The sequence below is a fragment of the Cornus florida genome, unplaced genomic scaffold (genome assembly GCF_030987335.1).
Source record: "Cornus florida cultivar Cherokee Brave unplaced genomic scaffold, ASM3098733v1 CherokeeBrave_3.0.0_Hap2_Chr04, whole genome shotgun sequence".
Classification (NCBI taxonomy): domain Eukaryota; kingdom Viridiplantae; phylum Streptophyta; class Magnoliopsida; order Cornales; family Cornaceae; genus Cornus; species Cornus florida.
In genome coordinates, this window is record NW_026775574.1 from 77792986 (window position 1) to 77937164 (window position 144179).

Genomic DNA, 144179 nt, shown 5'->3' on the forward strand with positions numbered 1-144179 from the left:
TTAGGCAAAAGGAGACACAATACTAGTTTCACATAAGCCATCAACATTACAGTTCTATCATTATAAAAATTTAGGCCATGTTTGGTATCTGTTTTGCTTCATGTGTTTTTGTTGCAGACCTGCTACAACAGTAATTTTTTATTCCAAAACATGTTTGGTTTGGCCTGCTTTGTTGTCAAAACATGCTACAACAGTAATTTTTTATTCCAAAACATGTTTGGTTTGGCCTGCTTTGTTGTCAACAGTGTCAAAACATTTCCAATTTTTGAGCCAAAAGTTGAAACACGATTTTGGTGTTTTATCATGTTTTGGGTATTTTGGCCCAAATAATTACTATAGCAGAGGAAGTAAATTGACCTAACTTAAACCAGATTTGCAACATGTATATAAACCACGCCTAAAACATTTCAGTCATTTTATAGGGTTTCTAGAGAGCTCGAGCGGAAGCGATTTTGTGGCGATTCAGAACTAATTTTCCTTGATTCTTATCTTCCCAATAACATTTATCATTTTCCCAGTTCCCAAACAAACCTAGAACTAATTTTCCTCTTCTCTTATTTTTTGGTCTGGTTTTACCCTTTCGTTTCTGACGGCCCAATCACAGTACTTCCGATCTCTCCGTCGAATTCTCGCCAGAAACCCTTGGATTCCGGCAATCAAACAAGAGAAGATGGTGTCTCTAGAAGAGAATTCTAATTGGCTTTTAGATTACGTCGTCAACGAAGACATTCCTGTCCCCGGCGGTAACCTCCCTGCCCTCGAACCCGGTTTTCAATAGCCCTTTCTATTCTATGCTTCTAGAAGTCATCTTTCAGAAATTTTGGTCTTTTAGGCATTTTTATCAAATGAGGCTTTAAGGTTCTGTGATTAGTTTTGAATATATGGGCTTAACCTAAAAAAAAAAAAATTAAGAAAAAAGAGCACAAATATATTTGATTTGTGATGACATCTAGTTCCCCGAAAAAATGTCATAGGCATATAAGAAAATTTATATTTCTTTGCTATGAGGAGTTTTGGTACTGTATGTGGTAATTCTTTTTGGAAATTTTTAAGAGTGGACGTTGTTGGAAATTCTTTTTGGAAATTTGTAAGAGTGGATCAGGTGGGTAATGGATGTTGTTGGAAATTGGCAACTTCCATTGATTAGTTTGATACTCATAAATTTTCCAATTAAATATATTGAGTTTATCTGTTATAAAGTTTGTGTGTTCAATATGATGACTATTTATATAAAAATAAATTTATAAATATACTTAAAATTTATAAAAACAAATTAAAAATAATGATAACCAAAATGTATTTTGTTTTTGTTTTATTTATTTTTTGGCAACAGTTAGAGAGACCAAATATGTTTTGTTTTCAAAATTCTTGAAACACATTATGTATCAAATATGTTTTGCATATTTCTGTTTTTGACATTTCCACAACAAAACATCGTTCACAAACGAGCTTCCGAAATTTTTTCCCAAAACACTCCTACAGCAAAAATATTGTTTCTATTTTAGCCAAAAACAAAATGCCAAAAACAAAACGCATGTCAAACAGACCCTTAATCTCTCTCACACAAACTGTCAACACAAGTTGTTTAATTTTTTTTTTTCTTCCACCAACAAACAGACTACATTAAAGAGGTAACAAAATACAGTCTGGGAGAAGAGCATTTAACAACCACGAAAGCTAGATGCTTCACTCCAAATCGCCACATTTGGCTTCTAGAGCCTTTTTGCCTAAAAGATGAGCCACAACATTTCCTCTATGAGGAACCCAAGCAAGAGAGGATCTAAGACTGTCCTGGAGCAAGCCTCGGATATCCTTGAACACAACCATCTGAGCAGCCACAGAAGCTTGCAACATCATAATCGGCTTGCAATCACCCTCCACAACCACATCTTGATACCCCCAATGGCGCAAAAGTAAAAGAGATTCGCGTAAGACCAGGCTTTCATTGAGCGAAGGACATGTAACATGATCAAAGACAACTGAAGAAACCTTTATAGGAAAGCCGAGATGAATCCTAAGGATCAGACCTCCCCCACAAGTTCGGCGGATAGCATTGAAAGTTGCATCAAAATTGAGTTTAAAACCCCCTATTTTCGGAGTCGACCACATCATCGGAAGGGGAAGAGGAAGAGAGGGAGGAATTGATAGAAGGCTGGTCTACCTTGTTACTTCTTGAAATTTTTGAAAATCAACCAAAGCTTTTTGGGCTGCATCAAAAGGATCCTATCTCTTTCGCTTGAAGATAAAATCATTTTGACATTTCCAAATGGTCTAAAAAATGAACGCTGCAAGGCCTGTACTATCATTTGAGGCGCCAAAGTTTTGCCAACGCTCACAAATATCCACCCAATGTTTTTTCCATACTATAGGAACTTGAGAGTTAAAATCAATTTGAAGCAGACTTAACTTCCAAACAAGGCATCCAAAAGGACAAAGGTAGAGGAGGTGATCAACAGTTTCAACTGAGGTCTCGCAAAGAGGACACTCAGCAAGGGAAGACGCCCCACAAAGGAAGAGCAAATTATGAACAGGAATGCAATCATAGAGACTCTGGCAAATAAACAAAATAATCTTTCTGGGAGAGCAAATGTTCCACACATTCCGCTAGATAGTCCCAGAAGCCGCATCAAAGCTGCATCCTTCAATAGAGGGAGAACAAGGCACATTGAGAATAGTCGAGAGGGCGACATGATACGCACTTTTAACAGAGAAACTTGTAATAAGGCTGTCCCATCGAGCTAAGAGGAATTTGAAGAATAAGATCTCGGTCTCGGTGATTAAAGCATCGACTAACCTTTTCAGAGTTCCACTTATGTACAGAATGGTGGATCAAATCAGTAACCAAAGAAAAATTCGCACCGTGTTGCAGCGATGTAACAGATGGGTTGGAAGAATCAGGTAACCAATTATCGCTCCAACAATTAACCATACCCACATCCCCAATACGCCATTCCAACCCCTTGCGGATAACCTCTCGGGCTGAAAGGATGCTTTTCCAGACCCATAATGCGTTAAACTTATTCGGAGCATCGACGAAATTGCAGTTTTTGAAGTATTTTTTGTTTAAAGGACCTGAACAACAAAGACGTGTCTCTAATCTCCATACGCCAGGCAAGCTTGGCAAGAAACGCCAAATTGAAAGCTTTTATATTTTTAAATCCAATGCCGCCCTCCACTTTGGATTTACACATAGCATCCCAACTAATTCATTTTATTTTATTTGATTTCTCAACTCCGCTCCACCAAAAGTTCATAAGCTTGCGAGTTAGGGTCTGGCAATTCGTCTTTGAAAGCTCGAAACACTGCATGGCATAAATTTGGGAGGAAAAAAACACCGATATGATCATCACCTCCCTTCCCGCCTTGGACATAATCCTTCCTTTCAGCAAGTTAGTTTTGGGTGAGAGTTTTTCGGATAAAAAATTAAGAGCCAACACCTTCGATTAACCCAAAAAAGATGGAAGACCAAGGTACTTGTTGTGCCAATCCACATTAAATATTCCCAAAAGTTGTCTGCAAAACACTTTCTGGGAAGAGGGAGTGTTGGGAGAAAAATAGATACATGATTTATCAAAATTCACAGGCCGGCCTATTAAATCGGCATATGGATCAAGAATAAATTTAACCCGTCTCACCTCTTGATCTCTAGCCCTATAGAACATCAATTAGACAATAACCGTGAAATAAAAATGGAATATATTATCAAAGAAATAAAAATAATTACAAAGAAAGTAATTTTTGTTGGAGATATATAGATACATATTATAAAATAACAATGCAACCTTCAAATAATCTAAGCAAGTATAGACTAGTGGTACTTCCTATCGATAATTGAAGTTCGCATAGGGACAAAGTCGGTGTATGAATTTCTTGCCAAGGTAAAAATAAAATAAATATATAAATAAATCTAAGTAATAAACAATTGCAACTTGAACCGGTTCAACTACCCTAAACCGTTTCAAGTGTCAACGTTGTTTTCCTTGAAAACTCACTGGCGAACTTGAATCGGTTAAACCATGTTCAAGGTCTACAGACAATTTTGGTAACTTAGTTTTCCGATCTATTTTGGCTTCTTATTATGCATAAACTTTTACCATATTAATTATGCATGAAATTGACTTATTTTCCAAGTACAATTAGGTTTTCAAAAGTCTATAAAAACATGTTTTCTCACTTAAGATTTCATGGTTTTTTGCATACAAAATTCTGATTTAATTAGAGCCATCTTTTTGAGATTTTTATTCAGAAATTCAATTTGATTTTCTTGATTTTATTTTTGAGAGCACACACATAAACATAAGAGTGATTTAGGAGTGTTGTTCTCTATCTTATCGGAATTGGAACATAATTGAATATTTAGATATTCCAAAAAGAAGAATTCATTCCTTATACAACAAATTCATATTAAAAAAAAGAAAGTTGTTTAGATCACACTTTGAAGGGGTCAAGGCACTTTGCGAAGTGTTATCGACCTACTAGCAATCTTTCTACAAAGTTCAAAGAGTAAGTCTAAAGTCGAGAGCTGTTGAACTGGAGAGTTGCAAAGTCAGGGGTGTTCAGCATGTTAGGTTTAAGTAGAGTGAAGGGGTGTGAGCCTGAGTCAAAGTCCAGTGTACTTTGCTTTATACATAGTGGATCTTTTTATGCTGCACAAAACCTTAAGGTTTTTTAATTGGTTTCCTCGCTAAAATCTGATGTCACTCTAACTTTACTTGCATTTATTTTTACTTTATGGTTTGATTAATTTATTTTTATTTCGATAAATTTAATTTAAGTAAAAATCGGATAACAGAGTAAGTTGAACATATTCACCCCTCTAAATTGCTTATCCATATTATATTTCACAATCATTTCACATTTTGTAACTCACGACCTATAAGTACCCAACTCACCAAACCAAAGCATCAATACGTATATGTTTATATATGTATAGGAGCCCTGTTATACACGCACGAATTCCATAGAATCATACAATCTAAAACCTACTTGTATAAGAGCATCCCATCGCATGGCCTATTTCTAAGTCTGTGGCGAACCAATGCTTCTCTTGTGGGCATTGTACACTATACTTGCGGTCCCCACCACACCTCCTACACTTGCTACTCCAAATGTGTATATAAAATGGAAAAGTAATAATTTGTGGTGGTGTAATTGTGTATATAAAATAATAAAAGTGATTGTATATAATAAAATGTAGAAAACAAACAACGGTGCATAACAATTTTTTAAGATCTTTAAAATAAGTGTAGAGTCACATCAGCACAATTGCTAACGTGACACTACACTTCATGCAAAGTGTAGAATGTAAAAGAACCCCAGGGTTGGGGATGCTTTAATATGTAAGTAATAAATCATTTACAATTTTAAATGGAGTTCAAGTTATAGTGTCCTATACCTATATATGACATATGTGTATATATACTTTTGGTAAAAACACATGATCATTCTTATATTAATTACCTGTTAGATTGAATTATAATAGTGCCAAAAATATAATAATCCATAGAACGTCACTCAACACTAGGTAATAATTTCCTTGTTAGTTGATTTCCTGCTTCTCCGAGTAGTTTTTTTTCCCTTCTTCAACGTTTTTCTTAGATAGAAAATAGGATAAAACCGTACTTATAATTGTTATTCACTTTTATCCTAATCATTTTATCCACAGTTATTCATTTAGTATATTTTTAATAAATTTTTATTTCAATAAGGAATAATAGATGACTATTCATTCCCAAACATTATATAATATATACATCATTTAATCATACTAGCTACCCTTTACAAAAAAATAAAAAATAAAAATTCTCACGTACTTATCAAATTTAGGGTCATTTCACATATAAACATTGCAACTATATTAAAACAAAAAGTCCAATAAAACTCTCATGATCTATTTTTGCAGATTAATTTGGGGTGTCTACTATTACTTGGGGCCTTGGGCAACCGCCTAAGGTTTCAGCCGATCCTATATATACATATTTGATTATGCTTTTCTTATTATGCAAGTCGAGATAAAATTAGGTTCGTTTTATGCCTCAAAAGACTTGGAAAAAGTTATATACTCTCTCGAATTCATCTTAGCTAGATTGTTTGGTCAGAATTTTGATAAACACTTGGAAAAAGTTATGACGCGCAAGAGTATATATAAGATGACTGAGACATGACCATCCCTGGCATAACAATATATAGTGCCAAATTGTAAGATTATGACGCGTTCAAAATATATGAAAAACGATAGAGATATATATAGACAACTGTATAGTGGATGATTGAGACTCAAGATTCCGGAGAAATAAATTTGGTGTGTAAGGTATTTGTCAGGAAAAATAAGGTATCTGTAGAGTAGTACCAGTAGCAACATTGAGTACCACTTAAAAACTTTATTTATTGGATATAAGGAGGATCACAGAAACACATATGACACCTTCTCTTTCTATATATACATATATATATATAGAGGAAGAGAACACAAAGGAATTAAGAAAGCAGAGTCTGGTATGCTTGCACTCGCACATACACATTTATTCTTTAATATAAATATAAAAGGGCACAACGCAGCAGCATCAATGAATGCTACGGTATGTAGGACTGGTGCATTTTTTGCCACAGTCACATGCGCATGCCCAGGTGGCTTTTGTACACTGTGCCATACAAGCTTGCCAGCATTCTTTGAAGCCGTCGTTGTATCCGTCGGGCATTGCAGAAGCCATCACGCTCATCAGCATGAAGGCAACCAAGAACAAGGCCATCAGAGTACTCTTGTTGGTGCCCATCTCTCTCTCTCTCTCTGTCTCTGTCTCACTGCTTTCAAAATAAACTATGTAAGTGTGAATTCTTGCTAATGGGATATGTGGAGGGTACCCATACATACATATATAGAGAGAGAGGCATTGACTGGGATACCACACATTAAATACCGCCTAGTATTGTAGATTTTCACGGCAGGGAGAGAGAGAGAGAGAGAGAGAGGGACATGCACTTCACGTGTTCATGTTGAAAGTAGTAAGGCATTGAGGGGCTTGGAGACGTCGAGAAGTGAAATTTTGGAAGAATAATAATGATAATAAAACTCTTCTTTAGGTGATCATTATTTTTTTCTTTTTCCCAATGAAGAAAGATGGTCCATGTATTTTCTTCTTTTAAGTGGTCCATATAGAAAAATGATAAACATCATGAGAAATTACTATGCTTCTTATTTTTTTGTTTTCATTTTTGTTTTTCTTTTGCTTTTTTAATTTCCTTCTTTAAGATATAAATTATTACGAAGAAAAATGATATTATTGATGACTTTAATACTTCAACTTAACACCGACAGAGATAAAATATGACGCGGTTATTTTAAAATTTCAACTTTAATATAAATTCAGTTTTTCATAGCCCATTTTTTTATCTTTTTAGTTTTTCGTTTATCGTTGTATCATCTTTTTCTTCTTCTTCTCTCTCTCTCTTTTTTTTTTTTTTTTTCATAACAAATTCCATGATACTTAAATATAAGAATTTAATTTGTACAAAAATCTACAACAAAAATTACAATATTTTCACAATTTTTCAAGACTTTACCATCAAATAAATGATATCACTATGCTCCCACTAGAAAAAAATTTAGTACAGAGTAATTCATTTACCGCTACGATTAAAAAATTATTATTATTATACTCTTAAAAAGTGAAACAGCAACTAAATTGTCTATGTAAAAACTTGAACCACTTTCTATTTTGAAAAGTGAAAACTATCACTCAGTCAGCATACAAACAGTATAATTATTAATTTGTTATATTTTTCGTTCCATTGAATAACAATGGGTAAAATTAAGCCTTTTTGGAAAATATTTTCTTTTTTTCAAGTAAAATATATATATATATATATTTTCAGTATTTAACAAAGGTTTATATTAAGATTAAGGTTCCGAATTTATCGGGCAGAACTGTTGGGATTTATATGCCCTGGTATAGCAAATTTCTATTTGGATTATAGTAACAAATGTTCTTGACATATCTGAAATATTTATGATTTATATAATTGGTGAATTCAATGTATTATGTTTCAATTCATTAAGGAATTGGTAATCCATTTGATTATAAGAGATATTTATATATGTATGTGATGACAATCAATACATGAATATAAATAGTAATCATAAATTGTTCATAGTCAGTAGTTATAGATGGACTCATTATTAACTAAGACTTGAACTGAATCCGTGTTAGGTTGAGATATATTGCGAGAGTCGTCGTATGCAATTACTCCATATCACCGTCATGACATTTGACTCTTAAGCATGAGAGAATTATATACTCTTTTATTAATTAGTAATTACTTTGATTTGTTCGGCGGAATCTTCGGAATCCTTAAATCGGCACTTTGGATAATTATGTAATTAATAGTTAGAGGGGTATATTTTCAATATTTGCATTATTGCTACTTGTATTTATTTTGTATTGATTATGGTTGATCACAAAGTAAATTCGAAAGCCTTCGTGTAGTTTTAGACAAAATGATTTATTATATATATATTTATTTAAATTATTGCTTTTGTCAAACAAATTTTTATTATGATCGAGCCAGAAATAATCAATGGTACTAAAATAAATATATTAATTAAGTAGTCGGATTGATGGCTTTATTTATCCGATAACTAATTATGCATAAAGGGGTCAAAGTGCAACATTGACTTAGAGGTTATTTATTATTTAATTGAAATTCAATTAATTTCTTTTAGTGGAGTACAAATTAATTTATGAATTAATTGAATTGGGTCCATGGACAGAGCCAATTATTAATTCATTGTAGTCAATAAAATAATAAGCCCAAAGGATTCTCACTCGTAGCCCAACTTGATATTGGAATTCTATTAGATTTGAGACATGTGAATTAGAGATGGAGAATGATTTATTGTTTCCTTTTCTTTATCTTTATGTTGCCTATATATATACATGGTCTATGTATATTTTAGGGTTAATTTTTGGAAGAAGGAAAAATGAATATATTTTCTCTCTCTATAAAATTAGGGTTAATGTTCTCATCTAATGGAGGCTCCACAAGCCTAGTTTTCCAAGGTCATTCATGGAGGCTTATGAGTGATTCCTAAAGGCAAAACAATTACCAAAAAGATGAAAATCTAAGGAGAAAGCATTTTACTAAGGGATCTACAATAAGTGAGAACATTCACTTTAGAGGAAAGATTTAAAAGTTTACTCAGACCTTTGATGTAAGTATTCAATCTGTTAATTGAATAATACATCATATTTTATTTCTGCATAAAACTTGTCTCTATGTGATGAATCAAGATCTGTGAATGAAAATCTCTCGAAAAGTTTTTAAAACTAGCACGTTTCCCAACAGTGGTATTAGAGCATGGTTTGATTCATTGCTAGAAATCATAATTTTATGAAAATCATCATTCATGGATCCAAATTTATATATGCATAGTATATATTATTATATGATCATGATGTATGTATATTTGTGATTGGATGATGGTGATGTATGTTTGGGCCATGGATGAAGTTTATAGGTTATTTGAATGTAATTTTATCTTTGGATGAATGTAATTAAGGCTTTGATTTAACCGTTTGAAAGTTCAATGATGTAATTTAATTTCTTCCATTGTATTTCAAATTGTATATATTTTTTAAAACCATGTAATATTCATCAAAGGATGCTATGAAGCTTCAAAAAGGTTCGAAAGGGTTAAATTAGGCTTCAGGAATTTTTTGGAATTTTTTCGAAATTTTTCGAAATTTTTTTGGAATTTTTTGGGCTTTATTTAATTTTCTGGAAATTTTTTATATTTTTCTAGGAATTTTCGGCGATTTTCCGATGACCAGAGCGTCGCCGGTGGCGAGGGTGGTGCCGGAATAAGGCCTGCCGATCTGATGCGATGCACAGCATCAGCATACGGTGTACCCAGATTTGTGGCCCATGGATCAGTGATGAGGGCTGGAGTTGATATGGTGTAGTGCACCTCCATGATGTAAGGAGCGCGCCCAATAACATAGTGCGTGAAGAACATGCGCAGACAAAGCCTGCAGCGTGCATGGTGTACTGAAGCGTGTTCCTCACGCGCCAGACTTTGATTCAGAAGCCCAGCGCGTGCAGGCGCGTGCAATGCACCTGCACACAACCCCAGCGCATGCCAGCGCGTGGGGCTTTGTTGCTGATGTCCCCAGCCTGTGGGGACTCCCTGTTCATTTCCCTAGCGCATGCCAGCGCGTGGGGACATGCTGGACACTCTCCGAGCGCATTCCATGCACAGTTTTACCTCTTCAGGGGTGTACCAACCTCTTGCGTATGTTTGCAAGCTGATGGAAGACACTTGTTCAATATGTAGAGCAATTAAATGTTAAAAGCTAAATCCATTGGCCATTTTTATTTGTTTTATCTGTCATTTATTGATGCATGTGATGCATGGAATAGATAATTGTTTATTAATTATTATTCATGCATTGGATCCATGATATTTAATTAAATGACTTGATTTATATTAATTAAATTATGAAAATTAATTGGATTTGATTACTAATTAATTTAAGGGCACTTATTGGGAAACGAAAAATTATTTTTGTAAATTATTTTTAAAGTGTGCTTCAAATAAATATTAGTGAATCATTTAAAAGTCCAAATATTTTCTAAATTTAATTGGATTAAGATCAAGACGTTTTGCATTTATAATTATAAATGATTAAAAATTGAGTAGGAGCGGGGATCTTTATACATTACCCCATGGCCTTCATTATTAAAACCATTGTAATTAGATCTTCAAAATAAGGCATCATGTATGATTTGAAGAGTCTTAATATTACAAGAATGGTTGTCTCATGAAAATAAAAATATTAAATGTTCATTATAATTAGATCTTTAAAAATAAGGCCATACGCATGATTTAAAGAGTTTAGATTATAATGACAAGATGTTTAATGTTTTATTTTTCATTAGAACTTTAATAACATTATACACTCAATCTAAAATTAATAGTGTTAGCTCCCCAATGGAGTGATTTATAGTAGGTGATTTTAGAAAGGCTAAACAAAATCGGAAATTATTTCATATGATAGATAAGGCATTGTCTTAAGAGATATGCAAATGATGGAATTTGCCTGCCAATAGTAATAATGAACTTCGCCAACCGAATAAGTTATTGGCGTATTAGTTATCCGATTTTTCATGCAGTGGTTAATGGACCTACATATTATTATTTTAATGGAAGTGCTCACCTAATAGCAAATGAATCCCAACAATTGTAATAATGAACTCCTCCATCAAGATAAGTTATTAACGTATTCATTGTATGATTTATTATGTTACGAAGTTGAGGGACCCACATTAATTAAAAGGGATTGTTCACCAATAGTAATAATAAACTCTTATTCTATTGAGATTTGTTATACTATGTGGTTGACAAACTCATTTTAATTTTAAATATGCATGATATTATTAATAATTCACCTTGCATATTGTATGAATGCATTTATTTTCATATTAATTATGTATAATCCATTTTATCTGTTTGCTTACATATTCAATGTATTTGGATCTTATTTATATTGACTAGAAAAAGAACTTAGATACTCACAACGTAAGGGTACAAAATGTGTTTACTACTCTCATACATAATCCTTTTACTTTAAGATACTCAAGAGAACATTAATACTTTTAATAAGTGAAATAAGGCAAATGATTTGGTTCGGTGCTATACTCTAGAATTTATCTTGAATACGTTCCAAAGTTATTATTTGTATTATTTTCTTCAAGCATCATGTTAAATATCAATGAGATGTTTTAGTGAGATTAGATAGAGTGTATGCCTAAGTACTATGTTCGACTTTGAACACCATCAAGATAGCCTAAAGAACTCCAGTATGATATCGTATTTTGAAAATGATTGTTTTTATTTATTTAAAATTTGAACTGGAGGTCAATAGGGCTGACTTGGGTGGTAAGTTTCAAGTTGACATGATTATTGCCTTGTTACCAAACTCGTTTGACTTGTTTAGAGTGAACTAAATAAGGAATCAGTTTGAGTTAACACTCGCTGGTAATCTTATAAAATTGGTAACATATGAAGGGATAATCAAAAGTATAGGTGTTCCTATCAATATAACCTAGTCTATACCATATTCTTCTAGGCTCAAGTAGACGGGTAAAGGAAAGAAGAAGGATAATAATAGGACTAGGCTAGCACAAAATATGGGTATCCAAAAGGTTAAAGGGAATAAGACAGTATATGTTGAGGGCAAATGAAACTATTTCTTTTGTCGCTAACTAAGACACTGAAGGATGAACTATCTAAGCAATGACGCGGCATAGGAAAATGTATATTTAATCATAGAGCCATGTTATGTGGTTGTATCTATTAATTCCTGATGGATAGATTCTAGAGCCACTAAACATGTTTGCAATTTGTTGCAAGGATTTCAGGAATTCAAAAGCCTCGATGATATGGATATATATTTGTATTTGACCTGATGTCAATGTTATAGCTAAGTCAGTGGGAGTATTACATATGAAATTAAAGAGTATGAGGATATTAGTATTAGAGAACTATCTTTATGCACAGATGTTAGACGCAATCTAATTCTTATTTCACTTTTGGTTTATAAAAACTGTATTGTTATTTTGTAAAACTGGTTTTATAAAATTGATTAGATGTGCGATTACTTCTGGTGCATTGAAAGATGGTTAATATACTATAACCACAAGCTCTTAATATTTGCTGGATGTAGAAACTAATGTTGCATCTTCTACATTGAATGTTAAGAGAAAAATTGTTATTCCTGACTCATTGTATTTTTAGTATCTATTTTTGGGTTGTAATCAGTCAAAATGAGATTCAAAGATTGGTTAAAGAAGGTTTATAACCTAGTGAGACAGGGGAGCCTAAACCAAACTTGTGAATCCTATTTTGAAGGATAGATAACCCTAAGGGCTTAATCAGCCAAATGAAATAGACATAAAGAACAATTAGAGTCGGTACACACTAACACGTGTGGTCTTTTGAACATCAAAGCAAGATTACTCACATTTTGGATAAATTTATCTGATGCAACACAAGTCTTAAATTTTTGGTATATTCCGAAATTGTCAAGACTGATATGAAACACATATTAGGTAAACTTATCAAAACACTTCGATCTAATCGTAGATATGAGTATTTCTTGGGATAATGCAAAGACTATATGGTCAATGAGGGTATTGTGTACCAATTTTTCCGCAATTAACGCTCAATGAATTAAGGTATCAAATAGGAATAACAGAATTCTGCTTAACATGGTTAGATCTATGATCAGTAATGCTACATTATCTCTTTCATTTTAGAGTTTTAGCATTAATGATATCAATGCACATTATGAATTGCATTCCATCTTAGTCTGTCTCAAGGATATCTTTTGAGCTGTGTTTTTTACTAAATCTTAGTTTGAATCACATGCACAGATGGGGTAGTCTTGCATATGTGCGCTTGATATAGACAAGTAAGTTGGAAGCAGATCATATGCATGATAGATTTGATAGCTACTCTAAAGGCGCTATGATGGATTATTTTATGATCTCAATGATAAAAGTTGATTGTTTACACTCACTGTTTATCTATAGGAGGATCATATTATGAATCTCATACCTAGTAACATAATGTTAGATAATATGGTATGAGTACCAATTGGACCACATATGAACACACTCATTATGGAAATTAAGAATTATATATGAATTCCCTATTGATGCGTCAGCATCATCTAGTACACAGATTCATGCATCGGTACATTATTGTAGTGGGAGGATTATCATCCAATCTGACAGAATCATGTTTTTGTTGGTAAAATATATACTTCATGTGACATTTAAGATATAACAAACCTTATACAAATATGTCATGAGATAATTAACAATATGCTAAGAAATCATTAATTAAATATGCAACTTTATATTTAATTAAATATGCAAAATAAATTAATAAAATCATAATAATCAATAAAGAACCTGGACCGATGCTAGTATTGAATACTATATCCTTCAGACAGATTCGCCCTGCTATGGTGCTAACGGACTCAGTGGCGTCTATCTTCCAGAATACAACGGTCTACATCCACCAGTAGCAGCATTACAAACTCGTGGATACGGCGAACCTTCTCTGTATAATACTCTCTCTGACTCAAAAATGCATCTATACTATATAAATGCTAAATTGGGTGCAATCCGAATCAAATGATTCGAACCAATATTAATATGGCTCAATGAAATTGGATTAGGGTCTAAGTGGTTCGGACCACTTAACCTATGGTTTGAACCCACTTGGGTTGGATTTAAGTCTAGAGAGGGAGATAGAAGAAAATGAAATAAATGAACCACTTGCAAATGATCAAAAGGGGGGTATTTATAGAAACAGAAATACCTTTTCGGATTGGGTGCATCTCTTCATCATTGGACACAACCATTGAATAGGTTGCAATGGTTCACATGGTGTCTGTTCACCAATAGACACATCCATTCCAATAGGTTGCAATGGTTCATATGGTATCTATTCATCATTAGACACATCTATTCCAATAGGTTGCAATGGTTCATATGGTGTCTATTCACCAATAGACACATCCATTCCAATAAGTTGTAATGTGCCTTTTCGAGTGGGTGCAACCATGGGTTATGATGGTTCGAAAAAAGGTGTAACCCTTTGAAAAAAACTAAAAAGTGGTTTTTTAATTTAAAAGATATAACCCTTTAGAAAAACTAAAATATGGTTTTTTTTAATTTAAAAGATGTAACCTTTTAGAAAAACTAAAATATAATTTTTTAATTTAAAAGGTATAACCTTTTAGAAAAACTAAAAGGTAGTTTTTTAATTCAAAAAACCAACCACCCAAAAAACCCATCCATTTGTGAAACCCATTTAAATAAGCTCAGCCCAAAATTAGGCCCAATCCAAAATTCCAAAAAAGAATAATCTGGACTTTACAATTAGGCCCAAGCCCAAGCCCAAGCCCAAATACTAAACTCAGCTTATTTATTAATTTGTTTCAACATTATTTCTATGTGGGACAAACACTTCCCACATTTTGCATACTTATTTAGTCTTATCAAAACACCACACTTTGGAGCTAATTTCTCATTCATCCGGAAACGGATTTCAGAAAGTAAATATACCACGTTCATCTCCTTGCGGAGAGAAACGCGTTTGTCTAGAGATCTGTAAAAAATATTAGTGGAATCTATTTCAAATATCATCTAAAGTTTATGTTTTTAATGCCCCCGTTTCCAACAGTTTTTAGGTGAGACCTTTACGGACATCCCTGTTAAACATGAGTTGGACCTAGTAAGCTACACAGAAGCGTGAACCGATATAGATATAGATCATTTTGGCAAGTTGTTATGAAATCAGAGTTGGAATCTATGTATTCTAATAAAATCTGGTATTTTGTAGAACTTTTTAGTAAGGTGATACCTATGGAAAACAAGTTAATCTACAAAAGGATACCAGAAGATTTCTTAGTGAATAAATCATGAGTGTACAATGGAATGCCAATTCTATATTGATGACATCCTACTCATTTAGTATGACATGGAAAGTTACGTCATCAGTAAAGAGGTAGTTGTTCAATTACTTTGAAATAAGGATCTTCAAGATGTAAGCTATATTCCTAGGATTAAGCTTTTGCAAGATCAGGTTAAAAGGAAAATAAGCTTATCTTAATAATCATACATTGATAAAGTTTTGACCAGGTTTGGTATGCATAACTCAAAGAATGAGTTCTTGCTTTATTGATATGAATTGCTCTCTCTAGTAAGTAGTTTTCCAAGACTAGTAGAGGAGATTGAGTAAATGAGACTGGAACTATATGCTTTGGCATATATGAGTCTCATATATGCCATGGTCTATACCAAACAAGACATCCGCTACATAGTAGGGATAGTCAGTAGATATCAGTCCAATCCCAGACCTGATAACTGGTCTGTTGTGAAAATATCATAAAGTACCTTAAAAGAACCAATGATCTCATACTCATTTATGGATGTGATGATATGGTCCTAGTCAGGTATGCTAGTTCTGATTTTCAATCAGAAATAAATACTATGAGGTTCATGACTTAGTATATGTTCTCTCAATGGAAGGGAAATCAGTTAGTAGATTGTTAAGCAAATTTCAACTGCTAACTCAAACCCGAAGGTGGAGTCCATTGCAGCTTTAAAGGCGGCAAAGGAAGTCTTTTAGTTTGATCTCACTGATTTATAGGTTGTGGAGCATATTAGCGGGCCTATCGAGCTATATTACGACAATAGTGCAGAAGTAGTCCAAACCAATGACCCAAGGTTCCATAGAGGAACAAGGTACATTGAAAGGAAGTATCATATCTTACATGATATTGTCCGCCAATAAAATGTACTCATGGCTAGGACATTGCATTGGAACACAACTTTATTAATCCATTTACAAAGGTGTCATCGATCAATAGTTTTGATCAACACGTGGATAACATTGGAGTTAAATACAATTTGAATTGGCTATGAAGGCAAGTGGGAGCTGTTGGGATTTATATGCTCTGACATAACAAATTCCTATTTGGATTATAGTAACAAATGGTCCTGACATATCTGAAATATTTATGATTTATATAATTGGTGAATTCAATGTATTATGTTTCAATTCATTAAGGAATTGATAGTGTTCATTTGATTACAAGAGATATTTATATATGTATGTGATGGCAATCAATACATGAATATAAATAGTAATCATAAATTGTTCATAGTCACTAATTATGGATGGACTCATTATTAACTAAGATTTGAACTGGATTCGCGTTAGGTTGAGATATATTGCGAGAGCCGTCGTATGCAATTGCTCTCTATCACCGTCATGGCATTTGACTCTTAAGCATGAGAGAAGTATAGACTCCTTTATTAATTAATAATTACTTTGATTTGTTTGGCGGAATCTTCGTAATCCTTAGATCGGCACTTTGGATAATTATGTAATTAATAGTTAGGGGGTTATATTTTCAATATTTGCATCATTACTACTTATATTTATTTTGTATTGATTATGGTTGATCACAAAATAAATTCGAAGGCCTTCGTGTTGTTTTAGACAAAATGATTCATTATATATTTATTTATTTAAATTATTATTTTTGTCAAACAAATGCTTTATTATGATCGAGCTAGAAATAATCAATGATATCAAAATAAATATATTAATTAAGTAGTCGGATTGATAACTTTATTTATCCAATAACTAATTATGCATAGAGGGGTCAAAGTGGAACATTGACTTAGAGGTTATTTATTATTTAATTGAAATTCAATTAATTTCTTTTAGTGCAGTAGAAATTAATTTATGAATTAATTGAATTGGGTTCATGGACAGGCCAATTATTAATTCATTGTAACCAATAAAATAATAAACCCAAATGATTCTCACTTATAGCCCAACTTGATATTGGAATCCTATTAGATTTGAGACATGTGAATTAGAGATGGAGAATGATTTATTGTTTCCTTTTCTTTATCTTTATGTTGCCTATATATATACATGGTCTATGTATATTTTAGAAGTAATTTTTGGAAAAAGGAAAAATGAATATATTTTCTCTCTTTATAAAATTAGGGTTAATGTTCTCATCCAATGGAGACTCCCACAAGCCTAATTTTCCAAGGTCATTCATGGAGGCTTATGAGTGAATCCTAAAGATAAAACAATTACTAAAAAGATGGAAATCTAAGGAGAATGCATTTTACTAAGGGATTTACAATAAGTGAGAACATTCACTTTAGAGAAAAGATTTAAAGGTTTACTCAGACCTTTGATGTAAGTATTCAATCTGTTAATTGAATAATATATCATATTTTATTTCTGCATAAAACTTGTCTCTATGTGATGAATCAAGATTTGTGAATGAAAATCTCTCGAAAAGTTTTTAAAATTAGCACGTTTCCCAACAGGAGCATGTATAATAACTTGTCGAAAATTAATAAATAAATTATTTTTGTTAAATTTTAATATATTTTTTTATTCATAAATATTTTACGACAACCAAATAGCAAAAAATAAAAACATCCAAACAAACACCTAAATAACATATTGTTACAACTTTTCTAAACAAACGCCTAAATAACAAATTGTTACAACTTTAAATATCATTATTACTTGAGTTGTGATACTTAGACAGAAAGATTAGACCGATTTGTTAGACACAATCTACATGACACAAAAAGACAATTAATATGACAATCAAATAGTCCAACTAGCATGTCCATTAAAACAACATGAATTTTTAAAGACAAAATTACCCTTATATTATCTTCTAGTATTCATTTAAAAAACAAGTATAATTAAAATTTTCTTAAAGGAAGGAGATATCCACACTCCACTTTTCAACGTTTGCACTACAATTTTTAATGAAATGACAATTCTAACCCTAACTTTACAAGTAAATAATTATTACTTTTTAAATGACAAAACTGTCCTTTTAGATTTCCTCTCCTTATTTCTAATCTTTATTAATTTAGGTCTCTTTTGACAAGACAAAAAAATAATTGAATACTTTTTTTTTTTTTTTTTTTACTGGACTAAAAAATAAAAATTTATATTGAATAAATTGCCTCTTTTGACCGGATGAAAAAAATAAAAAGTAACCATTAAAAAAATTATATCTTTTGACATGAAAAAAACCCCAAAAAAACATATTTATTGAAGAAATTATCTCTTTTGTCAAGTTCCCAAAAGAAAAAAAAAAAAAAAAAAGGACTAAAAGAAGAGGATTAAATATATATATATATTGAATAAATTATCTCTTTTGATAACACCCAAAAATAAAATGAAGGTTATTTTTATCTAATAAATTATTTCTATTGACAGGGTTTATAAAAAATTATCAAAAAATAAATAAATAAGTTACCTCTTTTAACTGAAAAAAAGTTAAGTTTGTTGAATAAATATATATTTAGATTGTACAAAAAAAAAGTCATTATGGAATAAATTATCTCTTTTGATAGTCAAAAATAAAATTATTAGTATGGAATAAATTATTTTTTTTAGAGAATCTCTGGAAAAAAACAAATAGAAAGGAAAAAAACAAATAGTAAATTAAGTAAAGAAAGTAAAAAATAGTTAAAGTTGTATAAAGGGTAGCTATGACATTATAAATTAAGGAATAGCGCATTAATGAATTCAAGGACCTTCTGTCATTTCTTTTAAAAGAAAAAGATAAACAGAGTGCAATTGGAGAAAAGTGGTTTGCGAATAAAGTACGTATTACTTGGGATATAAACATAAGCATGAAATAAGTACGTATTACTTGGGATATAAACTACGTATTGCATGGGATGTTAAGTAGGATTATGTTGGAATTTCACGTATAACTTATACCGACTTAAATTACAAACTGTTGGGATGTTATGTACAAATAATCCATTAGGATTATGTTAGAATGTTGAGTACAACTTATATTGACTTAAATTAGAAACTGTTTGGGATGTTATGCAGCACACAAATAATTAAACAAAAAAATCATGTCAGTTTAGATGTTGCTCTATTTCAATTTTGCTATGTTAATTTGGAATAAAATGACCTAGTATACTACAAAGAAAGTCAATGAGAAATTTATGGAAACAAATAAATGAAGAAATAGATGAAAAATTTATGGAAACAATGAATGAAGAAATAGATCTGTGATTCGTTTTGGAAACAAATTAAAACATATTTAGAAATTTATAGAAAAAAGGAATTATAAAATAGATATGTGATTCGTTTTGGAAGCAAATCAAAGAGAATTATATATGGAGATTTAAAAGAAAACTCTAACTCTCTCTCAAACCTTTCTGAAACCATTTTGAAACTCTCTCTTTCTTCCTCTAGCTTTCTCACTCCGAAACCTTTTTAATTCTTTATGGGCAAATCAAAATCGCTGCTTCCTGCTTCTATTTGAAAAAAAATCAAAATGTGAAATGGGTTAAAAACTGACGAGATTTGGATTGTTGAAAGTAAGGGAGGGAAGAAGTAAAGGTATTTGTGAACAGTATATACATATATATATATATATATATGTATGAAATATATGGAAATTGTATATAAAATAAATACACATTTTTACCCACCTTTGTAATTATTGTTCATTAACAGAAATGGAGAAAATGACCTACTGTAGAACAGGAGAGGATCCGATCCCCTGGTCCAAGGGCTGATACTTGATAGTCGTCAATTGTCATCGTGGTAAGCAACCTTTAAAACATGATTAATGTCCTTAACAGGTTAAAAACTATTTAATTGGATAGAATTAAAAGTTTGATGCTTGTAGTGAAATTTCAAGAATAAAATCATTTTTTTAAAAAAATTTAAGCCCAAATATAATATGCGGATAATTTTCTATTTGATATAAAATGTTTTATATGGTATCATTTAAAATCTAAAAACAAAAATGATAAAAGTTCCTATCATAAATATGGTTCCTAATTCCTCTAACCTTAGAACTACCTTTCTTTTTCTTTTTCTCTTTTTCTTTTTTTAAGTAAAACCTTTGAATTTGTAGACCAAATCTGTATAGCTGAAGGTAAGTATAAAGACTATTAATGGGTGATAAAAAATAATAAATAGTAATAATAATAATAAAAAGACTATTAATGAAGTAATACAATTCTTCTTAATTAATGTCACTCTCACGCTTTGAGCGCATTCTCGTTCTTACGTTTCGCATGCGCTTTAATTCAAATTCTCACTGTGTACGACTTAATTCTGCCCTTCATGTTCCTTCTCTCGAATTTACTCTTACTTTATGTGACTTAAGTCCAAAACTAACCGGGTTGACCCAATAACCATCTATTTTATGATTATCTAAACTTTCGGGTTTTAATTAAAAAAAATTGGAATTCGGAAAATGGCTGTGTACGGTTGGGGAGGCAAAAGATATTTCATAAACATCAGGGCAGCCTATTGATAATATTCAACAAATAAGGGTTCTATTTTTTATATACACGCTACTTTCACCCCTTAGGGCCTTCCCTTCTTCAGCCATCATCCCCCCCCTCTCTCTCACACACGCACACTACTTCATACTCTCACACACGCACAAACACCAAATTGAAGAGATATTCTGGTTGCTTCAGATTGGAGGTAAATTCACAACTCTGGATTTTATCTTATTTTTTTAGAAAATTTAGATTTTTGATGAATATAGGAGCTTTTACATGGAAATTTCCTGAGATTTTCTGTTTGTTTTGATGGAATTTACTTCTTGATCTTGGGAAAATTGAACAAAGTAATATTCACATCTCTCCCTCCATGCCTTTCAGATGTTTCAAAATCACTTTTCCTGATCTTGCATTTCTTTATTATCTGATGTTCTATGTGTTGGATTGTTCTTGTTCATGCTATGATGAGATCATTTCATTTATGAATTTAGGGCATGCGAGTTTCATCTAATTCGTTTGAATACGAAACTACCCAGAAAATGAAAGTACTCAAAGAACGCGTCTTTGGGTGGACCCCATGAATCCCTTACAAACATGCATCACTTTTTTAAATTTCCACTCACCTTCGTGTGTATGCATGTATATATATATATATATATATATATATATATATAGTTCAGACAACTTTATGTTTATGTCTCTCCTTCCTCTTGCCTTCCTTAGGACGACCAGCCTTGAGGACTACAACTTCTACTGAACAATCTCCTTTAACCATTGTTTACGCCTCAGAGTCATCAACATACATGTGGAAATGTCTTCTCATGCTCTTAGAATACTAATACTTGTAATTGGTATCACCATTTTTGTTCTTCTGTGGATAGCAAATGTTTATGTTATTCTTTATTGCACCAAAAGTACTCCCCGATCGAAGCCCCATTTGGAGTCTTCATTTGGAGATCATTATATCACACTCTCTTATGCAGAACTTCTTCAAGCTACGGATAAATTCTCTCCGGCCAAAGTGGTTGGTGAGGGGCGTTATGGTTGTGTTTATAAAGGGGTTCTGAATTCTTTTGGAGATGTTGCTGTTAAGGTACTCAAACTTCAACGCCGCGGAGCAAGCAAGAGTTTTGTTGCTGAATGTGAAGCATTAAGGAACACTCGCCACCGGAATCTTGTCAAGATCTTCACAGCTTACTCGGGATGTGATCACAAAGGCAATGAATTCAAAGCTTTGGTCTTTGACTTCATGCCAAATGGGAGTTTGGAGAGATGGTTGCATCCAAGTTCGTCTGTGCAGTTCAACTCAAGGAACTTGAATCTAATCCAGAGGCTAAACATTGCCATCGACGTGGCATGTGCTTTGGATTATCTTCACAATCGTTGCACACCACCAATCATTCATTGTGATCTAAAGCCAAATAATATTCTTCTTGGCAATGAGCTCTGTGCCCATGTAGGTGATTTCGGGCTTGCAAGGTTTCTTGATTATATGCAATCCAATTCATCAATTGGGGTAAGAGGAACAATTGGGTATGTCGCGCCAGGTATTCTACTATCATTTATATGTCTCTTAATTTTGCGCCAGGTTAATTTTAGCATGGTAGGTATGTAGAACGAGTCTACACTATTTTGAACCTCATCTTGGTACTTCATGATGACTCAATTAGTATTTATAGATTGAGTGTATTGAAATTCTTGTATTTGTCTACACTATTTTGAACCTCATCTTGGTACTTCATGATGACTCAGTTAGTATTTATAGATTGAGTGTATTGAAATTCTTGTATTTCACTTTAGTGCAGTGTTTGAACGTAATAGTTGATAATAGATTAAAAGTTTTGTAAAACGTTGAAGTAAAACATTAAGAAATTGTCCAGTGTCCTATTAGATTTGAACCGGTAATTTTACCAATTGTGGTACATTGGCTTTGCATTTTGAACATTGTGTTAAATTCTATAAATTGCAGAATATGGTACGGGTGGGAATGCTACAACACAAGGTGATGTGTATAGCTATGGAATCCTCTTACTAGAGATGTTTACGCAGAAAAAGCCTACCGACAGCATGTTTATGGATAACCTTAACCTCCATAACTATGTGAAGATTGCTCTCCCGGATCGAGTGATGGAGGTTGTTGATCCCCTACTCATATTGGAAGCGGAATATGAATCAAACAGGACGGGCCAGAGTAGCAAAGGCAACCAGGGAAGAATAGAGAAGTGCTTGGGATTGATCCTTCGGATTGGAGTCGTATGTTCAGCTGAATTGCCAAGAGAAAGGAAGGGTATAGGGGATGTTCTCGCGCAACTGAATGTAATTAGAAATTATTTCTTGGCTTCGGAATGAGAGATGATATAGAGGTATGAGAGAGAATACACTGTTCAAGATGAAACTTTAGCTCCATATGTAAATTTTAGGGGATGTACAGAATTATTTGAAGGACCATAACTATTGTTTTGCTCATCCTAGTTTGTATTATGTGCATAACTGTATTTTATGTATTAAAGTCCATGTAAAGTTTAAAAGACAGCTGATGACATTGAACACATTTTGCTTATAAAAAATTGTATCTTTTTTTTCTATCATGAATTTTATGACTTTGTTCATGATCCCTTTTTGTTTCTCTGAGTTTGGACAGTTCAAGCCTGCAATATTAAGTCTATAAAATACTTTTATCTGCTTTCATTCCATCCGTTGCCATTGGCTTTGTATGCTTAATTTCCATTGCCATTGGCTTTGTATGCTTAATTTCAAGTGTAGACCCTCAGATGATTCATGGAGTCTATTCAAGATTTGAACCTGATGTAACCATTTTCTTTTCCTGTACTTTTCTCACTTGTTCTTTCTTGGGTGCCAATCAGCAAATTTAGAATTCACCTTGTTAATATGCAAATGCTTCCCTCTGCATCATTGATGTGAAGCCTTTGAAAAAGTAGTAATTGACCCAAAAAAAAAAAAAAAACAAACTATCAGATGTATGTGTGTGTTTGTAACTCTAAAGGGGAGGAACAAGAATAAGTAACAAAATGAGCAAATCCTATATGAAACAGAAAGGGAATGTGATAGCAAAAATTGAAATATCAATCTGGTCACATAAAGTAATCAATTACTTCCATAAAACTATCTTTATTTTTATTTATACATCTAAATATTTGGCATTTAAAATTTTCAGTACGTCATTTTTAATTTTTATCAAAGAAAACGTATTTAGAATTACTTAAAAATTAAAATTATCAATACTTAAAATTCTAACTTGCCGTATCGCTAGGTTCGTAATCCTTTTTAAGAGACCGATATCATTACTTCATAAACTGGCCGATTCAGCCTGTTTGTATTGATATTCGATCGAATTCGTTACACTGCTATCGTTATCCTAATCGATACAGCACTGTGAACCATTCTTAAAATGTCAAATTAATCGTGTAATTTCCCATGACAAATTTTCCCTCACATAACCCGGTAGAAGACGTGTTCATGCTCTAACAAGTGTTTTTTCCACGTCTCTTCCCTGCAGCTTCTCCCGTCTACGGCATTGTCAACTAACCACCGCTCGCTAAATGACAAAGCATTGAAAGGTTTTCATCTGAGGGTAGCCACTCCTCGACTCATATTAATATTATTTTATTATAAGGATTTAATATTATGACAAAACATTTAATAAAAATACCATCTATTTATTAAACGAGTGATCGGCCTAATTGGTTTAACAAAACTCACATCAAGATACAACTCATCTAATTGGTTTAACAAAATTCACATCAACATACAACTCATTTAATAACTACCTTAATCTGTTTAAATTAAATGAATAATGTAACATATTTATTAACTAAATTAAATTCAAGAGTGAATGGGTGAGTTATCAAATTCAATAATAATAATAAGTTAAAAATTAAATTTAATAGTTACCAAATTCAATTTATGAGTGAATTGGTAAGTCCCATCATATTATGTCACCACAGCGTCATGTGATTGGACGCACTAATACACTATCCCTTTTACATAAATTAAATTCCATAATTATAGAATTCGCTCTCTAAATCACTACTCATAAAAAATAAAAATAAAAATTAATTTATAAAAATTATGATAATTAGGACAATACAATTATATATATATAAACCAAGTGACAGCTACAATATTAATATTAGATTTATATTAAAATAATAAAATTGTGTATAGAATTAGATTAAAACATATTATTAGTTAATCGGATTAAAAAGATTAATTAAATAAATTTAATCGAATTAAAGTGAGTGAGTCCTTAACCCGAAACACAACACAATTAATTGAATTGGGTTAACTAATTAAGCCCGTCAACGGTTCTGGTTTTTTAAAAAGGGCTGGAAAACCGGCGTGGACGGTTGGGGAGGTAAAAAAATATTTTCATAACTGATAGGGTTGGTCATTGATTATTACAACAAATTCGGGGTCTATTTTGATATATACACTTCTTTTCCCCTTCTCCTCTACCGCCATCAGCCCCTCGCACCAAATTGAATAGAGATTCTGTTTGCTTCAGCTTGGAGGTTAGTTCATAACTCTGAATTGTTTCTTCCTTTTTTCAACAAATTTAGGGTTTTGATGAATCTACGAACTTTTCATGGGAATTTTCTGAATAGCTCTGTTTGTTTGAATGGAATTTTTAGTTCCTAATTTTCTGGATATGAAGAAAGTCGTATTATATATATATATATATAGGCATATGTATGCGTTTTATGTTGTTTAATCGTAGTTAAATTCTTGTAATCTTGCACATATTAACTAGAGAAAAAAAAAAAACGCATATTGGTTGATTTTGTGGATGGGTTGCTCGTAGATATTGAAAATTGTTCAGTTAAGATTTTTTATAATTGTGGGTAATGTTGAATTAAGTTGTCGAATGGTGTGGAATAAAATCAGCTAATCTCCTTCCGTCATCATCTTCTTCTTCGTTTTTCTTTGCCTCAAATTTTGAATCCCATAGGGGATGTAAACAAATTAATTAATTAAGTTAGGGCAAGTCTAGGTCGGCTTGGGCCTCAAATTTTAGAGAAAATATCCCAAATTTAAGTTAGGGCAAGTTTTTCAGACGACACAATCTGCTTCGACACTCCGCCTCCGCTATCGCCTCAGGCTCAGGTGACACCGTGACAAGGTATGGTCATCCTCTCTCTCTTCTCTCTCCTTTTGCATCCATCGATCTTTTTTGTTTCCTCTCCCTAAGTCCACTCCAGTCTCACAACAGCAGCAACCATACCCCTTTTCCTCCTAATTTTTTACATTTTCACATTCAATCCTACAAAAATTAAGGATCCCTTCTAGTGGGTTGAGGACCTGAGGTAATAATTAACTTTTTCGATCTCTAAATTATGTAAAACACACAAAAACACACACAAAGCTCCAGTGAAAACTCCAGCCAGGAGATCATTCGACCAAACTGCTTGATTTTAGATTTTTTTTTATATTATATTTATTGTATGAACGGCAATGCTTAGTTATTATTGTTTCCGTTTGATTCTCCATCCGTTTTATGTTAATTGTGATCTTCTTTCACATGCTGGCAGAACATTTATTTTGATATAAAGTTGAATTTTGATTTTTGTGACCAAGTTGTGTTGAATATTTCCTTTTAATTTTTTGATGTAAACTGGATCGTGCTCTTTTTAAAGCACCAAGACCGGATTTTCTTTTGTGTGTTTTCAACATTAATATATTTTATGTTCTTATCATCTCTTATTAATGAAAATTCCGCATTCTTATAAATTTTTTGTGCCATAGATTTATTGTTATTAGTTACCTGTCTTATGCACACTACACAGACGCACAATTACTTATTGGTGGTGATAGATTTATGGTTATTAGTTAGTTGTCTTATGCAAACTGCACAAATGCACAATTATTTATTGGTGGTGATAAAAATTTATAGTTATTAGTTAGTTGTCTTATGCACACGCGCACAATTATTTGTTGGTGGTGATAAATTTATAGTTATTAGTTAGTTGTCTTATGCAGAATGCACAAGCGCACAATTATATTAGCTAAAGAATTTGAAAACATAATGTGAAAATTCCGCACTCTTATAATTTGTTTTGCGTGTGTGAAACTTAAGGGTCTCACATTTGAAAGTTTGTCTAGGGCTTCTCAAAATATTTGAAATCTCAGGGCCGGCCCTGGTATGCGTCTGTATGTTGTTTTATCATATTTAAATTCTTGCAATATTCTATAATAGATACTTATTAACTAGGTAAAAAGAAGAAGGCACATATTGGTTGATTTTGTGGATGGGTTGAAACTTTGCTTGAAAATTGTCCAGTTAAGATTTTTTATAATTGTGGGTAATGTTGAAGCAAGTTGTCGAATTGTGTAGAATAAAATCAGCTAATGTCCTTCCGTCATCATCTTCTTCGTTTTTCTTTTCTCTCCATTTTCCCCTTTCCTGTTAAGCCTTTTTGGGTTCCACCGAGGGTGAGCCTTGGTGCAACTGTAAGGTTGCTTCATTGTGATTTGGAAGTCGCGGGTTTGAAACAAGGAAATAGCCTCTCTGCAGGCGGGGTAAGGCTGCTTACATTTGAACCTCTCCAAACCCAGCAATAGCAGGAACCCGTTCACTGGGTTTGACTGGGTTTGCCCTTTTTGGGTTCCACCATCAGTTCCTACTTTCCCTCCCTCTCTCTCTCTCTATATATATATATATCTTTCTCCATGTGTTTCAAATATTTATTATTTGATGTTGTATCTGTTGGATTGTTCATGCTATGATCAGATCATTCAATTTGTGTATTTAGATGTGAGTCTCATCTGATTCATTTGATTTTTCTTGTCAAATGTTTTTTTTTTTTTTTTTTAAATTATGTAACTTTTAATCTTATTGGGGCAATGAAATTGGATTCAGGCTGCAAAACTGATAATTATTAGGATGAACTTGAAAAGAAACAAAAAATTCGTTATGAAAATTCATCAGTAAATTCCCTAGATTTGTGCTCACATTTGCATACTTGTTCCTCGAAGAACTTTCAGCATATGCAATCCCCAAATATCATGACTTCTTACAGATCCCATCTCCTGAAAGGACTTGTATTCTGAAAAGCTATGCCTACATGGCATTTTTTCTCGAAGTTAGTTTTTATTGTGTCATATATTTATAGTTTTGTATGTGAATACATAGCAATTTTGCTTCCTTTTTTATTTATTTATTATTTGTAAATATAAATTGCAGCTGTTAACCTTTGATGTAACAGTCCCTCAACGTGCAGCAGGCCGACTTGAAAATCTCAAATTTGGCCAGCGAAAATGGTTTCTGGGTTAATCAATGCCAATCCTATTGTATATGAGAAAAAGGAACGTCGTGCTCGTACCCCTCAAGGTGATGTGGAAGAGTATGCTGTCGAACCAATCGATAGTCTAGAAATTTTTGATATCCTTTCAGTCGCTTACTTTTGATGCTTATTATATGCATTAAATTTTCCCAGATCTATAGTTGATAGTTTTTTTTTTTGGTCATGTTTTATCGAGGACTAAAAGTTGGCATGTACAATGAAAAACTGGATTCATCCCAATTTATGGTTTAGGTGTTTGTCAAACAATTTGATCAATGGATTTAGAGTCCTCTTGAACTAAGTTTTGCATGTTGAACACATGCATTGTATATAGGACACACCAAAAGGGAGTACAAGCAAGAATAAGGAAGAGTGTTCCCACAAGGCTTTAAGAAATTTATGCACATGTCAAAATTTTAAGGAATTATTTGGAAAAGAAAAATATTTATTATATGTCTGCTTATAGTGCTTTTCAAGAAATTAGATGTTGCTTCCTTTAATATTAGTTTCGTATACTATCCATAAATGTAAATCCAAACAGACCTCTTTGGTGATTCCTCCATTTTTAAGCCTTGTCGTATTCTCTTTTCTCAACGTACTCTTTTCATTGTTAAATTAAGGGTTGAAATCACGTGCCATGATTGCCATCTCAACACACAACAACAACCAAATAGAAAGGCCTCCACCACTCCCACAAAACTCTTTTTCCAAAGACTAACAATGACCTAGAAAATTACAAGGAAACTGTTCATAAATGAAATTGTAAGAAAAAATATATGGGATAGGGAGCACGTGCTATGTGCATCCACCTCTAGTAAAATATGATGCAGATGTAGTGGCCATATTGTTCGCAAACAAACACATAGTTAATTGGTATTTGGTATAGTATTTTTGTTTTATCATAAGATACACAATTGAGTCTTTAAGTACACATCTACTACATAGGATATGAATTACAACTGCACACTTTTTCTGTTAGGAAATGGAAATCTTGAATGATGGGGAAAGAGGGAAGTGCAAAAGGAACATGAGAATTACTCTAGAAAAGAGGGAAGAAAGAGGGAAGTACAAAAGGAACATGAGAGTTGAAGAAGAAGAAGAAGTAAAAAATGTAGTACAAAATTCACTAGATAAAAGAAGTCACTGCCAACAACTAATAAAAAAATCACAAGAAAGTAAAATTCTGAAGCAGGCATATAAGGTTCAATGATATATATGGTCAACATGCTCTAATATGCTGGAAATATTTTGCATCCCTGGTTGCTGATCTTGGACCAAGAGATATCTTGACCTATATTGTGGCCCCATCAACTGGCTACAGTGTCTGCATTTAAATGACTTGCAGGCATTATGCATACCCTGATGCACATACCAAACTCCTGAGGGATGCATGTCAGCAACTTGAGGGTTATTCCAATTTTGCATAGGTAATATGTGAAAATATGCAATCTCTCTCTCTCTCAAACATCAAGTTTCTTTTATTTTACGGAGACATATAGACAGGTTTATGCTTGCTGTTCAATGAACTTGTGCTTCAATTTAAGTAAAGAAATAGTGTTAGATAGTCTACTCATAAATCATCTTGCCGAAGTCTTAGATTTGTAACTAATCAGGATTAGTTTATGAACCCTTATTTTTTAGTTGGTACTCACACACACATGCCTCCATGGAGGCTTGAACCCCTGACCTCCCTTTGGAAAGTAAGGGCCTGATACCACTAGGCCACTTGCCCGTTGGTGCTTATGAACCCTTATTATTAATTCAACTCTACCTTGGGTTGTATCTTTGTTAGATCGCGGGGCAATCATTGTTGAAGCATGTGTGTAACCATATTTTTTTCTTGGTGGGTAAGATATGCACACACCCAACCCAAACACATATCCACTACTGCCCTAATGGAAGTTGAAGCCTCAACCTTCTAGTGGGAGAAAGGGATGCCGCATGAGCTATAATTTTGGTGGTTACGCATGTGAACATATTACATCAAAGAAATATAACTTTTGGTCTAATGCCTACTATGAACTTTGTGGCATCAAATTATTATTTTCTCTCCCACCTTTTTTTTATTTTTTTTAATTTTGAATTTGTTCTTTGAAAATATACTTCTCATAATCATTAGACAGGTACTATAGAGTTTTAAAACAAATCATACTGTGCTATTCATTGTTGGGCAAACTCTATGTTTTTCTTAGCGTATTCTTAAATCATATTAGAGACATAAAAGATCCAGAGCATCCTTATTCCTTAGAAGAGCTGAAGGTGATAACAGAAGATGCAGTTGAGGTAGATGACAAAAGTAGCTGTGTAAGGTAAAAATGATTTCTTCTACCGTCTTTACATTTTTCATTTTGTATTGAGTTTCATTATCGGCCATTTAATGGAAAAATGGTTCTTGATTTCAGGGTTACATTTACTCCAACAGTTGAACATTGCAGTATGGCAACAGTGATTGGCCTTTGCTTGCGCGTGAAACTTTTGCGCAGTCTCCCTACCCGTTATAAGGTATGACCTCTACTACCTTGTCATTAGGTTGGTTGATGACATCATCTATATGGTATATCTATATTTAGACGAGCCTCCGTTTGTCAAACATTGGAAGTTCACACAATTATCAGTGTGATGCACTAATTCTAGCTCTTGATGTTCTGTTGTGCCTGCACAAGTGAAAATAAGGAGTTACTGAATTTATTAATACATGACAATCAAGGAATTTTATAAAACCTTCAATTCAGGATTTTAGGAAGTTCATAATTGAAAATTTTCTCCCGTAACTTGATTAGAGACCAAGTCCTTGCTCTCGAGCCCATGTAACTCGGGGTTTCATATTCCTTGATGCTGTTGAAATAGGTGATGGTTGCCCGCCACCCCAACACCCCCCCCCACCCGTTTCCCCTCTTCCCATTTTTCTTAAAGAGCACCATGCAAACTTCTTACTAGTTTCCTCCCTTCGAGGCTTTAGCTTAAATGGATATAGTATCAAAAGTTTTTCATGTCATATTTTATCACGTGCATACTTAGATGTGTGTTTATATTAAAAGAACGAAAGAAAGGCACAACAAATAATGCAGTCAGTAGAATAACATATTTGCCATCTATTATTAAGCGAAATCACCCCATAAACCAAATATATCATGTAGCCAAAGCCTCATCTTGGCTGGAAAAGAGTACTTGTGTAGGTTCTAAAGACCCAAAGTTGAAGCTTTGGTGTTCCAGTCCCAATTGGTGCTTGAACATATTTTGGGTATGATTTCCTTATCAGAAAACAGTTAAAACACTGGCCATGTCACTACACAAAGCTTCTCCGTATATGTGTTATAACTGCTCGGATACCTTTGTCCCAATGGATTTTAGTATTTATGTGGACTTTATTTTTTTTTGGGTTGTAACCAAACTCTGTATAATTGCCAAAATTTTGTTTCCTTTGCCATTTGAATTTCACTGATTTTTTATTTTTATTTTTTGTTATTATTCCACTGATTTCATAGCTGAGGTAACAGTATATTAGAACTACCAATTTTCCTTTTCCTCCCATAATTTGCCATTTCCTTTTTCAACTTAGAATTTTCAAATCAAACTTTACCTGAATATAATCAGTACATATCTGAATTTGAAGTTGATGTAGGACAAGTGTGAAGGAACAAAAAATAGTGTGAAGAAACAAGGTCATACAAGCTCAGCTACCAAAATAATGTAGGACAACACTGTAGAAACTCAAGGATAGTTTTTGCATACGAATAATTATTAGTGGTGATGGGCTATGGAAAGCTTATAGATTATCTCTTAAATATGTGGAAGAAGATTTTATGTTTTTGAATGAAAAAGTGGTTGGTTGAATTTGGTTTGATGCAGAGGCCCATAATCACCTCTAGTGGAAAGGTTGAGTCATATAGCTTATATTCTGACATTTACTTGGTAAATTGAAAATGATAGCTGAGATCCTTCATAGATTTGACCCATCAAAGCTCATTTTTTCTTACAATCCTAAGGGAGTGATTTCGTTAATTCAATGTGATCGAGATTTTATGTGGCATACTGGCATGTGTGATGTGTATCACCCTTCATAGATTTGACCCATCAAAGCTCATTTTTTCTTACAATCCTAAGGGAAGTGATTTCTGTGATGCAATGTGATTGAGATTTTATGTGGCATGTGTATCACCCCTTCTGTTGATGCTCACTCTGGCAGCTTTGCAGAAACTAAGACCATATACATTCTACTGTTCTAGAAAGATATGCTGTAGAAAATATATTGGCTGGAGTTAATTTTACAAATGGCACAGGAAGAATGTTCAAAACGTGTGTTTCTGGGCAATTTTTAGGAACAATAAGCAAATTAATTGTGCAAGAATTTAGTTCATGCATTATTTGGGTTCACATATACTTCTATGCGCAATAGTAACAAACTTAGGTGACACTGTGGAATATGGCCTCCTGTCATCTTTATGGTTTCAAAGCCAAATCCTTACCATTTCACGTCATATTGCAATCCCTTCACTATACATATAGCCCATACAATTTTCCTTTTTTTCCCCTTTTTTCTTTGGTATGCACAAACATCAAAGCGTAACAGCTTTTAATTTGTCTAAAACTCACTCGAAGTCTCCAACCCTCTAATTATGTCGTTTGACATCCCTTGTGACAAAAACCATGAAGCAACTGTGCCATTCACATGGATAATATATTGGTTTTTGACCATTCTAAATTAATATCCCCTATGTTTGGAGTTGGCTACTTGAACATTGGATGTTATTGGTGTATGTGTTCATTAATTTTTATTGAATAGACAGACCATCTTAATTGACTTTCGGCTGTATCGCAGCTCAGTGACGATGTTTTAATTAAAATGCATGCGTTTTTAGCCTTGCCACTCGTCCATAAACTTGCCTACTAAAATATATTTTTGTCCTACTTGCTGTCCATCCAAATGGTTAGATCTCTGCCTGGAGGATCTGTTTCAGGTTGTATGTGAATTTGCATTTTCATCCAAACTCAATTTCATCATATATGTTTTAGGTTGTGGGCTATGTTACATGGACTCGGGTTGGGTACATGTGTCGGGTACAAGTATGCATCCATGCGTCGGACATGTCAAATCGCTAAACAAAAGGACACACGGACACTGCTAAATATTTGTTTTATTTAATTAGTTTATTGTATTTTATTTTTTGGAGTAAAGTAATGTTTTTATCTAATATAGTGTTCAATCTAAGCTTTTAACTCATTTTAAAGTAATAATACAATATAATTAAATGATTCGATATGCTTTTTAAGTACATGTCCAACCGAGTGTCGGGCACATATCCCATACCCATGTCCGAGCAATATGTGTCCGACACGGGTACTTCACTACTTTTGAAGATAACATAGGTTGTGGGTGAAAGTTCAGGTTGTTGTCCATCATCAATTTTTTATTTTTTTATTTTTGTGATAAGTGAAGTATATTAGAAAAGCGCTTAAATGGGGAGCTCTCAAAGTGTCCACAAATTCAACTTTTTCCTTCATGAATTTACAATAATACCCTTGAACCCAAAAAAAAAAAAAAAAAAACATGGCAAAGACTCAAAATAGAATATTTAAGCGCCCAAATAGGAACTTCCTCCCCTTCTAAGGATCTCCTATATCTCTCCCTCCACAACCCCCACCATAAGCGAAGGGGTGTAGCTCTCCAAGCATCTAGGGACTGTCTACCCACTATACAACCTCTCCAAGCGTCAAGCATGCTCCTTGTGGAATCCAATAACACCCAATGAACATCGAAACATGGAGAATCATAGACCAAATGCCTCCAGCCATCAGGCAATGCAAGGGAAGATGGTCTACCGACTCCACTCTGCATCCAATTTTGAGTTTCCTTTTCCTTTCATGTTGACAAGGGGCAGTGGTATTCTTTCTATCTAAATAATGGGAAGAGGTTAGATATGTTGGAATGCTAAAGACTTGAACCAAGAATTTCTCAGCCTGGGATGAGGTATTTAATGGAGCAATTTGGTGTCTGAGAATCAGAGATGTTCTATACTGAACTGGAAGGTTTATTCTTTCATGTGGGGTCTTTTGTTGGCTTTATGATTTTCTTGCTGCAGTCAGGGGGTTAATAGGAGGTTGAGGCTTCAGAGTGTTTCCTTATTTTAATATCCAGGTCCTTTTCTGCTCTAGCTATTTTTCTTACATAGTGTTGGTCCTGCCTATGCAAACTGTTGCTCAGTGGACAGGAAATAGACCTACCCTTCAGATTATTTTCACACAGTGGCTGCTTGACTGGTTTTAGACACAGAATCTGTGTGCTGATCCTTATATCATTGCACCCCAAGAATGACCTCTTCCTTTTAACATCTAGCTATTGACATGCCAAAATCTTTTTCAACAAATCAATCTGGAGTGTGACTGATTTCGAATATTGCTTTTTTAATTGTCCTACTTCTTTGGCTAAAATTTAAGAGCAATAATTTGATTTCTAAAAAGTGAACCATGACCTAGAGGTGACGGTTAAGTTTTTGTTATTGCTTTAAATATTCTCTATTTATCATCGTACAGATTCAATACTGCCCGACTTATGTGCTGGTTATTGGTCAAAGGACTTGTTTTGTTGGCTGACTATGTTTGGAGGTAAGAAGATCAGTGCTTGCTGAGAATAGACCTAATGGGGTGATATACGGCTATACTCTAAGAGGAACATGTGCATATGAAATTCACAGAGAATAAAAAAAAGTGCATATGAATAGGCTTAACAGGCAACACTCGCAGTTTAAATAGTTATTGGAAAGCATAAACTTGGTTTTCCTGTTTTTGGTAGACTCTCATTGACAAAAATAGCAAATCAGATATTTCTAGTTAAGTTTGACAACTTAAGTGGGATATTTTAGGCTTCCTAGACAGTCAAAAGCCTCCTGCTAAGTTAAGCTATAAGTTAAGCTTTATGTTTGTTAAGTTATAAGTTCTTCACTATTGTGGTATTTCAAATCTACTGGTCCTACCAAGGATATGTTGATTCCCATAATGGAGTTGGACATTAACCTTTTGAGTGTAACTTTGTTAATGTAATTGGTAAAGTTAGGTCGGATACTTCTGTGTAAAATATTAGCTTCACCTCTGTAATGCGTCATTATCAATCAATCAGTGTTCTACATACTATGGACTGTATGCTGTTAATCAAGCCAACTATCTGGTGGTACCACAGTAAATAACGGCCACTATTTTTTTATGAATATCAAGTTACATTATCATGGTATTTTTATTTTTTGGTTGTAATATATTTTGATTGAAGTTTCCAAATATTATATAGCCTTGATACTAGTGCAGTGTTCACCTTTGCAGGTGCTAGTTTTAATCTGAGTTTTCTTTATTTTGGTTGTTTCTTATCCTCTCTAACAATCAACTCTTGTTGCTTTCTAGGTGGATATTAAGGTAGCACCTGGGACTCATGCAACTGAAGCAGCAGGTCGGTCTCCCTCTCTCTCTCTCTCTCTCCTTTGTACTTCTTTCTTGCCTTTAGTACTTAACACGTGGTTTCAGAAAAGACCCTCATCCTTGTGTATATGTGCATGTTGCAATTACTTATCAATGGCACGCATTACCATATAAATAGTAGTGTGTGGCAACTTGTCTGTTGGATGTTGCTTACCGCCAGATATATGGGTTCAAGACTCCTGGCAAGACAAATCTTCTTAAGCTTCTTGATAATCAGATAAATAAATTTAATTGGTATCAGCATTCATAGTGGATAATTTCATTTTGAACTATGGTAATGTACTTTATGCTCTATTTAGTAAGTAGAGCTACTCGCCCTGTTGATCAGTTTTACGAGTATAAAACAGTTCGGAAATTCATTTGGTTGAATCGTCATCATCATCATCCCTGCCTTTATTCCATATAGATGGGGTTGGCTGCATAAATACTATCTTTCCATTCTTTTCTATTGTACATTATGTCTTCTCATAGATATAACTTTTTTAGATCGATTCTAATTACTTCATCCCACGCAAGTTTTGGTCAGCCTCTTTGGTTGACAGTTTGCTAAAAATTGAGTAAACCAATTTTGGAGATAGGTTTTTCAAAGGAGTAACATGACCACTTGATGTCACAAGTTACCTCATAATTTTTTCAGTCGGTAAATCTCAACTTTTCATTTTAATTATTTTGCTGGTGGTTTTATTTTTGCTTGCAGTAAATAAACAGTTGAACGATAAAGAACGGGTAGCAGCAGCATTGGAAAATCCTAACCTCGTAAATATGGTTGATGAATGCTTAGCTCCATCATTTGCATGAATGAGAAGTATTCCTGAGCTCATGCCGTGGAAAAACCAACCTCTCAAGACTTTTGTAGTTGCACTTCTGTTCGGGTCACATATATACACACAGTTTAGTTTCACATGTCATTAGCTTTTTAAATTATTTTTATTTTTGTGAGAAACATTTTATATGTTTCCTCTTTTTGCTTGGGTCAATGTCGTTGGCTTTAGCTGCATGTTTATGATTTTTTGAAACTCAATGTTTGAATGGATAGAAGTATAATGCAGCTATACATAAATTTGTTTGTAATTCTTTTTAATAGATTGCTGTGGAATCTCACTTTGAACAGTCCAAAATTACCATGGAGGAGTGAAATACTGATTTTTTTTTTTTTGGGTGTGTGTTTGTTAATACAGTTTGACATTGCTTTTTTCAGCAACATTTTTGTATACATAAATTTCATATTATTTCAAATATACCCATCTTATTATCTTTATATTATATATATATTATTTTGTATACTCCTTTATGGTGGCTCTTGCCTAGGCTTGTCATCATTTGCATGTAGGAAGTTTTCGCAACTCAATATAAAAAACAGGATGGACTTATAAAATATATATATATATATATATATATAACAGGATGGCAAGACTCAGATTTATGGGTTGGTGCCATCTTTGAATAAATAGTAGTTTCCAAAGCATATCTAAAGATCACCAAGTGCCCCAGGGACATAAATTATATGATATCTTAACAGAGAAAACGTGTTGCTCAGAAAACATTTTACAAGAAAAATATTTTACCGATCTAAGTTTCCCTTCTTATCATATGATATCTATTACAACACATGAACTGCAGGAAGTTCTTCAATTGCTAATATCACCCCATTTTTGTAAGGATAAATGTAGTTATATAACCACCCAAACCATTCTATAAATTTTTAGACCCTTTCCCATTTTCTCTCCCCTGTAATTATAAAAAATAAAGATCTTTTATTTCAATATCAAAATGATCTTTAATTTCACACGCACACAAATTGGAAAAAAAAAAAAAAAACACTTTCAAACCATAGCAAGTCAACCAAACACATGCTGACTTGTTAGAGATTATATATATCAAGGTCAACCTTTCACTAATGAATCAAAATCACAATGATGAAAAAAATTTGATGGTATGAAACAATCTCATCTATCAAACAAAAGGTAAATCAATGTGTTGTATAATTCAATAAATTAGGTAGATTCATCAAGTTCCTGTGGTGAGGTCCGCGGCCTTGGATCACGGTACACGAACGAGAACCTATTTGAAGACTGTATAAATACTATAAAGAGAATTTCACGCCTTCATCGTCAGCTGAAGTTCCCTTGAAGATTGCAAGCTTCCCCTTGTGTTCTAGCAGTTTCAGAGCTCGCATTAGAACTGTCCGGTCCATCCCATGAAGCTCTGAAGTACATAACAGAGAGAGAGAGTGAGAGAGAGAGAGAGAGAGAGAGAGAGTGTCATATAAATGTATATACATAATCTGTGGTACAAGATTCTTACTAGGAATCAAGATTTTCAAATATCAGTAACTATATATATATATATTTAATACATGGATCCACAAAGATGACAGTAATACTAAAAAAAAGTAAAACAAAAACTGGAACCCAAAAACACCAAAACAAAATGGACCAAAAACTAAATCCTTTGTTAATGAATTGTGATAATGAGCACCAATTGGTGGAATCATCAACCCAGTACCACATTGCTTATATTATATCAGATATGTTACCCATGGAGATTATCAGATCATCATCATTATATATCATATATTCATAAGGAGACATGCTAGCTCTAAATTAGTTGTCTTTTTAAAACTAGTGCTGTGGAGCTAACATATTTTTTGGGGTAGGGTGAGTTACAGAGCTAACATATTGAAAAAGAATAAGCTTGATGCTCGACTCAAACAACCATCTGTTAATTTCCTTATTTACCACTATGGCCCACCATGTCAGATCTCTAAACCAGATTAAAATAGTAAAAAAGCACCAAATCTGGTCTTAAAAGCTTTTCAATATAGTAAAAAGTTTGGGTCTTTTATCCTCTTTGTTTTAGAAACGAAAAGAGATAAGGCATCATTTCAAAAGCAGAAATTTGTTCGAGATTGGAAGTCTGTTAAAAGCAATTTTTTTAATTCTCCAATATCTCGGAAAACAACTTATTTGTAACAAAAAATAAAAATGAGGGGGAAATGGACTGAAAATTCAGTTGGTTGCCTACTCAAACAAGCTTACTTTCAGTCTATTTAATGTCTACTCAAACTAGTTTCATAGAAAATACTTTCAAATTATCCCATAATATATATTACTCTTAAGGAAAGAATTTTTTATGAAGTTTGGATGAAACCCAAGATATTTATTTTATGACACCCTGTATAGATTGAACCCCAATCCCCTAAAATAAAAAAACTCTTTTGTATTATATATTACTCTAAAAACAACAAAACAACCATGGATTGCAGATTTTTTTTCCAGGACATACAATATTTTTTTTAATGCAGCTAACGTTTACCTGTTCCTCGGGATTCAGTCCCTGAACGTATTTCCTCAACTGTCATCACACTGTCCTCCAATCCATTTTCTTTTACCTAATCAAACATGTGAGAATAATCTTCAAAAAAACACTCGTGATAGAAGGGCAGAATCCTATCCAGATCATATTTTTACTCACAAAGCTTAAAATCAATTCAGCCCAATCTTGAATCCGATGCCAAAGGATAAGACATTTTCTATGACCTTTATCCATCCATTCTGCACGGCCTGTTAAATAAATATTGTTTCAAGAATCAAGCAACATATTCATTATGGCATGAACATGGTGAATTGAATGAATAAGAATGACATGAAAACAAACCATCTGAAACTAAGCCTGAGAGGAATGCCTCCCTAGCTTCGTGACTAAGAGACCCTGCACTATCACAAAACAAATGTAACTAAGCTGCATCAAGTCAAATGCACAAACAAACTACAGACAGGGTGAACTCAAAACAACTTGCTAATACAATGACTGGTACAAGTGCATTAGATAGTTTATTTTATGTTCATATGAAAAAGACACCAATTTGATTCTCGGATGACAAAAAAACATACATATACGTGTGAATTCTATAAATATGTATTCCAAACAACATTGTTCCAACAGCCAATGACAATTAGCTAGTTAAGAACGTCAAATCTGGTTGAGGAGGACCATGACTTCCTACAAGCATCAGCACTCTGAAATCCATTGATAAATAAAGAGCCTTTTTTTTCCGGAAGGTGAATAAATAAAGAGCATTTTGTCTTCCTATTTTTGTAGGACAAATCAAAGTTAACAAGAGAAAAAAAATCATAAATTAATTGAAGCAACTCAAGTCTACTAGTGATTCCAGTCAAATGGCCAAGCTATCGTGCCCTCCCTTTCGACTTTGTGTTTGAAACAGAAGGAGTCTTAGGTGAGAGGGTCACAGGTATTAAATTGATTAGAACCTTTTAAAAATTGACATGGGCGGCCACCTAACACCAAAATAAAGTGTGTTACGTCACCTAAAACCCTTTTGTACCAGAAATGTAAATTATTCTGTGCCCCTTTACATCCCATAGGAATTGCTTTATTCTACAACGAGAATTCACTATCTGATAAATTGAAGGTTACTACTACCCCCGTATATCAATGCCAAGCCAAAACTTCCTACATTCGAGGGAAGCATCGAGAATCAAGAAAATGCTGCTATGTTAGAAGAAGAAGTTGAGGATCGTTGAGACCTTCTACAGGTGCTGCTACCAATGCTGGGTATCCCTCGGTTACTTTGAGCAGGTGTGCGCTCATAGGACCTAACCAGATATAGAAAGTGTGCCATGTGTGGCTGGGTAGAATCACCAATGTTACACCAACCCATTGCCAAATCATAGGTCAAAATGTTGAGTCTTGATGATTCGGACATGGATCCTTCAATAATCATTGAAAGTGGGGTCAAGTTGTATATGTTCTCACTTAACTTGTCAAAAAAAAAAAAAAAAATTTGAATTATCAAGAGAGTACTAATTAGGATCCACGACCCAAGCAAAAAGGGGTCAAAAGCTCATCCAACAAGTCATCAGGCTGTAAGACACCAAATTCGGGCCAATACATCACAACAAAAACAATGCCCAAGAATTATATCACTTTTACTGCCTATATAACCAATATAAAGACCTTTTTAACATTCTGGATAAAACTTGAGCCTCTCAAATATATATCTAGATAAGTACCAGGTAAACATGATGTTCGGAGGGAAAAAGCATCCAACAAGAGATTTAATCAGATATCCACAGGAGAGAAGAAAGTTTGCTTACTTTCAATCACAGAATTTGTGAACAGAGGGAAGTCTTCTTCCAGTCCAATCATAAATATATTTTGGGTCCTACAATAATCAAGTATCAGCTCCTTCCAAAGTTGTACCTGTTTCTCTCGAGTGTCCCTCACTGGCTGCAAACTGGAGGGGGGAAAAAGAAATAAAGAAAGAAAACATGCATTTACCAATGAATCTCAAATTTCTAATCAGAAATAACAAAAGTTTTGAACTTGAAAATAAGGAAAATATGAATATAAATGTACTCATTTAGTCAATAATAATGGTAAAGATGCCAAGTGACAGCTCCAGGTGTAAAATATATTTATGGAAAATCCTAAACCCTCGACAACTGACTGCAAGAGTGGATGGGTATGGATATATGTTGAGAGTCATGATTCTAAATTCTTCACATTGTAAATCCAAGGATGCCAGATGTAACCTTTTAGAAAACATTACAAGGGAGAGAAGAGGATATGGCTACAATACGTATATTGCATATTCGTATGTCTCGTCTATGGATACACATACAAACAGAAGAGGGCTCTTATAAAGATAAACTCTGATTTGACCTCTAGAGCCAATAAAAATAAGGAACCTAGTCTTAGCCAATTAAATCATAAACCAATGTGGACGCTCCATGGATCTTTCGTCATGTGGATCTAATAGTCTACATATGTCAATGAACCAAGCTTTAACGAGAAGTTCAACATGATGAGAGCACTATCTGGTCCAGCGGAAGCTGTACAAAGTATACAAGTATGGACCAACAAGCTGAACAAAGAAAGGAATCAATTGCATAAAGAGCAACCTAGCTTGACCGTTGACCACGTATTTCGAAATTAAACATTTGGCTCATGAGTTTTTCACTCGTTAATTGGTGCAGCTTCTGTTGAAGTAACAATGACAATTTTATAAATCCACTCCGATCCCTGCCTTTCTGTTGGACCTTGCTTTAATTTTGTTGTCTCTTCTTTAAACTAATTTCCCATGAATAATGTGATTTTCCTAATTAACCAAGCTAATAAGACAATCCTGAACCAATCTCAAGTTCACATTTTTCACATAAGAGTTCAAATGAAAGCAGCTTCCTGAATGGTTTCATGTAAACAGCTACAACTCAACCAAATTGGATTTGTAGGGATTTGAAAATATATATATATATATATATATATAGCATTTTCAAATCCCATGAAAAAAAGAGGTTGTCGTTTCATCCTTTTGCGAGGACGATGTTATCTTTCTACAAGGGTGCTCCTGTTATCTTTGTTGAAGGGTTTTGTGTAAACAGCTACAACTTGAAACCAAATTGGATTTGGAGGGATTTGAAAAAAAATTTATAGCATTTTCAAATCCCATGAAAAAACGTCTGTTTCATCTGCCTTGGAAATTACTAAATCTATATAAGGGGAAAACTCACACCAACTCCACACCTCTTAAAATCTGCTTAGCTCCACTTGGTGTTTAATCACTGAGATGGGATTTAATTTTAAATTCTTTCATTTTCTTTTCCTTTTTCAGAACTCATTTCCAATAAGGCTTTGGTTCCAAGCACAATGCAAGTTTCCCACTCTAATATGCAGTAAGAGCCTAACATAAACAATCTTAGTCAAAATAAGGCTGAGCCATTCAAACACAAAATCCAACCACATTGCCATCATAGAAGGAAAAAATAAATGATAAAAATGAAAGAATTCACATATTTAATGGCATTAAATAACAGTACACTGTCCGTGTTGAAAAAATATAATACAAATGAATAAGCTAAATAAGAGGAAGTCGTATTTTTTATCACAAAGATAATGACATTTAAGAACCATGTTGCATAGACACTTCAAAGCAGGTGAAGCACCGCAGACACACGAGACTCAAACAAGGGTATGGGACATGTGTCCAACACTTTTGGTTGGACATGCAACTAAAAAGCAAATCCAATAATTCAATTTTATTATATTTTCACAAATAAAATAAAATGGTTACGTGAAACCATTACTTTCCTCTACAAAATAAAATAAAATAAAATATTAAATAGCATGCATATTTGACATGTCCCACACTTGAATACATATCTCACCCTGTACATAGGCACATGTACCCGAGTCCATGTAACATAGTTTGAACATAAAATTACAAAACCCAGTTAATCCCATATTCAGCAATAGAAATAATGATCAATTAAAGTTCAAAGGGAACAGGCAATTACGTGAAATATGGCGGATAATTGAAGAACTGGGGCAGTTTAAAATCACCCAATTTCTGCATCTTTTTAATGCTCTCTCCCGTATAAGCAATCTACAATCGCATCTCTGTTATTCAAAAAAAATATGGACATGGAACCAATCAAATAAAAATGTAAAAGCAATTACATTAAGAACACCTTAAAAAATTAAAATCACAATCTTGGAATCACATCCTATACCAGAAGTTCCTAATTTCTTTAAATCAGCTCCCATGCATAATTCATAGACTATGAACTCAAACCCCACTTAGTCCAAATCACAAGGCAAAACCGTAAATCTTAATCGGATCCCAATATTCACAGTGATCCAAGCTATTCAGTTTGAGTTTTGACAAACACCATCAAAAGGGAATAGTCATTGAAAATTAGCAAAAATTAATGTTTAAAACACTAATATTAGACTACTGCAACTAGAATAAAACCCGTATAACGCCATCGAAATTATGTAAAAATCAACTGAATAATCAATCTGTGAATCGATAAGAAGGAAATACTACAGAAATTGAACAATGGGATATTATCTATTTATGTTTAATACTACTAAATACTTTATATATAGAGAGAGAGAGAGAGAGTAATACCGGGGAAGAAGGGAGGAGGTGAGGTCGGGCTTTCTTGCTCGGGAGATGCAGAAGAGAGGAACTTTGACGAGTGAAGGGTTAGGATTCAGAGTGGTCGGCTGTTCGGTTGAAGTGGATGTTGTTACCGTTACGATGCGAGGCTTTGGATCTGACGGCTAATAGTTGACCATCGTGAAATGATAGAACGCAGAATTTGTGACATCTACATGAGCCTTAGCATTTGTAACAGACTGTGAAAGGAATGTTTTGTTTTGTTTTTGATGACCCATAACTCATGAGGCAGGGCCTGCGGACCACCCCAGGGTGCCAAACTGGGATATAGCCGTCCCCAGTAGTCCGCCTCACAACTACAGTATCAGGTAAACCGAAGAAATTGGAGGTTAAGAGGAGTTGAACACTGACCGATTAGGTGCCAGCCCCAAGTCCCTATCATCACTGCCAAGCCTCCGGGGGCCTGTGAAAGGAATGTTGGTAATAAAGCAACAAATAAACGATTCGAGTTTGAGTCTGTTTGACTCGGCTCACTCATTTGTGTTTTACTGTTCTTAACTCGAGTCTGTTCGACTTGAAAAGCTTATATTTATGAAGGCTAATCCTACGTTCACGAGCATGCACAAATCAAATCAAATATTGTTTCAAGATTTCGATTTTTTTTTTTTTTCCTCTTCAGGATTTCATTTATCCAGCTTAAAAATCAGATTCGAACTTGACTTATTTATTTAATAAACAAGTCTGAGTCCGAATCCGAATTGTAGCTTGAACAAGCCTGAATTGTTCATCAATACTCAATTTATTTGCAAGCGTTCTTTGATATGTTTTATACAACATTTTTTTTATACTTGAAGTATTTTTTATTTGTTTGCTAATAAATAATAATATTACTTAAAACACTTTTATTCATGTCTTAATACACATGTACATAATCCAAGTACTAATTAGTAGGGGTGTACACACCGATCTAAAATAGAACCGGAATGGTTATATACCGAACCGAACCAAACCGAACCGGCATTTCATGGAATCGTCGACTGTTTTGAGTCTTATTGACTGCTACAATAGAAACTTAAATTTTATCAGGAGCTTTGCAAAACTCCGGCCATCCCTCTTCCTTCCAAGGCCTGATATGAAAGGTTATTTCGGTACACACACACACACAAAATAAAAAAAAAAAACAAAAATAGAAGTTATAGAAATTAAGAATATATATATTTGTTTTGCTGAAATAACATTTAGATTACGGTGATTACCTCAAAATTATTTTTTAAAAAGATCATAAAAAATTTCACCAACTAGGATTTAGTTTGCAAAACAAGAATTACAGACCTTAATTAATTGATTTAGAAAAAATAAAAAATAAAACAAAACCCCATACATGCAAGGTAGCAGTTGGAGATAGAGAGAGAGAGAGAGACAGCGGCTGAAGCTTGCGAACCCGAACTGGAACAGCGGGTGAGGAGGCCCGATATGACATGGGCTAGGTGTGACTTGCAAACGCGGCATTGAGTCCGTACAGGTGGGTCAGGCCCATAAAAAGGCACTACCATATGGGCCGAACGCGCATAGGCCCATCAAAGAGGACCGGGACTCATGGAGGAACGGGCCTAGATCCAGCAGTCCATCAATATTTGTAAACCTCTATAAATAGGAGGAGTAAGGTAAAGAAAAGGGTATCTTTTTGGGGGTTGAGAGAAAGGAATACTAGAGAGAGAGTGAAGAAAGAATTTCTTGTATCTTCAATTGAGTTCCGGTGAAACATTGGCGAGGGTGATTCCAGTAGGAATATTGACCCAGCCATCTATTTTCGAAGAACCATTGGACTCTGACCCTTGGCAAGTCAACGTCATACCGTATGAACCAAGTTGGATTGACCCCATCATTACTTATATTCGAGATGGCGTTTTGCCTATGCAAAGGGATGAAGCTAGGAAACTCAAAAAGAATGCTGCAAAGTACGCCATCGTGCATAACCAGCTATACAGAAGATCCTACTCTGGCCCATACTTGAAGTGTCACCCCCGCGGAGTCACAGCAGATATTGCGAGCTATTCACGAGGGCGTGTGTGGCAATCATTCTGGGGGAAGGTCGTTAGCGCATAAAGCAATGACACAAGGGTATTTCTGGCCAAACATGTCAAGAGATGCGGAGGAGTTCTCTCGAACGTGCGATAAATGCCAACGATATGGACCATTGATCCACCAACCACCTGAGGAACTGCACGTAATGGCCTCGCCGTGGCCTTTCGCGCAATGGGGGATGGATGTGGTCGGTCCTCTGCCAACTGCAAGAGCTCAGAACAAGTATGTGTTACTGGCCACGGATTACTTCACTAAGTGGGTGGAAGCAGAACCATATCCTAGCGTGACTCAGACTCATGTGAGACGATTTATTTGGAACAATATTATCTGCCGTTTCGGCGTTCCAAGATCAATAGTCATGGATAATGGCACGAACCTCGACAGCAGGCAAGTAAGAGAGCTGCTGGAGGAGTATGGAATCAACCAGAAGTTGGCTGCAGTAAGCCATCCTCAGGCCAACGGACAAGCAGAAATCACAAACAGAACCATTTTCGCCTGCATTAAGAAGAAGCTGGAAGACCATAAAGGGAAGTGGTTGGATGAGCTCCCGAACGTCCTATGGGCTTACAGAACCACCCCCAGGCGGCCGACTGGGGAGAGCTCGTTTGCAATGGCATATGGTACCGAGGCAGTTATACCGGTTGAGCATTTGGTCCCCACTATCAGAAGCTTAGCATGGAGTCGAGATCAGAACGACAAGATGTTAAGATTGAATCTCGATATGATAGACGAAAGGAGGGACACAGCGGTTATAAGGTTAGCATCGTATCAGCAAGTATTGGCGAATAGTCACAACAAAAGAGTAAAACACAGGGATTTTGCCCCTGGCGATCTGGTTCTGAAAAGAAAGGTGGGGATGGTCAAAAAAATGATGCCACCTTGGGAAGGCCCATACAGAATTGCAGAAGTCATAGGCAAGGGAGTATATACGTTGGAAACCATGGCGGGAAGGTTGGTCAGCAAGCCCTGGAACGCCACGTCTCTGAAGAGGTAGTACCAATAAAAGCTAAGTTTCGGCTTTAATTGGATGTTGTTTGTTGTCAATCAAGTACGTATGAATGTGCAAGTTACTGAAGTTTACAAAAAATAACTTTCCTTTCCAACGGCCTACTAAAAAATGAAAAGCCAAGTGGCAAGTGGCATTCTAGCCGAGCGCCAGGCACTCAAGCAAGATAAGTGGCAGCTGGCACCATAAGCCGAACGCCAGACACTTGCTAAAAAATGAAAAGCCAAGTGCCAAGTGGCAAGTGGCATTCTAGCCGAGCGCCAGGCACTTAAGCAAGATAAGTGGCAGCTGGCACCATAAGCCGAACGCCAGACGCTTGCTAAAAAATGAAAAGCCAAGTGGCAAGTGGCATTCTAGCCGAGCGCCAGGCACTTAAGCAAGATAAGTGGCAGCTGGCACCATAAGCCGAACGCCAAACACTTGCTAAAAAATGAAAAGCCAAGTGGCAAGTGGCATTATAGCCGAGCGCCAGGCACTTAAGCAAGATAAGTGGCAGCTGGCACCATAAGCCGAACGCCAGACACTTGCTAAAAAATGAAAAGCCAAGTGGCAAGTGGCATTCTAGCTGAGCGCCAGGCACTTAAGCAAGATAAGTGGCAGCTGGCACCATAAGCCGAACGCCAGACGCTTGCTAAAAAATGAAAAGCCAAGTGGCAAGTGGCATTCTAGCCGAGCGCCAGGCACTTAAGCAAGATAAGTGGCAGCTGGCACCATAAGCCGAACGCCAGACGCTTGCTAAAAAATGAAAAGTCAAGTGGCAAGTGGCATTCTAGCCGAGCGCCAGGCACTTAAAGGTGGCAGCCGGCACCATAAGCCGAACGCCAGACACTTGCCATAAACAAACACACGGCAAAGTTAATATAAAAGAAAAGAGACAAAAGGCATATATGTATTCAAAATAGGTTGAACAGAGCATAGCACAAAGGAAAAAGGGAAAAAGAGTTTTGTCATTTCATTCGTAATAAGCATTGAGTTTACAAAAAATGAGATATCCAAGTCACATAGTTACAAAAAGGGTATGGAATCGAAGAGTCCGGAGGAGTCCTAGCTAGCTGCCTCAGTACCAACAGCATCCTGGTTGTGCCGACCCGCCTCCTCGGTCCCATCAGCCGTCTCACCTTCACGAGGTGGGGAATCAAGATGAATGACTGAATCGTTCGGCTGGGGCTCAACGTCAGCAGTGGCTATGGAAGGTACCACAGTTGACGATTGAGGAGCGGTCAGAGGCAGAGCGGTAGGAGGAGCTGTAATGATCCTTGAGGAAGCAATGTCCTGGCACTCATCGAATATGCGCTCCGCTTCGGTGGGTTCTGGGTCGACATAGACCCCCAGAGGTTCGATCCCTAAATCCTTGTCGACCTCATCTGGAGTGGAGCTGGTCTGTCCCTCATCTGGAACTCGGTCGGTGAAACCTTCTCGGAATCCTTGAGCATATCTAAGAGCACCGACCCTTGAGAACCGAGCGTGAAGAGCCAGCATCCCACCGCTCACTCTGCTGATCGCATCGATCAGAGCGGTACGCTCGTCCAGAGCTCTCTTCTCAAAAGCCATCCGAGCAGACTGTTCATCAGCCAGAAGGAGCTGGAGCTCTGCCTTTTCGTCTCTGATTGAATCACGCTCAGTCTGCCAGACGCTCTTTTCAAGCTGGAGGGCATCCTTCTCATCCTGAAGAGAGTCATTCTCCTTCTTCAGGACATCTCTCTCTTGTTCAGTTTTTTCAAGCCGAGCCAGTACCTCGGTATTCTTGATGGCGAGAAGGTCGTTTTCTTTATTAGCCACCTCCAGGCTATCAGAAAACTTACGAGCCCTAACATTCCCCATCTCCACCTGTTTCTGCATAGCCATCATTCCGAACAATGTCTGCATAGATGTACATTAATAACGGTTAAGCCAATAGTCAGGTCGGGCGAAGGCAAGACCAAATAATATGAGAGAATTCATGAGTTGGAAAATAAAAGTCACCTCCATAGCAGATTGGGGAAAGCGGCTGAACACATCCTTCTGGGATAGGCCCTTTGCCGCCTTAAGGTCTTTCGGAGTCCACATGCTCCTATAGTACGCCATGGCGGTCTGGCCATCTTTCAGCATGGTCTCGTTCGGTTTCACGAACGTCCCATCCGTTCGGGTGTACCGAGGGGCCCATGGCGATAAGGTGGGGATAGAAGGGGGGCCTGAAGCAGAAGCAGAGGCACCAGCTGCAATAGGCCCGGAGGGAGCAGGAGCTCTGATCGGGCGATGTAAGAGAGCACCCGGCCCGGAGACCCGGGTCCTTCTTATGAGAGGTTCCTCCTCAGGATCGATTCCACTGTCAGGATGAGGCCTTTTGCCTCGTTCTTTGTCCCCAACGCCCCCCGCGGCAGCAGGAGCTGTGATAGTTTGGGGAGACGCGCTCGGGTTGGCAGCAGGGGTGCTGACAACAGAGTTAATAGCCACTGTGCTCGGGATAGTGTCAGAGATGGTGGCTGAGGAAGAGGCTGATGCTGGAGAGGAGGTCGCCTCAGCAGCAGGAGTGGCTGGGGGAGTATTTTTCTTCCTGCCAAAAGAAGGAATCTGAAGCCTGCTCATGTTGTAGCCGAGTGATGAGAGCGCTAAGAGGTTGTCTGAAGTGAGGAGATCTGAGCAGGAAGGAATATCGTTCAGAACGTATTTCTTCAAGTAATTACTCCTATCCCTGCAAACACTGTAGCTCAAGTCATCACAAGGTATTCCTAAGGAACGGTATAAGAAAGTACAAAAACGGGGAACGCATGTTTCGCAGGGGCAATCATGTTTATGAGATTTGAATTTCTTATAGGAGGAAACAGAATAGACACCAAAGGCGCTCGGGATTGGGTAACCCTCTGCAGCCGGCGAAGACCAAGCCCCACTAATGCCCACGATGCTATCCCTCCAACCCTTTTCAGATTTTATTGTGTCCGTACATATGGACATCTTCTCGAACGGGTAGAGGTGGTAGAAGGGCTCGTTAGTACGGATCTTACTGACCTTTAACACAGAAGAAGATCTATGAGGTCAAGGTCCAGATTTCTGTCACGCATCAACAGGAGCATAACGGATATGATTCTAAAGAAATTGGGGTTTACCTGCAGGGGGGATATCCCCAATCTATTGAAGACATAACTAAAGAAAGGGTGCAGAGGGAACCTAACGACATTCAATTGAAGGTTCGTGAATAAGACTTCGCCGGGCAGGAGGACGACACCGGTCATAATGTTAACATCCTTAGGGCAAACCCTAACTTCGATGTTGTCAGGAAGTCTAAGTCTCATACGAAGAACATCCAGATTTACAACCATGGTGGAGGTGTTTGAAGGATCTAGAAGGGGTAAAAAGAAGCCTGCCGAAAGTAAAAAGGAACGAAACTAACCTCTGAGGTAGAAAGCAACAAAGAGCACTGCAAAACCGCTGGAAGAACGATTCTTGAAGGATTTCACCGAAAAAAGCTTAGCGCTGTTCTAAAAGGAGAGAGATTTGACTGATGATGGAGACGGTAAAAAGGCATGGAATGGCATTCCAGGGTCTTATAAAGGCGAGGGGGGCCCGAGGGCCGAAGCGTCAGGAAGGTGAAAACTTCATCGAGCCCCGGAACATTGATTCTGGATCTGACCGTCCGTTCCCCCATGTGGTTGTCTCGAGCCGTCAACGTCATGATGAGACGCCTTCAATAATTACCCCCTTATTAAACAAGGGGTAATTATGGGGGTAGTTGAGGAGGCCCGATATGACATGGGCTAGGTGTGACTTGCAAACGCGGCATTGAGTCCGTACAGGTGGGTCAGGCCCATAAAAAGGCACTACCATATGGGCCGAACGCGCATAGGCCCATCAAAGAGGACCGGGACTCATGGAGGAACGGGCCTAGATCCAGCAGTCCATCAATATTTGTAAACCTCTATAAATAGGAGGAGTAAGGTAAAGAAAAGGGTATCTTTTTGGGGGTTGAGAGAAAGGAATACTAGAGAGAGAGTGAAGAAAGAATTTCTTGTATCTTTAGCGGGCGATGGAAATTGAAAGATATGGGTTTTGATTTTTTGAACAATTTGAAATGGTATGCCAATATGGGTTTTCAACTTTTGATTCTTGCAGACAAATAGATAAACTGAAATATAAGGGTTTTCAACTTCTGATTCTTCTAGATTTTGTAGTTTGCAGTTGTAGAGAGAGGGCAAGTTCAGATTTGAGAACCATAATAGAGATGGAGGCAACTAGGGAGGCTGAAATGATTTGCCCTAAAAATATTTTTTTTGTTTGGTTTATCTTTAGAGTTGCTAATAATGTAATCAAATATATTACGGGTTTGGATTCGGATTCGGAACAGTAAGATTGTCGATTTTTAATTTTTAGGGACTAAAATCGAAATCGTGAAAATCATAATCGAAACCCTAATTTGATCCGGTTTCACAGTTATTTTGTACATCCCTATTAATTATTCTGAAATTTCTTTCAGTTCAATAATTGTATGATAATCAAGTTACTTTGAATTTCTTTGTTATTGTCACATTTTTGTTGTTTATGATATGTTCAGTATTGGTATCTTATTCACAACAACTTAATTTTATTCCGTATCAAAAACAAAGTAATTTCATTCATATTCCATAAATATAACAAGGCCATGTGAATGAATCTATAAAAGAAAAGATAATAGGCATTATTAGTCTTAAAAGTTTGACTAGAATAAAGATTTGATTTTTTTGAGTGGCCATATGATCAATTAAATTTTTTTTTTTTTTCAGTCACTCATTCAAGGAAAATGAATCTAATGATTGAAAATGAAAGCGAAGGAGAAAGTTTTATTAGGGCAGGATTTGTTTTAAAATAGAATATGAACTATACAATTAAAAAAATAAAAAGAAAAAAAGAAAGAGAGACCGATCAAAATAGATATGATTCTCTAATTTTATTCCGTATTTGTATTTAACACTAAAATATTTTAAGTTGTCTCTCCACAAAGATTACTTTGCAGCCCTCTCAAAAAAAGAATAAACTTTGACTATTTTTATATGAATAGGAAGTAATATCATAATAATGTTAATGATTTTATCTATTACTTGTATCAAATAATTTTCCTTTAAGGCTCTTTTTAGTGAGATGGAAATAGTAAGAAATGAAATAAAAAATGAAAAGAAAAGTGAAGTGAAGTGAATGAAAAAATAATAATAATAATTTTTTAGCATGCAGTTGGTTAGGATGAAAAATTATTCAAGAAAATTGTAAGAATAGTTTAGATACCTAAAGTGTCCTTATTTTTTGCCTTGCAAACTAGTAGTTATATAATTTTCATATATATTATGGAAATTAACTAAGAACTAAAGTCAAGTTAATTCAAACTCTATTAATGATAAGGTCATTGTCGGACTGCAATTCTTTGAAAACATAAAAAAAAAAGGTAGTGTTGGTCATAAAGTTGTTGGGTAAAATAATATCAATAAAATTATTGAGTAAAATAATATCAATAAAATTATTGAGTAAATAGAAAAGCAAAATAATAAGGCATTGCTTTTACACGAAAATAAAAAATTTCTGTCTTTTGTACAGGAAATTTTTTGAGGAAAAATAGGGAGTCACGAAAATTATAATTTTCTAGAACTTTTCCTTTTCTATCTAACTAAATTCCAAAAAAAAATTAAATTATTTTATTTCTTTTCTTTTCTCATAGGTAAACTTTTAAAAAAATAATAATAAAAAAAAAGAAAGAGATAAGAATTGTGGCATTTTCTAAATAAAGAAAAAGTGATGCCAACAAAGAATGGTGGAATTCATGCTTCATGTATGACTAATTGTTTTGGCCAATAACATTGGTGGAGAAGGAAAATGTTTTTTTTTATTTCATCCCAATTTGCTTTTCCATTCAACCACTAATTTTTAGGCCAGTTCTCGGATTTTGATTCGAATCCAATCTAAATATAATTTTAATTCGTATTCAATCCGTTTAGTCGGATATGAATTGAGAATCAAATCCGATAATTTAACAAATCGAATTTGAATTAAGGTTGATCCAATCTATTAATAATTCGATCCTATTAAAATAAAATATTATTATATATATCATATATCATATATGATTTGTATAGGTTTAAGAAAAAAAATTAAATTAATCACAATGTATATATACAATACTATCGTTTTTCCATCAATATGGTAATAAATCTTTTGCCCATAGATTCAAGCCACAAGAACAAAACTCAGGCCACTGTAAAGTCGGTATTGCACTTGTGTTTCTAGTCAGAAAAACGTAGGTGAGGGGGGGGGGAGTCAACGATTTCTTGTTAGTTATTTTCTACCCTTTCTTATATTTTGAAAAAAATTTCTTTGTGTATTATTTAATTGAATTAGAAAGCCCTAATTTTTCCAGTAAAAGTTACCTCTTTATTTTCTTCCTTCTTTACATTCTTCTTCCCTCTTTCCCGGTTTTTTCCTTCTTTTGATACAAAAACCCATATATCTCTTTGTTATCCTAATTTTGTATCAATTTGCTTTATTGTGTTTTTGTAAGCGAATCGGATTTATCGGATCAGACATTTAATAAAGTGAATTTTGGATATGGATCGATTATACGAGAATTGCTTATTATGCTTATTGAATTCGAATCGACCCTGATCCAATAGACTCCCATACAAACATTTTATATTTAACAAATATTGTCATCTGGCTGGAGTGCTAGATTAACGGCATGAATGAAACTAATAATTTGCCAAGTACTCTTGGTGCTTACGTGTCAGGTTTTTTTATTTTTTTAATTTAGTGAGAACGAAAAAGTTTATCATCATTTGGAATATAAATCTGAATATAGTTAGGTCTAAAACAACTTCAAAAAAATTCAATAAATTTGGGAAAGGTTGGTACTAAAGCGTTGAGATCACAGATCAATGAGACAAACACGAAAGATGTGAGAATCGAGTGTTCTTCTATTGTTGAGATATAATTTTTTATACTTTTTACTTTTATTAAATAAAAATTGTGCTTATATGAGTCGAATATAAAGTATTCAAACATTAATTTGCACAAAAAAATATAAATCTAAATCTAAAATTATAATTTTTAATTTTTTTTGTCAAAAGTGGTAGTATCTAAAATTTTAAAACACTTTATAATTTATTACTGACATATATAATTTCCGTTTCACATTCATCAAACAATTACCTTTTTTGTTTCAATATTTTCCCCGATAAGCCCAAAGAAATTAGAATAAATTTCGGTTACTACAAAACTTTTAGATGTTACACATGATGCGTTTCGGTGAACATTGAATTTTATTTTATTTATTGAAAAATTATTCATAAAGTTGGGCGGGCTGAGCCGGGCCAACCTGAAATTTTACGGGTCGGATTAACTTATTACAATTTCGGATTGGACTCGGGCTGAAATTATTTAGCCCGAGACATTTTGGGTTGGGCTCTAGTTCAACCCGAACCCAATTTATTTATTTATTTAAAACCTAAAACCTAATATCTCCTACAGTCCTTTCATCCCACCTCGCCACAGCCTCCTCGTCTCGCCGCCGCCACCTCCCCTCCTTGCCGTCGCCGTCACCGTGCCTCCCCTCCTTGCCGCCCCCAGCCCAAAGACACTTCTTCTGTTTTCATATATATTTCTATTAGCAGTATTGCAGACTGATTCAAAGCATTGAAGGCCACCACCTGTTGTTGTGGTGGTTGTTGCTCAACCTCCCACTTCACCTTTGCTGCTTTGCAATCACTCCATCACGCACAGGCACTGTACTCCTAATATAAAAATTTGGTATGCAAAGTTTCTCTCCTTCTCTCTCTAAATTCATGTGATATATGAAGCTAAAAAAAAAAAAAGGGACAGAAGGTTTGGTTGGTGGGAGATTGAAGAGGGAGGAAAAAAAAAGCATTTAATGGATTATCAATCTAAGTCACACGGAGCTGGACCGAGGGCAGGAGCGGCAGCGCGAAAGTGTAAAAACTTTAAATTTTTTTAGAGCATTTTGTTTAAATAAAATTATATTACATATATATTTTTATTTATTTAAATTCATATGTAAATATTTTCATGATTATTTATATGTAATATTTGTAATATTCTTTAATTGAAAAGTTTTTTAGTAGGATATTTTCAAACATATATAATTAATATATATATATATATATGTGTGTGTGGTAGTATAATAACGCCATATACTAAGAGTACATTGAAATTTAAGTAATAAATGCATATATAATAATATAGGTGTACCATATCATTGGGATTCTAACAAATTTAGCTATATAAAGTAAATTTGTAGAGAAATCGCGAATTAGTAACGAATTGTGTGACTAAGTTACCAATACCCAAAAAAAATTATAGGATTTTGTTTGATATATATATATACATATAGAAGAGAATCTTAGTTTTTCTTTTTTTTATTAACAAGAGAATCTTAATTTTTTAGAAAAATGGTAAAACTTCCTTCGAATTCTAAATTTTTGGACAAATAATTTTTGTTTATTTATTTATAATTTTTAGGTTTGATATGTGTTTCAGACTTGGGGCTTCAGTGGCCCCCACCCCCAAAAAAAAAAAAAATCAAAAACCTGGTAGACCCGAAAATTTCAGAACTGGGCTTGACCCGAACTGACCCGAGGACAATGTTGCGTTCAGGCTGGTCCGGTCCAACCCGAGGTCGGGTTAGTTCGGGCTCGGGTTGGGCAGCCCAACAACTCGTGTCAATTTTGGATTCTGTATAATTTATTTTATATATTTATATATATATTTGGAAAAAATAATAATTTACCGTCTCCTTTCACCTACTAAGCTTGGACTTCAACAAAGTGCAGCCACAGGCCCTTTCACTTAAAAAATGAGAGAAAGAAATCGGCCGCATTGGTTGGTGAGTAAAGTGGGTCCATTCGAGTCCCAATTCATGCTACTACAAGTATTTTTGATCGTCAAAACCGAAACTGTGTCTTGTCGTCTTCGCTCCGTTCAACACAGCGAATCAAGGACTTGCCCGTGACTCACCGGCGGTGACATTCTCTCTCTCTTCTCTCTATAACACACACATATATATGTATATATTTGCATCTGTATCTATAGGTAATTTGTCAAAATTTAAGGAAGATTCAAATTCATTGATTAGTCATCAGAGATCACTGATTAGTGATCAATCTACAGTATTGAAATCAGTATCTAAATCTAAGCCTTTTGTATTCAATTAGCTTGTAATGTTTTTCCCTTTCAGTTCAATAGTTTGGTAGCTGAGAAAATGGGGGGTAAATGAAAAAGTGTAGTGTTAATTCGTTCAGCTTGATTAAACTCAGTCAGACTGTGCTGAAGGTTTAGTTTACTTGTTTAATCAGATTCGGATTTTAATTTTCTTCTTATTATCCAACACTTTCTCAGCTACCAAACAAAGGGTTAGTTTTTCTTTTACATCACAGTGAATGCAGTGACTTTCGTTGCAGATTGTCTCAGTTGAATCTCAGTTTTCACAGTCAGATTGAAAATTGAAGAAAAATGGCTGTGTAAGTTTTTGTTTTTGTTTTTTTTTTTTTTTTCATTTATCTGTTGGTTTTAATAATTTTACCTCAATATGCATCTGATGATCTGATCTGAATCATTCCTATTAAGTTTTGTTTCACTGAAATTTAGGTTTTTATTATATATTTGATTTTCCTGATGGTTGAACAGAGTTGCTTCTGCTCCTGGGAAGGTTTTGATGACTGGGGGTTACCTTATTCTGGAGAGGCCTAAAGCGGGGATTGTACTCAGTACAAATGCTCGATTCTACGCGGTTGTGAAGCCGCTTTATGAGGAAATGAAACCCGATAGCTGGGCATGGGTGTGTGATTCTCAACTATTTTTTTCTTTTTTCATACTCCATTGTTAAAATTAACTATGCATGTTAATTCGTGTTTTCTCATTATTGTTTAGATTTTTTATAATATGGGATATTATTATGTTCTTGGGATACTCTGAAATTTCTGGATGCAATGCTTATTGTATTGAATTAAGGCAGTAAAATTGGGACTGATGCTAGCAATAGGTGTCAAAATATATCCATTTAGTACAATGTTGCTTCTTTTTATCCATTGTTGAACACATAAGGGTGTTTTGTGATTATTCATGAATTTAGTAATATGCTTTTGCATCTATTTCTCTCATTTTATGCTGACATGACAAATTCAAATACTTTTGATAATTGAAAGCTGGTGGTTGATCTGGAGGCAACCAAATTTGACTTCACTCTATTTGCATTAGAGATTTTTCCCCTTTTTCTTCTGCTACGGAAAATAATTGAGAATAACTAGCCTATTCTCTTAAAAGGGTAAAAAGTAAAAAGGAAAAATTTTAGAGATTTTTCATAAAAATTTGTTTTTAAAATTTAATAATGTAGATTATCAATAGTCCTTAAATGGATACATCAAAACAGGAAATGTTATTGTTGAGAATCTATTCATGTTTTCTGTTACAACTTTTGTGTCTGCGATCAGAGTCTTTAGGCTTCTTACTTTATTCATCTACTACTGTTGAGAACTACCAATTAATTGTTGCCTTAGTTTTATTTAGGAATACTTATTGTGAAAATATTCCAGTAATGTTATTTTGCCTTCAGTTTTTATTGAGGAATATTTATTGTTTTTTTTTCCTATATAATATGTTATTGTTGTGTTGAATATTTGTAATCTTTGTTGTCTATCTATCACCTTTCAGGTATGGACGGATGTGAAATTAACATCTCCTCAGATGTTGAGAGAAACTTTGTACAAAATGTCACTAAAAGATTTAACACTTCAGAGTGTCTCTTCAAGGTAAGTTCTTATTGGTAGTGCTGTGTTTATGTACTCTAAATGAATATTTCTGTCATCTTTTTATGCCTCTAGATATTGATTCACTTTTTATCTATGACTGAATGTCTGTGATCGTGCATGTTTATGGTTGCATTGATTGTTATTGTTTAAAAAATTTCAGTGAATCAGGGAACCCTTTTGTAGAATATGCAGTGCAATATGCTGTTGCAGCAGCACATGCAACATTTGACGAGAATAAGAAGGATGCTTTACACAAACTACTTTTGCAAGGTAATGTTTGATGCTTCACATGTTTGCTTTTACTACAAAAAATAAAGGACCTTAAAAGTCTAATGTCAACTTATTTAGTCATGCAGGTCTTGATATTACAATATTGGGTTGCAATGACTTCTATTCGTATCGGAATCAGGTATTATACATTTTCCATCGTACTTCCTTTTCCTTGTTTATTTTTTCCTTTCTTGTACCTGTAGTTTATCTTTTTGACAAGTTTTGGCTTTAAAAATGTATCCCACATTTGTATCCTTCCATGGATTTGTGAGAATTTTAATTTACTGTTCTTGTCTTTCAATTGTGTAATATTTGGCAACAATGACTTGACGCAAAAGTTATTTCTGTAGGAACCTTTTAGCATTTGCGTTTCCTGGAGTAGTTTCTTCTAGAACTCCGAGGATTTTGGAAAATTTTTTTAATGAAATTTCACTCTTAACTGAGTCATATTTTTTCTGGTTACCATAATTTTAACTTTTTTGCTGCCAATGTTTAGATTGAATATGAGGTTTGAAAATTTTCTTACCTGTATAGGAATTTCACTCTTACTCTTTGCTAGGCTTAGTGACATCTTTACACATTCTCGACCATCAAGAGTGGAAGGTCATAAGGGTCTTTACCAAATGTAGTCCCTGCTATTCAATGATGCTGGGAGGGTCAAGTTGATAGAGACTTAACCTTTGGCATTATTTGCATTAAGTGGCTGCTTACAAGATTTGAAACCGTGTTATCATGTTTGACAACCTGAGCATTATTCCAGTGCACCAAGCATTGGCCCATTTTATGTTTTCTTTTGTTTGGATAGGCTAATGGTGCTAGAATGTGAAATCAGAGAAAAATTTTTGCAAGAAAATGAGGAAAAATAAACAAATTTCTAACTAGAATGAATGCCATACATGCAAAGAAAGTTTTTCTTCTTGGCTTGTATGGTGGTGAAAACATCCCATCTTTGCATGTGCATGTGCGTGTGCATGTGCAAGGGTGGGTTTGTGTTCAAACCTGTTGTGCCCCTTATTAAGAGGTGGTGATACCATTTAACTGAGACTTAAAAGATAATAACATATAAAAGTGCACAAGAATTAAAGGAAGCTGCAAAGTAATTGTTGCGAATGGATTTGATGATGCCGGTCCTGACCAGGGCGACTCATGGGTTACCAAAAAAGAGGTGTAAAACAGGAAAAGCTTTTTGTAAAAAGACCCCGAGTACAATTCTAATAATAAAGTTACATATGCAGTGCACAAAATTTTTAGATTTTCATACCCAAGTCTTGAAATAACTTAAAGCAGCATTTTTGCTACAAATATATATTCTTCAACAACTTTATTGCTCTCAATGATGAACTGCGACTCTCCGATTGTTCCCCAGCATGATGCTGAAACCATTCGTTTTCTTTCTGTGTTTTCTCTGATATGTGCATAAGACCACAACTGATATCCCACTGTGCTATTCTCTACCATGGTGATATCATGGTTGTTGTGGTTGTTGCTTGAAATGCTTTGTTCTTCTTGCTTTTATCTATGCGTTTGTAATTCATCGGCTGTTGTATATTTTCATTACATATTTGGAAGTGATAAGGCAAAAATATTAATTCAACATTACCATGTAGCTTTTTCATGGCAACCCCAGCAAGAATTAAACCAGACCTTGGTTTTGGGCTGGTACACATGTCCCTGATGGTCTTTGTCACGGTTTTGGGAAGAATCCATAAAACTACAACTTGCTTAATGCAAAAGATATATGAATATATATTTTCTATACGTGGACATTTTTAATATGTTTGCTTTCCCATTTGTGATTATCATGTTTTTGGAAGCTTTTTAAAGAATATGTTTCATTTGAATTCTCATTGTTTCAAGATGATTATAAATCAAGATGTAATTTGTTGTAACTCTTTCTTTCTTCTTTTGACTTTTGTGTGTGTGTGCATGTAGATTGAAGCACGTAAACTCCCTTTGACACCAGAATCATTGGCTTCCCTTCCACCTTTCACTTCAATTACCTTCAATGCTGAAGAATCAAATGGAGAATGCAAACCAGAAGTCGCAAAAACTGGATTGGGATCATCTGCAGCTATGACAACTGCAGTTGTTGCTGCTTTACTTCATTACCTTGGAGTTGTTGACCTTTCGTCCTTGACAAAAGAACAACACCAAGAAAAGGACGATGTGGATCTTGATGTTGTGCATGTGATAGCTCAGACTTGCCACTGTATTGCACAAGGGAAAGTTGGAAGTGGGTTTGATGTCAGTTCTGCGGTTTATGGCAGTCAGCGTTATGTCCGGTTTTCACCAGAAGTGCTTTCTTCTGCTCAGGTCTCTCTCTCTCTCCCTCCCTCCCTTCCACCCTTCCCCCCCTCCACACACACACACTCAGATACTGGAACAAAGATTTAAAGCCATGTATAAGTTTAATTCTCATTTCCATGCGTTCTCATGACAAAAACACATGGTCTGTATGCAAAGGTTGGGTTCCCATTATCCAATGGCGAAGGCCATTACCAACTATTGGTCCCTATAGACAGGTTGTTGGAATGGAAAGATTGGATAAGAACCTAAACTTAGCATTAGTTTCCACACAATGATTATTCTCATACTCAAACCCACAAACTCATGCTTGTCTGTTTGAGCTTTTACCATAGCACAAAGCAACAGTCCTTATTTAATGATGTAGCCAGCAATGGAGAAAATTGTTTTGTTGTATCCATTAGACACCATGTTCCTTCCTTTGCACATGTGCTATGACTTCTGATACTTTGTTGACCCGGTCGCAGTTTGGATGGGCCCGGACATCAATGTACATTCTAGAGTTGAAGATCTCATCCGAAGTTGGAAATACTCTTAGTGCATTTGTGGTGTTGTTGTTCAGTACTTAAAAGCACTGTCTTACTTAGGGAAAAAGAAAAAAATCACTGTCTTATTTTTTTTTCCTTCCTGAATGGGATATTTTTTGAATTTTATAAATAGAAATACAATAGTACAATTACATAGAGGTGGACAAACCTCCAAGACAAACCAAGGATTGGACAAAATGTCCATCCACAACAAAAAATAAAAATCAAAACCTGACTAGAAACACCAGAAAGAAAAACCAAAGCTAACATTCCAAGCCTTCTAAACATGAACAACTTCTAAAAAAATCATGCAGGCGACACGCAGACGCTGAGGAAGACGCTGCATGGCAATTGCATGGCGAGTGGAGTTTCTAGAGTCTTTCGAAGTTGTTTAGAGTTGTGTGGAAGATTCTAGATATGTGTAGTATATTCTAGAGTTCTCCAGAATTGTGTGGAGTAGTATGGAGAGTTCTAGAATGTTGTAGATACTAGTAGATAAGTATGGAAGTGTGAAGAAGGTGGGAGAGGATTCTAGAGAATCAATCTCCACTGTTGGTTAGAATGCATCCTAGCCATCCATTAGGGATGGGGATGCCTATAAATAGGAGTAGGACTTCATTTTGTAGCCAACAAGTCCTAGAGTGAGTCTTGAGAGCCTTGTAGAGAGCTTGAGTGCTAGCCTTGTACAAAGCATTATTTGAAGTAATAGAAGTGTTCTTTCCTTGCCAACTTAAGTGCCTTAGTGTGTGTGAGTGTGCAAGCCAAGTGAGGAGAGGGCGAGGGCCACTACAACACTAGTAAGCGCACGAGGGGAGTGTGTTGGCTAAGGTGTGCACGGGAGTTAGGCTGACCAAGCACTTGCGAGAGTAGAAGTAACGTCTTGGTGCCGCACGGGAGTAGCTAGAGTGGTGCTGAAACTCTAAGCCTGTGACAACTGTCTTACTTAGGAAAAAAGTAAAAAATCACTGTCTTATTTTTTTTTTTCTTCCTGAATGGGATATTTTTTGAATTTTATAAATAGAAATACAATAGTACAATTACAGAGAGGAGGACAAACCTCCAAGACAAACCAAGGATTGGACAAAATGTCCATCCACAACAAAAAATAAAAATCAAAACCTGACTAGAAACACCAGAAAGAAAAACCAAAGCTAACATTCCAAGCCTTCTAAACATGAACAACTTCTAAAAAAATCACTGTCTTAGTTCATGGAAGTTCACTTGTTGCTATGGGTTTCGGCCTTACAAGGTGATCAAGAAGGGTGTTACAAGAGTGAATGCTCCAATTTTAAGTCACAGTTACTAGAATCTGAATGGGGAAGTATCTTTACAACCTTAAATAGTGATGCACTAGATAGTCCAAATCTGGATGGAACATTAGAAGAATGAATAAGCTAACTAGCTATGATTGAGTATTTTGACTTTGAGTGACCAGGCTTTTCTTGGGCCAGATGGTGTAGGAATAGAGATTATAAGATTATTTAAAGTTTGAGGTTTAGCAAGTGGTCCTCATCAGAACACCTTTTGATGAGGGTTATTCCTTTTTATTTAAAATATTTGTGAATTCTGCTGACCTTTTTTTTTCCCTTGGCACACAACTAATAAGATAGTTGGTATTGACAAAAGTGACACAGGAGCTGTTCTCTATATATATTTTTCAAATGAGTTCTATCATTCACCACCCCTATTCTGTAGAGGCGATTATCCAGTGGTGGTTTAACAAATCCAAGGTACTGGGAAAGGAGATGAGGAGGGTATTGGGACATTGAGCACATACAGAACATTTTAACTTGATGTGGTTATCATAGACTTGAATATGCATTTACACATTTGGTAACCTGAGCTTTTCCATTGCCTGAGGCAATGGTGCCTCACTAATCCCCTCCCCTTAGGTACTCAATATAATTGAATAAAACAAAATCTTAGCGAACTTATCTAGGTTGTTAAAGCAATTACGGTTGCAAGCTCTTCATCATAAGATTAATGTGATGTCATGCAAAGCTCAGATGAAGGAATTGGTAGAATGCCTGTTTATGTTGTTTTTTCACATAATATAGATGAAGAAACGTATTTAATTCTTCATTTATAATTGGAAGAATAATATCCTTGATCATAAAAGAATATTACATTAAGATCATAGTAAATTTTTGTGAACTTCCGCTAAAATTTGTTTAATTGATTATTTACTATTATTGTGTTGCAGGGTGCAGTTAGAGGTGCACCAGTAGAAGAAGCCATTGCTGATGTCCTAAAAGGCAATTGGGACCATGAAAGAACTAAATTTTCCCTGCCTCCACTGATGACCCTTGTAAGTATATTTAGATATCTGCTTTACCTTTTTATTTACATTTCTATATTTATTTTAATGCATGCTTGCATTCATATATGTATTTATTATAAAGGCAATTCTATAATGATGACGCGCCACTTTCCCTCCCGAGTCCAGTTTGTTAACTTTAGCCACCTTCATAAAACTCCACCAACCAGAAAGAAGCATCTTTTTGTCATTTGCTTTAACCTTTCTGCCTTCCACTGGCAAATATTTGTCTCACCTCTATATTACATGAAGTTAAAATTAACCTTAGATTGGACTTTTTCTCTGTGTTGTGGATATAGTTACAACTATCTTCGCTTTTCTATCTTGTAATTCTTAGTTTATTCAGGTGAAAATGATAATCTCCACTTTGCTGCTTTCTTCACTGGCCCTTGTATTGCTTGGATGGATAATTATTGCTCCCCTGTCCATTGTATTTGTTACAAAAATATGATTACCTACCTAGTAAAACTTTTTTATTCATTTAATGTACTTCTCATTGGTTTTGTTAGTCAACTTGCCATGTGACCTCTTTTGGGCTACCCAAAGGTTTGACAACCCCTTCTTGGGTCACCGTTTGGGCCTTTTGGGCTGAGACACGGGTGTTGGGGTCTGCTGGGGGTGGGCAGTTACTATTTGGATCTACATCAAGTTCACTGTGCTAACACAGGGCCTTTTTGGCCTGCCTTGGGGCTGGATCTGGTAAAATAAATGTAACCAACCAACAAAAAGAAAACAGTGTCTGAGAACCAGTATCCTTGAGCCCCAACATCTGTGTGTGTGCGCGCGTGAAAGTGCACCATTGGTGAGAGCTTTTTCCATTTGCGGAAAGGCCAGAGCATTGTTTTTTATTTTGGTTGTTTTTGGTGATTGTGATCCATTTTGCAGTTACTAGGTGAACCAGGAACTGGAGGATCATCAACACCGTCAATGGTAGGTTCTGTCAAAAAGTGGCAAAAATCTGACCCTCAACAATCCCTAGACACATGGAGAAAATTGTCAGATGCAAATTCAGCACTCGAAGCACAATTCAATATGTTAACCAAATTGGCAGAAGAACATTGGGATGCTTATACATGTGTCATCAACAGGTGCAGCATGCATAGGTCAGAAAAGGTAAGTTTAAGGACATCCAAAATTTCAGTTCTGATGACACTTTTTTAGTTGGGAATAATAATGGGGACATTTATTCCAAATATTTTGATGAGGAGGTTCATTCTTTTTTTGGTGGAAGGCTACCTATAATGTCCATGGTGATGAAGAAAAAACTCTCAGGTTAATGGAAATATATGGGAATCTGCTACCTTGATTCTTCAGCTACCTATATAATAGCAAATTGTCCTTGTCAAATTGGCAAAGCCTTTGTTCAACAAATAGGACAAAGAATAAAAGGTAAAGTAAATCTAAGTTACCAGTTTCTTAAGGATGTTCAACCAATGAAATATCACTAAATTCACTGATGAAGGAGCAACAAGAACTGGAAATGTTCATAGCAATTATATGGTTTTATACTTTTGAGGATAAAAATATTTTGGGATGTTCTGTTATTAGGATGTTTGGTCATGGGTTTTTATTTTTTATTATCCTTGCTTAATTTTAATTGAGTTATTCATTTAGGCATTTCTATTTGCTGGAAGTTTTTTTTTTCCCCAGAGGTTCATACATGTTAGAATTCCAGCACTTTTATGAGGAAGTGTGTTAGTGTTCACTGAGAATTAAATAAGGGGCGACTTAGAATTGGATATAGAGTGTTTTTAGGTAGCAAACTAAGGTTTTATGTGATATCTTGGTTCAATGCTTGTTTTAGTAAGGAGGAAAAAATCTCTGTTATTGTAATTAGAATAACGGAAAGAGAGTAGAGGAAGAAGGAAACAGTTACAATCTTTTAAACAAAGAAATGAGGCTTTAGTTCTCATTCAGTATGCACTAACTCCAAAAAATACAATTACAAGCCCTTTATATACTATAAAAATCTAATAAAAAAGAACTAAAGCATAGCTTTTAAAATCCTGGTCATGTTAACTCTTAATTAGTATATAAATAAAAGAAGGCTATAATTTTGAAGTAGCAAACTTATTCCAGCTTCAGTTGCATGAACAGTAATCTACAATAATAATTTGAAAAGTAACTTACTACCGAACGCCCACAGGGTAGCCGAGTTGCGGGGTATCCGAAGGGACTAATCCCACACCTCCGAAGGGGGTGGGGACACCCTCTCTTATCCCCAAAAAATCACTATAGTATCTTGACCTCCCGTTGTAGGACGTGCAGTATTGTTATAGCAATTTTCTTTTAAATATAAAATTTAATAATCAAATCAAGCCCAATGAATATCATGCATAATTAAAATAATTTATCAATTAAAAACTACCAAACACACTTTTGTCAGACTGAAGAGTCTTTTTCATTGTTGCAGCATCCCCAACCTTTGTTTTGGTCTTCCAAGACCTTTGATATTTATCCAACCAATAAATAGATACAACATCAATTTCCCTTTGCTGAAAAGAAGTCAACTCTCAGTTAGCTACATGTCTAAGTACTCAGGTGAAGTTCATTAATAATTTAATGAACTATTTTTCAAATTTAATGTTTGCGCACCTATGGCACAAGTATCTTTCTAATGGTCATCAATGAAAGATTAAGTGTTGGCACGTTCATCATGATGCATATCATGGCTGCAAATCCATGTTCGACCCAGTAGTACGTGACTAAGATAAAGTGGCATAACATCATAAATAATGTCAAGGACACTACCCTCAACTATGGTAGTGATTCATGCAACATAATCTGGATTTCGGTGTGGTTCAATCCTCAATCCTAAATTGTTCACAGCTTTCTCTGACAATGCATTACTACAATTCCCAGTGTCTATAACCAATGAGCATACTTCTTCTCCATATCTCCTTACCAACTATTGTTTGAATTCCCCCCCCCCCCTCCTCGATAAAGCTCATCATTCTTCTTGAGAACTTCCTTGCTAGTTGCAATAAGAGGACAAATATCAATCGACTTACCCTGAGTTATATTTACAAAAAAAATTTTACCCCAAGTTGTATGTTTTGTTGATGCTATCATAGAATCCTTCTCTTTTAACCCCTCTTCGATCTATTTGTCGACTTGAACTGCCTTGCCACATAATGTCCATTAGGAGCTAAACGAGAAGAGATTTGTGAATTCAATCCTTTACTACACAGAAATTATCACATAGTTGTTCCATGGATATTCCCAGCTGTTAGCCAGGCTTTAGAAATTTCCGATGTTTTCTTCCCCAGACGTACTCCCTTGCACCAAATTTCATATATTTCAAGTGAACTCGTTGGTTGTAATTAGTTAGTAGAAAGCAGTAGACTCATGACAATCCTTGTGTTGTTCCATGATCTAATGGCAGCATAATTTACTTATTGTTGTTTTACCCATTAAACTCTTGTACATTTCAGTTTAGCCTCTGTCAAGAAAACCTTTATTCTCATCTTTAAAAGGATACCATCTGAAGAAACTTCTTAGCCCATCTCACCAATTAATAAATTCTTCCGAATTCTTGTATCCATGAAGATCTTTAAATTTAAGTTTAGCAGCTCTATCTACATCAACCAGTCTAGGATCTTTCAGTTTGACTCGTATTTCTGATAGAATAGTTGTTCAAAAGTTTGTTGATAATTAGTAGTATCTACACTCTTTTACGATTCCTTTAGGCTTTTTTCTAAGGCAACAATTGTCATACGACTCATACCTGCTATAATGTCTTGTGGAGAGGCAATTTAGGCCAAGATTCGTTAATCCATCCTCTATTGGACTTACCTTGTCATATGATTGAACTTAGGTATTCTTTGTACCTTTGTGATCTTGGGATAAAGATTCCAATGTAGAAATCAACTCAATCTTTGTCACCACTCGAAAGGAGCAATTATATCAACAATTGATGGGGCAACAATTGATGGAAGTACTTTCTTACAAGCTCTTAATTCTTATACCAAATTAATGCAGGGTGTTTCAGAATTTTAGCATTTCCATAAAGAATTATGGTTACGGTCTGAGAATTAAATTGGGGATTGTTGAGCATTGGGTAGAAAAGGTTCTGGGAAGGAAACGAGGATTTTAGAAGGCTGTTTATAATGGTTCAAATTTTGATTAAGACTAGCGAGACAGAAAACTGAGTAATTGTAAAAAATAGAGAACAGAAATAAGAAGATAATGGAAGAGAAAAAGGAGAAGATAAAGAACTTAACTAAGGGCTTTGTTTTACTGCAAATGTATTTTGACCTTCGGTGCAAATTCTAAACTTAACTAGGCACAGCATCTGGAAAGTATTTAACATGTTGAATTTGTTAACTGGTTCAACTCTTTCGCTATCAAGCTTGCAAAAATATGTATATTTCTTTTTACATTAAATTTCTTGCTACCTGCCGTAACTTTTTCTTTGTGATGTTTGAGATGATCGTGTAACCCCTTGTTTCCATGAATAGTGGATGGAGCAAGCCAATGAACAGAGCCAAACAGAAGTTGTTAAAGCATTGTTAGGAGCAAGAGATGCTATGCTTGGAATCAGGAATCACATGCGCCGGATGGGTGAGGCTGCTGGTGTCCCAGTAGGTTCTCTTATCTTTGGTTGGATGATTGTCTCCTCTTTCTCTATCCATACACGCGTGTGCACACACACACACACATTATATCTGTGTGTATAGATATCAATATTCCTTTGCCTTCTCTTATAACTTTGGTTCCATTGCTGAGTTAACTGTCTATAATGTGGATGCTTTATCTGATACGTATATAACTTCTCCATAGATCTACGTTGAATACATCCATTAAGGAAGTTTAAAATTAACTTTCAACTAGTGTTGTTGATTGGTTTGATTAAGATCCAATTTCAACCTGATATCCAAATCCAAAACTGATTTAGGATATCCCATTATAATCAGGTTGGAACTTGAATATATGTATACTCAATCCGATTTTGATCCTAAAACAGTCATATTGGACACTGTACTACTATATATATTTAGGGGATAGGATAATGATTTCCTTAGATATTATAATAGGGGATATTTTAATGATTTCCTTAGATATTATAATATTATATTAATTTATATGTTTAACCCTAAAGTATTTGTCCCAACATGAACTGAATTCGGATCTTTGGATATTTTATTGAATTAATACTCGGTTAATATTATGTATGATCTGTCAAATATGGGTTCACGGTCCCGTTATTTAATACTTCAATTCGAATTCAGATCTTGCGAGACCCACACCAAATTGATCTGACTTGTTGAGTGTCCTGCTTTCAACATTGTGTCCCTGAAGATACTTTGTTTCTTTTGCTTCCCTTAGGCAAGTATTGGTAATTCAATCTTTATGGAGTACAAACTCTTTTCCAGAGTTTTTGTCTAGCTCTGCATGTATTTTCCTTATCTAGTGCCACCCACCTGCCATACCAGTTGGCAGGATGGGAATGATACTGTTAATTTGCTATGTGAAGACTGTTAAAAAAAAATTCCTTCATTTATTTATTTTAGTGTTGGGGGGTGTAAATTTTGAGGGGAACAAATTTTTTTGTTGTTAGCGATAACAATTAAACCATAAATCAATCTATTCTTGTAGATGTCTTGCTAAAATATTTCTACCATGCTCAAACAGTGCTGGCAAAATTTTGAAGCTAAACTCATTTTACAGGAAAATTATTATCATGGTTTTTTCCCCCAAAGTTTACAAAGAACTAGTTAAAGCATGGGCATACGATGAGCAAGCTAAAGAGTGTCCTTTCACGGAAATTGGCATAAAAAAAAATTTATGGAATGGCTGTGGATGTCTTTATTGCTTTATAAACTCTAGGCCAGAACTTTTGTGAATTAGATTTTATTATTTATAGGAAAAGCTACAAAGACCCTTATATGGCAATTTAATTATTTTTCTTATGCAGTATGATAGAATAAATTAGATCTTGTTGAACTTTCTACCAGTAACTAAATGTCCTTTTTTGTCATTATGTTTGTTGCCGATTTGAGCATACTTGTAAGGTTCCTCCGGTAAATGTCTTGTGAATGTTCAAATGACAAAAATCTGTGCTGGAAGGGAACATATGGAGTTAGTTATATGATGCTCACTCCCTGATGATTGACTTCGGATTCCAATATGATGGGAGTCCTGTGCACCCTTTTCAAATTCTTTTTGTTTGACCATCTCTGTACACATTTGCAGATTGAACCTGAATCACAAACTCGGCTCTTGGATGCTACTGTGAATATGGAAGGAGTTTTGTTGGCTGGAGTTCCCGGTGCAGGTGGGTTCGATGCAGTTTTTGCCATCACCTTGGGGGATTCAAGTAGCAATGTGACCAAAGCATGGAGTTCACAAAATGTTCTGGCCTTGCTTGTGAGAGAAGATCCTCGTGGTGTTTCTTTAGAGAATGGCGATCCACGAGCCAAAGAAATTACATCAGCCGTTGCTTCAGTTCAGATCAAATAAGCCAGATATTCCGGTAATATTTGATAAACGATTAAGATCAGGTAGAAAATGTTTTCTGTTTTGAGTTAAAAACATTGAAATTTCTTTGTGGACCGATTCTTTATAGGTGCACCTGGTTCGTTACAGACGGGGGATTTCGTAAGTTGAGTAAGTCAATGTTCCGAGCAAGATTTACAACCTTTTTTCTTTCTTCTTGTTTCGCTGAGTAGTTAAGAGGACCTGTTTCATTGGTGAAGGTAAAAAAAATCTTTGCTAGACAATAAAGGTCTAAGTTAATACCTGTTGTAATTTCCTTGAACATTGTAAAATGCATAGTTGATAATCCTTTTTTTTTTTTTTTTTAATTCAGTCCCAAAACTCCAATAATGTGTTCCTTGGAACTTGATAGATGAGAAAGGATTCGTGATTTTAATATCAAATAGTTAACCCAATGAGTTGGTTTGTTGATTAAGCTTGAGTTTTTACATTTCCTTGGATTATCCATATGTTAGGTAACCAACAAAGTCAATGGATATAATATGCTTATATTATCAAGAGAGGTGCAGTAATTTACCAAAATAGATGCCCATATGATATGGAGTGGAGAGAATTTAGTACTTTGTTAGGCTTCTCTTATTTTAAAATTTATATGTATTATCTTGATTGTATCAGCAGTAAAAAAAAAAGTGGCAGATACTATTTTTTTTAGCCCCAGCATCACGAAAATTATTGTATGGTCTGCAACTGGCGAGAAGTGCCAGTTTGCAGTGGTAAGCTCACCAGGTAGTTTGAGCTGTTGATGTTGACACATTTATTTGTGTGTCAAGTTGTGATCGACAATATTACCTATATCGGGTTATTATTGCCTTCAAATTATAGGACAATCCTAAAATCTAGGGGTCCAACTCCTCACTCTCTCTCTTTTTATTATTGTGCTTTTTTAACTCCTCACTCTCTTTTTTAATTATTGTGTTTTTTTAAAGGATCAAGTGTGAGAACCCCCACCTTCTACTATCGGTATGGTATAAATAAGTCCTTGTGTTGGTGTAACTAAATTGCAAATATCCTCACTTGAGACTTAAAATGACTATAATGCCCTCATATCAGTAGAATAAATTAATATATAAAATGTAGGCCATGTAAAATGACCATTTTGTCCCATGCTCTCTCCCTCCCGATTTCTCTCTCTAGAATGACTGTATGCTATGGCAGCTTTGAGCTTTGTCTGTGAGAGAACTCTAACAAGGTGGTGATGGTTGTTTTGGGCAAAATAAGGATCAAGTGGGATGATGGGTACACATATAAGGCCAGCCCTTTGGCACCCAAATATGAGTTCTGAGATTCAAAAAAAAAAATAGAAGTTGAGGTATTGGCTAACCACATCCAAGCAGTACTATGCCCTGCATGCTTTATCCGGAGATAACACATGGATACAATGATTCAACGGCAAACTTCAGGGGCGGAGCGAAAAATTTAAGGTTGGGAGACCAGATTTGAACTATGTAATAAAAATTAAAAACAAAATTAAAAATCAATTGTAATATATATTTTTTAAAATACTAGTCATAATAGATATATATCTTGAGAAAATTCAAAAATGAGAAAAATGCAACTTAGAAAAAAAAATTGATGTTAGAAAGAAAATTATGGAGAAGAAACTTAAAGAAATAAGTATTGTTAGAAAATCAATTTTCCTTTATCAATTGTTTCAGTTTTTCAAAAATCTAATTTTTGGAAGAACAAAATTAAGTACTTTGATTCCACTTGAGTATACTTGGAGTCTTGGATGAAAGATTAGAAAAACATAACGAATTTTAGCTCAAAAAATTATTTTAAATTTAACAAGAATATTCTTAAATTATTAAACAAGATATAAATAATTATAAATTTGTTATTTAAAAAGTTATAACTAAAAGTATTAGCATAAGTGATATTATTATTGTTCTTGAGAGTATCACAATATTTTAGTTTATTTTCTTTCCAAATATTCCTAGGACTTGTCAATAAAGATTGTTATATAATTTTATTCTTATAAATATAATTTTACAAAAATGTTTGACAAAAAATGGTATTCCTTTTTAAAAAATGGTATTAGCATGTTTTTGTTTTTGTTGTTTTTTTTTTTTTTTTTTCTTGAATTAATATTATAGATATTGTGGGGAGAGGGGAAATTAAATTTTTTAATAAATTTAGGGACAAAATTTACAATTTAATTAATATGTAGGGGTAGTAAAAAAAATTTCAAAAAAGTTTGGGGCCATGGCCCCTGCTGCCCCTCCAGCTCCACCCTTGGTTCTAGTTCCAGTGATCAGCTCCGACCAACCGCGACGATCAAACCGAAGCACCGAGCTACAGAGACCCACGTCCGGCGAACTGCATTTAAGTTGTTTGGTGCGTCCTCAAATTCCAAATTGTTGTTTCTATTTTCCCAAGTGCGTTGAAATCACCAGTTGAATCGTATCGCTATTACAAATATGGCGACCTCCGGCAACCTCATCTTTTCCAACGAGACGATCCGGGCAGGCCGAGAAATTGCAGTGAGCGTGTGGTGTGGAGGTGTCTCCGGCGGTCCTCAAAGGAGCCGAGAACTGAACGGTGTTCAAGAACCGAAGCGGCTTGAAAAGTGGTTAGGGAAGCAGAGAATCCATGGAGATGAACCAGCAAATTTCTTATTTTTTATTGTTTAATTTCTCCCTCCACTAACCCTCAAATCAAACCCCTCTACCAAAGGCCTTTTTTGGTAGCTGAAGACAAGGCAGTGCTCACAAGTCGAGCACGCCGATTCGGATGCTATTGATTCCACAAATCGGGCACAGTTTTGAATGGAATTTCTAGTGTGTATATGTATCTATTGAACGGGATTTGCAGATGGTGATGGTGATGATGGTGGTGGTGGCAGCAGCGGCGGGTAGAGAGACACAGTGAATGGACGGCATGGGTGGGTGAATCAGCGATGGAACCAAGATTTCAAGTGAGGGGCGCTGCCAAAATTAAAAAATAATACGAAGTAAATATATATAATAATAATAAAATTCAAAAGATAAAGAGAAAAAAATTATTCAAATATGTAAGTTAAAAAAAATAATTTTAAGATTAGAAGTAGAAAAAAAAAAAAAGGAAAAAAAAATTAGAGAACTTTAAAAGAAAAAAGTTTTAATTGAGAAAGAAAATTTTGACTTTTGTTATTAATAAAATTTAGAGGGACATTGTATAATTTTTTTTATATATATGAAAAAAAAATAAAAAAAATTATCACATATATTATAATCTTCGGGTCAACTCAAGAGGGGCACATGTCCCCCACAGGCCTTCATCCGTGACGGGGATGAATTGCAATGTGTGTATAATAGAGAGAAATAAGACATGAGAGAGGAAGAGAGAAATTGCAAAGTGGGGCAAAATGGGAAGAAAAAAATTAATATCGGATTTTCATATTTATTTTTTTTGTCAAAAATTGGTAAAAGAAATTATTTGCACATTTAAAAAAAAAACAAAACAAAAAATGACTGATATACTTAAATTTAAAAACGAGGAATGCATTGTACACAACCTATAGAGTACAGGTTTTATGCACTAAAGTGTTTTTTTGAACAAAGGTTAAAGGTCCTACTCTTGAAGCAGTGAAGTTGGCTACCAAAACCAACACTGATTTGACACTGCACAATTACACAGCGTCTCACACATCTAATTTATTTTGACCAAATAACACCAATCAATAAGCATCAGATCCCTACCTCACACACTCAACTGTGTTTATTGCTTGTCTTGTTCCGCAATCACTGTGTGCCCTTGTTGGCCCTAATCATATGGCCCTCCACAACTCCATTTATTGACCTTGGAAGAGAGGAAACACTGAAAGGACAGGAGAAGAGATAATGTAGTGTCAGTGCAGCTAATAAAGCTGCTTCCGGACAGGTTCTGTCCTCAAAACACCAATAGAATCGTGCCACGCTGCACCTGTTCTCGGCTCACCTGCTCAGTTTTACGTTGGACTGTTGCGCATGGGATAATTGCTCCTGAAGAACAGTTACTATTTTTCAGTTTAAATTACCGCGCCACTAGCAATCTAATTTCATTTGTCAACTATGAGCTTTCAAAAAGTCTTCTCTCAAAGAGATTGTAATCCTACTCGCACATCCAGAGCGCGTGATAACAACAATACTGGTTTGGGCTTCAACATAAATAAAAATAAATTTTGAGATTGAGCATTTATTTATTCCAAGAGAAATGTTTTTTTTTTTTCAAAAAGAAATTAGAGGAATTTGAAAATTTTAGGGAGATACTATTTAAAATTACTATACAAGTTTATGTATATAGCAAAAATATATACTTATGTATAGTAGATTGGAGTAAGGGCAAGGCACGTGCCCCCTCTAAGCCTTAATTGGCTCCGCCCCTGATAGCTGCCATCATTGCATTCTCTAACGTATCAATCATAACTTCAATTTTAAATGTTACATATTAGACAATAATGCTTTCAAATGAACTATAAGCCCGTTCGGATTGGCTTTTTGAAAGCCGTTTTCTGCTTCTAGAATTCAAAAGCCATTTTTTATCGTGTTTGGATTACAATGTCGAAGAGCTTCAAGCATGTGGATTGCGACATATAACCCAGTGGTATTTTCTTCTCTCTCTGGAAGAAGGTTAGGTTCAGGTCCCTCACATGAATAATGATGTCAGGTCTCTTAAAACGCTTCATAATTAATCTAATCAAACTTGAACCTCTAGGATATAAAGTTAGAGTTTTTATCATAGATTATGTCCAATTTAATCTCATTCATTAAATGAAGTCGTATTTATATTATTATATTGTTGGGAGCAATTAGGGTTGTTCCAAACATGGACCTCAATCTTGACAAATTTATTAAGTAGGTTGTTTAATAATGGAGCAATATTTTTGGCAATAACGTATCTTGTGAGGCATTCAAATCATGATCTCAATCCAACTGTTAAGCACTGACTTATGCAGTATCCAAATCATAATATTTTGTGTTATTTATAAGCAAACTCTTATTTTAAATTTTCAACGACGTGATTCGTTTAACTTTGTATATTTAATATACATTTCTTGACATAAAGAACACATTCTTGTCTCTGTGTCTCAAAATACTGCTACATCAATCAATAAATTAACAACATGACTATATTTCTATATATTAGTAATTTAGACCAATTATTATAGTGCAATAAAGACTCATAAATTTGTTGCAATAATTATTAACTTGGTAATTAATAGAAAATATTAAACATCTTGGTATATACTTTTGGAAGTGAGGGATATACCACTTAATTTAGATAAAATATTCATAATATAAGTTGCAATTATTGACTAGTAAATATTAAAAAATATTGGACAACATCTTTGTATATTCAGATGAAAGGGAGAGGAGAGGTCAATTTATTAGATGTTCGGAGATAAGATGCTAATTAATTTGGTGACAAAAATAATAATAGTCCTATATTCAATTTTTTACTTTTTATTTTTAGAAATACAAAATATAATGTGAATAAAAATAATTAAGAGTTATTATTGAGCATTAGCAATGAACGCCCCTCTCATATTTTAAGAAATTCAGGGAGGGGACATATTCTCATATAAGTGTCAGCAATTTCTTCTTTCAAACAACATGGGACTGTCACGAATATTATTTACACACCTGATTGTTATTATTATTTTTTTCTTAATATAAAAATGTTTTGAATGTTAACATTTTACACACATATTGGATATCGGCTCATTTTGAAGATTGAGCTTACTTTAAAATAGTATAATATTAATTACATTTGTGTTATGTTTGGGAGAACCGAATTAAGGTTATAAATTTGTTCAAAATTTATAATAAAATTTTTTCGAATCTCAAATGCAAAGTGTGAATTTGATACTGCCAAACATAGGTTACATAACATAAGCCTCAAACAAATCTTATTTAACCAAATTATTGTGACTTAAAACTTTTTCTCCATTACCTACTCTACCTACTCTATTTAAGAGTGCATTTATAGTTTTAAAAAGGGAAAATTACATATAAATGGAGTCAAAGTTCCATATTTACTTAGAGACTAAGTCAAAGTTCCATATTTCTTTAAAATGGATTGCTGAGGTGGCACATGGTTTTTTACTGTTTAGAAAATTGTGATGCCTAAAATACCCTTCCCTAACAAAAAAGTAGTACCTTCAGTACAAAAAAGTAATACCTTCAGTTCAAAAAAGTAGTACCTTTGGAGAAAAAGTAGTACCTTCGCGGGTGTTTAAAAAACATGGTACCTGGACGCCAAAAAGTAGTACCTTCAGTTCAAAAAAGTAGTACTTTCGAAGAAAAAGTAGTACCTTCGCGGAAGGGTATTTTAAGCATCACAATTTCTAAACAGTAAAAAATCATGTGCCACCTCAGCAATCCATTTTAGAGAAATATGGAACTTTGACTCAGCCTCTAAGTAAATATGGAACTTTGACTCCATTTATATGTAATTTTCCCTTTTAAAAATCATTTAAGAACGTAGCAATAGTATAGTATGTAATACTAGTAAATAGAATATAGTTCAATTAATATATTTATGTAAATGAGTATCATTGAGTGGTCTAGTTGATAGAGTGTCCAGCTCTATAAACAAGTATACTCATGTTTGGCTTTGCCCCTACTACCCTCCGTCGATATATCACGAAGTTGGATTCGGGAAGGGATATATATATATATATTTTTTTTCGGAATGTTTGTTTGTAGCGGCAGACACAGGGGTAGGCAAAGGTGGATTGTAGTCCACCCAAATTTTTTTTTTTTTTTTTTTTTTGACTATACTAATATATTTTCCCAACCCAAAAAATAAAAAAATTAATAGCATTAGCCCACTCAAAAAATCCAATGAAGTCCAAGTAAACTCAACCATTATACTAAAATAAAGGCCCGAACCAATTCCTTAGTATTCATGATTAATGTTAGCCCACCCCACCTAGAAATTCTGGATCCGCCATTGTCTCTGTTGGGTTCTAGAATCATGTACTTTAATTATATATATATATACACACACATACTAAATTGAAACTCACAAAATTGGAATTTGATGTACAATATTTATCATGCTCTACACTCCCCATCATAAATAATTTTGATGTAAGAGTGCAAGTGAATGGGTTTAATTTAGCTTCGGAATGAATTAAAATGAAATGGAATCAAATCGAGAACTTAACCTAATGGAAGTGATCAGTTTGGTTTTATTGGTACTAGAATTGAGTACTTTATTTTATATATATATACATACATGCTAAATTGGAACTAACTGTTTTATTATTAATAGGAACCAAATTGTATAAGAAAGGTATTCTAACAATTTTCATTTTATTTTTTCTTGAAAGGTATTCTAACAATTTTTATACTAATAATTATTTTATTTTATTTTTATTTTTACACGCTAGTAATTGGTGTGTTTTTTTCCGCGCACACCAGAGCGCGTTGGCACCAACGGTCCATCAATCAGAAAAATCTTGGCGCGTGTACTGGTCATGCTATAGCTGACGTGAGGCGCGTGGCGACTCCACTCATAATGGGTCCCACCAGACTTATCTGTCTTCAATCTTCATCATAAAGCACCTACAAATTACAGTACTAACCGTGCACACACGTGGACCCCACTTCCCCCCTCTCTTCTCTTCTCATCGGATGGCGCTCTCTAAAATGGCTGTCCGAGTGAGTGACTCCCCTCTCCTCCCCGCGTTGTTTTCAGCGAATCATCTGTCTCTATTCTCTCTCTATAACTTTCTCTCTCTATATCTATACGTAGATGTATAGCTCTGCTCCTTTTATCTTCTTCAATGGTATAGATTCCTAGAAAGCTTTACCTATTCATCTTTTCAGAACTTCCAAAGGTTAAAAGCAAGACCCCTCCTCAGATTCAATCTCTCAGCTTGTCCCTTTCCCAGGTACTACCCTTCCTCTCTCTAACTTTCTCTCTCTTCTTTATCAAAAGTCTCAAATTTTACTCCAAAGTAAAATTTTCAGATTCTTTATATATATACCTTATCTTTTTTCTTATATGTATATGTTTATATATATATATATATATATATTTGTGTATTGTCAGGTGTTGAAATTGTCTTCCGTTCTAGGGTTTTTGTTTATTTGTTTAATTTTGTTTGACTCTGAAATTTTCAACACTCTCCTACTTTCAAAATTGGCGATTTCTACAGAAACATTTGAACTGTGATTTCTGAAGTTAACAGCTTTGTGAATATATGTGTTTTTCGCTGTGTCTTCTGTAACCACATGGTTGGACTGTTGAATTTCGGGGCTTTTGATGTTTGATTAGTGTTGTTCTCAACTGTTTCAGATTTGAAGGTTTTTGAAGGGCGACCATTGAATTGCGACTTTGTTAGCGGCGACTTTTCTCTGGTTCTGCATGTGATATGGCATAGTTTGAATGCCCTAGAAGTTGTGAACTCAACTTCTTTTATGTTTTGATTATTTGATGTGGGTCTTGTGGTTTTGGTTGAAACTGTTTCACTTTATCTTTTGACTGTGTGTGGTGGTTAGTCTCAAGGGTGTTTTACAACCAATCTATTCTGTCAATGTGATGTTAAGAACAGAGTGTCTTGAAAGAAAGGGGTATTTAGGAGTAGTCTGTTGAGATTGTAGTAATTAAAGATTGTGCAGTACAAATTTGATACTTCTATGGGGGAGATGCAGAAAAAGGGACAGGACTGGAAGGAGGTGGTGAGAAAGATGCTCCCTCCGGGAGCTCCGCTCCCGGAAGATGGTGCTAACCTTGATTACTCAATAGCATTAGAGTATGAGGGTCCACCCGTCTCTTATGAGGTACCTAGAGTTGAACCCCTTGCTGTAAATGCAGTTGTAATTCCTACTGCATCTAGAGCAGAATCAGTTTCGGAACCACGAAGATCGGTCACTAGAGATGTTCCCCCTGTAATTGAACCAATCCGTTTGCCGGTGTCTTGTATGGCTGGTGTCACCAGTCCCACTCAAAGTCCGAGGATATCGGGGAGTTCGGAGTCTGTTGTGTCTGTATTGCAGAACCCTGAATTTTCTTCTGCTTCCCCTTCGGCATCACCCGGTTCCGTCCATAATCGTCCAAATAATGCTCCTGGACAATTGGGTAATGAAGTGAAGAGAGCCCCAGTTGTGACCTTCAATACTGTTGATAGATCTGAAAGGAAAGAGGTTGATGTGGAGAGATCAGTTTTTCCTGAATATGTGGGGGTTTCAAAGGAAAAGAAGAAGAGGAAGAAAAGAAGAGTCTGTTATAGATGTGGAAAGGGGAAGTGGGAAACTAAGGAGTCATGCCTAGTTTGTGATGCAAAGTACTGCAGCAATTGTGTGCTTAGGGCAATGGGATCCATGCCAGAAGGGCGTAAATGTGTTACTTGCATTGGTGAGCCGATTGATGAATCAAAACGGCTCAAACTGGGTAAAAATTCAAGGGTATTATCCCGATTGCTCAGTCCTTTGGAAGTCAAGCAGATAATGAAAGCAGAGAAAGAATGCTCTGCTAATCAGCTTCGCCCTGAGCAGTTGATTGTGAACGGATTTCCTTTGAAGCCAGAAGAGATGGCTGAATTACTTGGGTGCCCTTTACCCCCCCGGAAGCTGAAGCCTGGTAGTTACTGGTATGACAAGGAATCTGGTTTTTGGGGAAAGGTAGTATTATATACATGGGCTTTATTTCAACTCTGCTTTGTTACATGCTGTTTTCTTCTTCTTTTTTTAATTGTTCAATTTGTTTTCCTGAATAGCCTATAATGATGTTATGATTTCAATTTGTTGACCTGGCAGGAGGGAGAAAAACCAGATAGAATCATAAGTTCGAACCTCAATTTTACTGGGAAGCTTAGTCCTCATGCAAGCAATGGGAATACTGAAGTTTATATCAATGGACGGGAAATTACAAAACTTGAACTGAGAGTGCTAAAGGTCAGCCTTTTAAACTTTTTCAAAATTGGAGTGCATGTTGCTGTTTCTACTTCCTACTTATTGTCGTTTGTAGATTTGTTAAACATATATATATATATATATATATATATATATATATATATATAATGCCACCAGGCAATCGAACGCTTCCTTTAAAATTTCTAGTCTCTCTCTCTCTCTCTCTCTCAAGATGCCATCGCTTGTTCATATAGCTAGTACTAGTAGGGTAGTCAGTAAACAATGATTAATTGGAAAAGAAAAATAAACAATTGAACCATGTCATGCACCTTGTGTCTATGTTGGGTGCTTGCCTCATTGTTAGGATTCCTTGTTACATAGAATGACTGTTTCTTGCAGTTGGTTTATATTCCCATAATTGGTTCTCCTTAGAATGAACACATCAAAAGTTTCACATTATAGAAGCTTATATTTCCTTTGATATTTCCATCTGTATTTCCTGCTTTAGATGTGTACTCCACGTGGGAATCAATTGTAACCTAGGTTCATCATGTTTCAGCTGGCAAAGGTGCAGTGTCCTCGTGACACTCATTTTTGGGTATACGATGATGGTCGTTATGAGGAGGAAGGTCAGAATAATATCAGGGGAAAGATTTGGGATAAGGTATGTAATGGACAATTTCTGGATGAATTTGTTTCAGAGACTATATGTGAATCTGGGAATCATTTATCTAACATTTAGGATTTTATCTTTGTTAGACAGGCATCAACACGGTTCGTCTGCACCTTGTTCTCTTTGCCTGTGCCTCACAGTCAATCTCATGGACAAAGGGATGAGGCTAGCAATTATACTACCGTTCCAAATTATCTAGAGCAGAAAAAAGTCCAGAAACTTCTTCTACTGGGACTTCAAGGCTCTGGAACCAGCACTATTTTCAAGCAGGTACCACCATTTTATGTATATTTCAAATGTGTTTATGGCTTTCCAAAAGATAACATTCAATTATTATTGCCATCAACATAGATAAATTTTGAATTAAATTGGTAATTTAGAACAAATTTTGAATTTATGTATTTCCCTAAAGTCTTTAGAGTACCATTACTGGTTATCACAATGAAGTTTCTATCCATGTTCTGTAATCATAAATGTGAGAATCAATTAAGGGAAGGGTGATTTTTAAGTGTCAGTTTGTCATGGCATTGGCTAGTGTTGTTATCACTCAGCATCGGTGGTATGCCTTTGCATTTGCGTTCGGTTATTAAGAATAGTGATGCAATATGAAATCGGAAGTTCTAAGGTGAAGAATTCCTTGACAAAGGAAGCATGGAAGGTCCTCCTATCGAAGTATATAATGTCCTTCAGTCAGAATACAAATAGAAACCAAGAGACAAGGACTCCATTCTCCTCAAGAGTGAGTAGAAATGTCCCTAAAACTTCTTGGAGTGTTGATGCTCCCCTTGTTGCGAAACACATTCTTGTTCACAAATTGATCTACTAATTTACTATGGTCCACAGTCCTCACGCACAAAAGAGAGAGAGAGAGAGAGAGAGAGAGAGGGAGAGAGAGAGAGATCTAAAAAGTATTGATTATATATCCAAAGCCCAAATGATTATGACCCATGCTATAATGGTGGCTAACTTCCCTTCAATCATTATATTACCCCGCTCCATGTACAAAATATTACCTCTATAGTCATAATGATTAATTATTAATTAGCACCCCTTTCCAACCAAGTCACCCCATCGTGGTGTGAAGGGCACACCATGAGCCTTACCTCTTTTGCAATGGTGTCAACTAAGAAGAAATATCTGTAACAGCATACAAGAAATGCTAGCCTAGCATAGGAGAAGTTCCCCAGAGAGTAGCAAAACTGAGTAATGTTAAACATAGCTTGATCCACTATTCTGTCACTCCTACAGAGGACAAAAGCTTTTGGGCTCAAGGCTCTGTACAATCTTCAAGCTTGGAACATCTTATTTGTATTTGCATCTTATGCTGTAGCATATTACTTTAAGCAATGCCACTTCTACTCATATTCACATTAAGGTCCGAAAGTTCTTCAATTTGCTTGAAAGTTACAATAAGACTAAATTCTCATTACTGAATAATGTCATCCATAAATTGAATTGAGAATTCTTATCTTTCGTCTACACCCAACAAATAATGGAATGATGCTCAAGGTTGTTAGGGTTCTCTTGGATGCTAGGCCTGCAATACTATTTAACTGTTTAGCTTTAGTTTGTTGTTCAATTTCCACAATTGAAGGAATTTTCATTCATTTCTTATCGTAGACTCTTCCCCTCTCCAACAAGTGTGTAATTTTTAAAGTATGGAAAATTTGAAAATTCTATCCATATGTAGAAACACAACACATAATATTTCTAAAATTTGTGCACAATATAATCATTAGCTTTAATAATAATATTCAAAAAAGGTTCACTAAACCATGCTCAACAGCACATACCCAAAATTTCAGTATTATTGTTTAATCAGGTTGCTAATCTTTCAAGATTTTAGTATGTCAATTCCTGCCACATTGTGAAACCTGATTGCCGATGAATGACTTGTAAAAAACAACAATTGTAATTTATTTTTTAGGTTATAGAAATTAATAAAATCAAAACCGAAGGATTATCATAGTAAGAAAAAGCAATATAACACAGAAATTGCATATGAGATGGAAATAACAACATAATGGCCTAAGCTAGGCCTTCTTCAGCCTTTGTAGAACTTCTTTGTTTGTTTTTCTTGCTGTAATGTTCTCCTGCTGCTCTTAAATTTTTTGTATTCGTGAACTATTTGGTCACATGCTAATCATCCACTAGTTAATGTTGGAAAGGAGAATGTGCCCTTCTACATAAGGTTCTACTGGCAAGTCAGCAGATGCTTCAAACATAGATTATGGTGTGGTTTTCTTTCAAGACAATGTGTCCCCTAAGCTTGCTAGCCCTCTCCCCTTGACCACAAGACCTGTAGTATACTTGCAACCAGTAATGTGATGGGTTGAAAAAGTATAGAGCGACCCACAGGGAATGTCGGAATCCTTGTTGCGGGAGCACGTCTGAGAGTGCTGAAATATGCTGGTATGGCTTGCTGGTGGGTATAATGTCCACAATTCATCATGTTTAGTATTCTGAAAATAAAGAAGAGAAATCATAAAACAGCCTTTTGGGGTGAGATATAAGGGTGGTAATTCTTGTTTCCGTGCCTCATTCGTGTCGTGTTATGACATGGACATCCTGTTATATGACTCAACACGAACATGATATGATTATTATTCGTATCAAGGAATCTTGACGTAAACATGACGAGATTATTAAACAGGTAACATGACAACGTTTTGTTAAATGGGTCATTTTTAACAAAAGCACAACACATTTATCCGACATGTTTAGTTAAACAGGTCTAAGCATGTTATAAACAGACTGGCGGGTCAAATAAGAACAAGACACATTTAATTAGCATTTCAATTCGGGCTGACACGATGACGACCCAAAAATGATTAAGCCAATCCCAAACTCAGTTATCACTTGTTGTGTTAGAGTGTCATGCCAAGTATGGCAACCCCTAGTAAAATATGATTGATAATTGATATCAACTTGATTGGCAATAAAATTTTAATATTTGCTTCTCTTGCGATAATGAGTAAAATTATTGGAGTTAAAATCTGTGCTTGAAAAACTCTTTATCCTGGAAAGTGGAGATGCGTATGAACAGGGAGATCATTGTATGGTTCTTCATCCAATGACAAGCTAGTAAGCTGCGCAAATCCATTGATAATAATTAGGACACTGGGAAATTTGCAATGGTTCCATTTGGTAACTGAGTAAGATATTTTTTTGTGCAAAGTGATATTATCACAAGGAGAATACTTGGCCTTTCCAGTTTCAAGTTTATGTTGTTATACATAAGGTAGATGTAAACTTTTACTACGAATGCTGCGAACCAAGAACAAATCAAGAATCAAGACAGAAAAGTAAACATGCAACACACAAAGAACTCAGATTTTATATCTCTGCAAAGCCCTTTTTCCGTTTGAAACCTGGCCGAAACGCGACCCGGGCCAAAACAAAATTCATGCCATGATATCACACAAACTATGGAATAACTCCGTTTCATATCTCTGCAAAAACACTACCTCTAATGCGCTGTTGAGGTATTTTAATTTGACAAATTTCTTTAACTTTGTTGTTTGTGGAGTATCTGAATGAGTGTGATATGTTTAAGTTGGCTGATGTTTTTTGTCGGAATGGGCTAAATTTTTTTTTAAGTGATATCTGATTTATTATGTTAAATATATATTTTTCTCATTTCTTTTTCTTTTTATGTGTCACCAAACAGGCCAAATTTCTGTATGGGAACAAGTTTACTATAGAAGAATTGCAGGACATTAAACTTATGATCCAAAGTAACATGTACAAATATTTGAGCATTTTGCTTGATGGACGGGAGCGCTTTGAGGAAGAGGCCATGTCAAGAATGAAAGCGCTAGGTACCATTGACCAGATTACTGAAGCAGGTACATTGATGAAGTTGCACTAAGCATACTGTTCCTTTTTTTTTCTTCTTCACTCTCTTGATGTCATAGTAAGGCAGATGCCTTGTCTGCACTGCTCTTTCTCATTCCTCATGAAGATCTTCTCGGAAGTTGAAGATATATAAAGGTTATTAGTTAGTTCTGAGTCTCTTTGTGGTGCATTGTCCAATAATAGTTGTCAATCTAACAGAAAGTCAGTCTTAGAGAACCTTTTTGTTCGGTAAGAGTGGAATTGGCATGTTTCAGGTGTCTTTCCTGCATTCTATATAATGTTATGGTCCTTCAATGAAGTAGATGCTACTATAAATCACTTTGGGAAGCATATTTCATTTAGGCTTCAGTAGTTCTTAATTCTTCCAGAGCTAATCATAATGTAACCTCTATTAATGCGCAGCAAAAAAAGATTTTGATATGTAATCTTGAAATTTTTTAATTTTATTTTTATAAGTGAAGTATATTAGAAACAGTATGCTGCACGTGTCCGTGCACTGCCAAGGTTCCAATAATTGAGCTAAATTTTGTTGCAGGTGGAGAGGTTGATCCCGATGAGTCTCCTCAATGTATCTATTCCATCAACCCAAGGTTGAAGCATTTTTCTGACTGGCTGCTAGACATTATAGCCACTGGAGATCTGGATGCATTTTTCCCTGCAGCGACGCGTGAGTATGCTCCTCTAGTCGAAGAGGTGTGGAAGGATCCCGCTATACAGGAAACATATAGGAGAAAAGATGAGCTTCACTTCCTTCCGGATGTTGCAGAGTACTTCTTAAGCCGGGTATCTCATCAACTTAATTCATAGGTTATGTTTTTTGATTTCGCTTACCTGGTTCAGTTGAAAAATCTTACTTGCACCATATGTTTATGTTCACTCTTTTTTTCAGTCTCACTATATTGTGTATATGTTTATTCTCACATTTGGAAAACTGGATTCTTTCTGATTCGTAGCTCTTTAAAGCACCCCATCCCTTTTGGTGTAAGTTATGCCTTGTGGTAGCCCTATGTAATAATTGATTCAAACAAGTCAAAAATTACCATTCTGTGATACTTGTTTTCTTCATCATGCGTTTCATCAATATTTGTCTCTTAGCTCAATTTTTGAGTTAAATGTGTCCAAAAAGTATGTTTTGGTCTCTTAAATGTTGTGATTATTAGATCTAGTTGATTTATCCTCTTCATGCCCCAATGGTGATCCTAGAATTCATATATTTGTGATTAATTAAGCTATATAGACATTTTCTCATGGTTCTCTTTTATATAGGTACTACAAAGAAAAGGTGGTTGTGCTTTGTCTCAATTAAGATTTCTAATCATTTTTGAGATTTTGCTAGGGTGAGTGTGATGGATTATAAGGTAATGAGTTCTCTAGGCCAAGTTTATGGATCAAGAATATGAGGAGCCGGTAGGTGTCTAGTTCTGCATTTTTTTTTCCTTAAAAGTGATTTATACGCTCAAACTCTCATTTCAAAAAAGCCCTTTCGAACTATTTCAGGTAGGTTATATGAATCGTGTTTCATCTCCACTTCATTTTAAGTCCATAAACCCAGCCAACAACACACTATCATATATTTTTCTTAATATTTCAATCTATGTTAGTTTTGATTTTCCCCTTCTTCTATCATTACCATTAATGTTGATTATATCATTCTTCCTTAGTAGTGCAATCATTATATATGGTCTTTGCAGCACATGACAGAACCATTCTAACCTATTTTTCTCATTTTATCTTCAGTGGATGCCTACTTCAATCATTTCACCAAGTGTTAGTTTTATCTTATCGTGCCACGTATCTATTTCCATATTCACATCTCGACATTTTTTATTTTATGAATGTGTTGTTTCTTAGCGGCCCAACATTGTATCCCATAAAGTATGGCTTGTGTAATGGTTGTTGTATAGAGTCCACCTTTCAATTTTAGAGATAGATACTGATTACACAGTATGCAAGAAGCACCTTCTCTAGTTAACCAATCATGCTTTAATTCTATGATTAACAACATCTATAATTTTTTCCTCTTTATGAATAATTGAGTCTAGGTAACTATAGGTTTGTTTTTTAGTATCTCTTGATCACTGATCTTTACTACATCCTCACTTGTATTTTCTAATTTTGCTAGAGTTTCATTTACATTATTTAGCTTGACTCCTACTTGTATTAAATCTTCTCGAGCCTGGAGAGAAGCCAAACCTCTAATTCAGTCCATATCTCATCAGTCAAAACAGTATCACTAGTAAAAAGCATAAACTATGGAACCGCATCTATGTGTTTTGTTGGTGCATTCATAATTAAGGCGAAATGTATGAGTTTAAGCTAATCCTTGATGTAGCTTAGAGTAACTGGAGATTCTCTCCTTTTTCACATGGTTGAATACTAACTAGTGTATATATCTAGAGTTTAGTTATTGCTCCAGGCCTCAGACTTGCTTGACCCAATTTCTCCATAGTCTAATAAATATGTTTTTTTTTTTTTTTTTTCCTTCCAAATTTAAAGTTGATTTTAATGAGTGACGGTCTTATGCATTGAATTATAAGTTGTTTACCGTAAAAGCTTGCTAATTTGTACTTTTTACTTATAGCCACAAGTGTAGTTAAATATGAAAACACCCTGGAAGCACAGACACCCTAAAATTTTCTAAGTGTCCGTGTTGGGCATTTACACGAGTTGGACATAGCCGGACGCACCAAAAAAACGTCTAGATATATATAATTTTTTGGACGCGCAATAGACACGTGACAGACATGCCTACACACTGCGGACACGTGTCTAGTTAAAAGGCCTCTCCTTTTTATATATATATATAAAGAAAAAAAAAAAAAAAAAAAAGAAGATGGGTTAAAAGATATGTGGAATTCTTTGAAAACAAACTCAAAAAAATGGAGGTCAAAACATATATATATATAAAGGTCATAATTTATCAAGCAATTCATTTACTACTTGATCTTCTTATAGTTATTACTTGTTTGAAATTGTAAAATATCACAAAGAGAATGGTAAAAGTCTTACTTTCTTTCGCAACTAAGGTTCAAACTTAATAAAATGGACCATGGAAACCTGACTGCTGAGTGCTGACAAACCTTCTTCTTCTTCTCCTTCAATAAATCATCCTTCCCTTTTTATTTTTTGTCCTCTTTTCCCTATAACAAACCCATTTCTTGCTCTATAGGTTCTCTATTTTATTATCAACAAAGAGCTTTTTTTCTTTTTCTCTTTCTCAACACCACCTTAGTTTCCTTATTTCTTTATTTTCAATTGATTCTCTCTCTTAATAGAATTATCTTTCCTTTTTTTTTTTTAAGTAAAGCTCTAATTTTAGAAATTCTACTTCAACCAACTCTCTCTCTCTCTCTCTTCTTTTTCCTGTTCTTTCATTCTTTATACAACTGTAATATTTTGTTAAGCCGTAGTTTTAGATTACAACAATTTTATAAATATTCTTGTGTTGAAATATATAAATATTTATATATTTCAACAATTCTTTTATTTGATGAAATGTATTACTACTCTTATCATTCATTGTCACATATATAAAAATATATATATTCTTATTCGCAGTGTCCGTGTCTTAATTTTTTAGGATTAGCTGTGTCACCGAATCAGTAACCATGTTTCTTAGGTTGATTAGAGCCAACCCTATATTGATATTATTTGTAAATGAAATAGTTTAAAACTTAAAAAGCTTATTGGAAGGCTTTGATTCAAGATTTTGACTGTGTTTGGAGGGAGCGTGTGTTGGCTTGAAGAAAGAAAAATGGATAAGCGGAGAAAAATAGAGTTTATATGCCTCAGGCACCGCACTGCGGTTATTGTGCCTTGTCGACTGTTACGGCTTCATATCAGCTGATAATCAGCCGAGCCTAGTTTATAACAGATTTGTAAAGGGCATCCGTTTCATGCAAATAAAGCTCCCCCGACCTCATGCTTCCTGGCATTTTGTGGCGACGAGACTAATATTGGTCTATGACCTCTTCAATCGAGTGATATCTGAATCACATCACTTCTCGTTTAATTTTATGATTCGTTAGTCTTCCATCAATTTCCAGTTCCAGATTGGGCTATGAGTAAGTAAAAGACCATAATTGATAATAGATGAATACTCAATTTTTCCTTCTCTTTTCAGGCCGTTGAGGTATCAAGCAATGAATACGAACCTTTGGAGCGAGACATACTCTATGCAGAAGGGGTCACCCAGGGGAATGGTTTGGCTTTCATGGAGTTCTCCTTAGATGATCGTAGCCCTATGTCTGAAACTTACACAGACAATATGGAAGCTCCACCCCCTCCTTTGACCAGGTAATTGTTCTTCAGTATATTACTCGGTCCATAATTGTTAAAGGACAACTGCTGATATCTACAATCATTTGTCCCAAAACAATTTGCTACTCTGCTGCCACATAGGCCCGGTACTCTTCATTTTGGCTGAAAATTTGTTAGTGCAATAACACTTGTCAAAGGAATGAGAGGTGTGGAAAGCACAGGTCCATTTTTACTGTGAATTGATTGAGTTGAATAAATAGCATACTTCTTTAATTATGAATGACAGACACCACCTGTAAAATTAGAGCAAATGTTAAGTTTCAATGCGGCTACCATATATTTCCTGAAATGGTCTTAGAGAAAAAGGTTAGCTAAATCCTACGTCCCTAGTAAATTTCAATAGACAGTGAGAATGTGTTAATGGATAATTCTGTTCCTATATAATTTGGTAGAGTTTACATAAGCTTAATTTGTTATATGTGGACGTACCATACCTTGTTTCGTAGAAAGGCAAACCTAGGAATATGGGAATGGTAAATTTAATCTCTATCAAATTGTATCACTAATGATTTGGAATAGAGAGAGGGAGCTTAAATGTGGGAAAAGGGGATTGAGGTAGCAACCCCCCTCCCCCCATTTTCTAGTCATTGTAATGGTGATAAATTTCAATTGTCAATTATTTTTGTTCGTTTCGGTTAACCATTTAATTATTGCTCCTCTTGTGTATAGATACCAACTTATTAGAGTAAATGCCAAGGGGATGAACGAGGGTTGCAAGTGGGTGGAAATGTTTGAAGACGTCCGTGTAGTAGTTTTCTGTGTTGCCCTGAGTGATTACGATCAGATGTGGGTTGTCCCGGAGAGTAATGGCAGTGGAGTCCTACTTCAAAACAAGATGATGCAAACCAAAGAGCTATTCGAAACAATGATCGGACATCCCTGCTTTAAGCAAACACCTTTTGTGTTGATTCTAAATAAGTACGATATCTTCGAGGAGAAGGTCAATCGGGTACCTCTAAGTGGCTGTGAATGGTTCACCGATTTCAGTCCAGTGCGACCCCATCACAACAACCAGTCACTGGCTCACCAAGCTTACTACTACGTTGCAATGAAGTTCAAAGACCTCTATTTTTCCCTCACGGGTCGAAAACTCTTTGTGTCGCAAGCCAAGGCAAGGGACAGAGTGAACATCGACGATGCATTCAAGTACATAAGGGAGGTTCTCAAGTGGGACGAAGAGAAGGAAGACAACTACTATGGCGGGCAAGAGGATTCGTTTTACAGTACAGACGTGAGCTCCTCACCGTTCATCAGGCAAGAGTGAAGCAACAACGATAACGGTTAGAATATTTACTATGTAGATAGAGATAAGAAGGGGAGGTGATTATTCAAATAAGGTTACTCTTATTTATTTTTTTCAAACACCAGATTTAATGCCATTGGAGGTGGTGCTTGAAGTTGAATCTGTTTTTTTGAAGAGTTTTTACTGTACCATTCAAGTGTATATTACAGCTCCTGTAAGATGTGTTGATGGATGTGAAAGGTTTGGATATGTTTGTTTATTTCGTCAGCCCATCACCATGTTTTCTTGTACCGGAAGCTTACCTCAATAGGAAAATAAATCATATGTTGTGTCATGTTCTTTCCATGTTTTGGAGATATGCTACAATACACATACGTATTACTTTTTTTTCGTAGATTTCAAGAAAAATAAATTATTCTATTAAAAATAAATATATAAAATTCTAAAATAGTGACATAATGCGAGAGATTTCCTTTCTTAGAAAAAAATTTTAAAAAATTATCTATTAAAAATCCTTGTAATTGTTTCACCTTTAACTACAACATGGGTTTGCAGCAATTTTATTTACGGAGTAGAAGAATATTTACCTTAGGAGGGGATGGTAGGGGGGAGTGCTGTATATATTGGGTAAATACCGCAAATTATATTGACCTCTTTTGAGGTTTGGATAAATACTTTGATCTCTCCTATATTTATTCACGATAGTTGGAAAGTGACTTTGAACATGAAAAGTCAATAATGTCTATATATTATAATAATATATTATATTACACTTTATACAAGGGAAGGACAAAAGTATCATTTTATAAAATTTGGTCAACAAATCTGTTGGGAAAAAAATGTTAGGAGTGTCGTTGAGTGCACAAAAAAATATCTGACCGAATGTAATTTGCCCAAACTTTAGGGAGGTAAGTGTAATTTACCCTTATATTATGCATACGCACACGCAAAGGAAGAAGAAAACTTTAGGCGATAACAAGAGTGAAGGAGATACAAATTACAATAGAGGACTAATTTTCTTCGTCGTCCTTTTTTCCATGAATCTATTTTACAATAGAATAATAGATCTTTACTATAATTGTTTATTTTTTTTATAATTTATGAAAAAAAAAAAAAAAAAAAAAAAAAAAAAAAGGATCCTTTGCTTAAATAAATATCCCCTCAATCCTTTGGTTTTAATCATAGAGCTTTTAATTAAGTTGCTTTTTTCTTAAATAAATAACTTTTCTACCTCACAAACCAATATCAAGGTGGCCTCTTAAGGCAGCTCCTTTCTGAGCCAGACTCAAATAACTTTATTCTGTTTAAGCCACCCCTTCTGCCGGCAAAAGGAGCAGTCTTGAAACCCTTTTCATTAAAGTTATTACCATCCTCTCAACGGATGAAATGAAACCTCACCATTGATGATGTCTGAAGAAGAAATCGAACCTCGCCTACGGACAAAGACACTGAACTCGCATCACTTCTCAATCCAAAGTTTTACCACATCACCAAACACTGAACCCTATTTCTGATTGCAAGGTGACTGACCAAAATTAAATGCAAAAGTTCTGGTTTACACTTTAGAAGAGTAATGATATAGTTTCGGACAATCCACGACTAAATTTACGTGAATAAGGAATTTTTATCATGATGATATCATCATATTTAATGAGTCATCTCCCACTCACGTGTAAAAACAAGAATTAACCGGATTAACAGCATGGCAATTAAGTTGTTTCACGCACACACTACTAGATGTAGGGCATGACAATAAGTTGCTTCACGCATACAACTAGAGAGGTAGGGCATGACAATAGGTTGCTTCACGCACACTCTTGTATATAAAGAACACATATTGTCCATGTTTGCCCTATTTATTCCATGGTAGAATTGGACCAATACAACTTGCGTTGTTCGTAGACCAGAACCACAATTAAATGTTGTGCAAAGAGGCTGCAAATAGAAATGCACTTGTCCACTGAACAGTGGATCATATGTGATTGTAACTCCGGGGAAAAAAAAAAACAGTACATAGTTTGATTAACATTCTTGAATAAAAAGACAGCCATTTTTTCTAATCGACGCACGACGTCTCTTGGCATGCCACCATAAGAAAGACAGTTCAAAAGCTGAAGTACAAGAAGAAGAGGCTGCTCCTTCCAAAAATGTGGGATTAGACAAAATACGATATGAAGCTTACAAACTTTGCCCAAGCAACTAACACTCTTCTTTTCGTATCTTTGCCGCACCTAGCTGTTTCTCTCTGGGCAATAAGAGATTGTTACAGAGGATAGGGAGGAAGTCCAGGAACAAAGATCACGATGCCACTAAATCGGGTGTTTCTGCTTCAACAGATAACAAAGCAGTGTGTACTTTGTCCATCCAATTGTCCAGGCGATCACGCAAAGATTTGACTTGGGGAATCCCCAAAACTCTGGGTTGCACCCATGAAACGTGAACTGTTCCCTCAACTTGATCAATTATCCCCTCGATAAGATGAACCTGCAGTTAAAAATCCCATTTTTTCAACTATAGACCGAGAAGCTTTCCTATAATTTCAGAAAGCCAAGCAAATAGCATATAAAACATATAAAAATGTGACAAACTAGAAAGTACACGGCCAGGAAAAAGCTCCAAGTGAACGATTATAAAAATAGATAATCATGTGTTTTGATTTAAAGAAATCATTCACAATGATGCTCATGAAAAAAAGTGGAAAAAATAATAGTAATAATAATTAAAGAAAACGAGAAAAGCACTACCTAAATTCACCCAACAACTTCTATAAGCATTTACAAGTGAGAGAATCATGTGTGCTATTGTAACAAGGGTCATTTGTCCCACATCGGATCCGAATGGAAAAGTGATTGGATATAAATAGGTGGGTATGCAGCACTACCCAACAACTTGAGCTTTTAGGTAAATGGGCAAGTGTCTACCCGTTACAGTTGGTATCAGAGTCAAACTCAATCCTTGATTCGGTATTACGCCAAGTGCTCGGCCCGGAAAGCATCCAGGTGAGCCAGCCCGGGTAGGCAGGATGGCCTGAGCCGCAACGAGAGCGTTGCGAGTTTGGGTGGGGGAGAATGTAACAAGGGTCATTTGTCCCACATCGGATCTGGATCGAAAAGTGGTTGGGTATAAATGGGGAGGTATGTAGCACTACCCAACAGCTTGAGCTTTTGGATAAATGGGCAAGCATTTAAAGCATTTAACCTCAAGTAGCTGCTAAAATGATATTATCATGAGGCCTCAGTCACCTACAGTTGCAGTCAAGGGCGAATCCAGGATTTGCCAATGGGGTGGGCTAATACTAGTAATAATATATATATATATATATATATATATATATATATATATATATATTTTTGGCAAGGCTAAAATTTACTATAATAATAAAATAAAATAAAATTTTTTTGGTGTGGGCTCAAAAAATTTTTTTTTTTACTGTAGCTCCCCCCTATATGCTTTCTCAGTGGTCATCCATCAGAATTAAGCTCTTCTGGAAACCAAATTATGGGACCTCTGTAATTTAGAAAATGCTGTCGGGTACCTAGTTAAACTTAGTGTCATCTGGCAACCTTACAAAGAGAAATTTAGAGGAAAAAAGGAAACAGATGATCTAATGTACCTAAAATACCGTCTGCCCAGAGTTTTCAGCATACCTTTCTTCCTGAAGTTCTTGCAATCTATCACCACTTTCAACAGGAATCCTATTTCCACCCTTCTCAAAGCCTTCAACTTTTCCTTCACTAATTAAATTCCTAAACCTAAGCTTTCCTTTGACCTAATACCACCATAAAAGAGACTATTCCACATTTCCTAAAGTCTTAACACATCAATTTCTTTTTCAAGCCATTTTGTTTCTACTACTGTACAAGTTACAATCTTTTTTCTTTAGGCAAAGCTTGCAGCATTTTCTCCATCAGTGCAATTTAGCTAATGCTACCGTCAATTAAATAGCAGTCCTCACTTGAACATTTACATTCCCAGTAAGTTCAACAATGAGACCAAGTAAACAAATAGGGAATGGTAACTGAAAAATTTAGTATGCTGGCATTTAATTTCAATACCCAAGAAAGTGATACGAAGCAATTCTTTATACAACATGTATCTCTATAGCCATGAATCAGTAAGTTTTGTCATTATTCAAAAATCATGAACATGAGTACTTACTGAAAGACTCTTCATTAGCAGATATTCCACGTCTTCTACAGTAAGCTTTGTGCGCTCTGCAATAGTACTTAAAGGTATAGTTCTATCTTCAGATGGTCGACTGCAAGAAAGCATATGTTACAGAAGTCAGTAACAAACTGTAATGCTAATAATTGATTTCCTTAAATCAAAATTTAAAGTTCACCCTACTAACACACCTGAAGATGATTTCCATCAGGCAGAGAATATTAATCTTTTCGAGAAGCTTTTTCTCATTCTCCACTAGTGCTGGTTGAGCACTCAGAGCAGTTCCATGCACACGACATAATTCTTGATAACGAACTAAATCACCACAGTTGAATGCTTCAAGAATGTAGTAGAGCCACTCAACCTTTGTGCCCAGAAGACTCTTTACCTGTAGAATTTAAAAGATGTCATAATCCTCATATAAAAGATGTCAATAGCGCAATATTTAGTAAATAAGAAGTGCCAAAATGAGGAGCCAAATTTAGCATTTTTCTAAATAGAATAGTATGGGAAATTGTCAAGGGACAGAGGTCAACAACTGTTAGTTCTGGATTGATGCCATCCAACTCACGTGAAAACAATGCAAGAAGGCAACAAAGTTCCGGCCAACATTTAATTTAATTTATTTTACAACATTCACTATAACATTAACCCACATGCAGTCCCATTAAAAGAGTAGAACAACGAGAAGAAAGAAAGAATAAAATCGTGAGAATCACCAAAAAAAATTTGCTTGCTTAGAGTACAATCTTCCCTTTGCACTTTCCGCCAAGCATTGAACTATACAATCTTGTCTCATGATAGCAATCATACCATACCCACCAGTAAAAATACCGTAAGACAAAGAAACCAATCATCTTGTCTCTTATATATGTTTACCATTGCCATAGTGTTCTAGGCTGTGCCAGCCAAAAGTACAACGGTGCTCTTATTTGTCTGAGGGTCAGAAAATTGGCCACAGAATAGATTAATGCCTTCAACACTAAATTTCAATAAAATATTAGAATTTCATGATTGCATAGTTAGATAAATGTTTCTCAAACGTGTTTATTCATTCTTATTCCTGTCTCCGAATAATTTTAATACATTATTCAGCAACAATTTTCTCGAATATGAATCTTATCCTATCCTCATTGGTTTAACCTTCAAGTTTGCTGAATCTGTATTTTATAGTCAAAGCATTATTAATGCACAATTAGCCTCAGCCTACAATCTCTTTAATCATTTTATTCTGGTTATGGATAAAACCAAACCCTAGTAATGATGCACAATCTCTTTCACATATCGAAGCGCGGTGCTAGCATCCACCCTTTTGACTCATTTACATTTTCTGTCATATATACTTCTTCGTTGTTATGCTACACATATTGAGCATCAAGATGCACTGCAGAACTGCAAACATGCATTACTTGAGTGTCTAAACATTTTAATCAAGAAATTGTCCAAGATATATACTAGCAAATAGTCTTTATCCAAATTGATTTGCAATTAGCTATGTGATTCATATTCCACAATTCCGCATTAGCTAAAAGAAATGCTCAGATTTGATTACTAATATCAAATATTCTATGTCCACTAGATTCCAAAATCAAAGCTCCCATACTATAGTAGAGGCTGTAGTGCTGTACTGCTGTAGAGAAACCCATAATTGGTTCCAAGGGTCTGCATATCATTTCACAAGCTTCATGGATACATGCATCCAAAGTTTTATGCTCTACCAAATCCTTGTTTCAGATAATGGAACCAGCTACATAAATCTCATTTTGCATCAACCCATCCAAAACGAGACTATCTGTAGAGGCTGTAGAGCAACCCATAATTGGTTCCAAGTTTCTGCATATCATTTCACAAGCTTCATGGACACACACATCCGAAGTTTTATGCTCAACCCAACCAAGTCCTTGTTTCAGATAAATGGAGCCAGCTACTTAAATATCATTTTGAATTTCAATCCATTCAAAATGAGACTATCTGTCAAATCATAACCATCATATCATTTTTTACTACCTCAACCCCATGGCCTTTTTGGTATCAGCATCATACCTAGACTAACCACTACAAAATCATGTCACTTCTCAAAGGTAAAGAAAAATAATAAAAATAAAATAAGAACCTTGTCAAAGAGTAAAATAGCATAGGGCCGAAAAATAGTATTAAAGCTTATTTAATTTAGTCACATTAGTTTTCTCTCGACCTCTATAAATATATCAATATCATTCCTTTTCTTTCAATTCAATAATAAATGTATTCAACATCATTATTTTTCTATTCTTTAAGATGTGCAGAAATGTCTTGTAATCTCATAATAAAACTAATTAAGGATGTTCCCTTATATGATGGTTTAACATGGACATAATGCCATATAATAACCTACAGGTTCATCAACAAGTACAAAAAATGAAATACAAGTCGGCACAAAACATTCATAATTAATATTGAATTAAAACCCAAATATCAGCTAATTACTTGTTAAACCCTGATGGAATGTAATATGCATTGACTTGAAACTGTGGCTGGTTAAAACAAAATTGCCAAACACTAATTCCAATCTGAACTTGATGCAAGGGGCCTGAGAAATACTGTACTAACTATCCTGCTAATTGACAGGGCTCGGTTAGTCACCTAGAAAGTCCACAGCAAGTAGAACTCCACTCCTAGTCTGCTATTAGTGATCAAACCCCAAAGAAAAAGAAATAGTTCATAGGAGAAAGAACCCTTGGAATTGGGTATTCCTTATCTCCTATTTTCCCTAATTCAGTTTTTTTTTTTTTTTTTAAAAAAAAAAAAAAAAAAACAAAAAGATTCCAGATACTACCAAACTTCCAGGAAACATTAATATCCCACTCATTCAGATTTAACTTAAAAATAATTTTCCAACCATATGCCTTGAGTTTCACAAAGTGCTCTGGAAACCTCTCTGTTATTCTACAATTGCAAATAGAGAAGGAAATATATTTATGAGCAGCACACTAACCACAAACCAATATTGCCTAAACAAGTAAATCTTTCCATTGAACCTAAACAGATAAAGAACACCCTTCCAAAGGATAATCCTTAACAGAGGAAAATTCATCACCGCTGCAAACATGGAGCATCTAAACTTTGCCATAATAACACCACAACATTAATGCATTTTGGGCACAGTGGCAAAAAGTGTCCATGCTTAAACTACGACTTGATTATTTTATCATTATTATTGTTTTAATTATTTTTACGCCACAACCCTTGAAAAATTAATCGAAACAATAAGAAGTAGAAAAGAGTTTAATTGAATTACTTCAACTTTTTATTTTATTATTTGTATGATGTAATGCACTGTGTGAAGATCTTGTCATTCTTAATCAAATAATTGATGTGGTTTTGAACCCTAAACCCTTCCATTTATCATTAAAACTTTGAAACATAGTATTTTAAGTACATTTAGTTGATCAAAAATGCAAAAAAAAAGATAATCATTCCACTCCATCCCAAAGATCTTGACTAAATATGATCTAGCCACTGGTCGACTTAAGCATCCACAACCCAAAATAAGACAGCATTTGCTGGGGCAACTTGCAAAACCCTTAGCGGGCATGTGTTGCACTTTGACCTGACCCCATGCACCTGATCACAGCCTACCAAATCATAAAGCGAAAAAGTTCAACTAAAGGGAGTGCACCCATAAAGAAAAGATCTTACAATCAAGTGCTTTGAGGTATCTTCGCAGGCAATAAGGGTGAACAAACAGATATATTTCCACGAGAATTAGTAAACAAGAGATAGAGCTGTACAGCTAAAACCATCTTGACGGCGGTCAAAGTAATCCAAGTTCAACTACAAGAGGAAAAAGTCAAGAATTTCAATATACTTACAATTGGATGTGCAAGCAGTTCCCCAAAGTTGTAAATGTTTTCTCCAAGCAAAGCAGAGAGTGATAAATCAAATGCCAAATCCTAAAATATGATTCAAGAAAGTATCACTAAGTTCATTTTAAAAATCGAAAGCTCAACAGGCCATGGAAGAAATCTATCGAGTTGAACAACATTAATCAAATAACATAAAAATTACAACGATCCATTCTTCCTTGATGAGATACTTTCATGCAAAGTTATTACTTTATGCTTGAAACTGTATACAACTCTTCTATCATATCATTCTTCTAACTACAGAAGATCTCGTAATTTTTGTTTCACTTTAAATAAAATTCACTCACATCATCCAAGCAAAAAGTTGATCGCACAAATTTGGATTTCAAAAGCCATCTTTAATTCAATACCACATTTGACCACAATAATAACATAGAAAATTGATCATTTTAAATAAATACAATTCAAAACTAGAGCTTAAAACTGGAAAATACAGAAAGGTGACTAAAATTTACAAGAAATTGAAAATAAATAAAAATATAATATTTTAACATGCAAAATAAAAATCTTTGGGAAAAAATCATTTATAACAACAAAATTTTAACCTTCCACTAATTTGACAAGCCAAAATAATCTTACTGAGTGACAGCAAATAAAATCATACAGTAATAAAATGCCTCAAATATTTTCAAAATTATTAGTAACGTAATAGATAATTGCTTACCAGCTTAAATGATTCTGATAGAGATTCTACTGATGTGTATGCCAAATAAAGAAGAGCACTTTTGTAGAATTCAGCAAATTCCTGGCGAGATTTATGATATTGAGATGAAACCCAATAGTAGTTTGCATATACAGTTGGATCAATATCAGTCATGCTGTCAAGCGTACTCTTCCCATCTTCTAGAAGTTTCTTGCTCTCTTTTTGGTTCCCTTTATCAAGCTCGAAGATAGCTATTTGCATCTTAATATAAAGGATCGGCTCCTCTATGCGCATCTCTTTAGTAGCTCGAAGCTTTTCAATCACCCCTTCAAGATAACTAATGGCAGCTTCTTTCTCTGCATACTGTCGAGAAACTATGACAGCAAAATGCGCAAGCTTGAGAAGATTGATCTTAGTCTCAAAGTCCGTGATGAAATTATGATAAAACTGTATAAGAGCATCACCAGCCTGAAATTTATAAAAAAATAAAACAAATATAAAAAATTTGTGTTACATGTCGCAAAAGCAAATATACACAAAAATAGTGTCTGTAACATGCCTTCAGTCAAGCTCAAACATATTTAGAAAAGATAATGACATCTATAAGTTGTAGATCACATTAACAAATTTCAGCAACATCCAATAAGCCAGGCAACTTAAGTAGGCAGCGCACCACCTATCAATAGCTAGGGGGTGAAAAATACTAACCTTATATGTTCTTCCATTTAGTACTAATTATATCATTCTACTTGACTGATTGTCACAACTTCCCTCCCTATGGTCCAATCAAGATTGACTGTTCAATGGTCCCCATACTGTACAAGCAAAAAAATCAACTTGACAGGACAATTTTAGCAAATTAATAGCTCCTTATTCTACCACCCAAAAAAAAAAAAAAAAATGTGTAGATATCAGTAACCTCTGTCTTAACATTGTAAATCATCTACTTCTCTCTCTCTTTAGAATGCTTGCTTTTAGTTTAGCACATCTTTCGGCATAACAGTGGTCCATAGGCAGTTGGCAAAAAAAAGGCCTGGGTGCCTGAAGGAAGAGTGCTGAGGAAGCAGCTTCATGCACTCTTCCACATTCAGGAGCCTTTTGAAGGAAAGGAAGGCTATAATCTTAAAATCAAAATCTTTGGAGCTGGTTAAAAGTTAAAACTGATGGCAAAGATAGAAGACAAGTGACTGTACACCTACACCTGCTTTTGAAGGAGTATCCCAGAAAGAAATCTGCAACGCTGGTTAAATGTAATTCTTAAGAGATTGTTGTCCTTTCCAAAGGACTGCAAACATTGTATGATTTATTAGGATTCAGGGAACTCACTCCACTTTACTTTGAATCTATACTGAATTTAACTACTGTTCTAATTCATGAGAGAGAGAGAGAGAGAGAGTATTCTGTATCAATATACTGTGTATTACCCTTAAGCCAAAATGAGGCTTATATGAAGGAAAAAAATTATAACCTAATTACACAATAATCCTAACTACTATGGGTAATTACATAATGACCCAACATAAATATATATATACATAAACATTCTAACACCCCCTCAAGCTGGAGAATATATATCAAATAATCCCAGCTTGGAATAGATATTCCTTAACCGGTTATGACCCGCTTTGGTAAACATATCAGCTAGTTGATCTTCAAACATCACAAATGGAGTAGAGATGCTCCCATTTAATATTTTTTCTCGAATGAAGTGACAATCAACCTCAATATCTTTGGTTCTCTCATGAAACACGGAATTTGATGCAATGTGAACAGCTGCTTGATTATCACGGAACAATGGAGTAGGAGCTTCAACTTTCAACCCCAGTTCTTTTAGAAAATGTTATATCCATGTCAACTCACTAGTGGTATGGGCCATTGCCCTATACTCAGCTTCAGCACTAGATCGAGCTACCACCGTTTGCTTTTTACTTTTCCATGTAACAAGATTTCCTCCTACAAATGTACAGTAGCCTGTAGTAGATCTCCTATCTGAAGGAGAACCAGCCTAATCAGCATCTGTAAAACCTTCCACCCTGAGATGACTATTTGATTTGTATAGTAACCCAAAACCTGGAGCTTGCTTGAGATATCGGATAATCCAAAGAACAGCAATCCAATGTGGCATTCTAGGAGCTCCCATGAACTGACTCACAACACTAACTGCATATGAAATATCATGTCGAGTGATAGTGAGATAAATTAATTTCCCAACAAGGCAACGAAATCTGCCCGGGTCATTAAATAGATCACCCTCATCAGACACAAGTTTTGTATTTGAATCTATAGGAGCATCAACCAGACGACCAACTGACATACCCGTTTCTTCTAGCAAGTCCAACACATATTTTCGTTAAGATAAACTTATACCCTCCTTGGATCTAGCAACTTCAATACCCAAGAAGTACCTAAGTTTACCCAAGTCTTTAGTGTGGAATCGATTTTGCAGAAACAACTTCAACTTAGCAATGCCTTCAGAATCATCACCTGTGATCACAATATCATCTACATACACCACAAGAAAAATGAAGCCAGCTTTAGTGCGCAGGTGAAATACCAAATGATCGATTTGGCATCTGTTAAAACCAAATTCTAATGCCGCCTCAGAGAATTTTCCAAACCAAGCCCGTGGAGATTGTTTCAATCCATACAAAGCCTTTTTAAGGCGACAAACAGTGTGACGATACTCCCCCTGAGCAACAAACCTAGGTGGTTGCTCCATATAAACTTCTTCAACCAGGTCACCATGTAAGAAGGCATTTTTGACATCCAATTGAAACAACGGCCAGTTACAATTGGCAGCAATGGAAATAAGAACTCAAATAGAAGAAATCTTAGCAACGGGGGAAAAAGTCTCATCATAATCAACACCATAAGTCTGAGTGTACCCCTTTGCCACTAGACAAGCCTTCAACTGCTCAATAGACCTATCGTGAAAGTATTTAACTGTGTAGACCCACTTACAACCAACCGTTTTGGAGCCCGGAGGTAAGGAAACAAGATCCCATGTTCGATTACGGTGAAGGGCATCCATTTCATCTACCATGGCTTGTCGCCAACCCGAATCAGAAAAAGCATCCTGCAAAGTCATGGGAACAAAAGTAGCAGACACTTTGGATAAAAAACAAGATAAAGAGGATGAAATATGACAGTATGAGACAAAGTTAGAAATGGGATGTGCAGTAACACACGACCGAATACCTTTACGGAGAACAATAGGCAAATCATCAGGTGAAGGCGTCAGATCCGAAGACTCTGAAGGAGATAGAGGGAGCGAAGCAGGCGGTCGAGGTCGTCAAGTATAAACCTGCAATAGGACAACGGAGCGAGGAGGTGCGGAAGCAGGAAACAGAGTGGGAACCGTTGGCATAGGTGGCTCAGAAGTAATATTGAGAGGAGTAGTAGAATCAGAAAAATATGGGAGAGACTCAGAAAATGAGACATCAGCACTAGTGAAATAGCGTTGAAAATGAGGACTATAACAACGATAGCCCTTTTGAGTGCGAGAATACCCAAGAAAAACACACTTAGTGGCACGAGGGTCGAGTTCCTCAAGACCGGGTCCAAGGTTATGGACATAATACACACATCCAAAGACCCGCGGACTAAGATTAAACGATGCGGAGTCGGAAAATAGAACAGAATGAGAGATTTACCTTTTAACACTGACGAGGGCATCCAATTAATAAGATGACATGCCGTGAGAACAGCATCACTCTAAAACCGTTTGGGAACATGCATATGAAATAAAAGGGCACGACAGACTTCTAGGAGATGACGATTTTTACGTTCAGCTACTCGTTTTGTTGCGGAGTATAAGTACAAGATGATTGATGAATGATGCCTTTAGCATGAAAATAAGTCTCAAAAGGGTCCGAGAAATATTCTTTGGCATTGTCAAAACGTAAAACTTTAATGGAACACCCAAATTGAGTTTTTATTTCTTTGCGAAATATTTGGAAAATAGAGAACTCCTCAGAACAATTTTACATTAAAAACAACCAAGTCATCCGAGAATGATTATCCACAAAAGTCACAAAATAACGAAATCCATTAATAGAAATATGTTTTATTGGTCCCCATACATCTGAATGAACTAACTGAAAAGGACTAGCAACACGATTATTAGCTCTCAGTTTGAAAGATACACGACAATGCTTACTAAGCTGACATGTTTTACAAGACATGGACTCAATACGACTAAGACCGGGGACTTGACGCTGCAAAACTGATAATGATGGGTGGCCGAGACGACAATGCCACTGGAAAGAAGACAAAGATGATTGAAGAGCCATGGGAGATGGTGCAAGATCGAAGTAATACAAGCCACCTACTTCATGTCCCGTATCAATCCTCTTCTTCGTCTTGAGATCCTGAAAAAGACAACACGTGGGATAAAATGTAGCGGAGCAGTTAAGAGATTTAGTAAGTTTACTAATGGACAACAAATTAAAAGGGAATTGAGGAACATATAACACTGAGGAAAGGGACATAGAAAAGGTAAGATGAATAGTTCCCAAACCCAAAACTTTAGTTGATGATCCATTAGCAAGAGTAACACTTTGAGAGGAAGGAACAGACTGAAAATCAGATAAGAGATGATAACTACCAGTCATGTGATCGGATGCGCCAGAGTCAAGAATCCAAGGACTCTGACTAGAGGACAAAAGACATGCAAGGGCACTACCTCATTGGGTAAAGGACCCATGGAAGATGAGGTGGAAGGCCATTGTTGAGACAGAAACTGAGCATACTCATCGTGGGGAATCGTGACCATAGCAGTCTCAACACCCACATGTGGAGCAGTGGGTGTGGCAGAGAAAGAAGAATCCCCGTCATTAGAAGTCACTTGATGTGCATATGAGGAAGGTGGCGGTTTCCTAAGAAGATCCCAACAGTAATTGACAGTGTGATTAGTAAGACCGCAGTGAGTGCAAAGTTTTGAGTCTCTGCCTCTGCCACGACCACGACCACAGCCACGAGTAAAACGACCACCACCGCCACGAGAAGACTGAAAGCCACCCTGGTTCACAACTAAGCCAGAACGTTCACTGCTAGGAGGAGCAGTGACACCACTTGAAGCACCCCCTAAAGCGCCACTAGATAAAGTAGCACGCTGGAGTCTGGATAACATATCAGGAAGAAAGGGAAGTGCAGGGCTACCCAAAATCTGTGCTCGAACAGGTTTATACTCTTGTGACAATCCTGTGAGAACCCGAACAACATTAAAATCCTCACGTTGTTGTTGTATGCTTTTCACATCAGAGGTGATGGGTTGATACAAGTTCATTTCTTCACAAAGTCCCATTGCTCGTGAGAGGTATTCTTCTAAACTGTGAGTCCCTTGCTGGAGGTCAAAAAATTGTCTACACACCTTGTTAGAAGATGTTATATTTGGAAAATATTATTATAGGAACTCTTAAATTACTCCTTGACAGGATATTTGATATGAGAATATCATAGGAGAGATTTTAGCCTATGATAGAATATTGATTAGAGTGATTTATGGTATTGATTTTAGGAATCTTCCATTAATGTATTTTTCATATTTATCACCTCTATTCTTTCACCTATAAATAGAGGTGATCATTGTATACAAAGATTAAGAGAGAATATATTATAAAGTGATGTAGCCCCTTGGGCTCTTTGTGCCGGGATGTAGGCCCTAGTGTCTGAACCACGTAATATCCTTGTATTCTTCGTGTTTCATATCTCTCTTTGCTTCTGTTTTATACTTTACAACATGGTATCAGAGCCTAATTTCTCTTCCTAGGTTCAGACCCCTATTTTGGGGTATTCCCTTAGCATCTAAAATGTTGCTAAGGGTCTCTCGGTGCTATTTGTGCCTTGTTTGGGCTGCCGGTTTGTTCGGCGATAATGTTTTTGCCTTTCCCGTGTCTCCGGCAATTTTATTGACTTGTTTGGGCTACCGGTGTGTTCGGTAGCATTGTTCGTCACCTTCGCCATGTGTTCGGTGATATGTGGACTTGTTTGGATTGCCAGTGTGTTCGGTACCATTGTTCGTCACCTTCGCCACGTGTTCGGTGCTATGTGGACTTGTTTGGGCTACCGGTGTATTCGGTAGCATTGTTCTTCGCATTCAGCGTGTCTCTAGCAGTTTTATTGTCTATTTCCAAATCGTTGGAAAATGATTTGTTTCATGATTTGATAGGCAAGCTGAGCGTTATTTCCATACACCCTTCAGCTAGAGGGGGAGTGTTAGAAGATGTTATATTTGAAAAATATTATTATAGGAACTCTTAAATTACTCCTTGACAGAATATTTGATATGAGAATATCATAGGAGAGATTTTAGCCTATGATAAAATATTGATTAGAGTGATTTATGGTATTGATTTTAGGAATCTTCCATTAATGTATTTTTCATATTTATCACCTCTATTCTTTCACCTATAAATAGAGGTGATCATTGTATACAAAGATTAAGAGAGAATATATTATAAAGTGATGTAGCCCCTTGGGCTCTTTGTGCCGTGGATGTAGGCCCTAGTGTCTGAACCACGTAATATTCTTGTATTCTTCGTGTTTCATATCTCTCTTTGCTTCTGTTTTATGCTTTACAACACACCTTATAAGTTCTGATTATATTACCAGCACCTGAATATAACTATTGGAGTCGGGTCCATATCTCCTTGGCAGTGTCCAAATATAACAAGTTGGAGCTAATATGGGGTTCAATACAATTCATCATTAAGGAGATGTTCTGACCATCCCTTTGTTCCTATGAACTGAAATCAGCATCACTAGCTTTGGGTTTATCCTTAACCAAATGAGTGCCAAAGCCTTTGGCATTTAGGAAAATGGCTACTGACTTGGCCCATAAAATGTAATTTTTGCCATTAAGCTTGACTGAAGTCATGGGAAGATTGAAGGAGGTAGAAGATAACAAGTCTGAACTGGCAGCCATGGAGAAGATAACAAAAAAAAAAAAAAAAAACGAACCTAAAAAAATTGCAGAATCTGTATTCTAACCGGATCTGCAGTCGGGTAGGATCTGGGCAGTCGGGTCGGATCTAAGCAACCAGTTCGGGCCTGGGCGAACTGGGCTAGATCAAAACCAGGTCTCTAATATCCCGGTTTTAGTAAACCAGGGTTGGAATAGTATAACCGCGTAGCCAAACACGGTTGTTCTTCTTCAAAACCCCATCGACAGACGCCGGCAAGCACTCAGCGACAACGGCAACCCAATCACAAGTAGCAGCCAACTCAATAATCAGCGGCACCACACCGAATCAGAACCTCTGCAATTTCCGACCAAGAGAAAAGACAAATCGATAAAGCCTCACCTCTGCAAATAACGACGGTGGATGTCGGCAAGCTTGCTGACAACCAAAGCCGCAACAACACGAGCAGCCAAAGGGGCTTCAGATCTGACGACGACAAATGAGGCTTCAGATCTGAGGACGACGACGACGACGACGAATGAGGTTCTCAACCTGCCGGCGACCAAAACTTTCGGCAAAGACACCACCAACACACTCGCGATTCCGATCGCGATTCCAATCTCATATAAGAACGACAAAATTGTCGTTTCCCACACCCATGAATTCATATAGATCTGATACCATGTTCTAATTCATGAGAGAGAGAGAGAGAGAGAGAGAGAGAGAGAGTATTTTGTATCAATATATTGTGTATTACCCTTAAGCCAAAATGAGGCTTATATAAAGGAAAATAGTTATAACCTAATTACACAATGTTACTTAATTACACAATAATCCTAACTACTATGGGTAATTACATAATGACCCAACATAAATATATATATACATAAACATTCTAACAACAACAAAACTTATATTTTATTTACAAACCATTTCAATAGTTTCTTGTTACAGAGAATAATGCCATTGCAGCATAAATTCAAAGTTTGTACCCAATAAAAAATTCCACAAAATCTCAAGAGGAATATTTTGGAAGTGCTTCTTTGGAAACCTAATACAACCGACCATTGGACTAGTTTGGTTCAAACACAAAACACTCACCAATCGAAATTACTCTATAAGCAAATTTTCCACATATGGGAAATTAGGGACACCGAGTTAACCCACCAAATTATCCACCTGAACAATAGGAGCCATCTATGGTAACCCCAGTAGTTAGTGATGACAGTAGCTTCTTATCCATTATAGGTGAAAAACTAAAGGAATAAAGAAAGGAGGACATTTAAAATGTTCCAATTGGAACAAACAAATTATTGAACCAAAATTGTAAATTGTTGCACACGCCATATGATCTTCAATACAACTATACAAGAAAATGAAAGAGAGTATTGTGGACTTAAAAAGAGTGAAAATAAAGAACATATGAAAGTTTCATAAAGTAGAAACCTTCAATGGCCCTCCCATCCATGGGCGAGCATGCCAAAAAAAATTTTAAAAAATATTAGTCAAAACAAAAAAATTAAAAGAGAACTGACAGAGAGTTGGAGGAGGAAGTAATTGATCAATCTAGGCTCATACACACATTTTGTTTAAAACAGCTTATTTATCTTTTTGATAAGTGCATTTTCACTAATGACAATATACAATTCAACACATGAAATAGCAAGCAAAAGAACGTTCTCACATAATGCAACACGGGAAGGGGGAAAGAAACTCAAGAGTCCACATTACACTGTGAAAAATGACAGTCCAACAAATCCTACAATAAAATTCACAAATTTTATAATATTTTATATTGAGAAAAATGATATTAAATATCATTTCTTCTTGGATAGAACATGTTTCTTGTGATCAATGCAAGATAAGGGGTCATGTATTTCCTCATCAACAAATTAATTGGATCTCCAAAGATGTTTAAACCATTAATTTGGAAATTTTCCCATATATATCCAACATCGCATATGGAAATAGAAATATAGCTGCATATACACCACAACCTTTGGACTAGTGTTCTACTAGTACATATCAGTATCTCTCTGTTCACCCGCAAGATTCTAACAAAAAAATTGGGTTTCCTAGTTTTTGTTCAGTATGCCTTCAATTTTGCTTTTTCCTCCTTTCAAACTACAAAATTCACAAATTGAATTTTATATCCTAAAAAAGGCACTATAAGATTCCTTCGGTTGGTTTAAATTCTCCATCTTTGAAATATAACCACCTAAATATTCAACTTTGGTTTCACTATATTCCCTTCGATACTTTCAAAACCAAATAACAACTTGTAAACCTGAAAAAATAAATAAATAGCAACTTAACCATTTTTAGGGACACCGACAATATCTAGAGCAAATTAAACCCTAATTTTCCAAAATCAACCATGACCCCTAACGAGATCTCCAAACCCTAATCTCAGTTATAAAAAAAAAAAACAAAACACATCGTCTCCACCTACACCAGACAATCAAAAGCCCTAACATTCGCCAAGTCCAAACTCATCACATGGCAAAAATAGTTAAACAATATATTTACTTATATATACACATATATACATAGAAATTGTCACTGAAAACAGTGCAGGAATCGAAATTGAAGAGACTGGCCTGGAAAACAGCGAGAGCGACGAACTGTTCGAGCTTGAGAGTGAGCTGGTGCCATAGCTTCTTTTGGTACAGATCTGCTAAGGTATTGTACCAATCAGATAGCTCTGGATGGGCATTGCGTAGAGAATCTAGGTATTGCAGAGCGGCCATGGGGGACTCGGACGATGAACACGAAGCTAGAGAGAGAGTAGAGAGAGTTTTAGAGAGAGAGGGAGAAATTGAGACATGTTTTGTGTGTCTACGTATTTATATATAGATATATAAATATATAATTATAAACCCCTCTCTCTCCTATTCTTTTCTTTTGTTCAAAGAAAGGAGTGGAAAGTTGGAGAATTTTGAATCTGGAGCGTTACTGTAATTTGGATGATGATAATGGGCATCTTATGAAAGGAAATTTTATGGGTTAATAAAACACAAAAATTAAATACATAAAATTCACAATAAATACGTAAAACACAATTTAAGTAACAAAGTTAGGTAATATGAATTGAGAAAGAAAATGTGAATTTTGAGATAAAATGGCACATGCATCCATGTTCACCTAGCCACTTATTACAAAAAAAAATAAAATAATTTTATATGCTCGAATTGGAATCCCACTTTATGTACATTTACACACAAACAAACAAAAAAAAAAAAAAACTCTCAATATCACTTTTTGGATAAATCGTAAATTTTGAAGTCCTGAGTTCGATTATCACAAAATACAAAAATTTATATTTGAAAGTATCGAATCAGTGTTTTGAATTTGAGATTGGAGAAAGTTTAGTTCAAAATTTGTACTAAATTTTCTCCAATCTCAAATTCAAAGTGTCGATTTGGTATCGCCAAATATAGCATAAGTAAACTTAATATGAATGATTTGTGGTTGCACATATTCAAAATTTGCAAACTATCAAAGAGTTCAAAGTGGCTAATGAGCAAATGAGTTAATTATTGATTTTTTTTTTTTTTTTTATAAATAAAGTGTCTTTGTGTCATTACTTTTAAACTTAGAAAAAATAATAAAATGAGATGATAATAATTTAAGTAAGAAATACATTCACAGTGTCCTTTAAAAAAAACATGGAAGAGGTTCCTTTATTTTTTATTTTTATCATTTGAAAGGCACAAAAGCGAAGCCAAAGTGGTAGTACAGAGGCATAAGTCAAGCCAGATAAATGCATACAATCATGAAGCAAAACAAGAAAAATAAAGAACGAGATCCAGATTTGTTGAGAAAGAGCCACCGCTCTAGGATAGAAACCACTAAAGGAGAAGAGCAGCAATTGGAGTGACCAAAGGTCAAATCATCATCAAGACAACAGCTCTAAAGCTGTATCCACAAGGCACTTTCGCACACTCAACCTCGTACAAGATCAAATCAAGCTGGGAAAAACAAAAATTGACCTAGATCAGAGATCTAGCCAAAGGGAAAACAACAGATCCACCCTGTCGAGCCGGAAATAAACCAAACAAAAGCAGATCTAGCCACACAAAAACAAAAAAACGACGTGAAAATCACCCACAGGGCAAACTTATTGAGACACGTTGAAGTTATTAACATGTGAGAGGCAAGCAAGGGCACATCCCCACTCCCATGGAAGGGAGCAGGGAGCAAAACGGAATGGGGACAAGCGGCTGAGAGAGAGAATAGAGGAAAGGTGTTCCTTTATACACAATCCATATTCTAACCGTTAAAATAATAAATAATAATATTTAATAATGTCAAATATGATTTTTATTAAAGCATACATTAACAGTTTCAAATCAAAAGGAGAGTTTATGAAATTTAATTAAATGATATGACTTTTATGAAAACATATATTTAACATTTTCAAATCAGATGGAGGTGGATAACATGAGTTGGGCAATGGAGAAAAAAAAATTTAAGGTATTATTTGGTTTGTCGATTAACTTCTCAAGTGGGATCCAATAGTCACTTAAAATGCATTTGTATGGTATTATTTTTAAACAGTTAAAGTTAGTTCTTCAAAGTGATTAGTATTTACCTATTAACTAGGGTGCACAAAAGAACCGTAGAATCGTTTGGAATTGGAACTGAACCGAATCGAAACCAGAATCACTAGAACCAGTTCCATAGCGATTCTGATTCTAGTTTCGGTACCAAAATTAAGGAACCGTTAGGGAACGGTTCCAGTTCCAATTTTTGGTTAGGAACTGTTAGGAACCGGAACCGCAAGGGCTAGGACCGGAACCGCAAGAACTGGTTCTTAGTGGTTCCGATTCCAAAATTTAAGGAACCATTTCTCACGATTCCGTTTCAATTCCGATTCCACCCAGAACCGCACAAAATGGAACCATGTGCACCCCTATTATTAACTATTATTCAACATAAATCAAATATGTTTTTGTTATTTTTTATTCCACCACCAGAATAATCTTATAATACTCTAACCGATTTTTTTGTGCGACTCTTCAGCCCTCCTAATAAGGTCGAGAAATAATTTTCTATTTTGTATTATATTATAGATGTCATGAATATTTTTGTCAATTAAATGAAGAGACAAAAAGAGAATAAAGAAAAAGAAGAAGAGCGCATTAGAAGAAAAAGCAAGTGCATTTGCCATCTCTCTAATTAATTACTATAAAACTGTTATTTCATCACAATATTACACCTTGTTATTTATACAGTACAATGTACAAATTATGTAAATTATTTTGTATGGTAAGTAAATTAATTTTATCAATGATTTTTTTTTTCAACGGGAAAAAAGAAATTTAACTCATTCATCCTAATTCTTTTTTCCTCCAAGGGCCCAAACTCTTTATAATTCAATCCTCCAGTTACGGATGCAACTTGGGTTGGATAACCTGAACCTAACCCGAGCCTAACCTGATTTTTCACTAGTTTGGGCAATCATTTTTATAATTAAGGTTAGGCTTGGGTTGAAACATCTCAATCTGAATTTAATTAGGTTTGGGCTTGGGTTGAAGTACTTGCAACCCGAGTCAATTCGAACTTGAATTTTAATATTATTTTCACATATATTTTTACTTTTAAATACATTATATATAATATGTGACGTTTCTGATTTTTCCTATTTTTCATTTTCTGGGAATTTTTTTGATTTTCTAGATTATTTTAATCATTTGCCTCGTTTTATATACTGGACACTGTGGGGGTGTGTCGAGTGTGTTTTGAAAGTGGGTGGAGCATTTCCCTGAGTTCAAGATTCTTGGAAATGCATTGGTTGCCATTTCAGCATTTTTTCGTTTTTCAGACTAGGAGGTTCGGTGGAACCCACTACCTTGGTTGTTGAGCACGGATGTTGTGTCTCAGGTCCATTGCATTTCATGCATCGTTATTTTGTGCATATTTAAATATGTTAGATTGTGTGGTTGTAATTTAATTTGTGTATATGTATAATAATATTAGTAAAGAAGATATTTAAGCAAGTGGGACCCACCTTTATATTCCCTCATTACAGATGACCACATATGGTCATCTCCATATCATTGTTTTTCTCACGCTGAAACTCCTTCTCTACAAGAAATATTCCTCTCTCTAAATCACATATATTTAAGCTCAAATTTCATCATCTTTCACTTGGATTTCAACTTGGCCACTGAAGGCAAAGTTGATGAGCGCATCGAGGCCTATGTATTGATCGAAGCAGATTATTGATTAGGTGATTTTGAGGAATTCGAAATTGGGGCTTTTGGAAGCTTTGGCTATATTTGTTAAGGTAGGAGTACTAAACCGTACAACATTTGATTAGTGAGTTATCTTCTATAATGTGAGTATAGTATGTGGAAATTGTGAATCTTGTTATGGTTGTTAAAAATTTTCTATGAAAAGTATGTTGGGTGTTCTTATGAATCTTGTTATGGTTGTTGGGTGTTTTTCCATGAAAAGTTTCATATGAATCTTATTATTATGCTAGTTTCTTGCAAATATGAATAATGTTCTATATGTTAACATGCTATGGTTGTGTAGTTGATAACATGCTATGGTTCTTATGAATCTTGTTATGGTTGTTGGGTGTTTTTCCATGAAAAGTTTCATATGAATCTTATTATTATGCTAGTTTCTTGCAAATATGAATTATGTTCTATATGTTAACATGCTATGGTTGTATAGTTGATAACATGAGAATTGTGGTAGTACTTGATAGATAAAGCATGCGAATATGATTGTGATGTAATGTATAAGTTTTCATAGTACTGAAATGTATGTAGCATTCATACATTAGCATGGGTAAGGGAAAGGGGAAATTGAGTTATTGGAAGGAGAAGGAAATTATTTTGGAAAAAAGGGTTTTGGAAATGGGGAGTGACATCTTATAACATGGATTTACATAACATTGCACTTATGATGAGTAGATTGTAAGTGATGGTATGTTTTTCCCCAAAATAAATATGACCTCCCTCTCTATACGCTATTCTTTGTTTGGATTGAAGGGGTCATTAAGGAGTACGTTTTAGGCACTTCTTACTGGGCCGTTGTGCTCACCCATTATTATCATTTTTTAAGGTATGACCATGACGTGGTTGAAGATGGACCTCACAAGTATAGCTAAGATTGGCGGATACATTTTTGACAATTTTGTAATTAATGCTTGGTGGATGTAATTTATTTGTAAAGTGCCGTTGTAATCAATATGTTAACGGTCTTAAACTTGTAATGTATGAAATACGTTTATTATTTCGTATCTTAAAATGTTGTTTATATATATATATATATTGTCATGCACCACGTATTTTATTGTTGTTGGATGGTTGGGTTTTGTACAATTACAATTGTAATTGGATTAAATGAGACATTGATAATGCCTTGGGTTAATTTACGTAAATGAATATGTGGTAAATGAGTAATATTTTAGTGATGGTGTAAGTGGATGTAATACCCCTAATTTTAAAAGGATAGTCTCGGTATTTAATTTATTATTTTATTGCATTTTTAATTGATTAAATGATTTATTTGATTACGTGGCTATTTGTTTATATGCTTTTAATTGAATTATTTGTTTAAATTATTTTATGTGCTTAAATGTTATTTTAATTAATTATTGGTATGAATTGATTTGTTTAAATGCTAAGTGATGATGTGTATTTATTTATTTACATGCTATGTGTTTATTTGTATTTAAATTATTTGTTTTATTTTATTTTATTTTAAAAGGAGTTGGATATGGATAGTAGTGATGGACCAATCATTTGGGTCCCATGAACTAATTGGATAGGAGGTTTAATGTGTATAGATATTTACCCACGAATAGTAGTATTTATATATTTATGATAATATATATATATATGGATAGTTTTAATAATTACTATTGTTATTATTATTTTATGGAAAGTTAGAATTATATATATTGTTATTATTATTATTATGAAAATTTAGAATTATATGTATTAAAATTAAATATATTATATGCATATATGTAACAGATTTGGTATATTTATATTTATATTTTCTTTTTTCATTTTCCTTTATTTTAATTAAGGTGAGTTGGATTGGGAATATGATTTTATATTTTATATTTTCCTTTTTCCTTTATTTAAATTAAGGAAAGTTGGATTGGAAATATGATTTTATATTTTATAAGTTGGAATGGGAATACGTACAAAATATTAGAGAGAAAAAGAAGAAGTTTTGGCAAAGAAGAGAGCTAAAACAAGGAAGAAGGTGGATTAAATTTTTAATTTGAAAATCATAAAGTAAGGGGTTGTTTGGCATCTACTTTGTTTTTGTTGTTTTGTTTCAGACACGCTACAGTAACCCAAATAAAGCCCAAAACATATTTGGTTGATAATGTTTTGTTTTGCACAATTATAGAACATTTCACTGAAGAGGCCCAAAACTTGAAACACCAAAATGGTGTTTTATCATGTTTCAGCACTGTTTGGGCAAATTTTCACTGTAGCAAAAGAAACAGCTGGCCCAATTTGTTTCAGCTATATAAACATTTTAGGTCATTTTTGCACAAATTTTCTCTCTCCTCTCCTGATACTCTCTCTGCGATTCAATGGCGATTTCCAATCGCCTCCATCTCTATTCTCGTTCTCTACTCAGAACTTACCCAAATCTACAAGAATCAAAAGTTCAAAACCCATTTATTTCAGTTTATCTATCTGTCTGCAAGAATCAAAACCTATTATTACCTATAAATAATGCCTTTATCTCTATTCTCGTTCTCAAACTTGAACTCCCCCCCCTGCAACTGGGTCGAAAAGACTTGCAACGTCAACACGAAAAAATCGACTATGCAAAAAGGGGGGTTCATGAGAGAGAGGTTCCTAATAAAGCAACTACGCACATGTTTTTCAAGATTTCTTTGTACATGGGTTCTGAATCTGATGAGAGGAGGCGTTGTTTGGTTCAGAAAAATAAAAAATAAAAAATTCTCACTCTCCCTCACTCACAGCTTTTGTTCCCAAAACCAGCAACACATGCACACTCTCTCTCTTCTTCTACAGAATAATCACCAGATCCAAACTCTATTTCCCAACCAAACTTTTTTTTGATCTATCATCAGAAAGTCACGAAAGTCCTCTGCTTTTTCTACCTTCTTTTTCAAACCAAACTCTGCTTCTCTTCCATAACCCAAATGCAGGTTTTGCCCCTCAAAACCCAACTAATCCCATCTGGGTCCCTCTCAAGACCTCCAAACAAGCTTCCTTTCCACCACAATGTCACTCTCACCGTTTCTCTCTCAGTCGACAGACCTCCAAACAAGCTGATTGCAAAAATTTTATATACATATATATATATATATATATATATTTGTGTGGCCAAACATGTTTTACATATTTTTGTTTCTGACATATCCGTAGTAAAGTATAGTTCCCAAACGTGATTCTGAATTTTCCAAAACACTTTACAACAAAAACATTGTTTCTGTTTTAGCCAAAAACAAAACGCATGCCAAACTGGCCCTAAGTTCTTTTCTAACTCTTCTCCTTTGATTCGTGTTCTATACATGTCTAGATTAATTCCAGAATTTTTAAAATTTAATTAATAAACCTAATTACAAGTAAAAATCAAATTTATAAAGTATGATTATATGTTAATAAGTTTGTATAATTTTTGAATGATTTAATAAATTGATGCATGAATTGTGTTTTACAATGTTAAGATCATGTTTATATACTGTATTATCATTGTTGGGATAGTCTGGGATGTTGAATTGAAGCTTTGAATATGTTATTACATGTTTTAAATTGTTTAATTAGATTCATGGAGGATTTAAATGCATGGTTTACAGTTTATATGCTATGTATGGAATTTAATTAATTTAAAAGATTAAATTAATGGTTGAATATGGTTGGATTAAATTATTTTGATCAATTGTTTAGATTTAAATGAATTTAATCAGAGTATGGAGGTATACAATTTAATTGAGATGCATGTTAAATTCTTATGATATAAATTAAAGGCATGCTACTTATAATTGTTATTTTTGCTCAATTAAAATGTAAATGATATATATATATGATTTATATCATATTTGTTTGGATGAGTAGATATAAAAATATTATTTGCATCTGTATATGGATATGGAAACCTTGTTTGGTTATTATTTGGGTTAGTGCACCATTATATGATGGAGGCATATTAGGGATGGATTAACGAAATAGTTAATTCCAACCTATTTATATTTATAAGAGAATAGATTAACCATAGAGTTAAGTTCTACTAATTCGTGTAAGGTCAATGGAATTGTTGAATGACATATTATTAAAATAATACTTTGATAGTTTTATTTTTATTTGGATATGATGGACATTATATTTATCTATAGTAAATGCCATGATATAAGCTTGAGTCTCAGGATCGGTGGTTAGGATGAGTACATTGCCAGGAATGTGTAGCTAGATATAGTGTAGTTATGTGTCTTAGTAGGTTTAGGTACTCATGCCCACTATATGTGCGTTTTGCATGTTGCCTACTATTCAGGTTGAGGCAACCTAATAGTCTAGTGAGGTTCCTTTAGTATGCATATACATATTTATGGACTATTAGTTATTGTTGAATTAATTATGATATATATGAGTTCTGAGTCTCTGTTTGGGATGTAGTAGATTAGAATTTGTTTGTGGACCTGACCCACTATATTTTTCAGATGTTCGTCAATTATGATGAGCGCTGAAAAGTGCGTATTTAAACCCCTTAAACTTAGGCATTCTAGTACCTTTATATATCTTACTCTACCGTTTTAGATTGATTTCTTATTATTTCCATTTTCAGGCACTTATCCCGAAAATAAGCTAACTCAGCTAAATAAGAGCTTAATTGAAGCAATTCTGGGATTAAACAAAGAAAGGAGCAAAGTGGAAAAAGAAAGAAGCAAATGAAGCCAAAGGTGGGAAGTAACAAAGTTCGATCGATCCAACTTCAAGGTTCGATCGATCGAACACTGATCAATCTCAGTACTTCAAGATAGATCCAAACATTGACCCAAAGCAGAAAGTCCAAAGTTCGATCGATCCAACACCACTCTTCGATCGATCGAACACTTTTGTCCTTATTCAAATGATTGATCTTATCCACAGCTGTACCACCCACTAACCACTTTTGTCATTTTCCCAAAAATATCTCCCAAAATATCTCGGATTTGTCTTTTCCCAAAAAGCTCAACCAGTTGAATCGATCCAGCCTCAGTTCGATAGATCTCAGCCAAGTTCGATCGATCCAAGTCCAAGGTTCGGTCGATCGAACTTCCTCCAGTGCGAAAAAGTTAAAAAGCCAACTTGTTCAATCTGTCCTCTATCCAATCATTAGAGAATATTCTTTGCACGACCCCAGCTCATTTGGTGTGTCACTTGACCTACCTATAAAAGGAATATGATGCACTTTTTGAGATAAATACAATTCTAGGGATTATTCTCAAAGGAGGCAAGCTTTAGTGTAGAAGAAAAGAGGAGGAGGCTAGAGACACCATTTAGAGTTCTTCATCAATAAGGAGCAGATTTCTTCCATGGAGTTAGCCCTTGAGGGTTGGAGCAACATCACCATGAGTGGCTAGACATCCTTTTGGGGCTAGAGTTAGCCCCAAACATGCTTTCTTTATCTTAATCTTGTGTATTATTGAGGGATTAGTGTTGTAATTAATGTTTTGATACTTTAATATATATAGATCTTGATTGTTCAATGATTTATGTGGTTAAATGTTTTCAATTGATCATTTCATTCTATCCACATGTCTATGTATGTTAGAATAGATGTTCATATGCTTGTCCCTAGATTTTGTGTTATTAATGCATGTCTATATGTATTGATGCTATAAATTTAGAGATTGTCAGAACATAGTGCTTAATGGAATACTCTTGTGATTTTCTTGATGGTTCATACTTATTCCTCGATGGATTATGCCTCTCCCTTAGTTTATTTTTATGTTAGTAGTGTAGATGTAGTGTAGTTGTAGTGTAGTGTTAAATGGGAGGACAATCCATGCTTGTTGTTTGATGATCCATGATGTTTAGACAATACATGTTTAACTAGTCATCCTTACTTGTTGAATCAACCAAACACACACACACACCAATATTGCAACACACTATTTGCCCTCATTAGTCACTTGTCAATGGTATGAAAATGCATTGCTTGGTGGTGATCTCTAAACCCCAAGACTTTTCTCTCTCTTATTTGTTCTTAGTTGTATTATTTTGTTATCACTTTTAATTTAGTTGCTCTCTAGTCTAATCAACCAACCAACCAATTGTTTGATCACTCGACCTACTAGCCCTAATAGCGATTCCACAACCTTGTTCGACCCTCACAATCCCTTGGGACGATCCCTACTCGCCTAAGCTATATTTATAGTGAAAAGTAGTAGTGGCTTTCATAAATGTAAAATTCTTGGCCCTCGCCTAAAATTCACACTCTCTAAACTTGATCGTAGTGCGACGAACCGGCCATGTTTTTGGCGCCGTTGCCAGGGATTGATTTGATTTGGCAACATCGGAATTGGGGGAATCAATTAAGATTAGTACTCTTTTGATCATGTCTTTACTTTATTTTTATTTTTCTTTTTGGTTACTTATTGTGTTGTTCTTACTTGACTAGGTACATTGTTGGAGAGGAAGCAAACAAAGGAGCATTCAAGCAAAGCAAAGAAAGTAAAAAGCTACAAATTTAAAATTTTTGCTAAGCTAAGCTTTAAATTTGGAGTTGAAGTGGTAAATGACCTTTGTGAGACTTTCTTTACTCAATCCCTTAGTTAAATCGTTGGCCCGCGTAGAGGCATGTTTTTAATTGTTCTTTGCATCATTGTTGTTAAAGCATGGGAGTATGAATTAAGTGTTTGTGGAAGAAGTCTAATTGCATTGTTGTGAAAGGCATGGTGTTTGTCATTCTTTGTGCTTGTTGTGTTTTGCATTGTGCATGCATGGACGTCATTCATTGAGACCCACTCTTGTCCCTTTAGATTTGCATCTTGAATCCATCGTTAGAAATCCTGGGGGAAGAGGAAATTCAAATAGAACCAATCTATCAATGGATGACCATAATAATGATCATGTTGAGGACCTTGGTCACATAGACCAATAAGGTATCCTTCATCCAAATGTGCACAATGAGAACATACAAGTACCATTAGGCATGCCTAGGCCATACATTCACCAACCACCACAACAACAAGGCCAAGCTCCATATGGAATACCAAGGCCAATGTATGCTCCACAACCTCCCATCATCAATCAAGGAATTCAAAACCAAGGTGTTCACGTTGCACCTCAAGTAGCTAATCCACCTCTTGCTTTAAGAGACCATTATGTGTCAAATGAGTATAATGCACCTACATGCATCCAATTGCCTCCATTTTGAGCACATCATTATGAAATTAAGCCACAAACCATTCAAATGCTTCTTAACTATCATAGACTTCCAAGTGAAGAACCTTACAAGCATTTGGATGAGTTTCTTGAAGTATGTTGCACCGTAAAATATACAGACATACCGGAAGAGGTTTTAAGATTCAAACTTTTTCCATTCACCTTAAAAGACAAGACAAAGTATTAGTTTAACAATCTTAGGCCTTTTTCAATCACTTCTTGAGCAGAAATGCAACAAGAGTTCTTGAAGAAATACTATCCAGTTTCAAAAACCAATGCTATGAGAACTTCAATTAGAGAATTTTCACATGGGGATGGAGAAACGTTTTATGAGGCATGGGAACGCTTCAATGAGTTACTTAGGAAGTGTCCACATCATGATATGCCCAAATGGCAATTAGTTCAATATTTCTTTGAGAGCTTATCGGACAATTATAAGGGTATGGTTGATGTTTCCATGAGTGGCTCATACATTGATAGACATGAGGATGACGTGTGGCGTCTTTATGAGAGCATGAGTGAAAATTCTTTGTATAGAACACTATCATCCAAGAATGGTAGAAATTCACAAAGTAGGAAGAATGTTGGCTTACATCAAGTCGACCATTCAAATGAAATAGCTGTCGAAATGAAGTCTTTATCTCAAAGGTTTGATTAATTTTTGATTAACCAAAACTCAGCGAACCAAGTATCTTCATTCCCTAACCATTCTTATTGTATATCAAATGAAACATGTATGACTTGTTCTAGTGTTCTTCATTCTACTTCTCATTGTTCTCACGGACAAGTGCAAAATGAACCTAATGAACAAGTCAATGCAGCTTTTGTGAACCAAGGGAACAATCCTTATGGTACTCATTATAATCCAAGTTGGAAGAATCATTCGAATTTCTCTTGGAAAAACCAAGGAGAGGGCTCAAACCCTTCCCAAGGCGGTTTTCAAGGGAAGTACATTCCACCTCCACTTCAAAACCAAGGATCCCAATGTTATAGACCTTATCAATCACAAAGGAATCAATTTGATAATTCTTATTTTCCCAACCAATCTTATTCCTAAGGAAATACTAGAAGTCCCGCCTTTGAAGAAAAAGTTTTGAATGCTTTGGATACTTTAGAGGCTAACATTTAATTGCTTCATTCTCATTCTCAATCTATTGCGAAACTAGAAACCCAAGTAGGGCAAATAGTAAGCACTCTTAATGCAAGAGAGAAGGAAAAGATGCCTATTAATGCCCCACCTAAGCAACAATGTGTTGTGGAAACCCATTCCTCATCGAAAGGCCACACCATTGAACATGTTAATGCGATGACTACCTTGCGGAGTGGTAGGATTGTGGACAATCAAGTTGAAATGTCCAATGAAGAGAGTGAACCGGTGCAACCTCAAGTTGTCACCCGTCCCGTTTCACATCCCATTCCTCCTTCATTATATATACATGATCTTCTGAATGAGAAAGTCTTGAAAAATGTGTTTGAAAAAGAAGTTTTGAAAAATGATGTTGAAAAAGTTTTGCTGAAAAATTATTTGAAACAAAGTGATTTGAAAACTTCTTGTGTTGAAGAGAGTTCAAAGGAAAATTCTAAAAAAGTATTTGAACCAAAAGTTCCATTTCCGGATGTCTTAAAAGGATCCATTTCAAAAGACAAGCAAAAAGCAAAAACCAATGAAATTATGGAAATGTTTAGGTAAGTAAAAGTCAATCTTCCACTTCTAGATGCAATCAAGCAAATTCCGGCTTATGCCAAATTCTTGAAAGACTTGTGCACCCAAAAGCGGAAGAACAAGAGCCAAACACCAAGAAAAGTGGTTTTGACCGAGCAAGTAAGCTCAATTTTGCAACAATATCATTAATCGGGCGCTTCTTGACTTAGGAGCAAGTGTTAACCTTCTTCCATACTCGGTTTATGTCAAATTGGGCCTAGGTGAATTAAAACTGACGTCGGTAGTTTTGTAACTTGCCGACCGATCTATCAAGAAGCCTAGGGGTGTCATTGAGGATGTTTTGATAAAGATTGATAAATTCTTCTTCCCGGTTGATTTCGTTGTCATAGACACGGAACTGGTCCCCAATCCTAAGAGCCAAATTCCCGTTATTCTTGACCATCCTTTCTTGGCAACCGCTAATGCCAACATCAATTGTAGGACGGGGATAATGAAGATCTCATTTAGCCACATGAAGGTGAAGTTGAATATCTTCAATCCCACACCCAATTCATTTGACAAATATGAAGGAGAGGTTAGTGTTGTAGATAAATGTCATTATCTTCAATGTCAAGGAAGTGAGCTTTTGTGTAAGACCAAAACTTCCAAAGGATCATCTTCAATCTTGCATTCTCAAAGTGTTGTTTCAAATTCTTGCTTTGAAAGGGCATGGAAGCCCAAAGGTTGTGATTACATAAACAAAGGATCAAAAGTTTCTTTTAAGCTTAATCCAATAAGTTCTTTAAAGAACCATTTGTTGGGTGGAGTTCAAAGCATCTATCACCCCGACAAGGAGGGGATGCATTACAAAATCTTTGATCCGGGCTAAAAGAGCCTAATGTCTTGCTAGAGACGTTAAAGCCTAACAACGACATTTCATAGGGTGTCAAAACCCTATTCCTCCCTCATTTCTATCTTAAATTTCATTTGTTGCGAAGTCTAGATACTTGTTTTTAGTTCATATGCATTGATAGGAACTGTGATTAGGATTGCATGAATTTTTGTGTTGTGTTGAGCATTTTGCATAAGTTTGATCGATCTCAAATGAGAGTTCGATAGATCGAACCTCCACCTACATCCAACACTTAGAAAAATTTTTTACCTGCATCCACCTGCATCTAAATCACCTCTCTGTCCCATCGTTCGAACTTATTCTCAAATCGATCAAGAGATCTTCGATCGATCCAACTTTAAAGTTCGATCGATCTCACGATTCAACACTTAGAAAAATTTTGAGCCTGCATCAACCTGTATATTCAGCTCTCTGTCTCATCGATCGAAAACATTCCAAGATCGATCTGAACTTCTTCGATCGAACCAACTTCAAAGTTCGATTGATCTTCAAGTTCCAACACTTAGCCAATTTTCTGAACCAAAAACCTGCATATTTTTACCCTCTGTCTGATCGATCGAACTTTTGTTCAGATCGATCTTAGTTCTTCATTTCATTATTTTGACTTTTCAAATTTCAAAAATCCAAAAAATATTTTAGTTTATTTAGTTTTTAATTATTATTGTTTATTCAATTAAAAATAATAATAAAAAATAAATAAAACAAAAATCCAAAAAATATTTTATTCTATTTTATTTTAGTTTACAATTTTTAATTTTAATTTTAATTTTAATTTTTAGTTTTTCATTTTTTAAAAATTTCAAAAAATACTTTGAGGAGAGTTCATCAAAGTTCGATCGATCTGAAACCTCAGTTCGATCGATCGAACTAATTGGGAAATGTTTTTAAAAATAGACCTGGAGGGTCTCAAGATCGATCCAACCCTCCAAACCTTTGCTTCCCTCATCGCCACTGTGCACTCTCCATCTCCTTATCTCCGGTGAACCTCCGGCGACATCAAGCTCACCCCGAATCTCTCTCTCTTATCATCACATCTCGGATTTCATCTTTCCCTCTTCATCTCCACTTCTCTCTTCGGTTGAGGTAAGATCCGAGGCTTCATTTAGGTTTTGAAGCTTAGATTTTATACATAGATGCTTTACATGTTCAATCCATGCCATTTTCATAATAAATTCTCCATTATTGAGCTTCGAAGCACTGAGTTTATATGTTTATATATATATGTATATGTTTCGTATGTATATATATGTGTTTGATCTATCTTTGGGAAGATGGGCCATGATTGGGTGATGATTATTGTTGATTTGTTGTGTTGATAGGCCCACGAACACGTTCGTATGGGCCCCGTGCTTCCAAAGTCACAGATCTGTGACTGTTTACATTCATCGCACAGTTCGATCGATCGAACTTTAACCTCAGATCGATCTTGAGAGATCGATCGAACTCATACCTCAGATCGATCGAAGTTTTAAGATCGATCTTAAACCTTTTTGTGATCGATCGAACTTCACAGATCCCCCACACACACTTCATTCATCATACCTTATGTTCATGCTATCTCATATATGCCCAATGCCTGTGACATTCCACATTGGATGCATTTCATACTTACATTGTTTAGTATGTTTCATATCTTGTCACTTGCATAGATTCATGTCATCTATATGATTTGTCTATCTTATTTGACATGCATGTTTCTATTTTGTGCTTTCAATTTTTAATTCTGGTACTAACTCTCCTTGCAAGTTTTTAAATTATTTTTCAGGCTATGACTAAGCGCAAGACCGTTGCCAAGAGGCAACACGGGCCTCAGAGACATATCAGACCACGGCTAGAGGAGCCAGTAGAGCCCTCTCATGCACAGGAGGAGCCAGTACAGTTGACTCCACCTCAGTCACCTGCTCATGTGGCTGAGGATGACCATATTCCATCCACCTCTACAGCTCATCCTGCATTTACACCATCACCATCTCCACCACATGCTGGAGCTAAGCATTCACCAGTACCATCTCCACCACGCCAGCCAGCTCAGGAGCGTGATAGGCCAGCGCCTAGATATGCGCATATGGCAATAGACCATAAGTCGGTGTTCGACACAGCCTTTTTCTCCAGATCGGTGCTGACTTGATCAGCTTACCACGACATCATTCAGAGGGGCCTTGTAGCTATTCTTGCCCCAGTTACAGAGCCAGTCTACCCGCGGCTGGTACGGTTGTTCTTCCAGAACCTCCAACCATCCCCGCGTACCACAGCAGAGCTGGTCACTACTATAAATGGCAATCAGATCACTATCACTGTGGACTCGATAGCCCGCTTTTGCCATTGTCCACACAGATGCCCTCCGGAGCTACAGGAGTTATATCCGAGGCTATACAGGCTTTCTTATGCCGACATGACAGTATTTCTTACAGGTCACCATGCTGATAGCGAGACTTTCGCCACCCGCACATTCCTTCCAGATGACCTATGGTTCTTCGATTCTGTTCTTTTTCGGAATATATATATGGCCGGGCATAAGATCCAGTGGAGAGGAGACTATCTGACAGCCCTCTACGCTTTCTACACAGGCCACTGGGTATCTATTCCCGCGCTCATCTAGAGCATGATGAGGAAGCTATTTGACGAGTATATTAGCAAGGAGACGCCCAGACGGGCTAAGTCTTTCCTATTTGGCCACCTCATCACCCAGATTCTTATCGACCAGCGCTACCCTATTCATCCTCGGTAGCACCCTGATAGATATTCCTGTCACTTCTTGAAGAAGGACTGGAACAAGAGCTACAACGCCATTATTACTAGACTGCAGGACCACGCAGTAATGGCTGCAGAGGAGCTAGAGGCTGAGGAGGCTGAGGCAGCAGCAGCAGATCCCACAGCGGACGATGCACCAGTCGATCCAGCTGCCGAGCATATAGTTATTGACTTAGAGCGCCCTGCAGACGGTACAGAACAACACTCTCCAGCTGGGTCGCCCATTCACGACCAGGAGCAGACTCGGGAGTTTTCTTCTGATTCATCTATACTTGAGGCTCTAGATCTGACCCCCGACTTTGGAGTACGCCTGCAGACTTTTGAAGATGCTGTTGTTGCTATACGAGCTGATCTTACGGCCCACAGAGCTGATTTTGCTACATTTAGTACGGATGTCGCGACTATGTTCCAAGATCTAGCCAGAGATATCCGCGGAGCCCGACCTGCCCGTCCTACCTCATCGTCCTGAGTTCCCAGTTCTTTCTATCTTCTGATCCATCTCTGATCTCTGATATCTATTTTTGTCTCTGTACAGTACTATTATTTTTGCAGCCGGTCTGTCGGCTTTGATATTTCTGTTGTACCTGCACTTTATCTGTTTTATATATCTGTTTTTGCTATGGATGTCATATATTATATTCTCATATCTGTATGTTTAACTCCATCAGGTGCATCACAGTGACTTCAGTGAGAGAGTGTTACCCGATTTTCAGGACCACCGTTATACCTCTTTCATCTCTTTATCTGTTTATCCCATTTACACTTGTATGTCCACTGTGCACTAATTATCCCATTTTGTTATCTGATGAGTTTATCCAAGTACCAATTTTCAGGACCACAGTTCATCCCAAGTTTGGGGGGGCCATGCCACCCAATTTGGATACTTCAGTCTCAATCATTCTATGCCTTAGTTGCACTGGTATACTCTTTCCTTTGTTCTCTTTGCACATTGAGGACATTGTGCCATTTAAGTTTGGGGGGAATGGTGCTTTGCAGTGTTAGTTTTAAATTCAAAATTTTGAGCATGACTTGTGTATTTGAGGGATTTTTCTATGATTGGTCCATATGTAGCTATGATTTTGATCTTTTGAGGACTATATTGCTTAAAATTTAAAAATTACTTGACTTGAAAGTCAAATACTCCTTGTATGCCTTGTGGAAGCCATTTAGGAGTAAATTTTTTGAAAGATTAATATCTTTCTTGCACCTGTGGTCCACATCATCCTGATTTTGTGATTGTTTTGAGATTCACTCTAGTATTCTACACTAGTACATGCGCACACTAGCATTCATTTGTAGGGTACATGCTTTGTTGATTATTGAATTGGTTATATCCCAATTGAACTAGTAGTGCATTGAAAGTTTTCATTTTTGATAAAGGTGGATAATAATCCCTTTTCACTAAGTAGTCGGGATTCTAGCCTCTTCAAGCACTAAACTTCTCGCGTCGAAAGATGGAGAGCCCAAACTCTAGATTAATAATTAAACTTGCTTACAAAAAGAAAAAAGAAAAAAAAAGAGCAAAAAGCAAAAGTAATAAAAAGTGATGACTTCTCCCAAATGGTGAAAAGTGGGAAATGATTAGATGGTTGTTGTCTTGATTTGTAGCCTAGTTGATTTGAGCTTATAAGTCCGTAGGAGTATTTGAATGCTTAATGCCCTAAAGTCGTCTGATTTGTGAGTCATTGACCTAACGCTCGACCTCATGAATCACTAGAAAGCTTAATAGATCAACACATTGCACCATGCTTCCATCTTTGATCCTATAATATATATATATATATATATATATATATATATATATATATATATATATATATATATATCAAGTGAAAAGAATAAGCGCACCTAGAACAATAAAGTTTTAATAAAAGGTCCACTTTTTTTGTCTTGATGATCGATACTAGATTTGTGTGCTAGTTTGAGGGTAAAGATGTGATTAATTCTTTAGTTGGCTAAAATAACAACATATTTGATGCCGATCCAATCAAAAGAATTCTAGAGTTGTTTTGATTTGCATGATTATTTTCTTGATGTGTGGAGGATCATATTTGTTTGCTTGATATTGAGATTTTGGGAGATTACTCGAAAATGTTTGAAAAATTGCATACTTGAGGTAGTTTTCTCCTAATGCTTGTTTGCAAATATTGGTACCTCTTTTGAAAGAATGAGCTTAATGTTTGTGGGTATCATTTCTGAAAACCCTCACGAGACATCACTCGTCCACTAAGGGTAACTTAGGGGTTTAAAAGGCTTGTTGCACGTGCTAAGTGCAATCGTGTTCTCTACGAAAGTGGCATTATCCATTTATTGTTTTCTAAATTCATACTTGTATAGTTGTTCATTTCATTCATTTACCTTCTAGTTTATTGTTAGGGCCTAGCAATATTTAAGTTTGGGGGTGTGATGAGCGCTGGAAAGTGCGTATTTAAACCCCTTAAGCTTAGGCATTCTAGTACCTTTATCTATCTTACTCTACCGTTTTAGATTGATTTCGTATTATTTCTATTTTCAGGTACTTATCCCAAAAATAAGCTAACTCAGCCAAATAAGAGCTTAATTGAAGCAATTCTGGGATTAAACAAAGAAAGGAGCAAAGTGGAGAAAGAAAGAAGCAAATGAAGCCAAAGGTGGGAAACAACAAAGTTCGATCGATCCAACTTCAAGGTTCGATCGATCAAACACTGATCGATCCAACTTCAAGGTTCGATCGATCGAACACTGATCGATCTCAGTACTTCAAGATAGATCCAAACCTTGACCTAAAGCAGAAAGTCTAAAGTTAGATCAATCCAACACCACCCTTCGATCGATCGAACACTTTTGTCCTTATTCAAATGATTGATCTTATCCACAACTGTACCACCCACTAACCACTTTTGTCCTTTTCCCAAAAATATCTCCCAAAATATCTTGGATTTGTCTTTTCTCAAAAAGCTCAACCAGTTGGATCGATCCAGCCTCAATTCGATAGATCTCAGCCAAGTTCGATCGATCCAAGTCCAAGGTTCAATCGATCGAACTTCCTCCAGTGCGAAAAAGTTAAAAAGCCAGGTTGTTTAATCCGTCCTCTATCCAATCATTAGAGAATATTCTTTGCACGACCCCAGCTCATTTGGTGTGTCACTTAACCTACCTATAAAAAGAATATGATGCACTTTTTGAGATATATACAATTCTAAGGATTATTCTCAAAGGAGGCAAGCTTTAGTGTAGAAGAAAAGAGGAGGAGGCTAGAGATACCATTTAGAGTTCTTCATCAACAAGGAGCAGATTTCTTCCATGGAGTTAGCCCTTGAGGGTTAGAGCAACATCACCATGAGTGGCTAGACATCCTCTTGGGGCTAGAGTTAGCCCCAAGCATGCTTTCTTTATCTTAATTTTGTGTATTATCGAGGGATTAGTGTTGTAATTAATGTTTTGACACTTTGATATATATATATCTTGATTGTTCAATGATTTATGTGGTTAAATGCTTTCAATTGATCATTTCATTCTATCCACATGTCTATGTATGTTAGAATAGATGTTCATGTGCTTGTCCCTAGATTTTGTGTTAGTAATGCATGTCTATGTGTATTGATGCTATAGATTTAGAGATTGTCAAAACATAGTGCTTAATGGAATGCTCTTGTGATTTTCTTGATGGTTCATACTTATTCCTTGATAAATTGTGCCTCTCCCCTAGTTTATTTTCATGCTAGTAGTGTAAATGTAGTGTAGTTGCAGTGTAGTGTTAAATGGGAGAACAATCCATGCTTGTTGTTTGATGATCCAAGTTTTTGAATGCAAGTAACATATGTCTCTAACCTTGTGTTGTATTTGGATTGTGAGCTTAATGAAAGGATTAATGACTTGTTTTGATCTATTGTGCCTTTCACATGTTGTTTAAAAAATATATGCTTCATTGTTTAGATATATTGTGCCTTTCACATGATGTTTAGATAATACATGCTTAACTAGTCATCCTTACTTGTTAAATCAACCAAACACACACACACCAATATTGCAACACACCATTTGCCCTCATTAGTTACTTGCCAATGGTATGGAAATGCATTGCTTGGTGGTGATCTCTAAACCCCAAGACTCTTCTCTCTCTTATTTGTTCTTAGTTGCATTATTTCGTTATTACTTAGTTTAATTTAGTTGCTCTCTAGTCTAATCAACCAACCAACCAATTGTTTGATCACTCGACCTACTAGCCCTAATAGTGATTCCACAACCTTGTTCGACCCTCACAATCCCTTGGGACGATCCCTACTCGCCCTAGCTATATTTATAGTGAAAGGTAGTAGTGGCTTTCATAAATGTAAAACTCTTGGCCCTCGCCTAAAATTCACACTATCTAAACTTGATGGTAGTGCAACAAACCGGTCAAATTACAGGCTTAGGGATTGTTCGTGCTGAGTAGAGATGGTTTATTCACTCCTTCGACTCTACGTAGGGTTTTCCTTCTTTATGTTTTAGTTTTGGATTTAATTATTTCATTTAGACTTTGGATTAGGGGTCCACATGATGGATTCTCAAGTTTTAATTTTAATCAATTACTGGTATCAGAGGATTGAGTTCATTGGAGGATTATTATTGGATTAATTATTTAAGGATTTATTATTTAGTTATCTTTCAGCTTTATTCTTTATTCTTAATTCGTTTTGTATTCAATACTTGTTCAATACTTTAATTGTTTGATATTTCCTCAGGTTTAGGCTTGGGCTTGATTAACCAATGTCTCGGAGTCGAGGGGTATTACAGTGGGTATAATTGACTGTATATTGATTGGCCAAATAAGGAGCAAAGACACACAAATTTGGGAAGTTTCGATCGATGTGTAAGTACCCACACATTGACCGGTATGTCCAAATTTTGGACAATATGCTTTTCCATTGTACACGGCAACAAACCGGTTAACGTGAAAGGGTTCACGTCGACCGACTCACTATAACCAGTTGACGTGTAACTTCCCACACGTTAACCGGTATCTCTTATTTTTGGGCAGTGAGCAATCTCACTGTGGATGACCCATGCGGTTCCTGTTTTACACATTTGTGATTTAGTTTTTCCTAATTACCCTTTATCACTCATTTAAAGTTGCGAGTATTTACTAAATGGACCGATAAATTATATTAACTATATTTTAGCCAAGGGAATGATTGTATTACTCCAGACTTCATCATAATCATTGGATGATCTTAATAAATGACCATTTTACCCTTTTAGGTTTTAAACCATTGTAATTATATTTAAATGACCATTTTGCCCTTGTTGGGCATTAAAGTATTAATTTAATGGGAAATGAACGTGGTATCCTTGCGTGACCTCGGGTTCGGGTAAGGACTCAGTTAGCGATTCAGATCCCTAGGTTCGGGTCGTTACATAATATTTAAATATGATTACTTTTTTTTTTTTTTTTTTTTTTTCCAACTTTTTTTTGTTAAATATTAACTTATTATATGTTAATATTTAGGAGAATTAATTTTTTAAAAATTTGGTTGTAATTTATTAAAAATTTACAAAAAGACTTTAAACTTTTTCTTGTTTAAGAATAATTTAATCTAAAACTAATTCAAGATCATATTAAATTTTTGGTGTAAAGATTAGTCATACGAGTAATTTGAATTAACCCGAAGTTTTTATCCGGAATCTAAGGCCGAGTTACAAGCCCAAATTTAAAAGTAGAAGGATGGATTGGGTTTGGGTTGAGTAGTTAAGGTTGATGATACGGTTAGGTTTGGATTTGAGTTTAACATTTCATATGGTGGGTTAGGTTCAAGTTATATTTCAAACCCGTCCAACTGCTCGAGTTAGAGCCTTACCTCCGGTGCAATTCAAAGGGATTATTTATTTACTTATTATTATTTTATTGAAGTTGTTTTTTTTTTTTTTAATTTCTTCTTTCAAATAATAGATAATAATAATAATATGGAAAGGAAATCTTGAAAAGTTGATTTGTGACAAAAATTAAACAAAAGAGAGTGCTTATGGCAGTGTAGTTAGTAATTTGTTGATATCAATTTCCTTTTCAATATATACAGTAGCTTTTTGAAAATAATAAAAATTATTTTGTATTTCTTTTGAAACAGTTAATTAAATAAAGTTTTTATCAAATCATTCATTTATCAAAATCATGACATCTTTTTATACTTCAATCTTACTGGTGTAATGAAAAATTTTCAAGGGGCCAAGACTGATTAAGGCTATGTTTGGAGCGGAGGAAATTGAAACTTTGGATTTGAAATTATAATTTGAAAAAAACAACTTAGAAAATTGAAACAAAATTTTCTCTAACTTCATCAATTTTAAGGCTCCAATTCCATGCTCCAATAACAACCTAAAAACATTTTTTCTTATTTTAATATGAAAATTAGAGAGTTCGAGTTTCTCCGAATGTGACACTTACTTTTACTTTGACGAGAAATGCCCCCATTCATATAAACTGTTTGCCTATGCAGTATTTTCTTTCATTTTAATCTAAAAATTAGAGAATTTGAGTTTCCACAAATACAATATTCGTGAAAAATATAAAAACTGTGACTCACCTTCTCACACACTCTTTTGTCCACACACGGGTTCCAACCCTCCCGACACATTTCTTGGAACCGGTGTTCTACAAAAGAAAACTCCCAACACTTTCACATTACCAGTACAAGAAAGAAAGAAAGAAGAAAATTGGTACTTACACCAATTTATTGCTGCCAATTATCAGACTTACTTTTATTTTAATTAATTATCTATGTAATAAATTAAAAAATAGACCCTACACTTCCATAAATAATCAATAAAAACATTCAGTTGCCATAATTCACTCCAGCAAATCAAATTGGAGTACATTAATTCGAACAACCTCGAACAGAGAATGCCCATCACGCCAAGTGACCTCATCATCCACCCTGGCATGCACGCACTCTCTCTACCCTCTAGAGGGAGAGAGAGGGGGAGACAAAACCTCGATCAGAGAATACCCTTTGAGTGAATTGTTCCTTTGGGAGGTGAAGACCCAAATATGATGGGTATGCATCTCTGTGGTCACTGTTGAACTCAAAGTGCACTTGTAAGCACCTCTCTAATCTCTCTATATTACTTTGAATTATAGTTTGTGTGAAATTTCATTTTCTTAGTAGATTGCTTTATTTTCTGATCTGGGTATTAATTAATTCACGTGTTTCTCTATCTATTTCCTTAATAATTTGTTAATCAGTTCTTATTCTATTTTAGCTGATTTGATTTGAACCAAATATATATAACATAAATTACCCCTTATCATTATTGGTTCTATTGGGTGCTAAATTCTGAGATGGCAATACTTGATTTGTGAAGTTATGCTTGATTTAAAATTCGATACTAGGAAATTTTCTTAGGGTTTCACCCATTTATTTGTCATTGGATTATTGGGGTTAACTCGATTTTGTTTAGGAATTTATAATTTCTTTTCGATAGATTTGGGCTATTTGCCGATTTGATTTGTCGTTAGGTTAGCTTAGATCAAGATGTGAAACTATAAACCTTTAATGTGAAACTATAAACCTTTAATTTTGGAATTGTTGATGAGTTTCTGAAAATTTATTTCTGAATAAAGCAGTTGCAATTGTGGTTCCGGTTTGTTGCACTCTGTTGTTACATAGTAATCCACTTATTGGATCAGTTAATAAATTTTGGTTGTTTGATTCTTGTTTGCCTACCACCATCGTCATTGCCACCACCACCGCCATCACCATCATCTTCCACCACCACCACCACCTCCACCGCCTTTCACCATCGTCATTGCCGCCACCACCACTACTGCTACCTTCCACCACCATCACCACCGTCATGGCCACCACTTCCACTGCCTTCCACTACCGTCATTGCCACCACCACCGCCCATAAAATTTGTATAATTTGTAAAATTTGTATTATAAAGATAATTTTTATAATTTGTAAATATTTATAAAATACCCCCATAAAATTTATAAATTATCCCAATAAAATTATCTTTTTCTAAAAACGTCTTTAATTCTTTATTCCTTTTCCTTCTTATTCTTCAAATTTCTTTTTGTCATCTAAAAAACTTTTGCATTCTCTTTTTACAATTAAAATCTATTTTTCCTTCAAAATTCTCTCATATTTTTTATCTTTTTATTTCATTTTCTTCTTAAAAATGTTCTTTTTCTTCTTAAAAATTTCTTTTTTCTTGCACTCATGCATAATTTATGTGCAAAAAGCTTCTTCTTTTTTTTTTTTTTGTTTTTGTTTTTGTTTTTATTTTCCCCCTCTTCTTATTAATTTTTTATTCACTTATTCTAATACACTGTTGTTACGCTATTATATTTTCGGCTTGTTTGAAAAAAAAATTATCTTGTCAGTGTTAACATGCCCCCTTGAACCAAATTCCTGGCTCCACCCCTGGCCATTGCCACCGGCTTCCTCCACCATTACCACCGCTTCCAACACCACCACCTACACCACTGCTTCCTTCCACTTCCACCACCATTGTCCCCGCCATCCACTGCCGCCACCATTTCTTTGAAAAAAAATAAAAAAGAATGTTATTTTGTTAATTTAATTTATTTGTCGGGGTATTTTCGATAGTCGAATTTAAAATTTATTCCATTCTAGGTTTTAAATTGGTCCAACCAAACACTAGAATGATTATTATCATTCCATTCCTATAACATTTCATATTTGCAATCAAACAATAAAATGAGAATGATCATTCCATTCCATTCCTATTCTCATTCCATTCCCACTTGCATTTCACTCTATTCCTGCATACCAAACGCAGCATTAGGGTTTTCGACACTTTAACATCATATTTAACTTCTCGACAAAATAAACATTTCATATTCTCATTGGAACCTTAGACTTGACCTTGAGATACATCAATTTATCCAATTGGTATAATAAGGAAATAACAACATGCAAAAGACTCGAACATAACATTCTTTTAGATTAAATAAACATGCTAAAATGATGGCTAAAAGTGATTTGTCATGCTACCACAAAACAATTCTTAAATATAGGCATAAATACAATTTATGGACCTCATTGTACAACTTGACTTCAAAACCCACTTCGGGTTTTATTGCCATAGTGCAGATGATTGGCTTCATTTGGAACTCTAGCCGTGAAGCAAGATAGAGACATGCACAAAAATATGGTGAAAATAATCAATATTGAAGCTGCATTGGGTCACTTTTTAAATCTGCCTCAATTGTCCATAGCTAGGCACTTATAAGAAGTAGATGGAAACAACTTTGCCTCAAATATTCATGTTCATAGTAACTCTCTCTTCCTCCCTGGCTCTCTTTGTGTGCGAAATTCATCCAATTAACAGCATTGAAAAGATAGGAACACACGCCCCCCCTCTCTGCAATAATATCAATCATTTCTTCATTTCATAACATTCCAAGTGAACTATGGTAAACAAAACTACATGATTTTCATAATGATCATGTATTTTTTTTTTTGATAAGTATAATGATCATGTATGTATGTAGCTGCAGACTAGTATCATAGTGACTTTAAACAAGCTTCAATTATTATTATTATTTAGAAAAACAAACAGAGCATCTCTCACAGGAGATGGAATAAAAGACCACTCAAAGATAGATGACTTAGATAGAATAGCATGCTGGCCGCTCCTGGAACTCAGCTCAAAGAAGAAGCAGCGCACTTTTGAATGTAACTTTTAGCATCATCCTAGGTTAAATCCCACTGAACGATTAATCTTACGGCTTCTTGGAATATGAAAATACAGAGTTCCATTATTACGTATATTCCAACGCTGAACAAAATTAGTTAAAATACTCAAAGCTATTACCAAATTAAATACTTGGAGCATGAAAAGGACATGAAGTTCTCAACAACTGGTGTACAGAACACGAATTGGCTAATGTTGAATCCTTTAATTCCAATGCAATACCGTCTTTCCACAGCTTCCGTTCCTGAGACAATGTCATTTTCATTGTCATATTCCAAGTATATTAAGATGTTAAGGTTGAGGAAATAAACTAAAAGACATATACTTGGAGAAAGTTAAATATATATCCTATTAGGTTTAGTGGACAATCAAGACGACACTCCAACATCATATTTCACTAAGCATGTGTTTAGTTATGCAGAATTGAAATTGCATTCAAACTGCAATTTCATTGAATTTGGAGTTCAACAATGTAATCCCAAATTCATCGTTTAAATAAACTTTGGAATTGATTTGTTATTGAATTCCAATTCTAATTTTAATATATTTTGATAAACTGACCATTCATTTGCTATTGAAACTGACAACAATCAATATCATATAAATGATTTGCAAACATATACACGTATGCATATAAATAAATTAACACATATACACACACACATACTAACCTGGTCATATTACTTTCTCTCTGTCATTCTGTTCTCTCACTCTAGGTAATATCCTTCCCAATTACCATCTTTTAGAGCTCCAATCCAAACTTTGGGAATGTGTTCTATTTTCCAGTAATCCACACCTTGTTTGTGAGGGATCCAATGCCATAAACAGTTTCTCGGGCATATCATATAGGCGAAGGAATTTAAGGTTGCTTAGATGTTCAATGCCCGAGAGCACTTCCAATTCACAGTTAGTAATATATAGTGATTTAAGAAGTGGCATTGAGCCTTCCTCCACACTGACACACCTCAATTCTTGTAAGCTTACAAGCCACAATATCTTTATCTTCTGAAACCTTCCAGTCTTGAAACACAATTCCCTCCCTTCATAAGCCTGATGAAGTTCAAGCACGAAGTTCAAGCTCTACCAAGTTGGGCAAATATTGAAGTGATTCTAAAGGATCATCCATTAATTTGCTCCAACCTAAACATAGTCTCGTCAGGCTATGAAGAGAAGTTATCCAGTGTGGTAACTTCTCTAAATGTCCCTCTAAATTGAATCGTTGAAGAAATCGAGGAGGCAAAGACAAAGATTGAATATCAATGATCTCATCCTCTTCTACTGAACCTATATTCAACGAGCGAAGGTTGCTCAGCTTTTCAATGGAGGGGCACAAAGCCATCCCATCTTGTCTTCTCAACTTTGTAATACATAATTTCCTCAGATGGGTCAGCCTCCCTAGCACTCCCACTACAATTCTACTATTATCATGGTTCAATTCGATAGAACAAAGTTTTTGTAAGGAAGGCAAACCTTCTATTCCCACGATCATTTTAAAACCAAGTATTCCGTGGAAAGGTTGATAAGCTTCATAAGTGTAGCGATACACCAAGAGATGATGAAGTCGTCGGAGCTTTAGGATCTGAATAGGAAACTCCATTACATAGGTGTCCTTAAGATCCAACGTTTCAAGGTTCTCAAGTTCTCCAGTGGAGTTGGGAAGAGTTCTGATCTTTGTTCTCTTCAAGCTTAAATACCGTAGATGAAATAATTTGACTACTTCATTTGGAACTGTCTCTAAAGAAGCACCTCTCAGGTCCAAAACCTTCAACAACCTCAAACCACGATTGAATAATACAGGCATTGATGACTTAGACAGAGGCTCTGCCACTTTGAACATTAGCAACGATCGAAGTTGAGAAAAATGATTTGTTTGCTGCAAGTTTCCCAAGGTATAGTGGATTGATAGGCGGCGAACTTTTTCCGGCCACCTTGTGTTTTCTTCACCAACGATCGCTGCAATGCTTTGTTCTATTGACTTTGAAATAATAATGTCACGGAAAAGGTCATGGATGCGGCACCTTCTAAGCCTTCCATTGTAACATATCGTTGCCACTTGGACCAAGCTTCTATTAACAAGCTCATTAAGGTAGCCTTCCGCAACTTCTTCTGAAGTCTTCCCTTCTTTCGCTTCTACAAATCCTTCCGCAGTCCATAGCCGAATCAATTTCATTTTCTTAATATGATAATCCTCTGGTAATATGCTGAAGTATACGAAACAAATTTTAAGATAATAAGGCAAATCATTGTGACTGAGAGAGAGTATTTTTTTCATACTCTAAAGTTTGTCTCTGCCTTCCAATTCTGCACCAAGGCTGCGCAGAACCATTTCCCATTCATCCATTCTATTCTTGTCTTTGGTAGCCAAAACCCCACCAATTGCCACAATTGCAAGGGGCAAGCCCTCGCATTTTTCAAGATACTTTGTGAGAGTTCCTCTAAATGTGGAGGGTAGTAGTTCTCTTGGAAGGTCTTCCAACAAAATAGAATCCAAGACTCTTTTGGAGACAATGCCTTCACAGCATAGATGTTACCATGGGATTCTACGCAAGAGGTAGAAGCTACACTACCAATGCGTGATGTGAGCAGTATTCGACTGCCACAATTGTTGTCAGGCAATGTATATTTTAAGGCATCCCATGCATTTATACTCCACACATCATCAAGAACAATCACGTACCCTCTCTGTTGGAGGAAGTCCTTGAGTTGTGCCTTCAGGTTATTGTTGTCTGTGGCTTCCAATCTTTGAGGAGCCGGTTTCATGACTTCATCAAAGAGATGTCAAATTAAATCTCTGAGAACTCTTTGAGATCAAAGGATTGAGAAACAGTGATCAAAGCATGGATTTGAAACTGATTCTTCACTTCTATATCATCCTAAAGTTTCTTTACTAGGGTGGTTTTTCCTATCCCCCCATTTCCATCACCGAAACAACTTTGAGTCTTGGGGTGTCCTCCACAAGCAACCCAATCAGCTGCTTCTTTGGCCTATCAATGCCTACCAGCTCAGCTTCTTTGAGTAGAAGTGCGTCACTTCGACGATCATACCATGTGCTGTTGACCGTGTTGGAGCTTGAGCCGTGCTCTGAGATGTTGAATTTGTAACGGTATCTCTGATGTCCCTCAGCAATTTGATTCACTCTAGATCGTATTGTGTGTATCTGAGAAGCAATTCGATGGCGTGCTTTCAAGGTCTTAATAGAGCAAGAAATCTTACGAAGAAAGCCAAAGAATCCATCCCCATGGTAACATGCTATGTGGAACATGAATTCATCTAGAACATTTTTGGTGTCATGGGCAACTTCACGCACTTGCTTAACCCATACTTGGAGCTCTGGGTCAATCTCTTCATTTGCAACTACTACTTTGAGGAAAGCTCTCATACGCTCCAATTCATCTTTAATGTACTCAGCATCTTCTCTTATTCCTCCCAAGAGTTTTGACTCTTGTTGAAGGAAGATGGTCAGGTGATTGAGCAGGAAGGTTACTGCACTCTCAGCCATTCTCTCTTAAATTTTATGATTAAGCCTTTGGGTGGAGGGAATGCCAATTACTTTTGAATAAAGCAAAAGCATATTTGAATCTGGTGGATTTTATTCTGCCGGAAACCTAAAACTATATATTATTTCTTAAGCATATTTTATCATCGGTGGAAATATTCCTTCTATGGAATAAAAGATATGCGGAGAGTGGAATGATAAAAACAGAGAAGTAAACAGATTTCAATAAATGGAACAAAATATTAATATATTGAACATATGGATTATTGTCAGATTTAGATGAATTAAGTGCCTGACAGAGTCTGAATAAACAAAGAGGAACTGTTCTTGCCTGTAAAATAGTTTTCTTAACTTTAATTTTTTAATTTTTTTTCATAATACATTACTTCACAATAAAGCAACTTAGAGACCCAAAAAGATCCGTGTGACGTCTAATCACAGAAGTACCCTTGATTATTAATTTGAAAATATATTTTAGAAAAATGAAATTGTGAAATACCAATAAAGAACCAAACAAAACTATATAGAAGTCTATGACCCAAATTTTAGTTTATTAGTTAGAACCACACTTTTCCTAATCCAACAAGCTGAATACTAGGGTTTAGATGCCATTTTTTTCTCTCCCAAAGTTCACATATAAAGATAGAGATATATCGATAGAGAATGTGGGAGGAAGGGTCGTAACAATGAGTTTGTCATTGAAACCACCAGTATTTTGGATTTCCATTTGTTTGTTTGTTTTGTTTTGTTTTATTTTATTTTGTTTTTATTTTTTATTTGGTGTTTTCTTCTTTTAATGTGTCCTGCAGAATTTTGGTTGTTGATTCTTGTTTGCCTCATCATAGATGCATAGATGTTTTTTACTTGTTGTTTTCGGCATTTTTGGAGGCCTGGAGGCTGGAGCTTATGGCTAAAAGTATTTAATCTTTTCCTCATTTACACCCTTTATTGAATAGTTTTTGAATTTTTAACACTTCAACATCATCATATTTAACTTCTGAACAAAAAAAAAAAAACTTCACTTTCAGATTGACCTTGAGATACATAAATCTATCCAATTAATTGGTATAATAAGGAAAAAAACAGCATGCAGAAGACTTCAAATAACATTATGTTAGATTAAATTAGCATGCTAAAATCATGGCTAAAAGTCATTTGTATACATACAATTTATGTACCTCAATATGCAACTTGACTTCAATAAGCATACATACAATTTAAAATACATACTCATTTTATTTTTCAAATAATTGTACAGTAAAACTCTTAACTTGTGTATCAAGCATGCGGATAAACTTCATAATTAGTTTTTCCAGTTATAAATTAGAATCGATACAATTACAAAAATTAAAGTTCTAGTATTTACAAATATATCAAACTACCGGTATGCGACCAAGATAATATGATACACACTGGTCATGTCACTTTCTCTCATCAACCTGTTCTCTTGTCTAGATGATATCCTTCCCATTCACCATCTTTTTGAGCTCCAATCCACACCTTGTTTGTGAGGATCCAGTGTCATAATCAGTTTCTCGGGCACATCATAAAGGTCAAGGAATTTAAGGTTGGTTAGATGTTCAATGCCTGAGAGCACCTCCAATTCGGAGTTGGTAATCTCTAGAAATTCAAGAAGTGGCATTGAGCCTTCCTCCACATTGACACACCTCAATCCTTTTAAGCTTACAAACCTCAATGTCTTCATCTTCTGAAACTTTCCGGTCTTGAAACACATTTCCTTCCCTTCATAAGCCAGATTAAGTCCAATCTCTACCAGGTTGGGCAAATATTGAAGGGATTCTAGTGGATAATCCGTTAACTTGCTCCAACACAGCCATAGTGCCGTTAGGTTATGAAGAGAGGGTATCCAATGCGGCAACTTCTCTAAACGGCCATTCAAATGGAGCCATCGAAGAAACCGAAGAGGTGAAGAGAAAAATTGAATGTCAATGATCTCATCCTCTTCTACTGAACCTATCTTCAATGAGCGAAGGTTTCTTAGCTTTTCAAAGGAAGAGCACAAAGCCATCCCATCTTATTTTCTCAAATTTGTAATCCCTAATGTCCTCAGTTGGGTCAGCCTCCCCAGGTCTCCCACTACAATTCTACTATTGTCATGGTTCGCATCGATATAACGAAGTTTTTGAAGGGAAGACAAACCTTCCATTCCCACTGTCGTTTTAAAACCATGTGTACTATGGAAAGGTCGATAATGTCCAAGACCAAGAGTGTAGTGATACACCAAGAGATGCTGAAGTCTTTGTAGCTTTAGGATCTGAACAGGCAACTCAGTTACACGGGTGTCTTTGAGTGCTTGACTCAATATATTTCGCTGTATATTTATAAGTGTGCATACCCACATTTACAGTTGCCCCCTTGTATGCGTGTGAAATACTTATTAGAACACGTACACGCGCCTTTAATTTCAGGAAATCCTTTTTACAAATTATAAAGTTATTATAATTCAATAAAGCTTCTTAAAATATTCTAAGTCTAACTTTAAGAAACAATTTAATCCTTATAAAGGAAATATAAGTATCTTGAAAAACTACCTATATCTACTTGATTATAATTTCTTGAAAGAGAGGTTTAAAACCAATAAGCTTGCAAGATACATTGTGATAAGCTAAGTATGCTAGAAATGGATACAAAGCGAATAGCCGAGTATGCTTAAAATAAAATACAAAGCGAATGGCTAAGTATGCTAAAATCAAATACAAAGTGAATAGCGGAGTAATATTTCTTTATCCATTTGGCATTTAATAGTCTTGTCTGGAATCCAGTCTTCTGATCCACTGACTTGTCGTGTCTACTAGATATTGCTTCGATGACTATAAATGGACCTTCCCATTGTTCCTGATTTTTAGAGGCTTTTGACCCCGCATTAGTGTTGTCGCAGTTTTTAAGACCAAATCACCCTTGTGGACGACTCGCGGCTATACCCTCTTGTTGTAATGCCGTGACTCAGTGACAAGGTAATTACTATGCCGAACCATTGCTCGAGTCCTTCTTTCTTCATGGCTTTCTACTTGTGCCAGCCTATCACATTCCCTACTTTGTTCGGCTAGCATAAATTAGTTTTTAATGCTACGATAGTCTGGTCTTTCAAAAATTCCTTGACCCACGCATCAATTGGTAATTCGTTAAAGAAACAAATAACATTCGGATACATATACGTAAATATCTTCCAATGGTCCTAGGGACGGATCCCACCCTTGCTATTATTTCAAGCATGCGACTGAATGTTCCTACAATGACATGCGGATGAGACTCACTCACGCACTTTCACGGGTTAGAGTCATCCGCACTTCCTCATCATAATTCATCATCTGCACCCTTTTGATTGTTACTCTTTTTGTATACTGATTATATATATTTTATTGTACTAAATATACTAATTCCAAAAAGTCAAATCAATTTTATTTGTTCCCACGTTTAACTGCTAGAGGTTATATATTGGCATCAATCAACTTTACATGTGTCCATCCTTTTCCCACTTGCCAATCCCAAAAGTTAATCTCATATATATTATATAATATATTTGCTGAATCATATCATATATATACATAATATATATATGTCTATAGTATTTTATACTTAATACTGTATAAAAAAAAATAATGGAAGCTGAAGGATGATCCACAGCCGCATCTTATTTACAGATACTTCGTGAGAGTTCGTCTAAATGTGGAGGGCAACTGTTGTCTTGGAATGTTTTCCTACAAAACAGAGTCCATGACTCGAGATAGTGGCTCCATAGTGTAGATGTTAGCATGGGATTCTATGGAAGAGATAGAAGCTACTTTTCTAATGTGTGTTGTGAGTAGTATTTGACTGCCACAATTATTGTTGGGTAATGTATTTTAAAGCATCCGATGCATTTATACTCCACACATCATCAAGACCAAGCACGTACCTTCTCAGTTGGAGGAAATCCTTGAGTTGTGCCTTCAGATTATTGTTGTCCATGGATTCCAATCTTTGAGGTGCCAGCTTCTTGACTCATTAAAGAGTTGTTGAATTAAGTCTTTGAGAAGCTCTCTGAGATCAAAGGATTGTGAACCAGTGATCCAAGCATGGCTTTTAAAATGATTCTTCACCTCGATATTATCATAGACTTTCATCAATGCCCACAAGCTCTGCTTCTTCCAGTAGCAGTGAATCACCGCGACGATCATACCACGTGTTATTGACAGTATTGGAGCTTGAGCTTTGCTCTGAGACGTTAAATTTGTAACAGTATTTCTGATGTCACTCAGCAATTATATTCACTCTAGACCTTATTATTTGTATCTTCGAAGCAATTCGATGGTGAGCTTTCAAGTATTTAATAGAGTGAGAAAGCTTACGAAGGACACCATAGAATCCGTCCCCATGATGACGAGTAAGGCAGAGCATGAATTCGTCCAGTACATCTTTAGTGTCGTAGGTAACTTCACGCACTTGCTTAACCCATACTTGGAGTTCAAGGTCACACTCTTCCATTGCATCAGCTACTCTCAAGAACGCCCTCATGCGTTCCAATTCATCTCTGACGCACTCAGCTTCTTCCCTTATTCCTCCCAAGAGTTCTTACTCTTCTCGAAGGAAGATTGTCTGGTGGTCGAGCAGAAAAGTTAGTGAAATCTCAGCCATTTTCTCTTATCTTCTTAATTTCTCCCAGAGAAGAATAGATAGAAAATAGATTTCAATTGCCAGACTTTCCAGATGGAATTTCAGATTTTGGTAGAACCGGATTGGTATGTGGTAATTATTTAGGTTGATTCTACTTATCAAAAAAAAAAATTATTTAGGTTGATTCCAGCTCAAAGCCAAAAAATGGGCATTGCTCCAGAAAATCTTGACAAGACATTTAAATGATATCTGCTTTGAATTTCAAATTTTGGTTGACCCTTTTTTGATACCTTTTTTTTTTTTTTTTTTTCTTCGCATTTATCAATTTTACAATGACATTCATTATTCATCAGTTAAACTCGGGGTATCTTGTCAATACAAACTTACTCAACAATTTTATATCGCTTATGTAACAACTGTAACAACTAACTTACATTGCTTAAGTAACAACTTTACATTGCTGATTCGTAACTGATATATTGTTTGCGTAACCAATGTATTGTTTTGTGTAAGCATAAGATCCAAACATAAGAGGTGATCCTTATTCATTTTTATAGAATTGTCTTTTATAATTCTCTCAAAACTGTTTTATATATTTTGAGTTCTTGAATTTTATTTTTCAAGTACAACACAATTAAGTCTAGTTCTTTAGTGCATCATCAACTTTTGGGACTTACACTGTCCTGATATATATTAAATACCAACACAATTAAATCTAGTTCTTTTTTTTTTTTTTTTTAGAGCAATTTCAAGGCGAAAATGACAATTAGTAAGAAATTTGGCAGTTATCTGGGTAGAAAGTTGGTTATTATGAGCAGCTTCAAGTTACATAATATATAGGAACTGCAATATATATATATATATATATATATATAGATAAGTTGTTAGATCTTGATGGTTGAAAATAATGTTGCATTTTGAAGCACTAATTCCTTTGTAATTGAAATTAAAGAAAACTTAAATTAAATTTTCAATAAAATTTCTCTGATTTCAATTTTGAAACGCTTTATGCTTATGCAGTGCTCCCTAACATAGCTTAATTAAATTTTGTACCCTAATGTGACACAGCTGGATTGGTACAAAATTATGCATGATGGTATAACCATTGTTTGGACAATCTTGATATACATTTCATCATTTTGTGTCAATTCATCTTGATAGACATTAAATACTTGTGGACTTTTTCTTTCTGGACAATACTTGTCTACCTTTTTTAATTTTATTTCGACAGATACTACTTATCTACTCACCCGCATTTTGACTACTAATATTTTTTGGAAGAGTACTAAATCACTACGAAGGGAGTAAGTTGTTCGCGAAGCAATTGTTTTTTAGGTTAGCGACTCGTTTGCAAGACGGTGGGAGTGAGTTTGAGGTCTGGAGCAACTCGGCTTGGTTGTGTTTGAGTTTAGCAATGTGGTTTCTTTGCTTCAATCCAGTAGAATGCTTTAATATGGATTATTAATTTTGTGGTTTTTTCTCATTGAGATTTCATAAATATAAATCTGGTATGTTTTGGAGCAATGCTACACAGCTCAAAAATTCGTGGTATGTATCTCGAATTTGAAAGACGTATATGTCTTTAATTTTAATAGATATTACACTTTTTCTTTCTTGTTGAAATATTAATGTATTTAATTTATACTTAAATTAAGAAAGTAGATAAGTTCAAAGATGAATAATGTATATACCCATTTGTATGAATTATTCATTGAAGGAGAATTGAGAACGAAAATTAAATTAAGTTTCTCTCTTTAATTTTCTTTTCTCTACTTTTATCACACACACACATATATATATACACGCTCTTATGCACTCTCGACTTTATAATTATAATAAATATGAAGATTATTGATCAATTTATCAAATAATTCACACATGTAGATCGTTGAGGAAATTAGGATTCTTATTCAAATGAAAGAGGACTCAAAATATAGTTTTAAAAAACTTTAAGTGGATTATGTATTTATTTAATTACTCACAAATAAAAATTGATTGAGAAATTTAGGTTTTTATTGAAAAAAAAGAGTTAACCCCTAAAACGTTTATCAAAAGTGTTATGTTAGGGTTCAAATTTTATCATAAATTTTTTTTTTTTTTTTCCTATTTTCTCTCTCAAACCTACCATGTATTTGCTTGGTAAAATAGCATTCAAAATACACAAAGTTAAGTTGTCATATAATCCGTCACAAAGTTGTCCTATCGCCAAATTTTGAGTTTGAAAACAACTATAATCTCGTAAATGAGGTTGGCAAAAATTGTAAAACTTGTCTCAAGGTTTTCATGGTATCTTATGGGTCCGTTTGAACTCTACCCGAATTGAAAGTTATGATTGGTTGAATTTTGAATTAATTTTAAGTAGTTTTTAAACTTGACTATTCAATCGCTCCATGTACTCAACGTTGCTGGTTCGGTATCAAAGTGCCTACTCCTTGAAGGGCTCCTCCAAACACTACCTTACCTTAAATAGTAAACAACAAAGACACAATTGGACAACCTTATAAATATTGTTGGAGTCCAAGTTCTTGAATTTGACCTTTTTTTTTATACATTGTCTCTATAAAATGAAATGCATTACATAAAAATTAACAATGAATAAATATAAACTCAGAACCGTAGGTGAGTTTAATTATCGAAAAAAACAAAAAAAAAAAAAACTGTAGGTGAGCTTGGGCTTGTGAACAATGTAACACAATATACAACAACTTAATTACTTGAAAAGGAGAAAATAATAACAACATCAGTTATCCATAAAAATAAAATAAAAACAAAACATTAGATAGTGAAGATCTCAACAACTATCCAAGGACTCTAGCTTTCTCCATTTCTCT

General features: G+C 35.2%; 7 protein-coding genes, 1 long non-coding RNA gene and 1 pseudogene across 19 annotated transcripts in view; 5 read left to right on the plus strand and 4 right to left on the minus strand.

Annotated features, from left to right (window-relative positions):
- The first annotated feature begins 20634 nt into the window (after positions 1 to 20634).
- On the plus strand, positions 20635 to 23507 carry LOC132305147 (receptor kinase-like protein Xa21). The gene is made up of 4 exons (XM_059802828.1): positions 20635 to 20761; positions 20909 to 21097; positions 21879 to 22442; positions 22865 to 23507. Exons 1-4 carry the CDS (start codon positions 20635 to 20637, stop codon positions 23242 to 23244), a joined length of 1260 nt encoding a protein of 419 aa, XP_059658811.1. The 3' UTR covers positions 23245 to 23507.
- A 1793-nt stretch (positions 23508 to 25300) lies between these two features.
- LOC132303600 (protein AE7) lies at positions 25301 to 36761 on the plus strand. 5 transcript variants are annotated; one of them, XM_059800926.1, is made up of 6 exons: positions 25301 to 25427; positions 28097 to 28294; positions 30400 to 30505; positions 30599 to 30698; positions 35586 to 35631; positions 36358 to 36761. In XM_059800926.1, the coding sequence occupies exons 2-6, from the start codon at positions 28171 to 28173 to the stop codon at positions 36456 to 36458; spliced, it is 477 nt and encodes a 158-aa protein (XP_059656909.1). In that variant the 5' UTR covers positions 25301 to 25427; positions 28097 to 28170; the 3' UTR covers positions 36459 to 36761. The 5 variants fall into 5 exon arrangements, with proteins under 5 accessions (XP_059656909.1, XP_059656910.1, XP_059656913.1 ...); XM_059800927.1 differs by having other exon boundaries at positions 25316 to 25427; positions 28119 to 28294; XM_059800930.1 differs by having other exon boundaries at positions 25316 to 25427; positions 28134 to 28294.
- Positions 36762 to 37498: 737 nt separating this feature from the next.
- LOC132303599 (vacuolar protein sorting-associated protein 25) lies at positions 37499 to 43788 on the minus strand. 2 transcript variants are annotated; one of them, XM_059800925.1, is made up of 7 exons: positions 43594 to 43788; positions 42977 to 43079; positions 40778 to 40845; positions 39318 to 39371; positions 39135 to 39223; positions 38976 to 39051; positions 37499 to 37865 (listed from the first exon to the last, which is right to left on the minus strand). In XM_059800925.1, exons 2-7 carry the CDS (start codon positions 43033 to 43035, stop codon positions 37744 to 37746), a joined length of 468 nt encoding a protein of 155 aa, XP_059656908.1. In that variant the 5' UTR covers positions 43036 to 43079; positions 43594 to 43788; the 3' UTR covers positions 37499 to 37743. The 2 variants fall into 2 exon arrangements, with proteins under 2 accessions (XP_059656908.1, XP_059656907.1); XM_059800924.1 differs by having other exon boundaries at positions 40778 to 40917; positions 43594 to 43785.
- An 11706-nt stretch (positions 43789 to 55494) lies between these two features.
- LOC132303601 (phosphomevalonate kinase, peroxisomal) lies at positions 55495 to 69757 on the plus strand. 4 transcript variants are annotated; one of them, XM_059800932.1, is made up of 12 exons: positions 55499 to 55641; positions 56080 to 56139; positions 56306 to 56456; positions 57329 to 57426; positions 57587 to 57696; positions 57783 to 57835; positions 59629 to 60009; positions 62731 to 62835; positions 63730 to 63957; positions 67305 to 67427; positions 69040 to 69319; positions 69413 to 69757. In XM_059800932.1, exons 2-11 carry the CDS (start codon positions 56132 to 56134, stop codon positions 69304 to 69306), a joined length of 1524 nt encoding a protein of 507 aa, XP_059656915.1. In that variant the 5' UTR covers positions 55499 to 55641; positions 56080 to 56131; the 3' UTR covers positions 69307 to 69319; positions 69413 to 69757. The 4 variants fall into 4 exon arrangements, with proteins under 4 accessions (XP_059656918.1, XP_059656915.1, XP_059656916.1 ...); XM_059800933.1 differs by lacking the exon at positions 55499 to 55641 and adding an exon at positions 55729 to 55800; XM_059800934.1 differs by lacking the exon at positions 55499 to 55641 and adding an exon at positions 55849 to 55951.
- A 7175-nt stretch (positions 69758 to 76932) lies between these two features.
- LOC132303602 (extra-large guanine nucleotide-binding protein 3) lies at positions 76933 to 89591 on the plus strand. The gene is made up of 9 exons (XM_059800936.1): positions 76933 to 77200; positions 77608 to 78932; positions 79068 to 79205; positions 79723 to 79827; positions 79927 to 80106; positions 83507 to 83684; positions 84230 to 84477; positions 87818 to 87990; positions 88684 to 89591. Exons 2-9 carry the CDS (start codon positions 77949 to 77951, stop codon positions 89276 to 89278), a joined length of 2601 nt encoding a protein of 866 aa, XP_059656919.1. The 5' UTR covers positions 76933 to 77200; positions 77608 to 77948; the 3' UTR covers positions 89279 to 89591.
- Positions 89592 to 91193: 1602 nt separating this feature from the next.
- Positions 91194 to 107723, minus strand: LOC132303603 (26S proteasome non-ATPase regulatory subunit 13 homolog A-like). 2 transcript variants are annotated; one of them, XM_059800937.1, is made up of 6 exons: positions 107472 to 107721; positions 97991 to 98437; positions 97273 to 97353; positions 93613 to 93809; positions 93416 to 93515; positions 91194 to 91741 (listed from the first exon to the last, which is right to left on the minus strand). In XM_059800937.1, the coding sequence occupies exons 1-6, from the start codon at positions 107619 to 107621 to the stop codon at positions 91556 to 91558; spliced, it is 1161 nt and encodes a 386-aa protein (XP_059656920.1). In that variant the 5' UTR covers positions 107622 to 107721; the 3' UTR covers positions 91194 to 91555. The 2 variants fall into 2 exon arrangements, with proteins under 2 accessions (XP_059656920.1, XP_059656921.1); XM_059800938.1 differs by lacking the exon at positions 97273 to 97353 and having other exon boundaries at positions 107472 to 107723.
- Positions 107724 to 118538: 10815 nt separating this feature from the next.
- On the minus strand, positions 118539 to 118637 carry LOC132305634 (small nucleolar RNA R71; annotated as a pseudogene).
- An 11440-nt stretch (positions 118638 to 130077) lies between these two features.
- LOC132303604 (uncharacterized) lies at positions 130078 to 142971 on the plus strand. Of its 3 annotated transcripts, none has more exons than XR_009481297.1 (2): positions 130078 to 130610; positions 140397 to 142971. It is a non-coding gene; the product is annotated as an uncharacterized LOC132303604 (long non-coding RNA). The 3 variants fall into 3 exon arrangements; XR_009481298.1 differs by having other exon boundaries at positions 142580 to 142971; XR_009481296.1 differs by having other exon boundaries at positions 142630 to 142971.
- A 1064-nt stretch (positions 142972 to 144035) lies between these two features.
- LOC132303605 (disease resistance protein RPM1-like) overlaps positions 144036 to 144179 on the minus strand; it is a 3446-nt gene continuing 3302 nt past the window's right edge. The window contains exon 1 of the mRNA XM_059800940.1: positions 144036 to 144179. This exon is cut by the window's right edge and continues 3302 nt beyond it. The gene's annotated coding sequence lies outside the window, so the exon portion shown is untranslated.

Bases quoted from the DNA above. Each gene is read 5' to 3' on its own strand.
- LOC132305147 (XM_059802828.1), top strand. From the start codon at position 20,635: ATGTCACTCTCACGCTTTGAGCGCATTCTCGTTCTTACGTTTCGCATG. The intron at 21,098-21,878 runs GTAAATTCACAA...TCTCTTATGCAG, and splicing joins CTGGTTGCTTCAGATTGGAG to AACTTCTTCAAGCTACGGAT. The intron at 22,443-22,864 runs GTATTCTACTAT...TATAAATTGCAG, and splicing joins AATTGGGTATGTCGCGCCAG to AATATGGTACGGGTGGGAAT.
- LOC132303600 (XM_059800926.1), top strand. From the start codon at position 28,171: ATGGTTTCTGGGTTAATCAATGCCAATCCTATTGTATATGAGAAAAAG. The intron at 30,506-30,598 runs GTAAAAATGATT...TCTTGATTTCAG, and splicing joins GACAAAAGTAGCTGTGTAAG to GGTTACATTTACTCCAACAG. The intron at 30,699-35,585 runs GTATGACCTCTA...GTTGCTTTCTAG, and splicing joins GTCTCCCTACCCGTTATAAG to GTGGATATTAAGGTAGCACC.
- LOC132303599 (XM_059800924.1), bottom strand. From the start codon at position 43,035: ATGCAGAAATTGGGTGATTTTAAACTGCCCCAGTTCTTCAATTATCCG. The intron at 39,372-40,777 runs GTAAGCAAACTT...GTGATAGTGCAG, and splicing joins CACAAATTCTGTGATTGAAA to GGTCTCTTAGTCACGAAGCT. The intron at 37,866-38,975 runs GTAAACGTTAGC...TATGTACTTCAG, and splicing joins GACTGAATCCCGAGGAACAG to AGCTTCATGGGATGGACCGG.
- LOC132303601 (XM_059800932.1), top strand. The intron at 62,836-63,729 runs GTAAGTATATTT...TCCATTTTGCAG, and splicing joins TGCCTCCACTGATGACCCTT to TTACTAGGTGAACCAGGAAC. The intron at 63,958-67,304 runs GTAAGTTTAAGG...TTCCATGAATAG, and splicing joins GCATGCATAGGTCAGAAAAG to TGGATGGAGCAAGCCAATGA.
- LOC132303602 (XM_059800936.1), top strand. From the start codon at position 77,949: ATGGGGGAGATGCAGAAAAAGGGACAGGACTGGAAGGAGGTGGTGAGA. The intron at 80,107-83,506 runs GTACCACCATTT...GTCACCAAACAG, and splicing joins CCAGCACTATTTTCAAGCAG to GCCAAATTTCTGTATGGGAA. The intron at 87,991-88,683 runs GTAATTGTTCTT...TCTTGTGTATAG, and splicing joins CCACCCCCTCCTTTGACCAG to ATACCAACTTATTAGAGTAA.
- LOC132303603 (XM_059800937.1), bottom strand. From the start codon at position 107,621: ATGGCCGCTCTGCAATACCTAGATTCTCTACGCAATGCCCATCCAGAG. The intron at 98,438-107,471 runs GCCAGTCTCTTC...TATAAATTTCAG, and splicing joins TCGCTCTCGCTGTTTTCCAG to GCTGGTGATGCTCTTATACA. The intron at 93,810-97,272 runs GTAAGTATATTG...TAAATTCTACAG, and splicing joins AACTGCTTGCACATCCAATT to GTAAAGAGTCTTCTGGGCAC.